We start from the raw sequence: 102,958 nt of genomic DNA, 5'->3' as shown, positions 1-102,958 counted from the left end.
AGTTAATGAAACATTTACAAGTCCTCTGCTTTCCTGAGGTCTGGTCCCACAGACAGCTCTGAGCCACTAACTACTTCATGCCCTTTGTTCTCCTTGGGGGAGCCGTGAAACATTTTTTCAGCCAGCCACTAGCATGACATGCTCCCTGGGGAAGCACTTACATTTGAGTAAAATAAATGTAAACCCCAACCACAGCCATCTACGAGGTCATTTATTTGGACCTCATCAACAGAGCAAGCTCTCCAAGTGTGGTACATAGGTGCCATTAGAGCCATCTAACTGAAGAGAGCTGAGCCAGTCTTAGCACCTGCTCTCAATCCCTCACTGGCTCCTCATTGTCCTAGGGATAATGTAACCTTTCATCATGACACTCAAAGCCCCTCTGTGTGATGTGAGAACCAAGCCATGTTTCCTGGCCTCTGTTCTCCATAGTAACACTGCCCTTGAACTCAGTAAGCTCCCCATCCATTGTCTCTGAGGTTTACTAGAGCCGTACCCCCTGCCTGAATAAGCATCCTTGCCCTTCATATGGGCAGCTTCTGAAGATTCCTAAATCTCAGGAAGGCATCACTTCCTCTTCAAAACCTCATAGGCAAGATGTTCCTCCTCTGTGCCTCCAAATTGCCTGTCTTCTGCCCCAGCAGGTCCTGGCTGTCAGGGGGCATAGCCTAAATACCTGTCGGGCTTGGTTGCAATAGCAGGTTGCTCCCACAGTTATGGGCTGTAGGATGGTCCCTTCATCAACGACGTCTCCATGAAGGAGCAACCTTTGACTGCCATGCTCCGACCCCAGGCTGCACATGAGTGAGAAACCATGTGCTGTAGGTTCTCAGGTTTCCCAGGAGCCATTTTCACAGAACCAGTCAGTAAGTCACAGTCCAAATCTTTCTCCAAGATTTAAATTCAGTTAAATTAGAGCTGGATCCTCAGTGGACTAAATACTGCTAATTTCTACTAAGCTGTATGTGCCAAACTCTGTTAAGCACTCATTATATATTTACACAATCTTCCCAACACTGTTTGTGGTTAGTAACTTCTTATTTTTCTCAAGTTTACTGACAGGAAATTGTGGTAAAGAGAGATTAGACTTCCCTGAGATCACACAGCTAGTAAATAGCAGAGCTGAGTTTCAGAACCAAACAGCCCTGTTCCTCTCCTCTCCCCTTTCCTTGTCTTCCCTTCACTCCTTTCTTCTCTCTCTCTCTCCATGTCAATTTTTCTCTCAAAATATGCATTTTTGCATTTCATCCAGTTCACTCACTTCCAGTGCACAATCCAATGATTCTTAGTAAATCTACCAAATTGTGCAATTCTCACAAGGCAATTTTAGACCATTTCCATCCTCATGTTCATTGTAAATCCACATCTACACCCCCATCCTGCCCTAGGCAGCCACTAATCTACTTTCTGTCTGTAGATTTGCCTTTTCTGGCCATTTCAGTTAGAATCATATGATAGATGGTCTCTTGTGGCTGGCTTCATTTTTTTAGTGTGATACATTTGAGGTCTGTCCAAGTCACAGCTTGTGTTAATAATTTGTTCTTTTTTTGTCGAATAATATTTCATTGTATGGCTGTATGGACCCATGTGCATAGGGTCCATCCACTGGCCTATTGATGGACATTTGGGTTATTTCCAATTTCTGGATATTATGAAAAAAAACTATTGTGAACATTTGTATACAAGACTTTCTGTGGATGTATGTTTTCACTTTGGGGCAAATATCTAGGAATGGAATTGCTGGATCATATGGCAAGTGTATGTTTCACTTTTAAAGAAACTGCCAAATTATTTTCCAAAGTAGCTGAAATATTTGACATTCCCATCAGCATGTATGAGGGTTCCTATTTCTCCATATCCTCGCCAATGTTAGTTGTCTTTTTTAATACAACCATCTTAGTGTGAGTGGTAATGGTACTTCACTCTGGTTTAAATGTGCATTTCTGTGGTGACTGATGACATTGACCATCTTTCCATGTGCCTTCTTCCACCCATGTCATTTTGGTGAAATTTCTATGAACTATTTTTCATGTTCTTAAATAACTTTTTGTCTGCTTATTATTGAAGCATATGCATACATATTCTGGATACAAATCCTTATTGGGTATGTGTTTTGCAAATAGTGTCTCAGTCTGCTGTTTGCCTTTTCATTTTCTTCACGCTGTACTTGGAAGTGCAAAGCTTTCAGATTTTGATGTAGAATTTATTCATTTTTCTTACGAACTGTGTTTTTGTTGCTATATCTAAGAAATATTTGCCTAACCTGAGGTCTCAAAGGTTTCTTTCTATGTTTTTCCTAAGAGTTTCATTGTTTTAGCACTTAGATTTAAGTCTATTATCCATTTAGGGTTCACTTTTATTCATGATGTGAGATAAATGTCTAAGTTTATCATGCGGCTATCCAATTGTCCCAGCATTCTTTCTCCAATGAATTGCCTTGGCACCTTTGTCAAAAAGCAATTTAAAAAAAGATTTATTTTGGACTCTCAGTTTTGTTCCATTCATCTATAGGTCTATTATAAGCCAGCACTGCACTGTCTTGACTATAGCTTTCTAGTAAGCTTTGAAATTGGAAAAATGAAAGTCCTCCAACTTTTAAAAAAATGTTTTTTTCACAATTCTAGATCTTTTATATTTTGCATGTAGATTTTAGAAACAGCTTGTCAGTTTCTATGAAAAATATCCTGTCCAGTCCTATACTTTAAAAGGATATTTTCTGATCACCAAGTTTGCCAACATAATCCCTCAAGGCACAAAACACCAAGGCTCCAGGAAAGCACATCTAATCACACCATGTCTTTACCTGTCTCCAGAAAGCTCAATCATTTGTTAAAAGCAAATACAATATGATAAACATGCCCTCTTGCTACAGAAAGCATCCACTGGTGGAGCTTCTAACCCATTCCTCCAGCCCCAGATACCTTTAGGTCACTTCCCTCTTGCAGCGTACAATGGAAGCAGTTACTGACATCACTAACCACTCCTGCAGATTGTACCTGAGTCCATGCAGTTTCATGATGGTGCATTAGATGGTTGATAACAATATTCACTAAGATTTTTGCAGCATTTCTAAGGATGACTTTAAGCACTTACTACTCGTCTGCTCATTTAATCCCCCAATGACCCATAATTGTATCATCTATAAATGTGAAAGCTGAGACTTGGAGAGGTTAAGTAAATTTATTTAAATTCATACAGCTAAGAAACTGAACAGAGATGCAATAAGGACCCAAGAAGTCTGGTATCAGAACCTGTACTCTTAACTTCTATACTAGAGACCAGAAAATACAGTCAGTGCTAGGGTTTGCATCTGGAATATCCTCCAAAAGTCTATGTGGTAAATGATATGTTCCCCAGCTTGGCACAATTGCGACGTGGTGGGGTCTAATGGGAGATCTTTGGGGATGTGCCCTTTAAGGGGATTTTGGGATCCTACTCCTTTCCTCTTCTTTCAGTTCCCAGCCATGAGTTGAGTGATTTTGCTCAATAACTGCTGCTGCAGGCCCAAAGCAATGAAGCCATCTGATCCTGTACTAAAACCTCTAAAATTGTGACTCCAAATAAATCTTTTTAAAAAATAAGTTGATTGTAGGAAGTATTTATTGTAATACTGGTTAATGAATACAATGAGACTCTACAGAACTGAGGCTCTTTTGTTCACTGATTCAGTAGTTCCTTTTCTTAAGGGGCTAACAGATGACAGGCCCTTTTTAAGCAATAGTGATAGAGGTCAAACTGCCATATTCCCCTTGAAGAAACAAATAACCCACAGAAAGAGTGAGTCCATTGCTTTGTGGTGCATGCTGCCACAGATGGGTATGGAGTTCAAGCAAGGATGCCAGCTAACCCTGAAGATGGGAATAGAATAGTCTTCCTAGGTGAGGGGATGCTAGTGTAAGCTTTCGTGATGAAAAAGAATGAGAAAAGCAAAAGAAAAACATGTGACTTTATCTCATTCTATTGTAATCGATTCCTCATCTATCTGACTTGAGTTTCCTAAATTTATTAAATTCCTTTTTATTGGTGGTAGTGGGATTTGAACTCAGGGCCTCACACTTGCTAGGTAGGCACTCTACAACTTGAGCCACTATGCCAGCCCTCCTGATAGTCTTTTAGTTTCACAAAGTAGAATGGAAAAGTGGGCATGACAAAGTAGAATGACCAAATAGATATTATTCTTATTTTACATGTGAGGAAACTGAGACTCACTCAAGAACTTGTCCAAAGTTACATAGCTTTTTGTGGAGCCAGTTTGAACCCATCTAATTCCAAATTCTCATTTTATTCTACCACACCACTCCCAGTAATTCTAGCTCACTGTGAGTTCAGTACTTGAATTGTTAATTTGTATCTGTTTCTAAACTGTTGGATTTTATACTACTATTAAATGTGTCTCTATAATACTATCAAAATACAAAGTTGCATACAACAACTTTATAAGAAGCATATCAAATTCTATTTTCAGTCTAGCATCATAACTGCCCAAATACTGTCATTAATTGTCCCCAAATATATAAATGGTCAAGAACTGGGCATGGTGGTACACACCTATAATTCCAGCTGAGGAGGACCACTTGAGCCCAGGAGTTTCAGACCAACCTAAGCAACATAGTGAGACTCCATCTCAAAGAGAAAAAAAAAAGTTAGGTAACTAAAATACAGAAATGTAAGGTGTCTTTTCCATTAAGTAGTTCATACTTACCTAGAAGTCAAGAATTTACTTAGACTTACATTTATGAAGCACCTTTTTTTTTTCATTTTTCTTTTATTATTCATATGTGCATACAAGGCTTGGTTCATTTCTCCCCCCTGCCCCCACCCCCTCCCTTACCACCCACTCCACCCCCTCCCGCTCCCACCCCTCAATACCCAGCAGAAACTATTTTGCCCTTATCTCTAATTTTGTTGCAGAGAGAGTATAAGCAATAATAGGAAGGAACAAGGGGTTTTGCTGGTTGAGATAAGGATAGCTATACAGGGCATTGACTCACATTGATTTCCTGTGCGTGGGTGTTACCTTCTAGGTTAATTCTTTTTGATCTAACCTTTTCTCTAGTTCCTGGTCCCCTTTTCCTATTGGCCTCAGTTGCTTTAAGGTATCTGCTTTAGTTTCTCTGCATTAAGGGCAACAAATGCTAGCTAGTTTTTTAGGTGTCTTACCTATCCTCACCCCTCCCTTGTGTGCTCTCGCTTTTATCATGTGCTCATAGTCCAATCCCCTTGTTGTGTTTGCCCTTGATCTAATGTCCACATATGAGGGAGAACATACGATTTTTGGTCTTTTGGGCCAGGCTAACCTCACTCAGAATGATGTTCTCCAATTCCATCCATTTACCAGCGAATGATAACATTTCGTTCTTCTTCATGGCTGCATAAAATTCCATTGTGTATAGATACCACATTTTCTTTTTTTTTCATTTTTCTTTTATTATTCATATGTGCATACAAGGCTTGGTTTATTTCTCCCCCCTGCCCCCACCCCCTCCCTTACCACCCACTCCACCCCCTCCCTTACCACCCACTCCACCCCTCCCGCTCTCCCCCTCAATACCCAGCAGAAACTATTTTGCCCTTATCTCTAATTTTGTTGTAGAGAGAGTATAAGCAATAATAGGAAGGAACAAGGGGTTTTGCTGGTTGAGATAAGGATAGCTATACAGGGCATTGACTCACATTGATTTCCTGTGCGTGGGTGTTACCTTCTAGGTTAATTCTTTTTAATCTAACCTTTTCTCTAGTTCCTGGTCCCCTTTTCCTATTGGCCTCAGTTGCTTTAAGGATACCACATTTTCTTAATTCATTCGTCAGTGCTGGGGCATCTTGGCTGTTTCCATAACTTGGCTATTGTGAATAGTGCCGCAATAAACATGGATGTGCAGGTGCCTCTGGAGTAACAGTCTTTTGGGTATATCCCCAAGAGTGGTATTGCTGGATCAAATGGTAGATCGATGTCCAGCTTTTTAAGTAGCCTCCAAATTTTTTTCCAGAGTGGTTGTACTAGTCTACATTCCCACCAACAGTGTAAGAGGGTTCCTTTTTCCCCGCATCCTCGCCAACACCTGTTGGTGGTGGTGTTGCTGATGATGGTTATTCTAACAGGGGTGAGGTGGAATCTTAGTGTGGTTTTAATTTGCATTTCCTTTATTGCTAGAGATGGTGAGCATTTTTTCATGTGTTTTCTGCCCATTTGAATTTCTTCTTTTGAGAAAGTTCTGTTTAGTTCACATGCCCATTTCTTTATTGGTTCATTAGTTTTGGGAGAATTTAGTTTTTTAAGTTCCCTGTATATTCTGGTTATCAGTCCTTTGTCTGATGTATAGTTGGCAAATATCTTCTCCCACTCTGTGGGTGTTCTCTTCAGTTTAGAGACCATTTCTTTTGATGAACAGAAGCTTTTTAGTTTTATGAGGTCCCATTTATCTATGCTATCTCTTAGTTGCTGTGCTGCTGGGGTTTCATTGAGAAAGTTCTTACCTATACCTACTAACTCCAGAGTATTTCCTACTCTTTCTTGTATCAACTTAAGAGTTTGGGGTCTGATATTAAGATCCTTGATCCATTTTGAGTTAATCTTGGTATAGGGTGATATACATGGATCTAGTTTCAGTTTTTTGCAGACTGCTAACCAGTTTTCCCAGCAGTTTTTGTTGAAGAGGCTGCTATTTCTCCATCGTATATTTTTAGCTCCTTTGTCAAAGATAAGTTGCTCATAGTTGTGTGGTGAAGCACCTTTAACTTCATTCTTCACTGCTCCTTTAAGCCTTGCAAGCACAAACAGAACTAGACTGGGCAGACTACACTATTGCATTTCACTGTTAAAGCCAAAGGTATGGAGATGACCGGTAATTTTTTTTTTTTTTGAGGTATCAGGCAGAGATGCAACAAGAAATACATGTGACCGCATACTCTTTTGTTTTTGCCATTGATTACTTATACCACTCCCCACTGCCCCCAACAAAATATACTTAGTGTTAATACTTTAGTCCGTTTTCTGGCTGTAAAGGCAATGGAATCATTTTTATTGAACATGTGTTACTATCTGTGCATTCTGAGCATACATTGGTTCAGGTGCTGACTGACGCCTCCCCTTGTGGGGAAATTTGGGCTTGTTTCATGCTGTATTGGTACAGCATGGAAACACTTTTGTTTTGCTCTAAAATCCATGCATGATGACGTGGAAAAAAATATTCAAGGATACTTAGATGGCATCCAAGACCAAAATGTATTTGAAAATCTCATGATTTAGTAAATACAATTATACTGTAATAACACAAGCTGAAATGCTGGAAAAAGTCCAATCAGACATTTTGGAAGCTTTTTCATCACGTCCTGTTTTCTTGAAATGCTGACGGAACCCTGAGTGTCCAGACAATTTCAACATACAGAACAGTGAACAGGGTTAATATATAGGGTGTTGAGAATCAAAACAAAACAAATCCACACAACATCCACAAGTATTTCTCTCGAGATCCTATCCTTTTATGAATTCAATACCAAAAGTCAGATACTCTTATCAATATTTTCTACAGCCTGTTTGTGTGACCAAAAATGCACCTGGAAAATAGCTAATGATTATTTGGGAGACAGTGACATCTTCTGGTAGTTTATAGACTGTATTTACACCAGACATTTCCCTCCAGAAACCAACCAGTTTTAAATAGATTAATTTATTCTACATACATTTATTGAGCCCCTCACTGTGGATTCTTAGATTTCTGAAATACTCAACAAGTATAAATTAGTTAAAGAGAACATTGTAGCTCACTTATTTCACCCTGGCTCTCCATTTTCCTTAGTCATGGAAAGTTATTTGGCCAGTGGTTGTATACACCTGTAACCCTAGCACTGGAGGGCTGAGGCAGGAGGATGAAGAGTTCCAGGCCAGCCTGGGGTACAAAGTAATACCTTGTCTCAAAACAAATCAAGTTATTTGACCATATTTTCCTTAATCCAAAGAGTTTTCACATGCTCTCAGATTTCAAAAGGATTTGGGAGTTACTGTTCAAATCCTCTCCCCAGTGTGTTCAACTTGAGCAAATGTAATCATCTGATAGAATAAACAAATATACTACCTTTAAAAAAGCCCTATGGGCCTGGGCTAAGGACCCTTCCTGTCTACCCTGCACTAGATTAAGTGCCCCTTGTCTGTAGCTTTCTGTCACAGCATAAATTACACTGTTCTGTAACTGGCTGCTTACTCAGCTACCTTTATAACTACAGTGCACACTCCTCAAGGGCAAGGCCTAAATCCCATTCCCGCCACCCGCCCCCCCGCACCCCCCCCAGTACTGGGGCAAGCTTAGGGCGTAGGTGTAGACCTGAACCACTCCACCAGCCCTTTTTGGTGATAGCTTTGTCAAGATAGGGTCTTTCTATCTGCCCAGGCTGAGATCCTCTGATTGCTGCCTCCTGAGTAGCTAGGATTACAGGCGTGAGCTGCCAGTTCCCGGCTTAAATCCCATTTGCCTATAGCAGTTTTGGCTTCTGTATTCATATTATGCTAGGTTCTTCATTCAAGCAGTGTTTAGAGATCCAAGTCCAGGTGAGCATGGTGACACACACCTATAATTACAGCACTGAGGAGGCTGAGACAGGCAGATCATGAGTTTGAGGCCAGCCTGGACAACTTAGGGAAAACTTGTCTAAAAAAAAAAAAAAAAAGTGGGGGGGGGGGCTGGGAATAGTACTCAATGAACGGAAATCTGAAATTTCTACTGTGGGAACTCAAAGAACCAATTGCATGTTAAAATAAACCAGTATTCTCCCAAAGCTAAATGTAATAAAGAAAACTTGGTGTATGGTCAAACAAGGCAACCCAGGCACAAAGGTCTCAATAAGTGGGCTTAATTTAATTCAGAATCTCTAGCAAACTGAATATTTGATTTGGGGCCTATTTCATAAACATTTCTCAAAAGTGAGATTTTGAATGTTAGAAATAAAGGTTATTCTCTGACAAGTGCTTGGAGCTTTGAAGATTCATGTAATCACAGAAATTGAAGCTCAGCACAGATCTAAAATTTCCTCATGAAATCTACGCCTCTGTGAGAGATCTTTCCTTCTCTTTACAAATGCAATCTTGAGTAGTCAGGAGTGGTGGTGCATACCTGTAATCCCAGCACTCAGAAGACTGAGGCAGAAGGATCGGGAGTTCAAGGCCAGTAAGAGATGCTGTCTCAAAAACCAAAACACAACAATAAAAAGTGATCATGAGTGCCCACTGATGGAAACAAGATTTTCTTAAAAACAATTTTAGGTCTGTTCCAACATACGAACAAATGCCTAAAGCACTCTGCCCTATATCCATGAAGCAGGCATGCTGAAAGTTTAGCCTAAATTTAAACACACACATGCATATATCTTAATCTGGCCCAAAGTCCATGCACTGTATCTTCCTAGAATGCCCACCGAAATGCCTCACCATTGACTTGCTTCATCACTGTGCTTAGAAACACTGGCAGGATTAGGGACATAGGCTGGAATAAACCTGTGTGAATGTTGAGTCCTACATTCAAATTCTGGACATTTAAGCCTCCATCTTACTACCTTTATGTAAAAGTCAAAACACTCCATCAACCTAGGCCACCATATAAGAGAACATATCCAAAAGTGGGAGTGGGGAGAAAATTGAAACTGCATCAAGTAGGTATAATTAAACTGAATTTCAAAAGATGCTTTGCAAGCCCTGAGTCCCATCAGAAGAAAAAAAAAAAAAGCTGGGTGTGACTCAGTGGTAGAGCACTTATCAATTATGCAAAAGGTCCAGGGTTTGACCCTTAACAGTTCAAAAACGAATTTTCAGACAGAAAAGTTTTGGGGTAAGGGCATGGCTCAAATGGTTCAGCAGGCACAGGTCTGAGTTTGAACCCCATTACCACCACCAAAAAAAAAAAGACATTCTAAAATACGTTTATACAATTCCATGTCTTGCTAACTGAAAATGTGTCATATGGCTTCATTTTTTTGGTGGTATGGGTTTTGAACTCAGAGCTTTGCACTTGCTAGGCAGGCATTCTATCGCTTGAACGTGCCTCCAGTCCTTTTGCTCTTGTTATTTTGGAGATAGGATCTCACTTTCTGCCCACACTGGCCTGGACTGCAATCCTACTTTAACCTTCCTGCCAGTGCTGAGATGACAGGTATTTGCTACCATCCTTTCCCATTGAGATGGCGTCTCACAAACTTTTTTGCCCAAGTTGGCCTGCAACCATGATCCTCAGTATCTCAGCTTCCCTTGTAACTTGGGATGACAGGCACAAAGCCAATGTGCCCACCTAATGGTTGAGATGGGGTCTCACAACTCCCTGCCCAGGCTGGCCTTGTGACCCTGCAGATCTCAGGCTTTCAAGTAGCTACAATTACAGGCATGAGCCACCCGCAGCCAGCTATGGCTCCATTTTTTAAATGGCTAAGTATTAGATTCACAGTCTATCAGTGAGAGTGGTCAGAAGGCAGAAATCACACCAGCTACTTGCACAGGGAATTTTTAAATAATTGTTAACTAGTAGAAGCGGTTAACTATTTAAAGAGGTAAAAGAGGACTAGAAAGGACACAAAAGCAGCAGTTGCTAAAAATAAACAAACTAGAGACCCAGACAGGCTCTCTTCCCCTGCCCCACTCCCACGCTACATATGGGTGTGGTGTGCACAGGAGCACGCCAGTGGGGAAGGAACTTGTGAGAGGAACAGAGTAGCAGAGCTGTCATGAGAGCAGCCCACTGGAACTGCTCCATGGCAGCAGCAAGGGTAGAGGGATGAAGGTGAGGTGCAGCTGGAGCTCCTTGGCTTGGTCTGTTGGCTATTGCTTTGCAGTGTTGTTTCAGTGCCAGCTAGTGAAGAAGAGTTACCAGCATCCAGTTCCAGCAGCACAAAGGAGAGTTTGGAAAGAATTGTAACTGCCATGGTTCTCTCCTTGTACTAGTTCAGGAGGACTCACACTGTCTAATGCAGGAGCTGCTAGCCACAAATGGCCACCAAGCACTTGACAAGAATTAGTCTGCATTAAAATGTGCTAAGTGTAATACATATGGCAGAGTGGTTCAAGTGATAGAGCTCCTGCCTATGAGGCCCTGAGTTCAAACCCCAGTAACCTCCCTCTTCCCCCCCTCCCCCCCGAAAAAAGCCTCAAAGACTAAGTACCAAAAGTAATGTAAAATATTTCATTGATTTGTTTGAAATCCATGTAAAAATGATATTTTGGAAATGTTAAATAAATTAAAACTTGTTTCACCTGTTTTAATAGGGATATGAGAAAAGTTCAAATTACATACATGGCTTGCTCCCTAGGGAGTTAAATCCTCCGAGTGGCTGGAACAGCTTGGCTGACTAGAATAGAGAAGCTCCATTTGAGTGAAATGGCTTTGCCAAACTCACACTCTCCTCCCCAAGTTTATGAGCTTTAATTCCATTATATATGTGGGTCCTGTAAGCACCACTGACCCCAGTCCCCCAGCTCTCCTCGTGCACAATTCAAAGCAGCAGCTCTGAGGGTGATTTTGACAATGTAGATTTCTTTTCTGTCATTTCCTTCTTCTCCCCAAGTTCAACATCAAATTTTTTCCAATATAAATTTATTTATATCAAAAATCAAATTTTTTCCAATATAAATTTATTTATCCAGTAAATAACTGCAGATTAGGAAAAAAATCTAGCTTCTGTTCCTAGCTCTGACCTCCTTGGAGTAATCCATGTAAGCCTCAGGACCTGTTTCCACATTTGCTCAGAAAGAGATCGTTATTTAGTCCTAAGTCATAAAATCCTTTTAGGAAGTAAAATTCTTAAAAATAATACTAAAATGAGACATAGAGCAAAATATACTTATTAAGACAATTCCTCAAACTTTTGTTCCAGATATATTTTATACAATGGTTGTAATATAAATGTAAGTTTTAGCCAAGTGTAATGATGCATGCTTATAATCCCAGCACTCAGAAGACCGAGGTAGGAAAATCACAAGTTTGAGGCCAGTCTGAGCTACACGTTAAGACCCCGTCTCAAAATACACAAACCAAAAAACATGTCTTACTGCATATTACACTTTGAGAGCCATTAATGTAGATAATCTCTTAAAATCCTATATAGTTTAGATTGTTGCAGATCCATTTATCCTAAAATTATTCCAAGACCAGTAAATCACAAAGTATAAAATCACAACTTAATATGGAAAGGTTTATCAAAGCTAAAATTTATTTGATGCATATTTCTGCTTGCTATCAAGCATTTTCACATATACCTTTTTCTTTAATATGTAAAAGAAACCATGTGAGGCATTTTACAGGTATTTAAAAAAAACTACCTCTTTAACTTATTCAACAAAAAAGAGGGTTGTAAGCATTTCAAAATATAAACAAAAAAACAAAAAGCAGACAGTCTATTTCCTTTTATACATCCTCAACATACATCACACATTTTTAGAATTAGGAGAAAAGAGAACCAATTCAAAGAAAGGGACTCTTTGATGTAATTTTTGTCTACAGTTGTTCTTTAACCTTCCAGTTTTCTACTGTAAGCACGAGGACATAAATGCCTTCAAAATATGAAGTAATTTTAAGGTGATCCAGTATTCTGAAAGTTGTGTTCACATAGAAACACATTAGCCTAAAAACAGAAGTTTTTCAGAGGCAATTTCATAACAGGAAAAGGGAATGACAATAGCTCACTTGATGAAAATGGTTTAAATAAAACATCTTTGAGACAGTAGAAATAAAACTAAGAACAACTTTGTAAAAATGTAGCACCACTATTCCCTTAATGAATGAACAACTCTGAACAGCTAAAAATTATCTAAGAATTACATGTTTTTAATAACCTATTTTCATATTTAGATGTTCCAATACCTATAAGCTGCTATATTAAAGTTTCCTTCTAACTAGGAATTCAACACTAACACCAAGTTATCTTGTAAGATAAAAAATAATTTCCCAATAAACAATAGCTACTGAATTGTTACAAAGAAAAATATTTCAACAACAAACGATTTTATTCCTTCTGTAAACTTTTCCCAAAAGAAATATTGCGTTAAAAATGAGACAGCTGGTTGGGTCAAGTTGTGAATGTCTTTGACAAAAACATTTTTGGTTTTCCTAGTTTCTTCATTTCTTGGATAAATTTCTTTAGCAGTCCTACTAGTCCTTCTAAAATCATGCCACAAAGTACAGCTCTCAGGTGTGAAAGCTGGCTTTTATTTTTTTTTTAAGTGCCCTCTTAACTGAATGTTGTCAGCAACAATGATGGCATCAAATTACATTTTACAATCAAGTACTGTATGTCATGTATGTCGTGTGCACATACACATATATGTGTGTATATATATTTTTTCATGAACATTCATATTGAATGAACAAGTTTATTACCAGCACACTAAATGTCCTATAACTTATTTTAAATGACTGCTGGTTTCAGATAATTTAAAACCACAAACTGTATGGCAGCATCTGCAATACATATACAGTTCTTAAAAAGATAGTTTTAAAGTTATCACATAACAGTGGACTATCATTCTTAAAAATACAAATGATGTTTACAGCATTAGGCTCTGTGGTTAAATAATCAGCAAATTAAAGAAAAACACCAGAAAAAGGTTTTAAAAAATAAAATATGTTCCCTGTTAGGAGAATTTATTCTTTCTAAAAATGTTCAAACAAAATGTTCCTGGAATTCCTAAAAAAGAAAGAATTAAAACCTTAGTAGCAGTAATTGGTGAGGTCAGACTGTCATTGCAATATGAAAATTAATCTGTGGGTAGCCAGAAGATACAACTGCTCATTTTTAGAGAAGTTTATTACATTTGAAACAATACAGCAGAAATCTCAAAAGTTTACTCATTAAATATAGTTTGATTTTTACAAATCTCCTTTTGAAAATGTAATTCATATATGCTGCAACCTTGGAAGTTTGAATTCAAAATGAAATATGAAGATAATAGGGAAATCACATCAGAGTACTTTGTCAAATATCTGTACAAATCAGTACCTCTTCTGTAATACAGAAGGAAAAAAAGTGATTCTAAATATATCCAAGTAAAGGCAGAAAAATACATTGCTATTTGAGGCAGATCATGCTAAAATATAATTTACAACAATTAGTTTGCACTTAAGATGATTAAGAATGCATTTTAAACCAATGAAATCAAGGTAAGTTAAGTTTTACAGTGTTTACTCAGCCTTTTGTACTAAACATTAATTGTCTGAAAAGACTGGAAGAAGTGACCCGATCCTCTTATTATGCTTACCATTCTCACTCAGTCATACGAAATGCAAACAAACCAATACAGCATCAAGATTTTCACATATTAAAATGAAGACGAGTGACTTATAAAGATAGACTGTGCACCACAAGGTACGTAATAGGTGAGCTTTGCAGTTACCATCAACTCAATGTTTTTAGTAACACCAAGATTTACAAGCTAAAATAAACATTTGATTTAAAAATTTTGCTATTCAAGATAATTCAGTTGTCCTTTTTCTCTTTGAGATTGGTATGGTCTGGGTCTTTAAAAACCTGAAGAGCAGTTTGGAAGAGGAAAAAAATTCTCAGTGCTTTAAAAAACTCAACTGGTTAGGAGTCCAAATAACTACTATGTGCTGGCTAGCCTGGAAATAGGTGTTAGAATTCTGACACACAGCCATTGACTTTTCCGTAAGTCGTTTCTTCAAGCCAACTATACAAAGATGTAAATCAGCTTACCATGATTAAATCTGAGGCAAACCTTCAAAAATAGGACCAAGACACCTCACCCAAAAAGATCTTTTAAATCATTGCTAGCTGAACTGCTACTGGTCATAGTAGTTGGTGGCTGTGCAAAGTTCTGTGGGTTAAAGAAAGGATTACCCTGCATGCCAAAGGCAGATTGTCCCATCACATTCACCTGGGTTCCCATTACCGAGCTGCCCATACCTGGAGAGCCTTGAGGAGGTACAAACTGATTAAGCCACTGATTTGGTTTCTGTTGTGATAGTTGGTTCATGCTAACTTTGGGTTTCTGAGGACCAAAGAGATTATTAAGGGCAGACATATCTGTGGGTCTTTGTGGGGTCTGCTTCACACCAGCAGGAGGAACACTCAGAGGACTAAAGTTTGGCAGAGTGGGAGGTCCTCCCAAAGTCATTTTGGTCACTCCAGGTGTGCTGGGACTACTGAAGAAGTTCTGGTTTGTATTAACTGGCATGTTGAATCCTGAAGTCTGAAAGCCCATGTTGCCATTGAGGCCATTTGTCAAATTTCTCTTTGTATTATCAATTGGTGTAGAAAACATCACGCCAAGTCCCGTGGAAGGAACAGAAGTGAAGGTACTTGAAGCAGAAATCTTAGGAGTACTAACAGAAAGACTCGTCAAAGATGACATATTATCCATCAATGTGTCTGTCAAGTCCTTTGCCTGAAAAGTAGGAGGGAATTATTTTATCTTCAAGCAACCCACATTATCTTACAATTAGTACACATTTGACAGATTATAAGGACAAATTAAAATTAAGCTTAACAGTCTACACCAAGCTAGTAAACCACACCATATGGGCCAAGTAACACCTGCCACTTATTTTTAGTTTTTACAAATGAATTTGATAATTTAATAAGTAAACATTAAGTGAAATGTTATCTTCCCAAAACAGAATTCCATTCTTATTAGATTTATATTTTTATAAAAAGAATATTCTATTATTTTTATATTTTGAATTTTATTAAAATTTCATGGCAATTTATTTGCTCTGTCCTATAAGTACCTAAAAAATATTCTCAATTTTCCCTGTTGGCCTGCAAAAATTCTTTTCTCAGAGAAAGAATTTTAGCAATTAAGAGGTAACAACAACAAAATAAGTTAGAGGAAGATTTTAAAATAAAGTTATTTCTTATACCAGTAAGAGGATAAACTCTAAAAGCAGGACCTTTATTCACTGCCATAGTACCAGCAACTATAACTGTACTCGAACACTGTAGGCAATAAATACTGGTCAGGTGATATAGCTACACCTTCCTAATCAGTTACAAATGGAACTATAGCTGAAAAGCAGAGCATTAATATAATATTCCTGATCATTTCAAAGTGAACAAAGCTAAATTAATACAATAAGACCTAATCTTAAAGCAAACTAACAAATAAAGACACACCTGTTCATCCAGCCTCCCCATTATTGGTAAAAAGCACTGTCACAAAACATTGTACATTAGGCAGGTTATGGAACAGTTGTTAGAAAATCCTTATGTTCATACTTTTTAGTAATAATATTTTATATATTAAAGTATTCTTTGAATACATTTTTTACAAACACTAGCAGACTAGTTTACTTATATACTCCTCACACTTGAAATTATGCAGAAGAAATCAACTCTGACCTGTTTGGCTGGAGCAATGGGTGTGTGTATTTGGGGTTTAAGAGGCGGTTGGCTTTTTAACTTCTGTGCCTGCTCCTGTTCTTTTGCTAATTTTTGTTTTTCTTCAAGTGTAAGTGAGGCCTTAAAACAAAACAAAACAACAACAAAAATCAACTGGCAACTTCATAATTCCTTTTGTAAAAAGAGTTCTTCATTGGTAAAGTATATAAAATATGTCTGCCAATCCTTCCTACTTCACTGGAAAGCAAACTACTCCAGAGCTGGTGATTGTCATAGCTAAGTTATATCTCTAGTTACTACCAGACTGAACTTTAGAATCTGTGCTAAACATTTCCAGTATAAAACAATTATTATTTAAAAACCATATGCACATTCATTCACTGCTGATGTCTGCATCAATTCAATGTTTTTTTTTTTTTCTTTTCTTTTGGCAGTACTGGGGTTTGAACTCCAGGCTTCACGCTTGCTAGGCAAGCGCTTTACCATTTGAGCCATGCTACAGTCCCCAGTGTTTTCTTTTAGCAATCTTGCTGAAGTATAAACTTGTGCTTTTGTCTCTAAGTTTTAAATTAAAATGTTCAGCAGTCCCTTGTCTTTACACACACAGAATTCACATTTTTGTGAGTAGACGAATGACCTTTAACAGAAGTAAAAAATTGACTCAAGTTTTTTTTTTATGTTGGATGCTAACCAAAATTTCAATACAAAAGTATCATTTTATAGCCAAATATTCAAAATCAGAGGGAGAGCAAAACCCAAATACAAAACCGAGAAGAAAAAAAAAATGCACTGTATTTGTCATTTTTTGCTTGTGAAATGGAATCAAATCTATTTTGAAAAGTCTCTTTAAAGTAGTATTGGCACCATTAATAAGTCATAATGATATCATGTACCCCTGGTAGAATAAACCAAGAAGGATTCTTCATTACTTCTGTATTATTCTTGTCAAAAATGTATATAACCTTATCCTTATTATGAGAAAATATCAGGTAAGACTGGTGTGGTGGTACATGCCTATAATCTCAGTACTCAGGAGGCTGATTCAGGAGGATTTTGAGTTTGAGGCCAACTCAGGCTACATAGTGAGTTCTAGGTCAGTCTGGACTGTATAGTGAGACCCTGTCTCAAGAAACACAAAATAAAAATCATCAGGCAAACTCAAATTTAGGGTCATGCCTCCAAATAACTGGCAAATACTCTTCAAAACCGCCACCGTGAAAATCTGATGGACCATAGAAGTTGAAGTTAACACCAGGGAACAAAAGAAAGAATAAAGGTGAGAATGCTGGGCTCAAAAAAGTATGGAAAAAATTTTGAATTCACCTGGCGGGGATAAAATAAGGAGAGAATTAAAACACTGAAAAGCAGTAATTAGGGAGCGTATAAATCTGCAATGGATACCATCAACACAGGAAAAGCCCAAAGCAGACACAGTAGGAGAAGGGGCAAAGAAATCAGGCAATTTACAAGTATTTCCATGTGGGAGGTCAAGTAATAAAGGAAGCCAAAAATTTTAAGTATGCTTATTTTCAACATGGGGTAGGTTATGTTCCACGGGTAAGATATTTCATAAAGCCAATTGTAGGATGTTTCTTAAGATGCTAAAGAGTTTTTCCCAACAAATACCTGTGGTTTAAGGCAGTACCACAATATAAATAAGTACCAAAAAAAAAGTAAAGAAACTCACTCTTTTATGTTTATTCTGTAACCCATCTTCCTTATTTTCTGATTCACCACCAGTCAGAAGGTCTGCTCCAATGTTGTTAAAAACCTTGTCAATATGCTGAAATAGAAAAATGCCCATTGTTTAAAGGGATTTCAATACAAATGTGATTTTACTGCTTAAATATGATTCCTAAGTGAAGCACACTGTCAAGTACTTTCTACAAAAATGAAGTATCTTCTTACCTGATTCCCAGTGTGTGTAACTTTTGTCTCCTCAGAGGTATTCATTTGATTTCCTATGTCCAAAGTTCTACAGGAGAGATGAATTATGAAACAGCAAAAGAAATAAACTTTGACCTCATTTTTAAACGAAAGTTATAATCTTTTTCACTATTTTCTACTACTAATGTCCATTTGATCAAACAAATAACATTAGTATATGTCATTTTTTAAAAACTCAACATTTGAGATTTATTGGAAAGTATCTTCAGGGAGCCATAAAACAAGGCAAGCATGGCTCTTACTGTCCAAAGCTTATATGATATGGGCAAGTGATGATTAAGTTCAGAATCCAATACTAACAATAAATGTGAAAATCACTGTGATACAGGCCAGATCTATGCCTTCAAAAGTAGGTAGGATTTAGAAAAGAAAAAAAAGGAAAGGCCTATTTCCTTTTAAATATAAACAAGTAAACATTACAAATTTGTTTCAGGCTGAAGATGTAACTTCTGGAGGTACAACTTTGTGGTTGAACACACATTTAGCAAATGCAAAATAAAAACATTATTTTGCTGGGTTCCTAAATTAATATAGCCAATCCACCAAACTTCACATATGTATACACCACAGAATACTTAATACCTAGTTCTATACCATGTGTCGTTATTTCCTTAAGTCTTCGCCTTACACCTGAGCAGAAGCTAAAGAGTTTCTATTTGGAGAGCTTGCTCATGATTGATATTAATTAACTTTGCTGATTTTCAGATGTCTTTTGGTTCAGGATTAAACTTTAACAGGTATCCTAAATTCATGTGTTTTGCACTGGAACAAAGAATATAGTGAATGTTTGATGAATAAAATAGCATGCTCCAGTGAATAAAGTATTTGTCTTCTTCCTTCGAATACTAGGACTTTGCAAATAATTTTTAAAATCCTTCCTAAAAATAAAGAGGTGGATGTTGTGTTATTACATACACTACAGATTTTCCTGGGGTTAGAAAAAGAGAAAGGGAAGAATCAAAACACCAGGGGTTTATAGATATGAAAAATATTTATAAATGGTGCTCTCACTCAGTGTTCAGTAACCTGAGTTTATAATACCAGTGGCTAATGCTGACAAGAGATTTTCTTAGAAACAGAATTTTCTTCATGTAATATATCTTACTGCACGTTGGTATTCAGAGATCACATTAGATTTTCAACAACGTCCTTTCTTAGCTTAGTTCAAATTATTAATGTTAGAAAAATTTTAAATGTTTCACTTATGATCAAACTAAAATCCAGCCATTTTTCTATTTTGTATTCCAGAAAATCAATCATGACAAAAATTTAATCTCACCCCTGGACAATGTAGAACTCATTTGCAACCTACTTACTTCTGCTGTTCTTGCATTATATGAAGTTGCTCCAGTTTAGTCTTATGTTCGGACTCCAATCTGTTAAGCATTTCTTTTATGACGGAAATGAAAGAATTGAACTGGTATAATAAGAAATTGACACGGTTATAACAGTGCAAGTTTGCAGTAAATGTAATCAACTAAAACAATTTCATAAGTTAATCATAATATTCTCCATTTTGCCAGTGGAATAGGATTCATAGCACCAATGGCACAACAATGATAGAATATTTAAACTCAGTTTATCACAGAAATCTTGTATAGCCTTTGTATGGTAGAGACATGACAATTGATGAGGCTTTTAAGTGCCAGAAAACAGTCTTAATGAGTTTTATAGCCTGAGTTATCTAATGGCTATTATTCAAGTCTTAAGTAAGTTACATTCTGGCAGTTATACATTGATAATCTGTGCCTAACAGGAAACAGTTCACTTACTAATACATTGAAAATTCCTACTTATCCAGGCTATTATAAAAATGTCATGTTTGGCTAACCTTGTTTTAGGAGAAGTTAGTAGAAATAATAAATGTTCATCATCCAACTTTCTGATAATTAAAGATCATAAAATATAAAACTATATTTTGATGTAGTTTAACTTTGGTTAACTGGTAATAATTCTTATGGTACTCATGAAAATTTATTTTCATGACACTATAGTAATATAGGAAGAATCAAGAAACTGCTTCCCTCCCTCCCCAAATCTTGTAACTATTATCTCTGTACTGAGTGCTTATACATATACCATTTTATTAATCATCACAACTCTTCCAAACTAAATATCAGTACTTCTGTTTTACAAATGAGGACACACGGGATCAGTGCAAGATGAAACAACTCACTCACAGACACTAAATAGCTCATATGGCAGTTAAAATTCACACTGTCTCCAAAGCTTGGGCTTTTTACTACATTACACTGCCTCAAAATGCTCTTATCAGTATTCTTCATCTTATCATGAAATGACAAAAGATGTTATTTCTTTAGCAGTTTACCTATGACTAACTTTCTGATTAGATTTTTAAAAGTTTTTTTAAGAAGCATAATACACTAACAGAAAACTATTAAGTGCACAGCTCAAAAAGTTCAGACTGAACATACTCAATGTAATTCAGCCAAGTGTGCCCTCTTCTAGTCATTTTCCAACCCCACACCACGTAGATATTCAGACTTCTAGCAGCAAAAATTAGTTTAGACTGCTTTTGTACTTTACATAAGTGGAATCATTCAGAAGATCCTCTTCTATGTCTGGGTTCATTTGCTCAATATTATGTTTGTGAAATTCATTTGTACTGTTGCATGTAGCTTGTGCACAAAAGAGCGCATAGGCCTGAACTGCTATTTTTGGAAAGGTGTACTGGCAAAGGTTGCCTTTGGCTGGTGTTTGAGAACTTAGATTTTAAGAAGGTTCCCATTATTAACTGGTAGTAGTGGCTTGTTGTGTCTCAACTACTTGCACAAAGAGTATGTTCTAACATGTACTTTTCCTTCTGGGAATCTGGAAATTGAGAACATACCTGGCATAGGGTACTACTTGATCAGCTCTGAATAAAAACTCTGAGTGCTGAGTTTTCATGGCTGGCAACATTTCACATGGACTGTCACAAGTCATTACTAGGAGAGCTGAGCACATCCTGCTTCCCCTGGAATTGATCCTATGAATCTTTCCCCTTCCCCAACTTTTTTCTGTATCCTTTCACTATAATAAATCATAGCTTGTGAGTACAACTACATGTGTGTCCTACTAAATTATCTATTCTGGAGAGGGGGGAGTCCTAGAAACCCTCTCCAAACGTATAATAAACTATTCAGTGTGATTGATTGCTGGATGGTATTTGCTGTTTTAAAATCAAATGCAAAAAAAAAATGTGTTTTTCCTAAATTACTTTTATCTTTTTCATTTAATGTATAATATACTTAGATTATCTTAAATCACAACTAACAGAAAAGGGCAGTCCTGATTTAGGACCTTTAATCATGAAATGAATAGAAAGCAGACCATACCCATGCTAAACGAATATAAAATACCAGAAAATGCAACTCAAAGTATTTCTGCAAATGAAAACAGGCTCTAAAAAATCATAAAGCTGATGAAGACACATTTCAAATGGAATTATATATTCTAAAATAAGCATACAGTGATGTTTTAAAACATCTTAAATGAGAAATACGAGAACTAAGAACACACACGACGTAAGGTTGAGGCTGTTTTAGGTGTACTGTCTTATTCCTTCTCAATATTCACTATCTCCCATTACCCTAACCCTAGCCCTCACTACCCATGATACAGAGTATCAACTCTAAAGACAAACATTCTTTTTTTTTTGCAGTACTGGGGTTTGAACTCAGGGCCTACACCTTGAGCCACTCCAAGCCTTTTTTTTTTTTTTTTGTGATGAGTTTTTTTTTTAAGGAAGGATCTCACAAAGTATTTGCCCAGTCTGACTTTGAACTGCTATCCTCCTGATCTGTGCTTCCTGAGTAGCTAGGATTACAGGCATGAGCAACCGGCACCTGGCCTTTCTTATTTATTATTTTTTATTAGCATAAATTGACAGTACAAAGGGGTTTCTATACATGCATATAATGTACTTTGATCAAATTCACCTCCTTTATTATTCTTTCTTAGCCTTCTTCCCCCACCCCCTTTTTATAGGAACAAACTTTCACAAGTCAGCCTAATTAACTTTATAAATTTCTCTACTTCCAAAACTCTGCTCACTCAGGGCTTTCTATAATACCAAAGGCTCTCTTGCTTTACCTCCAACTTTCCACTTCCTTCATTGCTGTAATTCACTTTTCAGTCCTTAATTCTAAATATTCCCTGACTACCCAGTAACTCTTCTCAGTCTTTTACATTATATTTCATTAAACAGTCCTATTGTAGAAAAGAAAAATGGCTTGCTGTTACTCTATACCTCAAGTTTTCTCTCAATTCAATTTCATTTCTGGCACTATAACAGGGCTGGTGCTATAATGAGGAATAAACTATAGTAACCATCCTTTAAAGAGTCTATAATTTCAAGAAGAGTCACTATAACACAAAGCTATGATAACTACAGCAAGCCAGGTATGCAGAGAGAATTCTGTAATAATTTTTGAACACACATTACCCCTTTGCTAAAACATTTACCACATCTTGAAAATTCAATACATAAACCAGATAGGAACTGAAAGTCTACCTACTCTGGTCAAACTTCATTTTATTCCATTATTTCCCTACCTATCAAGTTCAATGACCCCTAATTATCTCCTCCTGCTATTTATGTCCTTTCCTTGTGTAATCCCTACCTTTGAGTATGGATAGGACCTGTGACCTGCTTCTAAGCAACAAAGTATGACAAAGGTCATTTGATATCACTTCTTTGATTACAATACAAGACACTGTAACTTCCTTCAGTCTTGCTAGCACAACTCTCTCTTGCTGGCTTTGATGAAACAAGCTGCCATACTACAAAGACTCATGTGACACAGAAATGAAAGTAGCATCTAGCCAGGTCTGAGACCGCTGTCTGAATCCTACCAACAACCATTTAAGAGAGCTCAGAAACACGTCTTCAGACAAGTCCCAAGTTCTCAATTGCAGCACTATGAGAAACTCTCAGCAAATCCAGCTAAGCCAGGCCAGTCTTGGCTAACCCACAGAAACTGTGACATAATAAATGTGTGCTACCTTAAAACACTACAAACTCTAAACTTGTGGTGATTTCTTATGTAGTAATAAATAACAAATACAAATGTATCTTATGACTTTGTTCTTTTTTAATTTTTATTCATTTATTCATATGTGCATACATTGTTTGGGCCATTTTCTCCCCCCTGCGACTGTTTTTTGTTCATCTCAAGTTCCCAGCTCCAAATTTATTTTTTTTTCCTTTTTCTTTTATTATTCATATGTGCATACAAGGCTTGATTCATTTCTTCCCCCTGCCCCCACCCCCTCCCTTACCACCCACTCCATCCCCTCCCTCTCCCCCGCCCCAATACCCAGCAGAAACTATTTTGCCCTTATTTCTAATTTTGTTGCAGAGAGAGTATAAGCAATAATAGGAAGGAACAAGGGGTTTTGCTGGTTGAGATAAGGATAGCTATACAGGGCATTGACTCACATTGATTTCCTGTGCGTGGGTGTTACCTTCTAGGTTAATTCTTCTTGAACTAACCTTTTCTCTAGTACCTGTTCCCCTTTTCCTATTGGCCTCAGTTGCTTTTAAGGTATCTGCTTTAGTTTCTCTGAGTTGAGGGCAACAAATGCTAGCTAATTTTTTAGGTGTCTTACCGATCCTCACCCCTCCCTTGTGTGCTCTCGCTTTTATCATGTGCTCATAGTCCAATCCCCTTGTTGTGTTTACCCTTGATCTAATGTCCACATATGAGGGAGAACATACGATTTTTGGTCTTTTGGGCCAGGCTAACCTCACTCAAAATGATGTTCTCCAATTCCATCCATTTACCAGCGAATGATAACATTTCGTTCTTCTTCATGGCTGCATAGAATTCCATTGTGTATAGATACCACATTTTCTTAATCCATTCGTCAGTGCTGGGGCATCTTGGCTGTTTCCATAACTTGGCTATTGTGAATAGTGCCGCAATAAACATGGGTGTGCAGGTGCCTCTGGAGTAACAGTCTTTTGGGTATATCCCCAAGAGTGGTATTACTGGATCAAATGGTAGATCGATGTCTACCTTTTTAAGTAGCCTCCAAATTTTTTTCCAGAGTGGTTGTACTAGTCTACATTCCCACCAACAGTGTAAGAGGGTTCCTTTTTCCCCCGCATCCTCGCCAACACCTGTTGTTGGTGGTGTTGCTGATGATGGCTATTCTAACAGGGGTGCCAGCTCCAAATTTAAAGTAGTCCTAAGTCCAGGTTGGAGGAGTGGCTCAAGTGGTAAAGCATCTACCTAGCAAGTGCAAGACCCGGAATTCAAACCCCAGTTCCACCCCTCAAAAAAAAGAGATCTAAATCCTACACATCTTCCAACATCCTCATTTCCTACCTCCCAATGAGGCCTTTAATAATCTATCCCTCAATCCCATAAACTCTCTTCATTTAATTCTTTGGCATGTCCCCCTTGTTTCAGCAATCTTTATATGTAATATAGATATACATACAGACACACACACACACACACACACACACACATATAAAACAATAAACTGAATAAAGTGAATAAATGCAAAAATATCCCTACCTGATTGAGATTAAGATTGTTTTCAATACTCAAGGGAATGAGGTGAGGCAGAACTTTTCCAGCCAGTTGCTCTTTGGTGATCCCCAACTTCTTATGGGTAAAAGTACATTTGTAAATACCTGATAGAAAAGTTCACACCATAAATTAAAGAGACCATGAAAACAGTAAACCAAGATGAAATCTTTTGGTGAACAGGTGTAGTACAAATTTTTCCCAGTCAGCGCCTTAGAATGAGAAGGCACTTACAGATGTGTCTGAAGATTTTTAGCCTTATCATCATCAATCCAAATTTATTAAGCACCATTACATATTTATCCTATATTCTTTTAAAAGCACATTTAAGGATAGCACATTAATGGGATATTATTATTATAGTAGCAATAAAGTTACAGCATGTGCCCTCTATTCCTGGAAACATCTATTTCAGACCTTACACTTCAACTTGAAGCTTTTGTTTCAAAACATGTAAGTACAGGTACAGTAAAAGTATAAGATCTACACTTACTCTCACTTACTCAGCAAGTAAAACTCAACATGTAGCTTTGTTTGCCTCTCTTACTTTGTCCCATATAATGGGGAAAACTATAGGCTATCATATCTTGGAAGCTAGGGTTCTCAAATATCTTATTGCTGTATAAATGTCAAGACTCTACTGTTTTTGCTAAAGTCAACACAAAGAGAAATGTTGTATTATGGCATTTATCCCATCATTCTTCAATAAATGAATGCTAAGTACACGAAAATAAAGTACAATGACTTCATAGATTGGAAAATACATTTGTGTAACTATAAAACAATAAAGTAGTATCAAATGATATTAAGTTTTAGATACCTAAAATTCCCATGAGGACTGCAGGTTCCTTGGATGGAATTTGTTGTAAGAAGGGTAGGATATCATCAAGTACAAACCACTTATCCAAGTATTCCAAAATCTTTCCCAAACACACTAATGAATTCACACGAACCTATTAAAAGAGATAAATTAAATTTGTCATGTAATCAAGAACAAATACTCAAGTGTAAATTTAATCTTCACATAGATATACAGTAAAATCTCAAGAACAAAAAGTAGGTTTTGAAGCCATATTTTATTAACATAAGAAATGCACTTATTGGACTGGGAGTGTGGCTCAAGTGTTAGAGTGCTTACCCAGCAAGTACAAAAAGGCCTTCAGTTCAATCCCTAGTGCCATCAAAAAAAGAAAGTCATTAAGAGCTGGCAGAGTGGTTCAAGTGGTAGAGCACCTGCCCAGCAAGCAGGAGGCCCAGTGCCCTCAAAAAAAAAAAAAAAAATGTCATTATAATAAAAAAAAGAATTCACTTAATTTTCTTGACTTGTTTCAGAAAGGATTTATGATTGCTTCACCAAGATACTAGTGAGCTGAAGGAATGACTTAGATTTATTTACGTATGCTGGGGATCAAAGCCAAGGCCTTGCAAAAGCTAACTGAGCACTCTATCACTGAGCTACAACCCCTGCCCCAAAAGAATAAAACTTTTTGGGAGAAAGTGGGTGGTGCTGGGGATTGAACCCAGATCCTTGTGCATCCTAGGCAAGCGCTCTATTGCTAAGCAATATCCCCACCTGTACAATTTTGTAATATTTTAAGTAAAGTGATTAGGATTTAAGAGGCTTTTACAATATAGGTACTTACTAAAAACATTTCTTCATGAACATTTGAATTATACAAAGGAATACTTTCTCTACATCATGTGATTAATTCTACAGGGATTCCGGTATTTAAATTGGTTCAATTCATTCCTAAACTAAACATTTTAACAACATCTGAAGTTATCCATATATGCCTTACATAAAATTTTCTATTTCTAAATATATCCTTAATTATTAAAACCTTCCAAATGTCAGGTTTTAGTAACTGTATTAAACTACTAATATTAATATAGTCACAAAATTAAGTTCTATTAAGTACACTGAATGCACTAAGTACACTATCACTAATGTTTATTTTGTTTTGTTTTTTGTGTGTTACTGGGGTTTGAACTCAGGGTTTTGCATTTGCTGGGCAGGTGCTCTACTGTTTGAGCTACACCTCCAGCCTAATGTTTACTTTTATTTAAATTCACATTCAATAGACAGAGGTGGATGGGGACTCTAAAGAACACCAGTCAATTTTTATAAATGTTACACCCTACTTTTCACCTGGATTTTGTTAAGATAAAGTATCTTTAAGTCAGTACCATAAGATAAATAAAACTAATTTTTTAAAAAATAAGAACATTAGAAAATAATTTGGATGGTTAAAATCATAGAAAAATAAAAGATTTTCATTTACGAAAAATAATAATTATTTTCTGAAATTCAAATGAGGAATAGTACAAATTCAAGATGATATCTGAGACTTAACTTATTCTCAGAATCAGTTTTATTAAAAGAATTGCTATAGGGCTAGCAGAGTGGCTCAAATGATAAAGCACCTGCCTAGCAGACATGAGGCCCTGAGTTCAAACACAAGTACTACCCCCTACCGCCAAAAAAAAAGAACTGCTGCATTTATTGGAATGTATACAAGAAATGAAAATACTGGCTTAATTTTATTTTCTTTAACGATGCAGAAAATATTCATCATATAAGTCATGAATAAATACAGTTCTTAAAGTATTTTACCTAACTCTGTGTAAAATTTGTTTTTCTTCATTTTCAGGGACCAAAATTAAGATCTAATTCTATTCATGACTATATTTTTTTCAGAATTTCCTAGTTTGAATTTTTCAATTTTAGAGAATAGGTCTGAGTGCAATTCATAAATTCATACTTGCCACTCTGAAGGTAGGTAGGAACACTAAAAGTGTAATCTAAAATACATTTAAAAAGTGAAATGTAAAATGCAAATCTATTCCAAAAATGCTGTTCTAAATACATTCATTATAACTCCTTTGTAAATACCGTGTCTTTAATAGCCACTTAGCATTTTAAAAAAACGTCTGGACTGGAGGGATGGCTCAAGCAGTAGAGCGCCTGCTTTGCAAGCACAAAGACCTGAGTTCAAACCGTTGTCCCACCAAAAAAGAAAGAAAAAGTTCGGAATGGCAAAGTGGCTCAAGTAATAAGAGTGTGTGCTAGCAAGCTCAGCAAGTGTGAGGCCCTGAGTTCCAGCCCCAGTACCACCAAAAAAAAAAAAAAAAACCTTTTTGTTAGCATATATTACATGTATAGGAAGGTTTCACAGTGACATTTCCATATATGCTTATAACATACCTTGGTTAGACTCACCCCCATCATTTTCCCTCATCTCCCTCCCTGCCTTCTTAAAACAATTTCAACCAGTTTCATTGTTCAATTCTCAAACAAGTATATAAAGTACATCTACCATATTCACCTCCTTCACCCCCTACCAGCATCTGCCCTCAAACACGACATGTTTTACATTCCTGACCTTCCTGACACACATTTGTGTGTGTGTGTGTGTGTGTGTGTGTATTCATTGTTCAAAGGGGATTTGCTGTGGTATTTCACACATGAATATATTTTACTCTAATCAGATTAACCCTCTCTATTACTCTCTTTGCCTTTCCTCCCCTGCCTCATTTTCAACAGCTTTCAGTGTTTTATTATACTATTTTCATACACAGATACAATGTATTTTGACATTAGTCACTCTCTGTCCTTTTCAGTTCCCATCTCTCCCTACTATTATCAAACAGAACCACTATTACAAACATTTTTCTCTAAATATATGGATATATGATCATGGGAGTATTTATGTATATGTTTATCTTTTAGGTGTAGCTTCCTCATATGAGAGAGAACATGAGACATTTATCTTTCTGAAGCTGATTACTTTGCTCCACAAGATGATCCTTTACTTACTAGTTAGCATCTTTAAAAGATATAAACATTAGTAGGCATTTATTCAGGTCATCAGTAACCCTAGCTACTTGGGAGGCTACCTGAGATGCCAGTCCAGGCAAACAGTTCATGAGACCCCATCTCCAAAATAACCAGTAGTACAAACTAGACTGGAGGTGTGGCTCAGGCGGTAGAGTGCTTGCTTTCTAAGCATGAAACCCTGATTTCAAACCCCAGTCCTAGAGAAAAAAGAATTCAGCGTTCTTGTCCTCACTTCATTCCAAAGGAAGGTATTTCTCAGTCTTTTCTAAAGCTATTTATTTTAAGAGAGAATTCAGTATTTTTTTTTTTTTTGCAGCTTCTTTCCTACTCTCAGAGCCTTTCTGCCAAGAAACATGACCTGAAATGGATTAGACAGCTATTAAGTAAAATCATGTCATTTATTACATTGCTTTTGCCTATAATTCTATTAAGCTTTTATTTTTTTAAATTTAAACTCACATTCCACCAGATAAAGATGGATGGGAATTCCAAACAACAAGCTTTAGAAAATGCAAATTTGATAATATTCCCATTATCAAACATCAATGAGTAGTCAGGCAAAGGAAGGTATTTCTCAGTCTTTTCTAAAGCTATTTATTTTAAGAGAGAATTCAGTATTCTTTCTTTTTTTAAATTTTTTGGCAGTGCTGGAGATGGAACCGAGGGCCTCACAAATACTGGGTAAGTAAGTGCTCTACCCCTGAGCTATATCCCCACCTCTCACTTCTATTAAAAAAAAAAAAAACAATGTGGTAAATTCTTCTATTTATTGTTAGAGAAAAACATGTTTACTGCTCTTGATACAAGATGATGAAAACTCTAATTTATTCTAACTTCTTTGACTAATGAATAATTTAGTGTTACAGTCAAAGAAAGCAACTACTGGGCTGGAGTGGTAGAAGCAAGGCCTGCCTTGTAAGCACAAAGCCTTGAGTTCAAACCCCAACACCACCAAAAAAAAAAAAAAAACAGACAGCAACTCCTTTAAACACAATTACTTCCCTCACTTGTGCCCACACCAACCACCAATATGCTGTTTTATTGTACTTTATTTTACTGAGTGGGCAAGTTAAATAAGAATCCAGAGGCATCAACTAAAAATAAAGGCAATTTATAAAAGGAAGTCTTTCAAGAAAGTTTTTAGGTTTATACACTAAGTTAAACTTCATGATTATTTTAAAACTAATAACAAAGTAACTTGTAAGTTAAAGCAAAAAAGAATTAAGAAAAAAGCAATCAAGTTTTCTACTGAAGCATTCAAAGTCAAGAAACAGGAAGTGGGCACCCTCTCTTGGGATCCCTCCCAGCTCTGGGAGCTCTTCTCTTTGCTACTTTTCTATGTCAATAAACTCTCCCACTTTACACACACACACACACACACACACACACACACACACACACGAAGTAAAATGAGGGACCCAATATTATAAATTATATATCAGAAAAAAAAAACCTTGGCTCACTTTTATACTACTATATATATAGGCAATCTATAGCCAAGACAAATTACATGAACAAACTATAATAGGGTTATTAAACAATAAGGAAATAATTTACTGAGAAGTGAAAGAAAGAAAACAAGTATTAATGCACAATTACTTACAGCAAGGGAAGACGTTTGCAGACAGGCATTTTTAATTCTTGGTATCAAAGAATTTTTCATGGATGGGTAGTCTATAAGATTTGCAAAGGTTGGAATGATGTTTAGACAGAGCTCCTATTAAGAAAATAAAACTCATCAATCCTAGGAATTTCTAACAAATTCAAAGCCATTTGGCCTCTGCATGGCTAATTTGTTATACAGTTTGAAATAAACTTTCATATTATAGTACATTATATTATTTGGTCCTTTCAACAATTCTTTGAAAAAAGAATAATTATGATAACTTTAAAAATAGTTTGGCTGTACAGGGCCTATGATAGTGCTTCAAGTGTTCATAATCACAACTTCTTTTTTTCCCTTGAGACAGGGTCTTGCTATCTAGCCCTAGCTGGCCTGGAACTCAAACTCCTCCAGCCTTAGCCTCCCAAGTGCTGGGATTACAGGTGTGCAACAGTACACCTGGCTACAGCTCATTTAGAAAGAGCTAAAACGTAGAGGTAACTATACCTCCTCTATTCATCTCATGATCTAATCATAAGAGGAAAAAACTAACATAAACCTCTTACCCTTAGTAGACAAAGACTGCAATGAGTCAAAAAAGTAATGTGAAATGTCATGTTACGTTCATACGAAGAAAAACTAGACCAGGCATAGTGGTACATGTCTATAATCCCTGCACTTGGGAGACTGCAACAGGAAGATCTTGAGTTCAAGGCCAGCCTGAGCTGCACAGCAAGACCTTGTCTCCAAAAAGAGAAATTTCGTAAATTACTCTTAAAAAATTAAAATTCTTTATTAAAATTCCTTCATTGTCAAAGACCATGACCTTTAAATATGAAACTATCTGTGCACTAAGATGTTCTTAATCTAAGTATGTATTTTCCAAAGTGGAAAAAAAAATAAAATAAAATCACATTTTTAATAACAATCCAGAATGTTTTTCCAGCTAGAGAGCCCAAAGAACCAAAATTTTAATAATAACAAAGACTACAGAACTAAGCTTGTCAAGCACATGCTGTTTTAAGATTGTTCTTGTGGGACAAAAGCCATGACTATAAATGAACTAAGAACAGTCTAAATTACTACTTGCTTATTCATCTCCTTGCCATACAAACTACCTTCACACAGAAGTAACAGCTTTCTAAATAGAAAGTTGAGTTACCAACATGAAAGAAAATTAGCAGTATGGAAATATCTCATGTTTTCATAAGAAAAAGACACATAACCTTTCTTCATTTTCATTTATAATTACCCATTTAGAGAGAAGCAAAATGAAGGTATACAATAATTCAAGCTACAATAAATAAAACTTTCTTCTGTAACATACAGTTTTGATAAAATCAACAGTCTTCTTTGTGACACAGATATTTATTCATCAACTGATTCTTTAGTTAGGAGTATATACATTTTAATAAGAGTATATCAATAGTGTAATTCAATAGATAAATATATTTACTACTGTTCTATATAAAACTTTGTGACTTAATCCTAAAATACACTCACTTGTTTCTTCTGCTTTTAGAATCAGAATCATCATTAAAGAAAAACAAATCAAATACTGTACCTGGATCTGAATGGAAGGAGCTTCTAGTGCTCTGTAAACCATTGGCAGGACACTATTCTTTATCTCATCAGGAGGGGTTTTGGTTAGTAGCAAATCCATTTTTTGTAGAAAAATTAACAAAATCTGTTTAGAAAAAGGGAAAATATGTATGAAAGTCTAGAATCTTTGAGAGATTCAATGTATGCCAAAATTTAAAGTTTTTTCAAAAGAATGAGTCATATATTTTGACACTCACCATGTTGCTAGCCTGAAGGCATGGAAGACAAAAACATACAAATTAAGTCTCTTACATTTCTGCAAGTATACCGTTTAACATCTGCTCTCAGTTTAATCATTTAAAAAAAGACTAATTTCCTAACTCTTACATATATACTGTAATAAGTACCATCTAGAAAGCTACTGGTTAAAAATAAATAAATAAAGCCCAAAATTTACTGGGTAAAATAATAAATTAATTAATTAATACAGCCCAAGGGCAGCAAATGATGTCCAGAAGCAGTAAATTTCATAGCTGATGAAAGAGGGTACAAGAAATGAAAACATCTGTATGGAAAAATTCTAGACAGAGGCATTTTTTTGGTGGTGCTGGAATTTGAACTCAGGCCTCATATTTGGTCTATGATTTGAGCCACTCCACCAGTGTATTTTTGTGTTGGGCATTTTTGAGATAGAGTCTTGCAAACTTTTTGCCCAGGCTGGCCTTGAACCATGATCGTCTTGATCTCTACCTCCCAAGTAGCTAGGATTAGAGGTGTGAGCCACCGGTGCCTGGCAAAAGAAGTATTTTTAATTGACCCTGACCCTTTTCCTTTCTTCTTTTTTCCACCTAACTACCTCCACATACCTAAATTATAAGGAACCTCCTTCTATTCATGCAGAATACTTACTTTTGCCAAGGCTCAGTTAAAATTTTCGAGAGGAATTTTTAACTGGAATACGGAGGGGGAAAAGAGAGTACCAAAGAATGGGGGCAAATAAGAATTCAGGTTATAGGTATCTTAAGATACTATGTTGACAGACTGGTAGCTTAGGGAACATGTGACTACCAACTTTCCCTCTCTACTGCTCCAAAGCTTATGGCTCCCTCCCTTGCTCTTCCCCTAATCCATAGGCACTCTTACTATGTACCTTCCACATCCCCTCTTTTTAAGGGAACCACAAAGTCATAAAACCATCACACCCCATAGTTGATAGGTGACTAATAAACTATTGCCAAACAGAGGCAGAAACACATAATAATACTTACTATGTGCCACAAAATCTCAGTTCATCTCAGTGACTCCTTTCATTTTAGAAAGGAGGAAGTGGAAGCCTTAAGATGGCAGCTAATGGGCAAACCCTAGTCATGGTTTTAGGAGACACAAAGAAGCCTCAGGTTCCAATCCACTGCTCTTAATTTCAAGAGGACCTCAAATCTGGCAAATACATATTTTAATAGAGTCTACATCAAACTAATTTTCTTTTACATACATATACACATTATTCCCATAGAGCTCTATCCATTTTCCTCTTTTTAGTGAAAGTACCAAATTACCAAGTAAATAAAGAGAAACTGGCATAAATCATCTACAAGTTAAAGAATGGAATAATAAAACAAATATATTTAAAAGTATAGGAGAAAAATTAGTATTTTCTCCAAATTGCAATTTTCAATAAAGTCAACTGGGATCCGTATAACAAATGCAAACTTTCATTACAATTTACTTTCTGAGATAGTAACTTAGGGAAAGTCAATAGACACTCACCTGCAAAGTTTAACTGTAATTATAGGAATGGCTCAAACATAGGCAAAATAGCTTTCTGTCTACTGAAAGACTCATATACTTACTGCAATTTTTAAAAACTTATGTGTTCACTTTTTTCGTTTTCAGTGGTGGTAATTAATCATGAATAACAGTATAAAATATGCAAAAATATCTACAACATACCTGGATTGGCTCCTGCTGTTTAAATACAGGACCAAGTTCAGGTAGAATTAATTTGACATATTCTTCTTTGGTGCATTCTTCAGCAATCAGTAAAACGTTGGGCAAAACAAAAGGTACCATATCAGGGTTTACAAATTCTGAAGTCAAACAAGGCAAAATTCTCTGCACGATGACACGCTGAAAGGCAAAAATGTTTTTATCAAACCAAAATTTATTTAGGTATTTAGTATTAACATTGAAGTGAAAAGCCAACAATCCTTTTAGGTCCAAAATTTACTTGGGTCTTTAGTACGAGCACTGAAGTGAAAAGGCTCTAGTCCTTTTAGGTAAGATGACCATGTTATTTCTGGTTGAAACTGGAAAAGATTTTTAAAAACTGGATGCTATTGTTAATTATGCTAAGACAAACAGCATCTGCTGGGAAATGTCATGGTTCAAAGGGGACAACTTCCTCCCTTCCTTAGGATTCACAGCACACAACTTAAAACATTGTCCTGCACTGTGCTGTTTCACACATGCTAACCTTACCTACATCTACTGTGATGGCTTGGGAGCAGGGACAATATCTGTGCTCCATCTTTACTCTCCATACCATTTAAGTAAAGGACTAGACAAACAATAAGTCACCAATGGCTATGTGAAAGATTAAGCACTGGAAACATTGCAAAACAAGAATTACTACTTTTACAAACAGTGGCTTCCTCGGGGCGGGGGGGGGGGGGTGGTGTGTGTGTGTGTGTGTGTGTGTGTGTGTGTTTGCAGTAATGGGGTATAAACCTAGGGCCTAGACCTTGAGCCACTCCACCAGGTCTTTTCTGTGATGGATTTTTTTGAGATAGGGTCTCCATTTGCCTGGGCTGACTTAGAACCACAATCCTCCTGAGTAGCTAGGGTTACAAGCATGAGCCATGTGCACACTCAGCTCACCAGTACTTTTCAGACTATTTTACACTCATGGTCAGAGAGTAAAAGGAATTTGGAACCAGCATCAAAACAGAAGTAACAGAGATGTTTATGGACATCTCTCTGACATTTCATGTCCAACTGCTGACTTGACATGGGTAGGTAGTAGCATCCTTGTAATTCTTTAAATCTTATTTATTTTTGGACCCTAACTAAACATTTGGCTTCAGTATGCAACATTTTATAGCCATTTATGTACCCAAGACAAAAGATGTATTATTTCTTTTGAAGAGTTACTATAGTTAAGTCAAAGTAAACTTAAAGTTAAAAAACCAACAACAAACCTTGGGCAGTTTTGGTAGAACCTTTGGCAGTCCTTTGAAAAACTGTGATTTCTGAAGATTATCTCTTTGGAACAAAGTATCAAAATACTGAAGTGTTACTGCACCAACATCATCAAAGAAAGGAATCTAAAAATATGAAAATAAATTATTTCAATAAATATTAAGTTGAAGGTACTTCTCATAATAGAAACTGCTACAATATAGTGAAAAAATACTCAGAAACGTTAAGAAAAATACTAAAGCCCATTTTAATGGAAGATATAATTATAAAAATCAGAATAAGAAAATAAATTCTTTTATTTTCAAATTCACATCTCCAGAATCAGTTACCTATGAGTTGGCTGGGCAATAACATTTTTAAATATAACTCTAAAATATTGAAAGATTAAGTAAAGTATCTTGAAGGCATAAAGAGTACCATTTATTAAAATCCATGAGTCACAATTTAGGGCTATAACTTCAGTGAGTGTCTGGAATGTTTACATACCAAATTGTAACTGTTACAAGTCTGTTTATTTGAAATCTTAATTTCTTATCACAGCAATTATGTATGTTATTTAGCTATTTAAGATTAAAACAAGTTGAATATTTAATAAATTCAAGAACACATATATCATCTAGGGACTAAATTGCTTTAGAAGAACTTCATCAGAGTGAAGGTGTGGCTCACATAGGAAAGCACCTACCTAGCAAGTGTGAAGCCCTGAGTTCAATTTTCAGTACAACTAAAAAAAAGAACTTCATCTATTTTTATCCCTCCACCTAATGCAGAAATCCAGGTTGCACTCACCTTTGTCATTTGATCTGCATCAGGTCTTACAGTTGGAGTTACATTTAACAGCAGTTTCACATGTTCACGGACTTCCTCAGGTATATTTGTAAGTGAACTAGATCCTAAACGACTCAACTATTCAAAAGAGTAAAAACATTAAATATGAATATAAAATATTCAAAAGATATGCTTTTATTAAAATAACTAAATCATTTTTAAATTTCAGCATATTTGTAGACTGAACAAATTGCTAATTCTCCTGTTTCAGGATACTTTTAACCACTTATCTTTAATACCTGAAGTTGTTTCCATTCCTAAAATAAAGTGCTCAGTATTATAGCCCACATTTCAATGCTCACTCTAGTAAATGCCATGATTAAAACTGTAGTAATGGACTTTAGTCTTCATTATTTATAGAAATTACTTTCATTAAACTGATTTTATGAAAACTTGAAGTGAGGAACTCATCTCAAGAATTTTCTGACATTTTAGAAAAAAAATCAAAATGTTTAATAAGTTTTTAATGCAAGCAAATATCAATAGGCAAATACCTGATCCAACTGCCTACTGAAACTCTTATAAATATCTTGCTTGTTGACTTCAAATATAGGTTTCCCTTTATTGAATACAGCATATATAACAGTTCCTAAAGAATACATATCACTGGCCGTTTCACAGCTCACAGAAAGTATATATTCAGGAGCCAAATATTCAGGATTTGGAAGACATAATGATGGTAAATTTGGGTCCCACTCTTTACAAGGAAACTTAGGCTGCAATAAGATAGAAAAGGATGACACAAGTTAAGTATTATCAAGCTGTAGCAATCTACCTTTAAATTCATATTAACTCACACAAATAAAAATGGCATTACCACTTTCAAATCTAAATTCCCAAATGTGGAAATTACATGCAGCAAATTGAGACATAAGAACTCTTATAACTCTGGGACTACTGGAGTCTATTCCAAAAGATACATTCTCAGTACAAAATGCAGTATGAACATGAGAAGGTCTGCCTCACGTTTGGTTTTAAGTTTTATGGGCTCAGATAGAGAATGTTGTCCGAAACCTGTTCTTTCACTAACTAGGTTTATAAGATTTTTTAAAAATATGGAAGTCAGAGGTAGCACAGTGCTTGACCAATGTATGTACTAAACCAATACCAATTCTTTCTGATTTCCTTAACAATGACTGTTCAAATTAAAAAATCTATCTTAGATCACATTATGATCCCTTAACAATGTATAGTAAACACCTGAAATATAACAGGTGTCTTATCATAAAAGGTCATCTAGGCCATCAGGAACCAATCAACACACAACATAATTGATGAATAGTATGAATAGACAAGTATGCCAAACACCAAGAAACCAGTGCTGTGGAAAGACTGAGCTCAAATTCCCCTTCCACCACTTAGCAACTGCCTAAATTTAGGCGTGTTATTTTATTCTGTATGCCTAATTTACTCATCTGTATTGTTCCTATACCCCACTGAGTTGCTGTGAAACTTAAACAAGTAAATACAAAAACAGCGTTTAGAAAAGGCTTCAATCAATGTCAGCTACTGTCATCATCATCATTGCTGCTATATGCTCCGTAAAGAAGAGCCCATGGTCCAGCTGCAGAAACACTGCTAGAAATTCATGCTAGCGGTCTGAGAAAAAAAAAAAAAAAACCTATTTAAATCAATATTTCTCAGATTTATTTTAAGCTCTAGCATTCTTTTCTCAAGGAACATTAACCTCTAGGGAATTAACAAGCTGAAGAATACTTTTAGGTGCAAAGAACACTGGTAATTTTCTGTAAAGCTGTACACTTAATAGTACACACATTTATCAGGATTATATTAAATTTTCTACTCCAGTCTAGACGTAATCATAAATTTCCATGACTTTAAAAAACTGAAAGACTATATAAAACCTTCATTACCTCTTGTTCAGAAGGATTGGCTGATGACACACTAAAATCAAAGCCCATTATTTTCCAGGCTCCGCTTTTATTCAAAATTATATTTTCAGGAGTAATATTTCCATGAACCATTTTGACACTGCTATGTAAAAATGACAATCCTTCAGAAACCTATAAATAGAATAGACATTTTTATCCTGAATAAAACTCCTTTTCAATTACATCAAAATATCTCATAAAAAACATAATTATTGCTCTTCCAATAAAACTTCTGTATGTCAGCTATCACTCAAACTTCATCATAAAATCAAAAGTTTCTAGAGAAAAGGTTAGTTTGAAAAGAATCAATTTAGAAAGTAACACATATGTACATGGAAGCAATGCTAGGAATCTCCCTGTATAGCTATCCTTACCTCAACTAGCAAAAACCCCTGGTCCTCCTTATTAATGTTTATTCTCTCTCTTCAATAAAATTAGAGATAAGGGCAAAACAGTTTCTGCCTGGAAGCGAGGGGGTGGGGGGGAAAGGGAGGGGGTGGGGGGGAACAGAAGGGGCTGAGGGAAGGGGGGATAATGACCTAACCATTTTATGCACATATGAATAAAAGAAATTAAAAGTTTCAATATTCTCAGTTGCCAGGACAATCTAAGCATCAGTGGGAAAACCTTGTTACAAAACCAAAGTACAACTATCTACTATCTTTTACAAAGACACACAAGCAGAAGAAAAGAGAAAAGCACTTTTTTCTGTCTAAATTTATTCATATTCAATTTGAGTCTGAAATATTAGGAAATTGATGATTCTTGAATCACAGATAATGAATATGGAGATTTTACATACACTTCATATTGAAATTCAGTTTTTCTAAATAGTATTGTGCTTAGTTTTCAAATATTCAACTGATGTTCACTTACTCTAACATCGGATTAGTATTTGATAATTTTTATACTTGTGCCTGACATTACCACTGAATCTGTCACCCAAAACAGTAAGTTGGGTTTCTGTTTCCTGGAAGAAGTCGGCTTGGGCCAGCTGATGCTCTCTGACTTCCAAGACACCACTGTTGCTGGTTTTCCTCTAACTCCACTGGGTCACTGTTTTTCAGTCTGTTTTGCTGGTTTCTCATTTCCCCACCTGCCTGAACTCAACATTTGAATCCTGGCAATTTGCCATCTACTCTCGGTCTGTGTTCTGGAAGTTTTACTTATTGCCTCTAAGCTGGTTATTCCCAGATCTCCTCCTGGACCTGTTCTGAAGGCCAGATTCCATTGTCTGACTACTTTCTTGACTTCTCTTACTCATCACTTTGTTTTTCTTGCAGCTTAGGACAAAAACCTTTGAGCTATCTGCACTTCTCCCTTTTTCTTATATAGCAAATCTTATAAGCTCCACTGTCAAAACAGACTTAGAATAGGATCCAGTCTTACCACCTTCCCTGCTCAGGCCCATCATCATGTCTGGCCAGGATTCCAGCCACCTACCTCATCTCTTTGCTTTGCTCTGGCCCTGCTATACTGTTTATTTCTCCACACAGCAGCTACAGTGATCTGTTACAACATAACCCAGATTGTGCCACCCTCCAAGGTATTTCCTTGGCTCCCAGTACCCAGTCCTGTGGCTCTCTGGGCTTGCTTACTCCTCCAGCACTACAGATATTGCCCTCCTCCTTGGGTATCCTGCTCAGAGGCTTATACTGGTGGCTCTCTGCCTACATCATTCCGTCTACATGGCTTGCCTCTTTGACTTTTCCAGGTCTTCTCTCAAATGTCCCCTTTTCGGTGAGATGTTTCCTGACTATCCCACTCAAAAATGCAAATCAGTACTCTCTACCACACAAACCACTCCTTTTCCCCCTTCCCTCCTTTTTGCTTCTTAGCACTTCATCAAACTTAATTTGCTATCTTCCCACAAGAGAACATAAATTTCCAAAAGGCATCATTTTTTGTCTGTTTTGTTCACTGCTCTACCTTTAACACCCAGAACTGTGCCAAACAGCTGTCCAGTAAATATCTGCTTCATAAATGAATAAATACTACAATGAATTCTCTTCAAGGATCCTCACTTAGGGACTGGTACTCAACACCTCATAAGTGATATGCAGGAACTCTATCACTTGAGCCATACTCCCGGCCCTTTTCTGCTTTAATTTTTTTTTTTTTTGATAGGGTCTCGTGTTTCTTCCCGGGACTGGCCTCGGACCTCTATCCTCTTACCTATGTCTCCTGAATAGCTGGGATTACAGGCACACATCACCATACCTTGCTTATTCACTAGATGGGGGTCTCACTAACTTTCTGCCCAGGCTGGGATCATGATTCTCCTGATCTCAGCCTCCAAGTAACTGGGATTACAGGTGTGTGCTAACACATCTGACCATGAAAAATTAGAATTCTTATGCACCACTGGTGGAAATGTAAAATGGTAAAGGCACTATAGAAAACAGCACAGTGATTCCTCAAAATAATTAAAAACAGAAATACCATACGATCCATCACTTATAATTCAGAGAATATACCCCAAAAAATTGAAAGCAGAGTCTCAAAGATATATTTTTATACCACGTTCATATAGCAGATTATTCACAATAGAAAAAATGTGAAAACAACTCAAGTGACCCCTGACATGCTTGTAATGTGTCACATGCATTCATCAAACATTATTCTACCTTAAAAAGGAGATTGTGACACATGGCACCACATGGATAACCCTTCAGGACATTATGCTAAGTGAAATAAGCCAGTCACAAAAGAACAAATAGAGTCTGATTCCACTTATATGAAGTACCCAGAGTAGTCAATTCACAGAGACAGAAAGTGCAGTGTGGTTGCCAAGAACTGGGGGGACGAAGGGTGGAAGGGTAGGAAAGAGGTGGGGTTGCTATTTACTAGTTTCAGTTTCAGTTTTGCAAGATGGAAACAGTTGTGGAGATGGCACAATGTGAATATATTTAATGTGCTAAGGAGCACATTTAAAAATGACTTACATGGAATTTTACCGTAATTCTTTAAAAAATATAGTTAAGGGAATGACAAGTCACAGACTAGGAGAAAATTTCTATAAATTATATATGTGACAAAAGACTGATGTCCACAACATGTAAAGAAATCTTGCTGACAGAGTGGCTCAAATGGTTGAGCACCTGCCTGCTTAGCAAATGTGAGGCCCTGAGTTCAAACTCCAGTACAGGAAGGTAAGGAAGAGGGAGGGAGTAGGAGGGAGGAAGGAGACTCTTTAATAAGAAAACAACCCATTCAAAAATTGGGCAAAATATGTGAACAGATATTTCACCAGAAGACATTCAGATGGCAAAGGAGCATATGAAAAGGCATTCAGTAACATCGTTCACCATTCAGACAATGAGATACTGGTGTACGCCTGTTAACATGGCTAAAATTAAAAGGACAAAAACAGACCAAATTGCTTTTAGCAAAGATGTGGGAAAAAAAAAAATGAAGCTTTTTCATATGCTGTTAGTGGGAATGAGAAATGGTACAACAACTTTGAAAAAGTCTGTCATTTTTCTTAAAAAGGTTTTAAAACATACAAGTACCATTCTGATCTAGTCATTCTACTCTTAGGTACTTGTTTAATCAAGAGAAATTAAAATATATGTTTATACAAAAACTTGTACACAAATGTTCACAACATCTTTATCTGCAACGGCAAAAAATTTGAAATGACCCAAATGACCAATATGCAAATGAATAAAAAACATATATCCATACAATAAAAAAAAGTGAACTATTGATATATTTAAGAGTATGGGTCATACCCAAAATAACTTTATTGCCTAAAGAAGGAAAACCAAAAAATAAAATAAAATAAAATCCACAGGATTCCATTTATAAAATGTAGAAAATAAAACTGACTGATGGTGACAAGAAGAAGGAGGTCAGTGATTTCCTGGGACAAAGTACAGAGAGTGTGTAAAGAACAAGAGGGAGGGATCACAGAGTGTGTAGGGCAGAGATTACAAAGGAGGAGGAGAAAGCGCTGGGGGGTGCAGACATTTGCACTATCTGGATTTTGGTTAGCATTTCACAGGTATGTATATGTCAAACTTATATAAGACCGTGTACTTAGCATATGTGCACTTTATTGTATGCCAATTATACCTTAATAAAGCTGTTAAAAAATAAATATGATCTCCATCTTCAAGGAACTCAGAATATACTGTATAACCTTATTCTATGGAGCTAAAGATATTATTCTGGTAATCAGAGAAAGGAAAATCTGAAAAAGTAGGCATATATGTAAAATTAACAAAACCTCTTGATTATCTACTAAATTTCCACAGAGGTATACTTTACTCTTATTAAATACTTTTTCCAATTTAATGTTTATTTATGAAATTAATTTACAAGGCTTAAAATTCAAAAGAATCAAAAAACACATCGCATTCACGAACCAATAAATGTCTCTCCTCAAAAGTTATCAATACTAACAATTTCAGCCAGCAGTGGTGGCACATGCATTGGAGCCAATGTTATCAATTTCATGTATTTATAAATTAAGCCTAACAAGAAACAGCAGGAAAAAATGCCAGAATGTAGAAATAATTTCAAATTATTATCCAGAACCAAAGGTTTACATACAGGAGTTTACATGAATAATAAGTTTGAAACTATTTTACAGGAAAAAACTCTTTTACATGTTTAATAAAAATACATACCTGAAGCAAACCATATTTCATTTCTACATCATAAAGTTTATAATCTTTAATGTCTGGAGATATAGAAGAAGGCAAATTTTCCCAATTACCAAGAACATTCGCTAAACTGGCAAAAACTGGCTCTGTACAAAATGCCAAGCAGTCCCTGTTTAAAAAAAAAAGAATTATTACTATCATTCCTACACTTCATCAAAATCAAATATACATGACATATCAGAGGTCTTATCTTATTAAGCTATCAATAAAATAGACTGTTTTTGATTCGTGAATTCCAACAAAATTATAATAAACTTCAATCAACAACATCAGGAGGTTTTGTGTATACCGCCTGATAAATCGCAAACTTTTAAATTAAATACTGTGACAAATACATTTCTTAAAACTTAAAAAAGTCAGGAAGTAAAATACTATTTCAGATGATTGATATTCTTTATGGGAAACCAATGAACTGATTTAAAATATTGTTGCAGGAGATTCCAAGATACCGGCTAGAGGTAGGAAGCAGAAAGCGACCCTCCTATAGTGAAATCTTGGAGAGACGCTGGAGACACACTTTGCAGGCATAATCACTGAGAAAAGGCGTAACTTTGACCCCTCCACACCTCCAGCTGGTGCAGAGAATCTCCACTTCACGTTAAACGGAGAACCGAGGAGGCCCCCGGGGCCGCCAGTGGCCGGCGCCCATACGGCTTGGGAAGACGCGGACTAGGTGAGCTTCGCGGTACCGCGGTAGCCCACAGACAAGCCTGGGCCAGAGCAGCATAGCCCCCTGGACAGACTGACCTCCACCCAGGAAAAAAAGAGAAACTGAGTACTAAGCAATAAGAACAGTTAAGACACGCTGGAAAGAGGGTGGGGCGCCCTGAGCGCTGAAGATTGGGGGAAGGGAATCCTTCCCGGGACTGTAAATAAACGAGCCGGGCCCGGAGAGGCTCTGGCGGGAGCGGGGCGCGCCCAGCAACCGGGAGCGGGGACGCTTGTGAGAGGAGGGAAGACCCACTTCCCACGTGAACTGTAAATAAACACGCAGGCCTGACAACGCGGGGCAGTATCACCTTTCCCAGTGCTTGGAAAGGGGAAAGCCTGTAGCAGAGGCTCCCGCACAGGAGAACTCTGAGCAAACAAAGCCTGTGGGACCAGGTGAGCGCTAGCTCACCCCAGAGATCTGCATAAATAACGCCGCCAGCTACAGGCTGAGAGCAGCAGGCAGGCAAGCCACAGTTGCAGATACCACTCTCAGAACTGCCTCCAGACGCTTTTTTTTCTTTTTCTCCCTACCTTTGATGAGAGAACAACCGAATTACACCTGCAAGCCGAAAAACTTACTGAAACTGTATTGCATTTGAACTGGGGACACTTGGTGGGGCTTTTGTGTGTGTGTGTGTGTGTGTGTGTGTGTGTGTGTGTGTAGTTTTGTTCTACTTTATGCAACCCCTTTGATGAGACAACTACAGAACAACATCTAAGGCACCAACTCCAGGACTGGAGATTGAGATGGACACCCAAATTATTAAGACTGAAACTGCATTGCATATAAACTTGGAAGTTTTTTGGTTTTTTGTTTTTTTTTTTAATTTTCTATTTTCCACTTTATTTTAATTCATTTTTATATATAGATATTACTTTCATTTACTTATTTTTTATTTTTTTTATCTTTGATTTTCAATCCTCTCTCTGTCTCTCTAATGTCTGTTCAGCTTACTGTCGATTAGTACACTAACACTCCCTGTTTATACCTTTGAAACTCTCTTGTCTGATACCTTGTTCTGCTTTCTCCCTCTTGTCTGTGTATTTGTTTTCCCCTTTTCTTTAACTTCTTGCTTTCCATCTCAGCTCACTCTTCCATTCTCAATATTACCATTGTTATTATTACAAGCTAGAAAATACTTAATTACACACAGTACAGGGACAGTAACAACACCAAGGACAATGACGGGAAGACAAAAAAAACAGGGAAAACAGTTTCCCCACAGCAAAAAATTAGTACAGGAACCAGAGGGGAATGAAGAGAACAGAAACTCAGATCCAGACTCCAACAAAATGAAGATAAACCATGCCAAAGGACCCAATGAAGCCCCCAAGAATAATTTAAAAGAAGACATACAAGTACTCAATGAGAATTTTATAGAGATGATACTGGATAGGGTCAACCAAAATGTACAGGAGACACTCAAGAAATTCCAAGACAATAAAAATAGAGAATTTGAAAAAGCAAAAGAAGAAATAAAGGAAACCATAGAAGCACTGTATAAACACCAAAGTGAAAGAGAGAACACAATGAATAAATGGATAAATGAACTCAGGACAAAAATAGACAACAATAAAGAAGAAAACTGCCAGGATATGGAAAACCTCAGAAAAAAGAACGAAACAGAACTGCAAAACAAAACGGAAGGCCAATCCAGCAGAATAGAACAAACAGAGGACAGAATCTCAGAACTTGAAGATGAAATGGTAATTAAAGGAAAAACCGAAGAACTATTAATTAAACAACTCAAGACCTGTGAAAAGAAAATGCAAGAACTCACTGACTCCATCAAAAGACCAAACTTGAGAATCATGGGCATCGAAGAAGGAGAAGAGGTGCAAGCGAAGGGAATGAGTAATATATTCAACAAAATAATAACAGAAAATTTCCCAAATCTAGAGAAAGATATTCCCAGACAAATGCAAGAGGCCTCCAGGACACCAAACAGACCAGATCAAAATAGAACTACTCCACGACATATCATCATTAAAACAACAAGTTCAGAAACTAAGGAAAGAATATTGAAGGCTGTAAGAGAGAAAAAACAAGTAACATACAAAGGTAAACCCATCAAAATCACAGCAGACTTCTCAACAGAAACATTAAAAGCAAGAAGAGCGTGGGGTGAGATCTTCCGGGCACTGAATGAAAATAACTTCAACCCCAGGATACTCTACCCAGCAAAGCTATCATTCAAAATAGATGGAGCAATAAAAGTCTTCCATGATAAGCAGAAACTAAAACAATATGTGACCACAAAGCCACCATTACAAAAGATTCTGCAAGGGATCCTGCACACAGAAAGTGACACCCAACTTAACCATGAAAAGGCAGGCAGCACCAAACCACAGGATAAGAAAAAGCAAGACAGTAGAGAGTAACATCAAGTTAGGTACACACAATCAAACCTTCAAACAACTAAGATAACTAAATGGCAGGAATCACCACATACCTATCAGTACTAACACTTAATGTTAATGGACTTAATTCACCCATCAAAAGACACCGTTTGACAAAATGGATTAAAAAAGAAGATCCAACAATTTGTTGCTTACAGGAGACTCATCTCACCGACAGAAATAAGCATATGCTTAGGATGAAAGGCTGGAAGAAGATTTACCAAGCCAATGGCCCCCGAAAACAAGCAGGAGTAGCAATACTTATCTCTGACAAAGTAGACTTCAAACCTACATTGATCAAACGAGATAAAGAAGGACATTCCATACTAATAAAAGGGGAAATAGACCAAAAGGAAATAATAATCATCAATCTGTATGCACCCAATGTCAACGCACCCAATTTCATCAAACATACCCTGAAAGACCTAAAAGCATATATAAACGCCAACACAGTGGTTGTGGGAGATTTTAACACTCCATTATCATCAATAGATAGGTCATCCAAACAAAAACTCAATAAAGAAATCCAAGATCTAAAATATGCAATAGATCAAGTGGACCTAGTAGATGTCTACAGAACATTTCATCCAACCTGTACACAATATACATTCTTCTCAGCAGCCCATGGAACCTTCTCCAAAATAGATCATATCCTAGGGCACAAAGCAAGCCTCAGCAAATATAAGAAAAGAGAAATAATACCGTGCATACTATCTGACCACAATGCAGTAAAAGTAGAACTCAACAACAAAAGTAAAGACAAAAAACATGCAAACAGCTGGAAACTAAATAACTCATTACTTAATGAAAAGTGGATCATCGATGCAATAAAAGAGGAAATTAAAAAGTTCCTGGAAGTCAATGAAAATGAAAACACAACCTACCAGAACCTATAGGACACAGCTAAGGCAGTCTTGAGAGGAAAGTTTATAGCCATGAGTGCATATATTAAAAAGATTGAAAGATCCCAAATCAAGGACCTAATGATACATCTCAAACTCCTAGAAAAACAAGAACAAGCAAATCCCAAAACAAATAGAAGGAGAGAAATAATAAAAATAAGAGCTCAAATCAATGAAATAGAAACCAAAAAAACCATACAAAGAATTAATGAAACAAAAAGTTGGTTCTTTGAAAAAAGAAACAAGATCGATAGACCCCTGGCAAACCTGACTAAAATGAGCACAGAAAAAACCCAAATTAGTAGAATTAGGAATGCAAAAGGGGAGATAACAACAAACACCATGGAAGTCCAGGAAATCATCAGAGACTACTTTGAGAACCTATATTCAAATAAATTTGAAAATCTAAAAGAAATGGACAGATTTCTAGATACATATGATCATCCAAAACTGAACCAAGAGGAAATTAATCACCTGAATAGACCTATAACACAAAATGAAATTGAAGCAGCAATCAAGAGTCTCCCCAAAAAGAAAAGTCCAGGACCTGATGGATTCTCTGCTGAATTCTATCAGACCTTTAAAGAAGAACTGACACCAACCCTCCTTAAACTGTTCCATGAAATAGAAAGGGAAGGAAAACTGCCAAACACATTTTATGAAGCCAGTATTACACTTATCCCAAAACCAGGCAAAGACACCTCCAAAAAGGAGAACTATAGGCCAATCTCCTTAATGAACATTGATGTAAAAATCCTCAATAAAATAATGGCAAACCGAATTCAGCAACACATCAAAAAGATTATTCACCACGACCAAGTAGGCTTCATCCCAGGGATGCAGGGGTGGTTCAACATACGAAAATCAATAAACGTAATAAACCACATTAACAGAAGCAAAGACAAAAACCACTTGATCATCTCAATAGATGCAGAAAAAGCCTTTGATAAGATCCAACATCATTTCATGATAAAAGCTCTAAGAAAACTAGGAATAGAAGGAAAGTTCCTCAACATTATAAAAGCTATATATGACAAACCTACAGCCAGCATTATACTTAACGGAGAAAAATTAAAACCATTCCCCCTAAAATCAGGAAGCAGACAAGGATGCCCACTATCTCCACTCCTATTCAACATAGTACTGCAATTCCTAGCCAGAGCAATTAGGCAAGAAGAAAGAATAAAAGGAATACAAATAGGTAAAGAAACTGTCAAAATATCCCTATTTGCAGACGACATGATCCTATACCTTAAAGACCCAAAAAACTCTACTCAGAAGCTTCTAGACATCATCAATAGCTATAGCAAGGTAGCAGGATATAAAATCAACATAGAAAAATCATTAGCATTTCTATACACTAATAATGAACAAACTGAAAAAGAATACATGAAAACAATTCCATTTACAATAGCCTCAAAAAAAATCAAATACCTCTACAAGGAAAACTATACACTTCTGAAGAAAGAGATTGAGGAAGACTATAGAAAGTGGAGAGATCTCCCATGCTCATGGATTGGTAGAATCAACATAGTAAAAATGTCAATACTCCCCAAAGTAATCTACATGTTTAATGCAATTCCCATCAAAATTCCAATGATATTCATTAAAGAGATTGAAAAATCCACTGTGAAATTTATATGGAAACACAACAGGCCACGAACAGCCAAGGCAATACTCAGTCCAATGCAGGAGGTATCACAATACCTGACTTCAAACTATATTACAAAGCAATAACAATAAAAACAGCATGGTACTGGCACAAAAACAGACATGAAGACCAGTGGAACAGAATAGAAGATCCAGATATGAAGCCACACAACTATAAGCAACTTATCTTTGACAAAGGAGCTAAAAATATACGATGGAGAAATAGCAGCCTCTTCAACAAAAACTGCTGGGAAAACTGGTTAGCAGTCTGCAAAAAACTGAAACTAGATCCATGTATATCACCCTATACCAAGATTAACTCAAAATGGATCAAGGATCTTAATATCAGACCCCAAACTCTTAAGTTGATACAAGAAAGAGTAGGAAATACTCTGGAATTAGTAGGTATAGGTAAGAACTTTCTCAATGAAACCCCAGCAGCACAGCAACTAAGAGATAGCATAGATAAACGGGACCTCATAAAACTAAAAAGCTTCTGTTCATCAAAAGAAATGGTCTCTAAACTGAAGAGAACACCCACAGAGTGGGAGAAAATATTTGCCAACTATACATCAGACAAAGGACTGATAACCAGAATATACAGGGAACTTAAAAAACTAAATTCTCCCAAAACTAATGAACCAATAAAGAAATGGGCATGTGAACTAAATAGAACTTTCTCAAAAGAAGAAATTCAAATGGCCAGAAAACACATGAAAAAATGCTCACCATCTCTAGCAATAAAGGAAATGCAAATTAAAACCACACTAAGATTCCAGCTCACCCCTGTTAGAATAGCCATCATCAGTAACACCACCAACAACAGGTGTTGGCGAGGATGCGGGGAAAAAGGAACCCTCTTACACTGTTGGTGGGAATGTAGACTAGTACAACCACTCTGGAAAAAAATTTGGAGGCTACTTAAAAAGCTGGACATCGATCTACCATTTGATCCAGCAATACCACTCTTGGGGATATACCCAAAAGACTGTTACTCCAGAGGCACCTGCACATCCATGTTTATCGCGGCACTATTCACAATAGCCAAGTTACGGAAACAGCCAAGATGCCCCAGCACTGACGAATGGATTAAGAAAATGTGGTATCTATACACAATGGAATTTTATGCAGCCATGAAGAAGAACGAAATGTTATCATTCGCTGGTAAATGGATGGAATTGGAGAACATCATTCTGAGTGAGGTTAGCCTGGCTCAAAAAACCAAAAATCGTATGTTCTCCCTCATATATGGACATTAGATCAAAGGCAAACACAACAAGGGGATTGGACTATGAGCACATGATAAAAGCGAGAGCACACAAGGGAGGGGTGAGGATAGGTAAGACACCTAAAAAACTAGCTAGCATTTGTTGCCCTTAACGCAGAGAAACTAAAGCAGATACCTTAAAGCAACTGAGGCCAATAGGAAAAGGGGACCAGGAACTAGAGAAAAGGTTAGATCAAAAAGAATTAACCTAGAAGGTAACACCCACACACAGGAAATCAATGTGAGTCAATGCCCTGTATAGCTATCCTTATCTCAACCAGCAAAACCCCTTGTTCCTTCCTATTATTGCTTATACTCTCTCTACAACAAAATTAGAAATAAGGGCAAAATAGTTTCTGCTGGGTATTGGGGGGGGAGAGGGAGGGGGCGGAGTGGGTGGTAAAGGAGGGGGTGGGGGCAGTGGGAAGAAATGAACCAATCCTTGTATGCACATATGAATAATAAAACAAAAATGAAAAAAAAATAAAAATAAAATATCGTTGCATTATAGCAATAATACCTGATTTCCAAGACTATAATTTCAGAAGATGCTCAAGGAAATCTATAGATTTCCCACAGATGCCTCAAGAAACAGGAGAATATTCAATATAGACTTAGCATTCCTCACCAGAGAAATAAGACAGGAAGAAGAAATAAAAGGAATACAAATAAGTAAGGAAGAAGTCAAACTATCTCTTTTCACAGCAAAATGATTTTATACCTAAAAGACCCAAAAAAAACTCCACCAAAAAACTCCTAGATACCATAAATAGCTTCAGCAAAATAGCAAGATACAAAATCAACTTACAAAAATCAGTAGCTTTTCTATACACCAACAATGAACAGATTTAGAAAGAACATAGGAAAACAATTCCATTTACAATAGCCTCAAAAGAACAAATCAAATACCTAGGAATAAAGTTAACAAAGGATGTAAATGACATCTACAAGGAAAACTACAAACCACTGAAGAAAGAGCTCGAAGAAGACTACAGAAGATGGAAAGATCTCCCATGCTCATGGATTGGTAGAATCAACATAGTAAAAATAGTTACACTACCAAAAGCAATCTACATGTTCAACACAATTCCCATCAAAATATCAATGACATATATCACAGAGATTGAAAAATCAACCCTAAAGTTCATTTAGAAACACAAAAGACCGCAAATGGCCAAGGCAATACCTAGCAAAAAGAGCCAACGCTGGAGGTATCACAATACCCAACTTTAAACTATACTACAGAGCCATAGCAATAAAAACAGCATGGTACTGGCACAAAAACAGATATGAAGACCAGTGGAACAAAATAAAAGATCCGGATATGAATCCACACAGCTATACCCACCTAATTTTTGACAAAGGCACCAAAAATATATGATGGAGAAAAGACAGTTTCTTCAACAAATGTTGCTGGGAAAACTGGATATCTGTCTGCAAAAAATTGAAACTAGATCCAGGTTTGTCACCCTGTACAAGTTCTAACTCAAAGTGGATTAATGACCTTAATATATGACCTGAAACCTTGAAGCTAGTACATGAAAGAGTAGGGAATACACTGGCAGCAATAGGCATAGGCAAGGACTTTCTCAGTAGAATACAAGCGGCTCAGCAGCTAAGAGAAAGGATTGACAAATGGGACTATATGAAATTTAAAAACTTCTGTAAGAGAAATAATCTCTAAACTGAAGAGACCACCCACAGAATGGGAGAAAATCTTTGCCAGCTATACATTAGACAAAGGACTGATAACCAGAATATATAGGGAACTCAAAAACTCCCAAAATATCAATGACCCAGAAGAAATGCGCAAATGAACTGAACAAAGTCTTTTCAAAGAAAGAAATCCAAATGGCTAAAAAAACACATGAAAAAACACTCACCATTCCTGGCCATAAAGGAAATGCAAATTAAACAACATTAATATTCCACCTCACTCCTGTAAAAATAGCTACCATCAAGAATAACAAATGTTGGTGAGGATGTAAGGAAAAAGGAACCCTCATACACTGGTAGTGGAAATGTAAGCCACTATGAAAAACGGTCCGGAGGCTCCTTTAAAAACTAAAAATAGCTATGCCATAAGATCCAGCAATACCACTCCTAGGGACATACCTGAAGGAATGTGAGTCAGTACAACAAAGGCACTTGCACACCCATGTTTATTGCAGCATTATTCACGATAGCTAAGCTATGGAAACAGCCAAGATGCCCCTCTACTGACTGATGGATTAAGAAATGTGGTATTTATACACAATGGAATTTTACTCAGCCACAAAGAATGAAATTTTGTCATTCACAGGTAAATGGATGGAACTGGAGAACATCATCTTAAGTGAAGTTAGCCAGGTTAAGAAGGCCAAAGCTACGTGTTCTCCCTCATATGCGGACTGTAGACCTAAAATAAATGCACCAATATTAGGGGATACAGGTCACATTAAGGGAGATGACACACAGGAAGGATAGGGCAAAGGAAGGAAACTAAAAACTTGAATGTGGTTGATGTGCTGTCTCTGTTAGTAATGAATATAGAAATCTTAAACTGGCAAGGCCACCGTGGGAATTGGACTAAGGAGGAGTAAAGACGATTAGAGGAGATGAACCAACTGAGGTTGTAACACATGTATGCATGGAAACAACACAAAAAATCTCCCTGTGTAGCTAACTTTATCTCAAACTAGCAAAAATGTCATGTTTCTCTTTTTATCTTTTTTCTTCTACAAAACTGGAGAACAGGAGGGTGGAGCAGCCGAGGTGGGGTGGGTGTAGAATGGGGTAGGGGAGGTGGTGAGGAAGGCAGGTAGGAGGGTCAATAGGTACAAATAATGTGCACATATGTATGTAAGTGTAAAAATGATACCTGTTGAAACTGTTACAAGAATTGGGGGAGGGGAAATGAAAAAGTGGTGGAGGGGGTGAATTCAAATGTGATATATTTGATACACTGTAAGAACTTATGTAAATGTAAATGCTACAATGTACCCTCACCCAGCACAACAATAAGGGGGAAAAACTGCTAAAAAAGAAGCAGCAGCAGGAGGAGTCAGGAAGAGGAATGGGGTAGCCCTCCAGGTCTCTCATTCTTCCTTCAATCAAAGCAGCTTTGCTTTTATCTATTTTATTCATCATTTTGAAAGGTACCGACAATCCCTAAATTTTTTAAATTACAGGGTTGTTTTTTTTTTTCTGTCAGTACTGGAGTTTCATGCTTGCAAGGCAGGCACTCTACAACTTGAGCCACATTTCTAGTCCCAAATTTATTGCTTTTGGATATATAAGAAGACTTGCAAATTCAGATGTTAGCTGATGACATTCAATAGATCAGGTTCTGAGGACAATGGATATCTGACTGCAGCATTCCTATTTCCTGCCTTGGCAACACTGGACATATCTCCAAGCCTCACTTTGCCCATTTAGGCAACTTTGGTAACAGATGCACCCTCAAAGTTTATTGTAAGACCAAATGAGATAGTCATGTAATAACACATAGCCAAGTGTCTAGCATGCATGCTCAATAAATGCTTTCTGCTGCTACTATAATTACCAATCACGTTAGGGCTTCAGCCCTAACATTTTAGGCCTTTGGCTTTCGATTCTAGCAATTTAAGAACTACAAGACTGTATAGTAACAAGGCTAAACCAAGATCCTGTGCCAGACGCACAGTTGTTTAATGGTGAGCATGCACTCTGTTGTTTCGTGTGTCTGCAATACCTGAGAAACTTCAGCCTTGAGCCCATTTTTTCAAATGAAAACATATGCAGAAGCTCAATATGTATGAAACAGAGTGAGCTGCTTAGGGTGAAGAACAGAAAGGGTCACAGTGTCCTGCCTGCTCAATCATCAGCAGGAATGCTATCTTGTTTGTTACTCCCAGCACTCAGCTCATTAACACAATGGACACTAGGCATTCTTTTCTTGACTATACTGAAGGCAAGTTACTCAAAGACTCTTTCCCAAGACTCACTTATTTTTAGCAACTCTTTTATTTTTTTTCTGTGTTATCCCCAAAATTATCCTTGCTCATATGAAAATCCAAATGGTTATATCTCAAGCTCTATTTACCTTTCATGAATACTCGTTTCCATGATTGTCAGACACTTAACAAAAACACTACATCCTCTTCCAGGACCACCCCTCCCCCAACTACAGCTTGACTAGTCATTTACTTTCATTATCTCCACGAAAAGTAGCCTTCCCGCTATCTTTACACAACAAAGTCAGTCCTTGTTATACTTGATACCTTTCTTTCTCTCAACTACCTCAATAAACCATCCTCTTTTTCTGTCGTTTACTGGGGAAACCTTAATTCTACAATGACCATAATAGACTTTTTTTTTTAAACAAAGTATACTCTAATCTTGCTCTCTTTAATTTTCAATATTCAAAAGCATTTACTCACAGCCTTCTATTTAACTCCTTATTCTATGGTCCCTCTTATCTGCTGCTTACCTATTACCTACTTGCTACTTCAGTAAAAAATACAGTCCATTTAACATGAATGAATGACCCCATCTATCCTAAACTCCACCTCAGTATATTACTGATTCCTCAAACTTTGAGTTCCTTCTGTAGAACTTTTACCCACATAATGCCTTCTGTGCTGGGCACCTTTACATTCTACAGGTCAAAACTGCCACCCAACTAAAATAACTGGGTATCACTAACAACCTGTCAGTAGTCAAATGTAATGGATTCTTCTCAATCCTTATTTCCTTTCTATTTTGCAGTCCTGTTAGTGCGTCCTGTTCTTGCTTCCTTGGCTTCTATGACATGCTGCTAAGTTTTCTCTGCCATATGAGAATGACTTCTCCTTTTTCATACCCCAATGTTTCAAGGTTCTTTCCTTCCTACACTATTCTTTTTACTCAAGTTCACTTTTTCCCCTGGTTTCAATTATTGCCTCTGTTACTTACCCCATATACATCACCAACTCTGAACTTTCATCTGAATTATTCTTTCTGTAACAGATTTCCTTTGGATATTCCCTGTGCTATCTCAGTATCATTAATTCATTAAAAACTGGAAGTTATTTTTTCCTTCCCTTAAGGTATCCTTATTTCTATTAATGCCTACCATAATTTTTATACCCTAACAATTGAGATGTCTTATAGTAACCTCTGGATTGTCTCTCTTCTGAACTGCCAATAAATTCCTACTTCTGTAATATTTAAGTTACTATTAAAAAAAAAGGTGAAGAGACAGAGAAAAGTATAGCATTGGCCCTTCTTCCTCCAAGAAACTTAAGATGTTTAGCCTAGCATGGTGTACACATCTGTAATCCCAGCACTTGGGAAGCTAAAGCAGGAAGATCTGGAGTTAAGGTCAGCCAGGGACACCCAGTGAAATTCTGCCTCAAAAAACAAACATACTAAGAAAACAATAATTAAAAAAAAAAAAAACTTAAAATGTAACCATGAGATATAAGACATGTAGATATGTTAAAATAACAGGATATTTTAATAATAAGACATATGAGCATATTTCTGGGCAGGCACAGCAGAGTACAATTTAAAAAAAAAGGCACAAGAATTAGGCTGATAAATAATTCCCAACTTTGCATTTAAACACTATACAATTTAAGTAATATCTCTGATCTTTTCTATGTAATTGTGAAGCTTAAATGAGTTAAACAATGTAAAGCACTCAGCATGGTTTTTCACAAGATTTCTTTTAGGGTGGAAAAAAGGACCCGGGAGAAGAGAGTGGGGGAAGTTACTGAAGATTTCAAAGCAAGTTCTCAGAAACCCAATCATAAAATAGGTAAGAGCAACACTGTGCTGGCTGAAGGAAGATGGGAAGCTTGGAATCCTGCCAGCTGTATCCTCTTCTTGGGTATTCCTCCCGTGTCCTTAAAATCCTCAAGACCACAAAACATTAACGCCAAACCAGAGGGGAATATAGTGGGCTAAGGAGCAAGGAATAAATAAGTAAGTTTGAATAATTGGTTATGTATAATGAGCAAAAGGTTTACAAAGCTAGGCTTTCTAGGCAATCACTGTATGCTTGAGGGTCCAGTCAAGATGATATGAATTTCATTTTCTGCTCATTCTCACCAACATTTCCCAAGCTTATCCTTAAGAAAAATACATGGCAAAATGATGGGGGCCATGGACTGCCATGCTTGGCACAGTAGAAAGTGGAATGTCTAGAATTATACTTGCACACACACAAAATTGGTCCCCCAGTATTGAGTCAATGAAAAGGAGATGAAAAATTCTAGCAAATTAGCAAGGACAGCTACTTTCAAACAATGAAAGTATATTCTATACTTCTCTTACATCTTCCATTTGACTACTGTAGTGCTGAGCATACAAATAAGCACTTAAGTACAGACCCGTGACAAATGTGAAGAAGGTATCAACATTTCAAGAGACATATATACCAAGCCAGAATGGCAATCATCAAGAAAAAAACAAATTCTGGCAAGGATGTAGGAGGGGAGGGGAGACCCTTATACTGTTGGTTGGAATGTAAATTAGTCTAGTCACTATGGAAATTAGTATAGGGGTTTCTCAAAAGACTAAAATAGAACTACCATATGATCCTGCTATACCACTCCTGGGCATGTAGCTGAAGGAATTCAAGTCAGCACACAGTAGAGATTATCTGTACACCCATGTTTATAGCAGCAATATTCACAAGAGCAAAATTATGGAATCAGCCTAAGTGTCCATCAATTAATGAAGAGGTAAAGAAAATGTGGTATATATATATATACAATGGAGTAATATTCAGTCATAAAGAATGAAATTATGTCTTTGGTAGGTAAATGCATATAACTGAAAACTATCATGTTTAGCAAAATAAGCCAGACTAAGGGGGACAAATACCACATGTTCTCTTCCACCTGCATAATCATTTTGAGAGTAGGAATCAGCAGGAAAGGGATGAACAAAAGGAGAGGTGAAGGAGGGGGGTGAGTATAACTGAAGTACTTTATATGCTTTTGTGAAAAAAGAATAACACCGATTAAAATTGCTTTAAAAGGGGGGTGGTGAGATAAGAAACAGGAACAAAGGGGGTCAGCGTGACTGAAGTACATTTCATGCGTGTATAAAAATATCATAATGAAACCTCTTTTTACAATTAATAAATATATAGTAATAAAAAAACATTCATGCACAATGCAAATATATTTTAGGGAAATTTATAAAAATTTAACACTCAGTTTGTAAGAATTTTTCACTGGTAACACTGGAAACAGATTGAACTATAAAGTTATTTTTAACTATTTATCCAAGAAGTCTCCTATATGAGTTTTTATAAAGCTTTACCTTGATTCTTCTAAAGGGTGTTGGACAGTGAGAAGCCGGGGGTGTCGGAGCCGAGTTAACTGCTGGACTCCTCGTTTCAGAGAATCGATGATTTGATCCTTTTCAAATTTTTGATATTTGTCAATCAGTTTTTTATCAAAGACAAAAACAGCCACTTCCTAATAAAAGAATAGTGTAACTAGTTTTAATCAAGGAACACATGAAAGTAGTAAGATTATATTTGAGTGTCACAATGGTCTACAAATAGGAATATATAAAAACTAACACTACAGAAATTTTAGAACCACTGTAATACTTTTTTGATAAAAAAAGCTAGTTTTCTCACGATTAGTAAATCTAAATATTTTTAATGGTATGAGAGCCAAAGTCCTCATCTAAAGAGAACATAGGAAGCCAGGCATGGCAGTATGCATGTAATCCCAACACTGGGAGACTGGATGATTATGGGCTCCAGGCTAGCCTGAATTATACAATGAGACCCTAGCTCAAAAACAAACAAACAAATAAATAGGAAATCCACACCTTCGAATTCTGATGGTAACAGACATACACACAAACTGTGTGTTATTCATTTTCCTCTATGTAGTAATCTCTTATTTAACCAGAATTCAAACAAAAGTTAAAATGTTTAATAAAACATTTAAAAACTCAACATGCTATTCATAATGATAACCCTGGAGAACACTACAAAATCTTAAAAATCCTTTTAAAAGACAGGTCATATGTCAGGGAGTGCTTATTTATACAAAAACCTAATTTGTCAGCAGCTTTTACGTATGAATAATCTACAGACTCATACCATCCTATCCCTTATCTTGTTATAGGCAGTCAGTGAACGGTTACTATGCAGGAAGCAGCTCCCCCACCACTTCTCTTTGAAATCATTCAGTTTGTTTTATTTTACTAAGAGCATACATCCTCTTCACCATCTTCCTTTCATTCTGTTACCGAAGGAAAAATGGCTCTCATCCAGTTATACCACCTTAATAAATCTAAAAATAGCCCTGTTGACAGGCAACATGTATGACATAATTAATGTAATATAGTAATGTCTAATATAGGTAACAATGCAAAAGAAAAGAAAAACACTCAAACTAAAAGCAAAATTAGCAAAGAATGGTCATCTAAAATTCCTTGAACAAAGATTTTGAATGATTATTTCAGAATTTCTTTAAAGTCTCTTCAAAAGCTTCTAATTAAACTTACTGTTACTCAACTATCAATATATAATACAGTATCTATCTTATTGTTTTTCTCTTCTAATTATTTTTCTTCTACTTTTTTATTCTTGCTACATCAGGATTATTGTTTTCACAAATTTGCCAGGTAGCCTAATCATCTCACAAATATTTACTGAAAAATTCCAAACCAATAAATTTTTCAAACATTAAGTTGTTTTAAGTTGGAGGCTCCTTAAATATATCAATGAGTTAAGGATTTGAGGACTGAATCTCTGAAAAGTAATAACCCAAAGAAACTATTTAGTAACTGAGTTCAACCAACCTATGACCCCAGCACTGATGATGAAGGAGGCCTTTACTGTAGTAACAGAGGACTATTAACACAGTACTCAAGATATCGACACTAGATCAGACCAGAGTTTGAGTGGATTTCCCTACTACTGAATATCTAACAGGAAATGGGATAACAAATGAAATTACTACAACCTACTTACTCTACAGCCAAGTTTCAGCATTAGTCTGCTAGAGAATCTTACAAATAAAGAGGTTCCCAAGCCAACCCACTACTTATAGAAATAGCAATAGCTATTTGCATAGTTCTGTGCCAAGCACTGTGCTAAGCCCTTTTTTAGGGTAATTCCGTTTCTCACAGCAACCCTACCAGAAGTTGTTTTATCCTCACTTCACAGATGAGAACACTGTGGAAAGGATAAACGTTACAAGTGAGATGGAGAATCGAGATTCAAATCCAAGTATGACATTACATATTCCAAAGCCAACATACTGCTCTGTCTCCTCAGAATTAACACAGGACAAATGTGGTCACCCACATGATACATGCGTTCAGGAAAGAAATCATCACAGGTGAGTGACAGTTTTAAATAGCACTCATATACAGATTGCACGTCACTTATCCAAAACATTTGGGACCATAAGTGTTTCAGATTTTGGATTTTTTTCCAGATTCTGGAATTTTGCATATACATGAGATCTCATGGAGATGGGACCCAAGTCTAAAAATGAAATTCACTTAGATTTCATATCACCTTACACACATAGCCTGGAGGTTATTTTAAACAGTATTTTTGGTATACTTGCATTCTGACTACAATCCATCACATGAAGTCAAGTGTGGAATTTTCCAATTCTGGCAACATGTTAGCACTGAAAGCTTTTGTATTTTGGATCACTTTTTAGTTTTTAGATTAGGGCTGCTCAATCTGTACAAACAATAATCTCAGCACTTTTGACCATTATGAGACACAGGACAGCCAGGAAGAAAGGGTTTCATGTAAGACTAATTTGAACTAAAAAACAAGTGACCTAGAAGTTCAGATTCCTACCTCATAATTCGTGTGCAAAATCTTATTTCAGTAAGTGTTCTGCTATAACACATTTTATAAATGCATCTAATTTAAATGTGTTTATTTTTTCAAGATATTTTAAGTCTTAAAAAAAGATCACATGAAATGACTCTGGAGCTTCAGCAGTTTCACCACTCCTGAAGAAGACTATAGCTTATAACAATGAAAAATAAAATTCTCTTTCAGAGACCTATTTACTGTCACATGAAAGATGACAAATTCCTACATAGGTCAGAATAGGTCAGAAACTATTTTTACAATATTTTCTCCATGTTTCATTCAGTTAATTAAAATTAACCAAATTCAACAAAATTGTGTGGTTTAAACCTTCAGGGCCCATATTTATGTGCTAAAATAAAACTGACCCTGCACTTAAAGACCTTTCATCAGAATATAATCTAATTTCCAACCTGTATTTTTCTTTTATTAATTTGCTATCAGACTGAAAAAAAATGCTCCAACATTTGAACAAACTTTTCAAACGTGGATGCTTGAAAAGTTTTAGACTTCAGTCTTCAGATCAGGATACTCAACCAGTAAGTCTGCATAGATTCCAAAACTCAAAAAACTCAAATCTGAAACACTCTGCTCCCAAGCAATCCAGATGAGGACAATCAGCCTGTACTGGGCACTCTGCTAACACAGACCTCATCTGTGAAAGTCCTGGCAGCTATACAGTTTACAGCTTCATGAAGCAAGAAACAGTGTCTTACAGGCTTCCATATCACCACAGGCTAGAGCTGTATCTTACTTTTAGAAAACTCTCAGATGAAATAGTTCAATCATTCAGTACATTTTAAGATTAAATAATCAGTGCTCACTTCAGCAGTACACAATAAAATGGGAATGGTACAGAGAAGATTAGCATGGCCCCTGCACAAGGATGACATGCAAATTCATGAATTAGACCCTATTTTTGTGAAGCATGTAAAATAAACCATCTCTTCTGTCTCAGAAAAATATTAGACAATGGTTAACTCTAATTAAAATTTGAAGTTCTTTTTACATAAAAATTTAGGAAAATATACGCAATATTTGGTATTCCATAGTTTTATTCACTATCTATTCTTTAAAATACAGTGGGGGCTGGAGGCACACATAGCTCAAGTGGTAGAGCACATACCTAGCAAATGTAAGGCCTTGTGTTCAAACCTTAGAACTGCAAAAAATAAATAAAATAATATAATATAAAGTACATTGGGAAAGAAAGTTAACCATTAAAAAAAGTATTTTTCAGGCTGGTAAAGGGGCTCAAGTGGTAGAATGCCTAGCAAATGCAAGGTCCTCCTGAGTTCAAACTCCAATACTGCCCAAAAAAAAGTACATTAAAAATTATTTTTACTTAATACACTAACTTTAAACAAAACACTATGAAATTATTTGAAAACTTTAATTTTTATTTGTCACAGTAGAGGATGTTTCATTTGAAACAGACTTTTGTTATTTCCAAAAGCTACTTTGCTTGCTATAAAGTTGAACTCTTGAAAACAAGACAGTTCAGCAATAAAATCTAAGTTATGCAATGTACTGGGCAGGCGTTCTACCATTTCATCCACACCCCAACCCTTTTTACTTTAATTATTTTTCAAATAGGGTCTCGCTTTTTGAAGCAATCCATCTACGTATGCTTCCTGGGTAGCTGAGATGACAGGCAAAAACCACCATGCCCAGCTTTTCTTTTGGTTGAGATGAGGTCTCACTGTTTGCTGGTCATAACTTTGATCTTAAATTTCACATGTATTTCAGTTGTAGGAAAGCAAAAATACTTTTGGAACCAGTGATTTTGTGTGTATGGTGCGCGGGTACTGGAGTTTGAACTCAGGGCCTCATGCTTACTAAGCAGGTGTTCTACTCCTTGAGCCACTCTGCCAGCCCAGTGATTTTGTTTTTAAAGATCATATTTCTACTGCGATTTTAAACCTGGACAATGGTTTTTTGTTTTTGTTTTTGTTTTTTCTGTTTCGGTGGAACTGGGGGTTAAACTCAGAGCCTCACACTTGTTAAGCAGGGCTCTACCAATTGAGCCACCCCTCCAGTTCAACCTGGACATTTTTTATTCCAACAAAAACCTGCTAGTAAAATTTAACAATAATGAACCTTTATTATTTCTAAGAACTATCTATTGATCTCTTAAGCTAAATTAAAAAAAAAAACTCACCAAGCCTTGTATGCACATATGAATAATAAAAGAAAAATGAAAAAAAAATTAAAAAATGACTCAAGATCAAAAAAAAAAATAAAAAATAAATATACCCCAAAACACCCTACTGATTATATACCACAACTGTATCTCTCTCAGTTGGTAAAAAAGTAGCCCTGCGGCTATGTAGCGGTGCCAGTGGGTGCATGAATGTGGTTCTCAGGATGGAGACAGGATGGAGTCAGCTGTGACTCAATTGCGTAAGATTCTACTTCACCAAGGTATTCACAGTGGCCAAGTCTGAGCCAGTGCATACTTAAGCTTTCCCTTTTAGCACGCCAACCAGGCTACACACCCCGCAGACTCCATACACTGCTACCCCACTCTGAAAGGTCATTTATTCAAGAACTATTTGAGTGCCTACTCTGTCCTTTGTGTTAACCATCATGCTGAGACAAATCACAGCAGTAACATGCATGAAGTATACCAATCCTCTCTAAAGAAAATGAACAAAAAAAAAAGAAGACAAAAGAAAGAAAAAACTGTAGCTGGGCACCAATGGCTCATGCCTATAATGCTAGCTACTCAAGAGGCAGAGATCAGGAAGATTGCAGTTGGAAGCCAGCCTGGCAAATAGTTCATAAGACCCTATCTCAAAAAACCCATCACAAAAAAAGGGCTGGTGGAGTGGCTCAAGGTGTTGACCCTGAGCTTAGGCCCCAGTATGCAAAACATAAACAAATAAATAAGCAAACAAACAAGTAAAACATACACACAAAAAAAGTATAGACGTCTATTTTCTATAATGCTGTAGAACAAAAGAGGAAATCAAAATGCACTAAATTGCCTGGGTGGTAAAGCACTTGCAAAGCCCTGTGTTCGATTCTTCAACCCTGCCCTCCACCCCAAAAAAATACACTAAATAAAGCATAGTTAATATTGGTAAAATTTCACTGGATATTTTTCCAAAACCTCATTGACAAATATGAAAGAAAGCTAAAAGACTGATAATTTCGAGGGAGGGGAGCACAGAATGGGGGTTTGAAGCCAGCCTTGCGCCGGCTAGGCAAGCAGTCTACCACTTGAAACAAGCCCCTAGCCCAGGCCTAGGACAAAAAATATTTTATCCTAAAATATTTACCTAAATATTACCTCTTTTTTTTTTGTAGTACTAGGGTTTGCACTCAGGGCCTACACCTCGAGTCACTCTACCAGCCCTTTTTCATAATGGATTTTTCGAGATAGGATCTCACAAACTATTTGCCCAGGCTGGCTTCAAACCACGATCCTCCTGATCTCTGCCTCCTGAGTAGCTAGGATTACAAAAATGCGCCATCAGCACTAAACTAAATATTACCACCTAATATGCTCAAATGACGTTTATTTTATTACACCAACAAAGTAGACTGCAAGGTGATATGGTATGACAAACAGTATAGCTGTAACCAGAAGATATAAGGCACATTTAAAAACATTTGTTTTTATATGATCTCATAAAATAAAATGAGAACTAAAAAGTCCTTCTAAGAGCTCATTAAGAATTTTTGTCATTTCTTAACATAAAATTCATACATTCAGTATGTGTGGGTTTTTTTCCAATTAGACTAAACAACTTACCTGTTTCGTTGATTTTTTTGTGCCATTAAAGATCTTCCAAGCTAGCCCATTGCCACCACTGGCAATGTGTCGACCAACATCGAATTCTCTAGTGACGGGATTGCCCATAACAGCACTAGTGACATCAGCTGTTACTTTTGTAACAGTACTCTTTAACTTGTTGAGCATAGACTCCATGGCTGCAGTACTGGGTAGCTGTAGTTACCTAAAAACACAAGAGGACATGGGAGAACTGATCATTTCTTACTTGTCTAAGCATTTATTCATAATTTAATTTTAAAAGTTTAATAACTCCCCCAAAACAAGCAAAACAAAATCAATGCCATACAAAGAAAATTTATATGCTAGTCTTGTCTTCAGCAAACCCAATACATTTGAGTATAAATTTAAGCCTAGAACCAAACTGTTCCACACAATTATCAGTTCTCACAGACCAGGAAAAGATATTACTTCACACTTATACTGACATGAAGGAAGAGAATGAATATTGCTCCACTATATAACATGAATCTTTAAGACTATAAATCTTAAAATTTCCCACTAAAAACAATATAAAACCTAAAAGGAGTCGATGCTACATTAAGCAATAAATTTGTATTTTGTAAAATTTTTATTCACCATTTAATAAACACTATTGAACTACAAAGTCATTTAAGAATATTTTGCAAAAGAAAAGCATTGCCAGGCGCAGTGGCATACACCAGCTATTCAGGAGGCTGTCAGCAGAAACAACTTGAGCCCAGGAATTCAAGACTCACCCGAACAACATACGAAGACCCCCACATCAAACAAACAAAATAAGGGGGGAAGCATTGATGGCAAAGGGACAACAAAATCTGCATAAGAATAATGTCATGAAATATTCTTAAATTTTTATATGGCATTGTTATTAATTTAATAATAGTGCTACTTTAGCACTATTAATGATCACTAATTAATCAGTAATTGCTTAGTAAGCACAATGATCAGCAGTTTAATGATTAACAATTGTTAGGCTTCCTGGTGCTCATCACAGGCTATTCTTACCCTGACTGTATAGAAAGAGGAGGGAAAGTAAACCTGCCCCATTACACCTCAGCCCAAGCCCTGTGCCTGGTCTGTATTGTGCGAAGAGAAAAAAAAAAAAAAAACAATCATTAGGCTTAACTATTCTCATTTGGTAAATTAGACTAATTGTGATGACACTGTTGTCTAAAGGAAGCTTTCTTCAAACCAGAACATTTGTATCTCTGAGGTTACATGAAGAGTTTTCTTCTAATCCTATCTGTTTTATGTTGTATATTTAAAAATATTACTCTACCTTCTGGCTATGATGAAGGAACAAAGACTGAATTTACCCTTTTACTTTAAACAACTAGAAAACTGGACAAAATAAACAAATGTTTTCAGACATTGAACAGGCAGCAATAAACTGTAATCTCAGAGAGAAAGAAAACTAACAAGGTAAAGCCTAGGCTGCCCCAGCTTTCTGCCTACAGGCACATTTCAAACCACAGAGCAAAGAGCAGAATTCCAAGCAGCCACCCAGCTGAGCTGAAGAGATAAGGGGCTGGTTTTCTAACAGCAACAGAAGCTCCAACATCATTAGGGGAACTTGGACATGTTGCTGTGGCTGCAAACTCTGGGCTAGAATTTCAAAATGATGGTAGTTATGCTGAAAAAGAGCACAATGGTCCCCCTCATGCTTTGGTAAATTATAATCTACACATATGCAATGTGAATCACTACCAGATCAAGGCAAGGACCAACTATCAACTAGAGAGATGTGAGCTAAATAGTTTCATAGTTTGCACAAGACTGCAAATCACTCAATAGCTCCTCAGCTAGGGTGAAGAGGCCCCACTGATCACTAAAGCATTTTGCAGAAACCCTAGGAGGACCATGCCTTAGTTGTATGACAAATCTACTCTAGCTAAGAATAGTGTGCATGCCTATAATTCCAGCTATGAAGGGAGCTGAGGCAGGAGGATCACCTAAGCCCAGAAGTTGGGGCCAACTGAACAATATATCAAGGCTCCAAGTCTAAAAATTAAAAAGAAAGAAAACAAAAAGATAAACCTGTTCAAACAAAAAGCCATCCTCAAACGACCAAACTAATCCTAAATTACTAAACTGCATACCAGAACAAAATAAACTCAATACCCATGAAAGGAAGACACAGACCTAAAAACCACATACTAAACAATGTAACATTTACAATGTTAAATGTATAATCAGTAATTATTAGACATGCCAAAGAGTATGAAAAATTTGACTTAAAATCAAGTGAAAAAATAGTCAATAAAAGCAGACAAAATGATAAGCTTACAAAATTAGCAAAGACATTAAAAAGCTATCATATATCCAAAGTAGTTAAAGGAAAATATGAACACAATGCAAAGAAATTTTTTAAAGACCCAAGTGAAAAATCAAGACATGAAAAATAAAATATAGCATATAAATTCAGGGGACCAGAGGAACAGATTAGACAGTGTAGCAATAAAAATTAGTGTAACTTGAAGATGGAATAAAAAGCCAAAAAAATGATGAACATATCAGTGACCTGTGGAACAATATAAAGAGATCCCCAAAATGAGGGAGAAAAGGAGGAAAAGTATTTAAAAAATTAACAGTCCAAAATTTTCTCAATTTCATTAAAACTATACAGAGGTCCAAGAAATTCAGTAACCAGTAAGAAAAGATAACCATAAAGGAGACCATACTTAGACTTATTATACCAAATAACTGAAAAACAGTAATTGAGAGAAAAGCCTTAAAAGTGTTCCAAGAAAACAGGTAATATATAATGCAAAGGAACGAAAATAAAAATTTCCCCAGACTTCACATCAGAAAGTAGGCATACCAGAGACCAACAGGATGAGGTCTTTAAAGCTCTAAAGAAACTGTTTGCCTAGAATTCTATAGGGTGGGGAGAAAAAGTTTTAATCAATGCAAAGTATCTGTGAGGGTAGAGGATGTAACAGTATGCATTGAAAGCTGTTGAATAATGGGCGTGGAAGGTGCAAGGGAGAGTAATAGAGTTGAACTGACCAAAGTATACTCACAGAGGGGATACATCAAAAAACCCCTTTGAACATTAACTTAGAAATTAAAAACAGAAGACACTGTACCTTAGAAATAGGTACAGTGGCAAGGGGAAAGCACTTGTGGGAGCATGAATTTAGGAGATTAAGGCGAGGGAATATGGTTGATTGGCTTCATACACTTATACAAAATAGAACAATAAAACCTCCTACAATTGCTTTAAGTGAAGCAGGAAGGTGGTCAAGGGAGAGAGATGGTGGGGGTGATCTAACCAATGTTCAATATAAGCCTATTTGGAATTGTCACAATGAATCCTCCCATACAATGAATATATCTTAATTTTTAAAAAATCAATGTAAAATAAGGATTTTCAGAATACATACAAAACTTCCCGAGAATTTGTTGGCAACTCTGTAAGAAATATTAAAGGAAGTTCTTCAGACAGAAAGAAAAAGCTATCAGATGGAAATCTGGACCTACAAAAGGAAAGGACACTGGAAATAAAAATTATATGGATATACAAAAAGACTTCACATGATATAGTATGGTTAAAAATGATCACTTAAAGTAAAAATAATAAAATGTACTGTGTTTAAAAGTAGATAAAACAAAGAACAAGAGGAAGAAATAGAAATATAGTTTTAAAGATTCTTTCATTACATGTGAAATGGAGCTCTCAATGGCATCTTTGTGCTGGGAAGGAGTATGGGCTTCATTGGGCACTATCTTGATCAGAAGAGGCTGAAGCAGGGGCTATATCGTCATCCATGGGATGATATTTCATATGTTCTTCCGGAGCACATGAGCATGTAACTAAGCCAGGAACCCTACTGCAGTAAAGAGAAGACAAGAACTCCTCCCCGGGAAATAGCATGAAGATAACTGACTGTGGAGCCTGTTACAGGATGGATCAAGAACGTAAATCCCCCATTGGTGTGCAGGAACTGAAGACCAACACCCACAGACTAACACCATTCATTCCATACAAAGAAGCTTAATATTTTTTTTTTGTAAGCATAGAAATAAACAGCAAGCCAATACTTGTGACATTTGCTCTGCTACCTGCTGTATTTATTATATGAAAGCATCTAAGCACTGTCAGAATAGTGTAGGGTGTTATGATGTTGCTTTCTCTTTTCTATTAATTTTTTTTCCTTTGGAGGAAGGGAATGATACATTTAAACTACTCCAATGTCTTATTTTTCTGTTTCCCTTTCTTCCTCCTGATAAACATGAAGAACATTGTATTAATCTGACTTGTAAAAGGGTCTTTTTGTATGTTATGTGTTAAGGGTTTATTTAGGAACCCACTGAAATGTTCTGTTACAGATCAAAGTCTGGTTATGTCAGCAGGGTGGGACCATTGCATCCTTAGCCATTGTCACAGATACGTGGAGTAGTACATTTAAAATGTAAAGTTGTAACATACATATGTTTAAGATGGAAATGCAAAGCAAAAAGCTGTGAAATGTCTTGTGTCTTATGTTCTCTGTATTTATGCAGCTGACTTGTCTGTTACTGAAGTGTGGGTCCAAAGACTCATTTTCAGCTACTTTGCATCTGTAACCCACAAAGATTCTGGGCAGCTGCCACCTCAGTCTCTTCTCTGTATTATCATGTTTGGTTTAAATAAACTATATAGTAACAATGAAGGCCAATGAAGGCCAAAAAAAAACAAGATTGTTTGAAGGCATACTATGATAAGTTAAAAATAAAGTAAGAACTAAGGTACTAAAGAAAAATAAAAGGCCAACAGTGGTGACAAAATGGAATCCTAAAGTAAACTGAATAAATACAGAAAGCAGCAAGAGGAAGGAACAAAGAACAAATATGGCAAATAGAAAATGAATTACAAGATGGCTGAGTTTATACCAATTAAACCAATAATTAAATTAGGTGTAAATGCTTTAAAATTCCAATTCAAAGGCAGACTGTCAAACTGGATTTAAATAGAATGATCCAATAATATGATATTTACAACACTTGGTTAAATGTTTAGGTCCTGGCTTCAAGTGGAGCTCAGTGGTAGCGCATATGCCTAGCACATTCAAAGGCATAGGTTCAATCTCCAGTAAAATACAGATATGCACACAAATGTTTAGGTCCTATACATCTCTGTGACAATGTTTATTTCAAATGATAAACATAAACTCCACTGTTTTGATAGAATAACACACAATCAAAATATATAGCAACCTAGAAATAAGATCCTTTGTAACTATTTAACTTCTTGACAAATAACTTCAGATGCCATCAACCTAAAAACATGCAAAGGGTACACTTTTTCAAAATTATTTATTGGATACACAATCAAAAGTATTCAAAGACCACTGGACTAAAGTAACACTCTGCATTAATTATGTTTATGGAAATATAACCTACTTTCTTCTATTAAAAGATTTAAACTATAAATGGAAATAGATACATTTTCCCTTTTTAATTTAATCTGCATTTTTGTAAGCATTTAGAAAATGTTGCTATTGGCATTATGAAAACATTTATTTGCTATGCCAAGTTGTTCTCCATGAACATCTGCAGTTGATTTTGAAGGGGAAGTGAAGGGATACAAAATTCTACTTAAAAACTATGTAATCAGCCAAGTGCCGGTGAGTAGCTTACTCAGGAGCTAAAGATCAATCAGGAGGACCGAGGTTTGAAGACAGCCCAGGCAAATAGTTTGCAAGACCCAATCTCAAAAAAACACACTACAAAAAATGGGCTGGCAGAGTGGCTCAAGGTTAGAGTGCCTGCAAGTGTGAGGCTCTGAGTTCAAACCCCAGTACTGCCAAAAACAAACCTACCTAATCATTCCTCTAACTGTGCCTGACTAGCTCCATAACACAAGCCACGGACCTTGTTATGAACTGGGAATACAGATGGAAACATTTCTGCTCTTCAGGGATTCAGTCCGGCGGCAGATTCAGACTTAACTCAGAGCTTTATAAATCAACATGAATGTCATGTTACTGGAACATTAAGATGAGCTCAAAAATAAGTTTTTCAGCTAGGCAAAAAAAAAAAAAAAAAAAAAAAAGGTGGGGGTGGGGGGGAATACTGCAGAAAAATTAGCATGTACCAAGAAAGTAAGGGGAAGATTATGGTGTGCTCTAAAAGCTACAAAGACTTTCATTATGAAATCAAGGAACAGTTTCAGAGTTGATATTCAAACTTAAGATGCCTACCCCTCATCTGAACAGTGGTGTGCACAAAGTAGGAATAGACATGGAAACTTACCTGATGATTTAATTTTTATTAAATACCCACTATGTACCTGATACCATATATAAGAAACTGGGGAGGAGATAAAGGAAAATAAGCTATGAAGGACCTACCATTAAGAGGGAGAGAGACACACATATTAAGCAAGCACTCTATCACTGAGCTATATCTCACCTAGCTTTTTATGCCTAAATAATTACCCCACTTTATGAATGCACCACAAATGGCCAACAGGTAAGTGAAAATATGACTAATCACTAGAGAAATTGTAGTAGAGAAGCGGGGCAATATGGCAGGGAGATAAAACTTAAAAGAATCTGTACATGAGGAAGATCACATAGCACTGAGGGTGAACTAGCCAATAGAGATGCAAACAACCATATATGGGTTAAACTTTGCTTCTTGCTTCTGTAAGCTGCTTGCAAAGGTATATGCAAGGCCACTTTGTTCTCAGGGCTCAGCGTTTGGATAGGAATCTGTTGAGCCACTGCCAGCACGCTAATAAATACTGCTTCCCGAAGGAAAAAAAAAACGGAGAGACAGACAAAACCACCACAGCATTAGCATACAAAATACTAAAAATACTATAGCATATATATGTACAGCGTGTTATAGGAGCAAAAAGAAGAGGGACAGAAGAATATTCCCCTAAAACAGTAATGTTAGAGATGCTTTTAAAGGTGAGTAGGAGCTGGGCATATGGTGCACACCTGTAATCCCAGCACTCACTCGGGAGGCTGAGATAGAAGGATCACCAGTCTGAGGCCAGACTGGGGGCTACATACAACCTTTCTCAAAAAAAAGAAATGGAAGGAAGAGAAGGGAGGGAGGTGGGAAGAGGGAGGGAGGGAATGAGGGAGGGAGGAAAGGAAGGAAGGAAGACAGGCAGGCAATAAGCAGTGAGAAGTCACACAGGGTTTAAAACATGAACAGATGCCTTAAACAGAAGCCACTGAGCAGAGTAAAAGATATACTTGTGGTGGTGGTATGAAATATGGCAGAACTGAAGAGAATTTCCACATTTAGTTTAGGGATGATATAATTTAGATAGTATAAACAAAGCAAGAAAATAAAGGACACTTGGAAATATAAACATGGAAGACAGGAAGAGTTGGTGGGTGGCAAGGTGCCATGGGTATTTATTTTATAACTACATAAAAACCATGTCACACAATGTATGTTATGCTTCACACCTTAAATTTTAAAAGTGGGGAGGTTGCCAAATTAAGGAAACAGCAGTGAGGAAGGAGAATGAAGGAAAGGTGTTTAAAAAGTACGATTTAAAACCAAGAGAACTTAGTGACCAATTAGATAAAGAGAAGAGATAAAATTCCACTCCTCACCTCCATCTCCAATTTCAGAGTCTGGGTGGAAGTGAAGCCATTAACCAAGGCAGGACACAGGAGACAACTGTTTTATGGGAAGAAAAACTCAATTTTGGATAAGTAGAATCTGAGTTGCCTGAATGACAATGATATGGAAATACACAGTGCATTTTTTGATAAAATGTCCTAAAACTTGGATAAAAATGTCTAGACTGAGACATCATCAATAGCTATACCAAGGTAGCAGGATATAAAATCAACATAGAAAAATCATTAGCATTTCTATACACTAATAATGAGCAAACTGAAAAAGAATACATGAAAATAATTCCATTTACAATAGCCTCAAAAAAAATCAAATACCTAGGTGTAAACCTAACAAGAGATGTGAAAGACCTCTACAAGGAAAACTATACACTTCTGAAGAAAGAGATTGAAGAAGACTACAGAAAGTGGAGAAATCTCCCATGCTCATGGATTGGTAGAATCATCATAGTAAAAATGTCGATACTCCCTAAAGTAATCTACATGTTTAATGCAATTCCCATCAAAATTCCAATGACATTCATTAAAGAGATCGAAAAATCTACCGTGAAATTTATATGGAAACACAGGAAGCCACGAATAGCCAAGGCAATACAGTCAAAAGAACAACACTGGAGGTATCACAATACCTGACTTCAAACTATATTACAAAGCAGTAGCAATAAAAACAGCATGGTACTGGCACAAAAACAGACATGAAGACCAGTGGAACAGAATAGAGTACCCAGACATGAAGCCACAAAACTATAACCAACTTGTCTTTGACAAAGGAGCTAAAAATATACGATGGAGAAATAGCAGCCTCTTCAACAAAAACTGCTGGGAAAACTGGTTAGCAGTCTGCAAAAAACTGAAACTAGATCCATGTATATCACCCTATACCAATATTAACTCAAAATGGATCAAGGATCTTAATATCAGACCCCAAACTCTAAAGTTGATACAGAAAAGAGTAGGAAATACTCTGGAATTAGTAGGTATAGGTAAGAACTTTCTCAACGAAACCCCAACAGCACAGCAACTAAGAGATAGCATAGATAAATGGGACCTCATAAAACTAAAAAGCTTCTGTTCATCAAAAGAAATGGTCTCTAAACTGAAGAGAACACCCACAGAGTGGGAGAAAATATTTGCCAACTATACATCAGACAAAGGACTGATAACCAGAATATATAGGGAACTTAAAACACTAAATTCTACCAAAACTAATGAACCAATAAAGAAATGGGCAAGTGAACTAAACAGAACTTTCTCAAAAGAAGAAATTCAAATGGCCAAAAAAACACATGAAAAAATGTTCACCATCTCTAGCAATAAAGGAAATGCAAATTAAAACCACGCTAAGATTCCAGCTCACCCCTGTTAGAATAGCTATCATCAGCAACACCACCAACAACAGGTGTTGGCGAGGATGCGGGGAAAAAGGAACCCTCTTACACTGTTGGTGGGAATGTAAACTAGTACAACCACTCTGGAAAAAAATTTGGAGGCTACTTAAAAAGCTAGACATTGATCTACCATTTGATCCAGCAATACCACTCTTGGGGATATACCCAAAAGACTGAGACACAGGTTACTCCAGAGGCACCTGCACACCCATGTTTATTGCGGCACTATTCACAATAGCCAAGTTATGGAAACAGCCAAGATGCTCCACCACTGACGAATGGATTAAGAAAATGTGGTATCTGTAAACACAATGGAATTTTATGCAGCCATGAAGAAGAACAAAATGTTATCATTCGCTGGTAAATGGATGGAATTGGAGAACATCATTCTAAGTGAGGTTAGCCTGGCCCAAAAGACCAAAAATCATATGTTCTCCCTCATTTGCAGACATTAGATCAAGGGCAAACACAACAATAGGATTGGACTTTAAGCACATGATAAAAGTGAGAGCACACAAGGGAGGGGTGAGGATAGGTAAGACACCTAAAAAACTAGCTAGCATTTGTTGCCCTTAACGCAGAGAAACTAAAGCAGATACCTTAAAAGCAACTGAGGCCAATAGGAAAAGGGGACCAGGAACTAGAGAAAAGGTTAGACCAAAAAGAATTAACCTAGAAGGTAACACCCACGCGCAGGAAATCAATGTGAGTCAATGCCCTGTATAGCTATCCTTATCTCAACTAGCAAAAACCACTTGTTCCTTCCTATTATTGCTTATACTCTCTCTACAACAAAATTAGAAATAAGGGCAAAATAGTTTCTGCTGGGTATTGAGGGGGTGGGGGGGAGAGGGAGGGGGTGGGGGCAGGGGGGAGAAATGACCCAAGCCTTGTATGCACATATGAAGAAGAAAAAAAAATATGCAAAAAAAAAAATGTCTAGACTGGAGGTAAAAATTTAGGTACCATATGTCAGTATAGAAAGACTGTGGCCTTAAGACCCTGAGTTCAAACCCCAGTACCGCCCAAAAAAAAGAAAGACTGGCCTTGAAAAAGGTCATCCAAGGAAAGGCAAGAAAAATAAGCATATCCTAAGAATAACAGAAGGCCAAGGACAGAATGAGCTCATTGAGCCTGTAAAATAACACTAGACCTTAAATGAGATTTTGAATCATTAGTAATAGCTATTTGACATGTAAGAAACCTGGAGTCCAAATACCTTTTCTTAAAATGAAGCTTTTCAAATTTTCATTTGATTAAAGGAAACACAAATAAGTCAATTTTTCCAAAGTTATAAATGACACAAATGCGTATCCATGTAAGCTATTTCCTCTTGTACACTTAGAATTCACTTAAAATCCAACCATCTTCCCCTCTTGAATCTCAATAATCACCTAGCTTTCAGTAGAACCAGTAGGTGAATCTGTTATAATACTAGATTTTATCATGCACCTGGCAGAAAGTGGGTGGAGTATTGGAGCATCTGACGCCCAATGGCAGGTAACTGCAAAAACTGGTAATTCTTTTAGTTCTGCCTGTTCATGAACTTACATACAACAAAAACATAATAGGTTAAGTTACATTTATACTAAAAAAAAAAAAAAAAAAAAAAACTTCTTGAGATTTCAAATAACACAACTGCAAAGAGCCCCTTACTTCTCCAAAAATAAAATATTAAAAAGAATTATCTTCTATTTTTTTAAATATTACAAGGCAGTGCTACATTAATTACATCTGACAATAAAATTATATTTAATAATGTCCAGTTTTATGGCATCTAGGAAAGAATACTGTCAATAAGCACAAAATAATACACACTGACTACAGAGAAAAAGAATAATATGAGTAAGTAGAAGATGAGCTTAAAAGTTTGTTTTATCCCTAAAGAGGCATAAGGGTCTATGTAAATGCCTAAAATAAGAATACCACTAATACAATCATTGGTATGGTTAAGTATTCATAAAATAAAGTTTTTAGTTCTAAGAATCAGATTTACATATATTAAATAATTTTCTCAAAATCTGGGCAAAAAAAATGTTCTACCAATACTCCTATATGTTGTGTTTATCTTTTTACATCTAAAGAAGGAAGATGTTGAGATATATTCTAGAAATACATGGTTCTTCTGTGGGAGCACTCAGAAATTACTAGAAGCTTTTAAAAAACAGTTTAAATCATTCTTTGGTCTAAACAGAAGTTGTTTAATCTTATTCGGAACAAAGATTAAACTAGCTAAATATAATCATTTTCTTTACAGCTACACAAAGTATCTAATTTTTATCTGTTGAGACAAACAGCTTACTTATAGAAGACAAGACTGATTTTAAAAACAAAAAGCAAAAAAGACTTAGCTATATACAATGACATACACTCATACAAATTACGGAGTACCTACTTACAATTGAAAAGACACAATGCAAAGTGCAGTGGGAGAAACAAAAAAAAAATCAGTTTTGATCATTGGTTACAAACTTAAGACCATTGTACAATAAGATTTTAAAAGCAATATAAGATCTTATAAGGCAAAAGATGTTTAATTAGTTAACTTGAGGGTTGGGGATGTGCCTTAATGGTAGAACACGTGCCTCCTCAAACATGAGGCCCTGCATTCAATCCCCAGCACCACACACACACACACAGAAAAAAAAAATTAATAACTTGGACAATAAGTAAAAGCTGAAAAGATATTACATTCAAGGTTTTTTTGTTTCTGTTTTTGTGGTGGTTTTCTTGGGGTGCTTCTGGGGCTTGGCTTGAACTCAAGGCCTTGTGCTTCACTTGAGCCATGCCCGTAGTCTTATATTCAAGTTTTTTAAAGGCATATCCAGCCTATGTGACATATAGTTTCTATAAGAATTTAATCAGATTCTTGAAATTACTGTAATTGTTAAAAAAAGGAAAATCAGAACCATGAAATGGCAGTTTCTCACTATTCAGCCCCTTCAGCTAGGGAAGGGGAGAAAGGAATAATTGGGTAGGAAATTAGACTAAATGATCACTAAAGTCATTTCAGGAGGTCTACAGTTCTTGATTTAAGAAACTATGAAATCGGACATACAGTGTAGCACAATATATGAAAACAAATTCATAAGACACTTAAGTACTGTCTAAGACAAAGGTTTTCAAACTGCTGAAATTTCAATAACCTGGATAACTTGTTAAATCATATAGATGCTTATGTACTATTACAAATACTCAGAATCAGAGTCTATAAAGGTGCAGTTTTGGCATGTGTAACTTGAACAACTTCTCCAGGTGATTCTGATGTGCAGCAATGTAGGAGAATTAAGTGTTACATGGTTGAGTACATAATCTTCAGTACCAGGAAACCTGACTTCAAATGCCAATTCTAACACTCACTAAACCTGTGACCACCAAAAGGCCTTCCTAACATAATTTCTAATCTACAAAAAGGGGGAAAAGCCATCCAAACCTCAGGACTCTTGCAAGGATTAAAGATGAAGATACATGTAGAATGTTTAGTACAATTCCTGGCAAATTTGATAAACATTCAATGAATTTTTCCATTTAATAAACATTTATTAAGCATTTACACAGTATCAGGAGATGAAGACCATCTCACTAATTTATTAAATATAATAAATATGGCAATCCTACAATGGTGTCTTGGGAAGATATAATCAGGAGCATCTCTCCCTAATCAAGAAAAGTCTGCCCTGAAGTGGGCTGAAAGAAAATGGTAGGGAAAGAGGAGCATTTCCAGAGTCTTGTAGATTTCCAGGAAGTATAATCAAAAGTCATGCCCCTAAAGCAGAACAAAAAGATGAACACAGTGGCCAGCAGAGAAAGGGAATGTCAGAAAGCACTGTATACATGAAATTAAAAGGGCAATCAGAAGGCATTTATAGGGCATATTAAAGATTTCCATTTATCCTAAAAGTAATGAGAAGCCACTAAGAATTTTACACATGGTGATAATGTTATAAGATCCATATTTGGAAAAAGCCACTCAGTCTAGTGTTGAAAACTACAGAGGAGGTCACAGTAGATGCAGGTAGATAATAACAGTGAGACTAATAAGGCAGTACAGATGAGATGATAGTGGCTGGAAGTAAAACACTAGTGTTGAAGATGAAGAGTAGACAGATTCAGACAGATTCAAGTGATATTCAAGTTGCAAAACCAATAGAACTCCAACTGAGAGGAGCTCTCTCCAGTGAGAGAGGAACTGTTGAATTTCAACTCCTATAGAAAGCTATGGAAACAGTAAGAGGATCTATTTTTTTCTTGAGAGAGTCTGTCATGAACTTCAAGTATGTAAGTATGAGTTGTTATTCCAAACTATAGCTTGATTTGCACAGAAATGTTCCACTGTATCAAACATTTATTTATTCTGTTGATTGCTTATGGCTCTTAAGAGACAAAAGAATTGGTTTCTGCATGTGAGTAAAATAGATATGAACATATGAAGGCCCCTATCTTCCACTGGGTTCCTGTCCTTTACACAATCCCCCTCTCTTCCAAGCTTCATTTAAGATGGTGGGGGGAAATTTGTAAAGTCCATAAAGGACCATTAAGCACCTGAATTTCAAGCCATCACCATAACATGATCAGATGAACAGGTTTTATAATGACTGGATGGTTTGAAGCATTTTTTTAAAATATTAATTTTTCACAGCTGAGATGTGCTACTTTGAAAATTTACTCATAGAATACAGTTTTTAAAGTGTCATCCTACAAATAATTACTGGACTTGACATGCAAAAAAAAAATCGGGTTGGCAACTTACAACTGAGTCACCACTGGACTACTGGCATATAGCACTTTTAAATCACTTGAGTCTGGAGTGTCACCAAGCCTGTTAAGAAAGGTAGATTTGATAACACTGGTGTCCTTATAATTACTGATCACAGCTATGTGCTCAGTCGAATCCCAAGAAGTTTCTGCACTCTTTATCGGTCTAAGCTTCATCCTTTTTCTGCTGCTTAGAAAAACAAGAGGACGGGAGCCACCGATGGGGATTTTAGTACTAAACAAAACACTTGCCCCACCCACCTCACACACAATAACCTTCGACTCAAAAACTATAACTACAGTCAGAGCAAGACACCGGGAGGGGAGGGACGGTCCTGGATGGTGACCCAGGTTACAAGAGCCAGACCTCAGAACCGAGGGGAGCGGTCTCACCCCGTCCGGGAGTAGTGTCCAATTTCCCAAAAGGATACCGAGCTCTCTCTATACCACGGAAACCCGAGCTTCCGCGACGGCGCAGGGCTCTACACCCGGCCGCCGACCCCGGTCCGGAGTCTCCCGTAGCCGCGAGGCCTCTCTGGGGTACTCCGCCCTCTCGGATCCGCTCGCCCGGCCCGGCTTCCCGCGGACGCCCACCGGCCGGCCGCAGCTCCGTCACCAGGCAACAGTCGCCAGCCTGGGTGGCCCCGGGAGGCCTACCCCGCGCGAGGGTCCTTCCCTAACCCCCCTGGCCGGCCTTGAGGCAGGCGACAGCGCGGCCACGCAGGAAAGTCGCCGGTGCCCGTGGTCCGTCACTTACCTCTCGGATCTCCTCCCGGGAGGGGCGGTGCTGGGGCTCGTTCCCCCCGCCCCCCTAAATGCCTCCAGGCTGTTGCTGCTTAGCCTCCGCACCTGCCCTCTGCAGTCCGCTTACTCCATAGCCTCCGCCATCCCCGTGGCCGCAAAGACTGGAGCGGGAGGAGGAAAGAGGGAAGGGAGGAAAGGGACTAGAGAGGAAGAGTTCGGGAGGGGGAAGAAGACTGAGAGACCTGCTGGCCGGCATGACGTCACTTCCGGCTAGTTCGGAAGGGGCGGGGCCCGCGTTTCCCTCCGCCCCCGAGAGTCAGGTAGGGGCGGGGCTACGGAGCCTCGGGAGGAGCCCAAGCTCAAGCTTATCCTGGTACGTTTCATTCCGTGGTTCCTAAGTCCGAAGCCAGAACGAGCTTCCAGGCCAAGGGAGAAGCAGGTCGAGTTCCGGCAGCCCTAGAGATGGCTTCTGTGGGAAAAGCAGGGCAGCTATCACTATAGATCTTAGCCAGATGTGTTATAAAGATAGGGGGACAGGTGACGGGAGCAGATGTTAGTTTGGACTCTGCTCCTCGGCATTCTGGAGCCACGTGCCTGTCCTGACCCTGCCCCCTTTCCGGGCCACCTGCTTTTCCAGGGACCCTGTACCCTGTATCCCAGGTAACTTTCCTAAAGTGTCCTTGGAGGGGCCAGGAAAGCAGTGCTTCTTTAATTTTAATAGGCATACAAATCACCCGGACACTTTATTAAAATGCAGATTCTGATTCAGAAGTAGGACTGGGTATTCTGCGTTTCTACTAATCCCAGATAATGCCAGTACTGCGGTTCCCCGGGCAGAGCAACAAGCGGTGCTTAGCCTACTGGATTAATGAAAATTAGAGGGGTAAATTGGCCACAGAAAACACCTGGACTCCCATCCGCCCCTAAGCCATGAGGCAGCACACACACACACACAGCCCCTGCACCCTCCCTCTGACCTCTGCTGCCTGCACTCTGTCCACAGTGTTTGGGGCTAAGATTTCTAGACCGGACAGATGGACAGATTCAATTAAAAACAGAATTTGATGGTGATGGGTTTTTATTTATGTCATTTTGTCATAAATATCTTACATCTTACGTAAGATCCAGCATATTTTTTACAGTTCTCCAGAGGCAAGGGAGGAGAGTGCTTAAATTCTTTAATTTTACCCTCCCCCTCAAAAATATCTAGAAACATTTTAAAACCCTTTTTTCTTTTCTTTTTTTTTTTTTTGGTGAGACTGGGGTTTGAACTCAGAGCTTCTGCACTTTACCAATTGAGCCACACCTCTATCCCTGGAAACAACATTCGAGATCGTTCGACTTATTCCTTTATCACTTTTGAATTTTTTTAATTAAAATTTTACTGGGGGGCAGGTAATAGGGAGTCACTGTTAACTATGGGTTTATTTCAGGAGAAATGAAATGATCTGGTGTTAGATAACAGTGATAACTGTACAACTTTGTAAATGTACCCCCCAAAAAAAACCACACTGGAAGGCATGGTTTATAAAGATGAATTTAGGGGCTGGCAGAGTGGCAAGCATGAGGCCATGAGTTCAAGCTCAGTACCACCAAAAAAAAAAAAAAAGATTAATTTGGACTGGGGTATAGTTCATGGTTGAGCTCTTGCCTAGCATTCAGGTGCCCCTTGGTGTATCCCCATCGTAGCAAGAAAAAATATAGATACCTAGATAGATAGATAGATAGATAGATAGATAGATAGATAGATAGACAAACTTTAGTGGAGTATGGATGGCTCATGCCTGTAATCCTAGCTACATGGGAGGCTGAGATAAGAAGGATCATGGTTCCAGGCCAGCACAAGCAAAACAGTTCAAGAGACCCCATCTCAACAGATAAAATCCGGGCATGGTGGCACAACCTCCTTCCCATCATTCCAGCTATGGCAGGAAACCTAAAATAAGAAGATCCTGGTCCAGGCTAGCCTGAACAAAAAAACCAAGATCTTGTCTTCAAACTTACCAGAGTAAAAGGGGCTGGAGGCATGGCTCAAACTGTAGAGTGCCTGCCTAGCAAGTGTGAAGCCCTGAGTTCAGATCCCACTACCATCAAAAAAAGAAAAAAGAAAGGAGAATAAATGAACTTTATGGTATGTGAATAATTTACACCCCAATTCAAAAAGAAAAATATATATATGTACATTATAAAAATTCAGAAATATGTGGGATAAAAAGTGGAAAAAAAAAGTGAATATCCTCTTTCATCAGCCACATTCCAGTCCTGCTTCCTAAAGTTTACTAGTTTGACATTTATCCTTCCAGACTTTTCTATTTATTTATGTATATTTGTGTGTGGATTGTAGGATCATAGTATATGAATGTTCTCAACTCTTTGTGGGGGGGTTGGAGGTATTAGGATTTGAACTCAGGGTCTATATCCTTGCTAGGCAGGTGGTCCATCACTTGAGCCATTCTGCCAGCCGTTTTTTGTATTGAGTATTTTCCAGACAGGGTCATGAGAACTATTTGCCCAGGCTGCCTTTGAAATGTGATCCTCCTGATCTCTGCCTCCTGAGTATAGGTGTGAGTATGTTATAGGTGTGAGCCATCAGTGCCCCTGGCAACTCATTAGTTTTTTATTTTTGTTTCGGTTTTTTTTTTCCTACTTTATGAAATCCTTCATGCTATAATCTTAACTCTATTTCATTCTTTCTAATGGTAGCCTACTAGTCCACAGTAAAACTGTACCATAATTTAACTGTTCCCTAGGTGATAGACATTTTGATTATTTACAGGTTTTCATTCTTTCTCAGCAAATTTTTTAACCAAGGACAGATGAAGATACATTGATTACTTTTATTCAGTTTCTTGTTCAGATATCTGTGATGAAGAACTTGCCATGGGAAGAAAGGCAAAAAAGAAAAAAGAAAACCCAAAAAGCACAGTGAGGCCACATCTCTGTAATAATCAAGATGTGAATGTGTTCTGAAATATTATAGCTAACAAGATTAAGTATAGCTAACATTAATCACTTAATGTTAAGGGTATATAAGCTTATATAATAATATATTTCATATCAATAAAACAAGTTCCTAGGTTTACTCTTTTAGTAAATATGATTTACATAAGCTTGGAGACAAAACTTAAGAAAGAAATTAGCTGCGGATGTGTCATCAAAAACCATAAGGTTGTGTGGCCACCTGTGGTGATACACATCTGTAATCCCAACATAAGGGAGGCTAAGGTAGGATTGCAAGTTTGAGGCCCTCCTGGGCTGCAGAGCTAGTCTCTGCCTGGGCTACATAGTGAGACCCTGTCTCCAAAATGAAAAATAAAGCTGGGAACCTAGCCACTTGGGAAGCTGAGATTGAGAGGATCGTGGTTCAAGGTCAGCCCAGGAAAATAGTTCTGGAGACCCCATCTCCAAAATAACCAGAGTTGGGCTCAAGGCGTGGCTCAAGTGGTAGAGAACCTGCTTTATAAGCCCAATATATATATATATATATATATATATATATATATATATGTATATATATATATTTGTCCTCTTTTGGCAATATTTAATTTACTAGTATCTTTTGTTGTAAGCTGCTAAAATTCTTTTTGAAAATAGGAAATACGCCGGGTGCTAGTGGCTTGCACCTGTAATCCTAGCTACTCAGGAGGCAGAGATCAGAAGGATCACAGTTCGAAGCCTATCTCAAAAAAACCCAACACAAAAAAGGACTGGTACAGTGTGTCAAGGTACAGGCACTGAGTTCAAGCCCCAGCACCTCAAAAAAGAAAAAAAATAGGAAATACGTAAATAAATTTTAATAAATTAATTAAAACATACTTAAATATTGATCTTATACACATTTTAAAAATTCAAATATTATTTTCCAACAGACCAGAAGATGAAATGATTTCCAATCCTCTAGTACAAGAGATTGGTGAGGAAAGAATTGAGAAATTCATTCATACAATGAGTAAGAATCTAGCTCTGTGAAATAGCATGGTTAACAAACCTGTTCTCCAGCTTTTAAAAGAAGGTAATTTTCAGTTTTTATTATTTTTTTCAGAACTTTTTAAGGGAGCACTGACATTTTTCTTAATAGACTTTTTAAGACCAATTTAGGTGCACAGCAAAATTGAGTGGAAAGTACAGAGAGGTCCCATAACCCCCTTGTCCTCTGTCTCACAGTATTGTTAGCTTTTCCCTCACTGTGGCCAAAATACTTGACAGAACAACTTAAAGGAGGAAGCATTTATTTTACTTCACAGTTTCAGAGATATCAGTCCATGTTGATTCTGGGCCCTTATTGAGACAGAACATCATGGAGGCTGTTTGCCTCATGACAGTCAGGAATCTGAGAGTGAGGAGGGTTGGGGGATCAGGTATAACCTTCAAAGGCAGGCGCCCAGTGACCCACTTCCTCCAGCTAGGGTCAGTCCTCCAAAGTTTCTACCACCTCTGGAAATAGCACCACCAGTTCGTGACCAAGTATTTAACACATGAGCCTCAAGGAGCCATTTCATATTTAAACCATAATATCCTCTATCCACATCTTTCACCAGAGTGGTATATTCATTAAAAGCAAAACTACATAACACATCATTATCACTCAATGCCCATAGTTCACATTAGAGTTCACTCTTTGTGTTATACATTCATGGGTTTAAACCAATGTGTAATGACACGTATCCATTATTTTAATATCAAGTCCCTTCTCTAAAAAAAAACAAGTCCTCTGTTCTTCTCCTAATTCTTCTCTTCCCTCTAACCACTGGTGACCACTAATATTTTACTGTTTCCAGAAGCTGATCTTTTAGGTGTGATAAAATTAGTGTGTTTTGCATTTTGACTCTGCTTCTGTTCCCTGTATGAGTTTACTCCTATATTGCAATTACATCAGACAAGACAGGTCAGGCAATATACATCCAATTACAGTTTATTTTTCACAGCAACTGTAACCAGATTACCTGGAGGTGCTGTTGTCTGTACTACCAGAAGAAACATACAGACTCAATACTCATTGGTCATTGAGTCTTCTTATGAGTGTATTCTTTGTCTATTGTATAAACTCCAAAACACCTCTGCTCTTTCCCTTTCTCAGAACAAACTGGAAAGGCTACCTGTTTTTCCACTCCTCTTTACTGTTTACTTCATGTACTTGTGTTTTTCTTCCTATAATGTCACCAATAATGAAAAGAGGAGCCCCATACTTAAGAGTCAGGAGGAAAACAGACACATTTCATTAATAGTACACCCTTTATTGCATCTGATAAGTCATGAGAGAAAAATGACAAGCATGACTTGCACACCAGAGAAGCACAGTTTATCAACAAGAATTAAGATAAATAAGATAAGAGAAATACAAAGTAACCAAAGAAGGGTGTAAAGTGAAAAGGGATACTAGACGAGAACTCCAAGGAAGACTAATATTGGGCAGAAGAGAAGCCAACCAAAGTACAGTTTTAGGGCTGAGGTTGTAGCTCAGTGGTAGAGTACTTTCCTAGCATGTCCTGGATTCAATCCCCAGTACCACTAAAAAATAAAATAAATAATAACTTTTCCATCATTTTTCCTTGAGCACATGGTATACCTCTAGAAATCCCTAAATTGAATATAGTTTATCAGCAAATATATTAATAATTTCTACTTATTGGTCCTTTCTCTGTGCTAATCTATGTGTTATGGACAAAGGGTTTTTGTTTTGTTTTGTTTTTGGTGGTACTGGTTTTTAAACTCAGGACCTCACGCTTGCTAGGCAGGCATTCTACCACTTGAGCCACCAGCTATGTGTTACATGTTTTATGTTGATCTGTGATTTCACAGTAGGCTTTCAAAGTGAGGAGTAAAGCTCCCAATTCAGCTGAGGAAAGTGAGAACCAAAGGATCACATTTTCTTTCTTTTTTATTAATATATATCAACTGTACAAAGGGGTTTCATTGTGATATTTTCATACTTACATATAATATATTCTGACCCTATTTACCCCTTCTGTTGTCCCCTACCCCTTCATTGAACAATGTTAACAGTTTTTGTTAACCTTTTTCATACATACTTTGATCATATTCACCTTCTATTCACCTGCTGTTGATTCCCACTTGCAGTCTTCCCACCTCTTTTTACACTGTGTCCTCCTCTTTTTTTTTTTTTAAGTCTAGATTATACATGTGAGATAGGAAATGCAATACTTGTCTTTCTCAGTCTGGCTTATTTCATTTAATATTACAATTTCTAGTTCCTTCCATTTTCCTGCAAATGGCATAATTTCATTCTTCCTTATGGATGAATAATACTCGATCCTGTATATACATCACAATTTCTTTATCCATTCATCAGTCAACAGACACTGAGGCTGATTCCATAATTTATCTATTGTGAATAGTGCTACTATAAACATGCATGTCCAGGTATCTCTACTGCATGCTGACTCACATTCCTTGGGACATATGCCCGGGAGTGGTATAGCAGGATCATATGGTAGTTCTATTTTAGTCTTTTGAGAAACCCCCATACTGATTTCCATAGTGGCTGGACTAATTTACATTCCCACCAACAGTGTAAAAGGTTCCTTCAAAAGGATCACTTTTAAGAAATAGAAAAAACACAGGCGGGAAGGGAAACTGCTTTATCAAATGTTTTTAATTTTACATGCATATGATGTAAAGCATTCAAATACCTGTACAAGTTTTATTACAAAAAAAAAAAAAACGAGGAATGAGAGGGGACTTAAGAAAGTAATAGAGGAATGAAAAATAGGTCACAGTAAGGGGAGGTCACTAACAGGAGAGGAAGGGTAAGTAAAGAAGGTGAATATGGTTGATTTACTTTCTATACAAGAATGAATATAAGCCAGGCGCTGGTGGCTTACACCTATAACCCTTGCTACTCAGAAGGCAGAGATCAGGAGGATAGTGATTTGAAACTAGCCCGGGCAAATAGTTCTTGAGACTCTATCTCAAAAAACCCTTCACAAAAATAGGGCTCTTGGAGTGGCTCAGGGTGAAGGCCTTGAGTTCAAGCCCCAGTACCACAAAAAATATATATATATAATTTTTAAAACCTGTTGAAATCACCATAAGAAGGGGACTAAGACAGAAAGAGATGAACCAATTCAGGTTACAATACATATATACATGGAAATGTCACAATGAAACACACTTTGTAGCTATCTTAAACAAACAAAAATGTCCTTTTCTCAAAAGCAGAGAACAGAAAGGCAGGACAGGTCCTGTCTCGGGTCTTGGTACCAATGGGAGGGAGAAGGTCATAAGGAAAAAGTATAGGAGGGTGAATGTGGTGGAAATATTATGTACTCATAAAAATGGAAAAATGAGACCTGTTGAAACTGTACAAGGAATGGGAGAGGGGAGACAAAGGAGAATCTTGGAGGGGAGAATTCAAATATGATATATTGTAAGAACTTTGGTAAATATCACAAGGTATCCCCAGTACAATAATAACATGATAATAAAATGATACCTGTTGAAACTACTCCAGGAATCTGGGGAGGGGGAGATGAAGGAGAATGGTTGAGGAGGTAAATTCATGTATGATATATTTGATACATTGTAAAAACCTGTGTAAATGCCACAATGTACCCCATCCATCACAACAATAAAGGGAAAAAAACCTAATAGAGGGCTTATACCTGTTTGTAGAAAGTCAGTCAGCATGTATTTTTGGCTCAAAGTTTCTCTAGTGTTGAGGGAATGAAATTTTCATTTAGTCATTTCAGGTATGCCTCAAACATAAAAAATTGAGGAATAAGGTGAATAAAGAATTTCACCTTATGAAGTTCTTTTGCCCTAGCTCTACTTTGGGCATAAGCTTCTTGTTTTACTTTATCTTCCTTTTGTTCTTTTATTTCAGTTAATTGATTATATAAATTGTAAGAAATTGATGTGGAATTAAAATATAAACATTGCAGAAAAGTGAATTAATAAAATAAAGCAAACAAGGGCTGGAGGTGTGGCTTAAGCAGTAGACCACCTGCTTTGTGAACGCCAAGCCCTGAGTTCAAACCCCAGACCCACGAAAAAAATAAAAATCAATAAAAAATAAAAATAAACCAAAGAAAAGCTAAAAAAAGAGAAAATAATAAAGGGGATAAACTTGATCAAAGTATATTATCTGCATGTATAGAAATATACAATGAAACTCCTTTGTAAAATTAATTTACACTAATAAAAACAGTAACAATAAATAACTAAAATTATGTTTAAGTTTTCAGATCTCCTTTTCCATGGCATCCTGTTCTTGTTTGGTAGTTGTGCATTTTAGTATCTCTATATCCCTGGCACCTAGAATATGCCTACACAAAATAGTTCTCAATAAATACTTGTTGAATGAATGTTCAGTTTTGATTCTCTTACAGTTTTTCCTACTTTCAGACTTTTTCATAGCATACCTTAGACTCACTGGTGACTGGTAAAATTCTCCTTCATTATCTTTGTTCCCTAACCTAGGGTGTGACTTCCTGAGGACCACTATTTGTTGAGTATCTTTTTCTAGTACCTGGCTCAATCTCCTGCCTAAAGGTGGGTAGTAAGCAAATATGAACTGTTTGATTAGAGGCTATTCATCATCTAAGCATTTCCTAAAACATGTTTATTTGACTTTTTTTTTTTTTTTTTTTTTTTTTTTTTACCAAACTCAGATGCCTTTAGGAGCCAGGCAGATCAGAGAGTCACTAAGTATTTAAGTATCAGATATATAGGAGTGTGTGTGTGTGAACATTTTCTTCAAACATGTGGCCTTGTCAGACTACCTTTCCTAAACACAAAGATAAGTATTAGGAAATCCATTTTTACTATACAACATGACAATACCATGAAAGGGGCAGCTGACACTCAGTGTGACACCTTGGAGTGCAGTGGAGAGTAGTGAGGTTTGTGGTGAACTGGAAATAAATGTCAATCCAATGAAGTGGCACAAATTTATCTTAGCTGGTTTTGATCAAGCATTAATTTAGGTCCAGTATTGTGAGATTTTATGATTTTTTTAATGGAAGTTAAATCCAGAATCTTACATGGACTCTCATTTTTATAAAAAGTTCTTTTTGTCAAAGTATTTATAACCAAACAAATCATGACTATGGTCCATCCTGCCAGAGATTTTTCTACAGGTGTTTCTTTTGTAATTTTAATTGAAAGATAAAACAAAACATTAATTATGATCTGATGGCTAGGGTGATGAAAAATTTATTTAAGAATAGGAATGACCAGAAGCCCAAGTTAAAAATAACTTTTGTAAAGTTTTTTGTAAGATTAACTTAATAATACCATATTTTAATTTAAAATAATAGACTATAAATATCTGTGCTACTTTAAATAGAAAGAGAAATAATTTTATATTCTCTCATAAATGTAAAATAATTTATAAGCATGACAGAAAGGGATGGTTTTCTGTAAGAAAAGAGCAATCAAACTAGGTGCCTGTGGCTCACACCTGTAATCCTAGCTACTTGGGAAGCTGAGATTGGGAGAATTGAGGTTCAAGGCCAACTGAAGCAAATAGTTCTCCATACTCCATCTCCAAAATAAGCAGAGAAAAATGGACCAGAGGTGTGACTCAAAAGGTAGTGACTGCTTTGCAAGAGTGAAGCCCTAAGTACAAACCTCAGCTACACCAAAAAAAAAAAAAAAAGAAGAAGAAGAAGAACAATCAAACTGTCATTACGTCTTTCATGTGCAATGCTAGGATCTCGACAATAACAAATCCCTCACATGTTAGGCAAGATATAATATTTCTTTCAGAAGGGAAGAAGGAAGAAAGGAAGACAGGAAAGAAAGATATTTGAGAATTCATATGTGGTAGGGATGTAGCATAGAGCACTCCTGAGCATGTGTGAGACCCTGGGTTTGAGAGAGAGAGAGAGAGAAGAGGGGAGGGGAGAGGGGAAGGGAGGAGGAGAGAGAAAGGTGGGGGGGAGGAGGAGGAGGAGGAGGAAATGGAGGAGGAGGAGGAGGAAGAAGAAGAAGAAGAAGAAGAAGAAGAAGAAGAAGAAGAAGAAGAAGAAGAAGAAGAAGAAGAAGAAGGAGAAGAAGAGGAGGAGGAGGAGGAGGAAGAAGAAGAAGAAGAAAGAAGAAGAAGAAAGAATTACAAAAATGTATGAAATAATTAAGAAGTAATCATAGGAAGGATCCAAGATGGTGACTAGGGTGCAGAACCAGACAGTGTGAGCTCTGTGAATCAAAAAATCTTGCTGAGATGCTAGAACCACACTTGGTGGAAATAAAGCACCAAGGAGAATCAAAACTTTGACACCCTGAACCCCTAGCCCATGGAAAGTTTCTCCAAGCCACATTACACTGAGAGAACAGGAGGGCTCCTGCCACCACATGGCACTGGCTCCAAACCTGCTTGGGAGACATTCTGCAGCCCAAACAGGTGACAGCCAAGCATCACGCTGTATTTCCCCAGCCACCCCTGGGACAAATCAGCATAGCCTTCTAGGCAGGCTGACCCCCTTCCCCACAAAAAAAAAACCTAAACAATAAATAACAAACTGAAAACTAGCACACAGTAGAGGGGGTGGAATGCTGAAAGCACACTGGAGAAGGAGGGAGGAGCAAGGAGCTAATCTCCATGTGAACTTTCAGTAAACAAAGGCTAGAAAGGCAGAAGGGCTGACAGTGGGCCAGTCATAAGCTGCTGCCAGAAATAGGGCAGGTAGTGGTCCTCAAAGCTCAGCTCCTGAGCCAGTGAGCAACATCCAAAGTCAAACAACACTGCAAAATTGAAAAATACTCAGCAAACCATCACAACACACTGACAGCATGGGGCCAGCTAACAGATCACTGAACTTGCCCCAGAGAAAGTGAGAAAGGCAAAGAAACAAGCCCCCAGTACACAAACAGCAAAAACCCAATTCCAAAGCAGGATGGCTGGTGGGCTACAGAGCTAATCTCCAGAACCTAGGACAACAAACAAACTTAAACTGCCACACTTCACTGAGGGAGGAGCTGACTAAGCAGCTGCCACTGAAAGACAGAAAATAAAAACACTACCCAACCACCTGGTGAGACTACGACAGAGCTTCTGCTTAAATACCAACACCAGGACTGGACACTGGAGGAGTAACACCAGAACTTAAACTAAGACTGAAGTTCTATTGTTCCTGAATCTGGAGGGTTTTTTGTGTGTGTTTGTTTGTTTGTTTTGTTTCTTGTTTGTTTGTTCATCTCTCCCCATTGATTTCTTTGGGTTTTTTTTTTTTCTTTTGTTTTCTTAGTTTTACAATTGTGAATTAGTTAATACTAAATTACATCCAGACCAGACAGAAATAGCACACTAAGCTAAAAACCCAGTACAGCCACAAAACAAAATTGAACCAAGGGAAAGAAAACTGGTGACTGAAACCACCAACGAGCCTATCAAGAACATAGTTACACAGTACCAAGTGGAATAATGGGAAGATGAAAAGGGATGGAAAACATTCTCCCCGCCAAAATAATTTAATACAGGATTCAGAGGGAAAATAAGAAAATGGATACCCAGCTCCAGATTCCAACAAAACAAAGATAAACAACACCAAGGAACCCAATGATGCTCACAAGAACAGTCTCAAAGAAGAAATCCTGCAAGTAATCACTGAGAATTTCATGGAGATGTTACTAGACATGGTGAGCCAAAAGGTACAAGAAGCACTCAAGAAATTTCAATACACCAAAAACAAAGAATAAGAGAAGACACAGAAACAAATAAATGAACTCATAGGAGCCCTAAATAAACAACAAAGTGAAACAAAGAACACTATAAATAGAGAGATAAATGAATTAAAGACAAAAATTGGCAATACTAAAGAGAAACTGACCCATGATATGGAAAACCTCAGAAAAAAAGATGAAACAGAAACACAAAACACAATGGAAGGCCACTCTAGCAGACTAGAACAAGTGGAAGACAGAATCTCAGAACTTGAAGATAAAATGGAAATTAAAGAAAAAACTGAAGAGCTATTAGTCAAACAACTCAAGACCTATGAAAGGAATATACAAGAACTCACCAACTCCATCAAACAACCAAACCTTAGAATCATGGGCATTGAAGAAAGGGAAGAGGTACAAGCAAAAGGGATTCATAATATATTCAACAAAATAATAACAGAAAATTTCCCAAATCTAGAGAAAGCTATGCCCACTCAGATACAGGAAGCCTCCAGGACACCAAACAGACTTGACCAAACATATTATCATTAAAACAACAAGCACAGAGAATAGAGAAAGAATACTGAAGGCTGTAAGAGAGAAAAAACAAATAACATACAAGGGTAAACCCATCAAAATCACAGCAGATTTCTCAACAGAAACCTTAAAAGCAAGGAAGGCATGGAGTGAGGTATTCCAGGCACTGAATGAAAGAAACTTCAGCCCTAGGATACTCTACCCAGCAAAACTATCATTCAAAACAGATGGAGCAATAAAAGTCTTCCATGATAAGCAGAAACTGAAACAATATATGACCACCAAGCCACCACTACAAAAGATTCTTCAAGGAATTCTGCACACAGAAAATGAAAGCAAACAAAACCATGAAAGGACAGGCAGTATCAAACCACAGGAGAAGAAAACATAAGGAATCAGAGAATAACATTGATTCAGCTGCACACAATCAGACCCTTAAACAACAAAAACAACTAAATGACAGAAAGCACCACATACCTATCTGTATTAACAGTGAATGTTAATGGACTTAACTCCCCCATCAAAAGACACCATTTGGCAAACTGGATTAAAAAGGAAGAACCAACAATCTGTTGTTTACAGGAGACCCGTCTCATTGACCAAAACAAGCCTTGGCTTAGGGTGAAAGGCTAGAAGATTTACCAAGCCAATGGTCGCTGAAAACAGGCAGGAGTAGCAATACTTATCTCAGACAAGGTAAACTTCAAACTTACATTGATCAAATGAGATAAAGAAGGACACTCCATACTAATAAAAGGGGGAATACACCAAAAGGAAATAACAATTATCAACCTATATACACCCAGTATCAGTGCACCCAATTTCATCAAACATACTCTGAAGGACACAAAAGCATATATAGACTCCAACACAGTGGTAGTGGGAGACTTTAATACCCCTCATCACCAATATATAGGTCATCCAAACAAAAAATCAATAAGAAGTTCTAGAACTAAATCACACCATTGATCAAATGGACCTAGCTGATGTCTACAGAATATTTCATCCAACTTCTGCACAATATACATTCTTCTCAGCAGCCCATGGAACCTTCTCCAAAATTGATCATATCTTAAGGCACAAAGCAAGCCTCAGCAAATACAAGAAAACAGAAATAATCCCATGCATTCTATCTGATCACAATGCATTAAAACTAGAACTCAACAACAAAAACAACAGTAGAAAACATGCAAAGAATTGGAAGCAGAACAATACATTGCTCAATGATCAGTGGGTCATTCATGAAATAAAAAAGGAAATTAAAAGGCTCCTGGAAGTTAATGAGAATGAAAACACAACCTACCGGAACCTATGGAACACAGCAAAGGCAGTCCTGAGAGGAAAGTTTATGGCCATGAGTGCCTATATTAAAAGGACAGAAAGAGCTCAAATCAATGACCTAATGCTACAGCTCAAACTCCTAGAAAAAACAAGAACAAGCAAAACCCAAACAAGCAGAAGGGGAGAAATAATAAAAATAAGGGCTGAAATTAATGAAATAGAGACAAAAAAATACAAAGAATCAATGAAACAAAAAGCTGGTTCTTTGAAAAAATAAAGAAGATTGACAGACCCCTGGCAAACCTGACTAAAATAGGAGAGAAAAAACCCAAATCAGCAAAATCAGAAATGCAAAATGGGAGATAACAACAAACACCACAGAAATCCAGAGAATCATCAGAGACTACTTTGAGAACCTATATTCTAATAATTTTGAAAATCTTGAAGAAATGGACAAATTTCTAGATACTATGACCATCCAAAATTAAACCAAGAGGATACTATTCACCTAAATAGATCTATAACACAAAATGAAATTGAGGCAGCAATAAAGAATCTCCCCAAAAAAGGAAAGTCCAGGACCTGATGGATTCTCTGCTGAATTCTATCAGACCTTTAAAGAAGAACTAATACCAACTCTCCTTAAACTTTTGCATGAAATAGAAAGGGAAGAAACACTGCCTAACTCATTTTATGAAGCCAGTATTACACTCATCCCCAAAACAGACAAAGACACATTCAAAGGCCAATTTCCTTAATGAGCATCAATGCAAAGATCCTCAATAAAATAATGGCAAACTGAATCCAACCACACATCAGAAAGATCATTCACCATGACCAAGTCGGCTTCATCCCAGGAATTTAGGGGTGGTTCAACATATGAAAATCAATAAATGTTATAAACCACATTAACAAAAGCAAAGACAAAAACCACTTGATCATCTCAATAGATGCAGAAAAAGCCTTTGATAAGATTTAATACCATTTCATGATAAAAGCTCTAAGAAAACTAGGAATAGAAGGAAAGTACCTCAACATTATAAAAGCTATATATGACAAACCTATAGCCAACATCATGCTTAATGGAGAAAAACTGAAACCATTTCCCCTAAAATCAGGAACAAGACAAGGATGCCCACTCTCCCCACACCTATTCAACATAGTCCTGGAACTCCTAGCCAGAAATAAAAGGAATACAAATAGATAAAGAAACTGTCAAAATATCCTTATTTGCAGATGACGGAGGGCTGGTGATGTGGCTCAGCGGTAGAGTGCCTGCTTAGCAAGCAGGAAGCCCTGAATTCAAACCCCAGTGCCACAAAAAAAAAAAAATCTAAACACAGATCTGCCATATGATCCAGCAATCCCACTCCTAGGGATATACCCAAAGGAATGTGACACAGGTTACTCCAGAGGCACCTGCACACCCATGTTTATTGCCACACTATTCACAATAGCCAAGTTATGGAAACAGCCAAGATGCCTCACAACTGACAAATGGATTAAGAAAATGTGGTATATATACACAATGGAATTTTATGCAGCCATGAAGAAGAATGAAATCTTATCATTTGCAAGTAAATGGATGGAACTGGAGAACATCATCCTGAGCGAAGTTAGCTAGGCTCAGAAGACCAAAAATTCTATGTTTTCCCTCATATGCGGACATTAGATCTAGGGCAAATGCAGTAATGTTGTTGGACTTGGATCACATGACAAGGGGAGAGCACATACAGGAGGAATGGGGATAGTTAGGAAACCCAAAACTTGAAAGTATTTGATGTCCCTACTGCAGAGGAACTAATACAGTAAACTTAAAATGACAGAGGTCAATATGGGAAGATGACCGGGAAGTAGTCAGGTAGAGATGAATCAATTCGGGTTGTACACTTGTGCGTGGAAGCAATGCTAGGAATCTCTCTGTGTAGCTACCCTTATCTCAACTAGAAAAATGTTATGTCTATTATTGCTTATGTCTTCTCATCAACAAAATTGGGAGAAAAGGGAAGAAGAGGTTCTGCCTGGAAGCAAAGGGGTGGAGGGGAGAGGGAGGGGGTGGGGAGTTGGGGGGAGAAATGACCCAAACAATGTATGCACATACTAAAAAATGAATTTTAAAAAAAATAATCACAGCACTCTGGAGGCTGAGGCAGGAGTCTGAGGCCAGCCTGTGCTACATAGCAAAACCCTATCTCAAAAAAAAAAGTTAAGAAGTACAAAAAAGAAGGCTGGGCATGGGTGTCTCACTCCTGTAATCCTAGCTACTCAGAAGGCCAAGATCAGGAGGATGGGGTTCAAAGCCAGCCCAGGCAAATAGCTGGAGAGACCCTATCTTGAAAATAAAACTATCTTAAACAAACAAGATATCTTTTTTTTTTTACAAAAATGGAGAACAGGAAGGCAAAACAGGTCCTGTCTGCAGAGGTGGTTGGTGTCAGTTGCCTGGGTGGGGGGTGATATAAGGAAAAGTCTAGGAAGGTGAATATGGTGGAAATAGTATGTACACATGTATGAAAATGGAAAAATGAGACCTGTTAAACTATTCCAGGAATAGGGGAGGGAGGGAGGATAAAGGAGAGCAGTGGAGGGGGTAAATTCAACTGATATATTGTAAGAACTTTTATAAATGTCACAGTGTACCCCCAGTACAACAATAAATTTTTAAAAGGTTTAAAAAAAACAGAGAAAATACCCAACATAAAAACGACTGAGGGAGTGGCTCAAGTAGTAGAGTACCTGCCTAACTAGCATGAGGCTTTGAGTTCAAACCCACCCAAATACTGCCAAAAAAAAAAAGTTCCCCTTAATAGTATGTCTTTTATTTTTTTATTTCTCATTTTTATTTTTGGGGGCAGTACTGGGGTTTGAACTCAGGGCTTTGTGCTTGCTAAGCAGGCACTCTGCTGCTTAAGTCATACCTCCAGCCCAAGGTAAATTTTAATAAGTACAAACATATTTCAACAATAGAAGGAAAGAGTTAAGAAGGTACCTCGGGGTTGGGAGGGCAGCAGATCTGGAGAAGGGAGAATTAAAGGCCTTCCAAAGGAGTCTCTGAGGAGTATGTGAGGGTTGGGGATTGACAGGAATCCTAAAGTTCCTATCTTCTTGGGTTAGGTAGATAAGAAAGGAAAAGCATTGTGTGGCAGGGTAAACAGTAAATGTGGATTGGGAAAATATTTGGTACAGATTGAGCATCCCTAATTTGATATGATGCTAAAATATATGCAGATATCCCCCAAATTAAAAAAAAAAAACTCCAAAATCTGAAATACTACTGGTCCTAAGCATTTTGGATAAAGGATATTCATTCACCCTGCACCTTATTTTCAAATAATAATAGAAATATATGCATCTCGTTAGTGGAGCATGAAAAGGGAAGGGAACATCTAATGGAGTGGAACATATGAACTCCAAACAAAACCTAACAAAATTAGAAATAAATAATATAAAGGTGACCAGAAAATAATTTAACTCCTTGAATATAAAGGTACACAAAAGGGTGAGGGTGTTTGGTGAGAAAAAGAGCCATTCACTCCATTCAATTGGAAAAATGTACTGGAAGGGGGCTGGAGTATAGCTCAGTTGTGGAGCACTTGCCTGACATGCACAAGACCCCAGGTTCAAGTCCCAACACCATAAACAAATGTGCTGGAAGCTTTCCTCAGAGAACAGTGTCTTCTTTGGATTTAGTTAAAGATAATCTGTGTTTCATTAGTTTTAGCAAACAGTGCTTCAGTTAAATAATGTTAACCACTAATTTATTTTGTGTTTTCCCTCCAGGACCTACAACTGGCTTAATGCAGCAAACAAATGTTTGGAATATTTCCCTGACCAGTTCTTAGTTACACTTAGTCAGCAATTAGTACAAACAGCAATGAAGAAGCAAGACTGAATATTCAGAAGATACTCCTTGATGCCATAGTAAAATCTTACTACCAGGAGAGAAATTGCCTATTAACTGCTGAGTATTAGTATTCCTTTATGGATTATTGAACTTTGAGGTAAGAGCAGATGTTTAAACTTTATTTTTTACAGAATAAAACACTTTGAAATATGTGAATTGAAGTAGAAAAGTTTATTTATTATGTAGGAATTATATTTTAATATTTTTCTTCTATGATACCAAGGCACTTCATGGAGTCTCTTGGCTACTATGCCTGCCATGTAAATTGTACTAGCAAGTATACCTGATGCAGTAGAAAGCATAAGTGTAAGATACAATATTTTGGGGACATTATAAGAAAAATATACTTAGGTAGTATAAGGATTGGAGAACCGAGATACCTTGAAATATTAATTTCCGATATATTAACTTGGTGACCTCTTAGAAAAATAAAAATTGAGTGACATGGTATGTCACTTTTTTTTCCCTTTGACTGTACTGGGGATGGAATTCTGGAATTCATGTTTGCTAGGCAGGCCCTGTACTGCAGAGCCAGTATGTCACTTTTTAAAGCTATTTACATGGCAATATAATTTCATGTTAAAAACAAAATACTCTTTGATAATGCTGGACATAATTACCAGCCTATTATATAGGATCCTGTGCTTGGAATAATAAAAAATTTAATAAAAACAATAATAAATTTAAAGCATAAAAAGGTACCTTCAAATAAAATATTTGATTTGAAGCATTTTACCTGACTACTAAGTAAGTAATATACTCTCTATTTTTCCTCATACTTAGTTGTTTTTGTAACTCTTGTAACAGAAAATGGAAAAAGAACAGAAGCACAAAGCAGTACAAGTGTATCTAAGGTTATTGTTGCCCAACAGGAAAGAAAAGTTTCATGGCTACTTACTTTGATAGTTATTGCATCACAACATGATGCCTACCAACTAAAATACAGATGAAAACGTTTCACAATAATATTTTATAATCTTGCCATTTTTTCTTTAGAAACCATCCAAGTTCATACTAATCTTTCTGTTTGCACTAGAACAACAAAACAGTGATTTTTAAAACTCTTGCTAAAGCAGTTTTGCAAACCAAATCATTATTAAAAGTGCGGGCTTAGCAGCTCCTGGAGTATCACTGAGTTTTTCAAGTTATCTCCAGTATTTCGCCCGGGCGTATTTATTACCAAGCTATTTGTGTCAGGCGAAAAGGCAAATCATTCACTTAATAAATAATTTGCTAAGTACATATAATGTGTAAAGTTTAAAGGAATGCTGTCTCCCATACCCACTAGAAAGAAGGAAGCAGACTTAAAGCAACTACAATATCTGCAAGTGCATTGATTCATTTATTCAACTCATTTCTTGTGTGTTGCTGTATGCTAGGTACTGTTCTAGGTTTTTGTTTTGTTTTTTTTTTTTTTTTGTAGGTTAAGTACATTTTATTTCTTTTTTTTTGTGCTTTAGATATTTTTTGTTTTTTTTTTCATTTTTCTTTTATTATTCATATGTGCATACAAGGCTTGGTTCATTTCTCCCCCCTGCCCCCACCCCCTCCCTTACCACCCACTCCACGCCCTCCCGCTCCCCCCCTCAATACCCAGCAGAAACTATTTTGCCCTTATCTCTAATTTTGTTGTAGAGAGAGAATAAGCAATAATAGGAAGGAACAAGGGGTTTTGCTGGTTGAGATAAGGATAGCTATACAGGGCATTGACTCACATTGATTTCCTGTGCGTGGGTGTTACCTTCTAGGTTAATTCTTTTTGATCTAACCTTTTCTCTAGTTCCTGGTCCCCTTTTCCTATTGGCCTCAGTTGCTTTAAGGTATCTGCTTTAGTTTCTCTGCATTAAGGGCAACAAATGCTAGCTAGTTTTTTAGGTGTCTTACCTATCCTCACCCCTCCCTTGTGTGCTCTCGCTTTTATCATGTGCTCATAGTCCAATCCCCTTGTTGTGTTTGCCCTTGATCTAATGTCCACATATGAGGGAGAACATACGATTTTTGGTCTTTTGGGCCAGGCTAACCTCACTCAGAATGATGTTCTCCAATTCCATCCATTTACCAGCGAATGATAACATTTTGTTCTTCTTCATGGCTGCATAAAATTCCATTGTGTATAGATACCACATTTTCTTAATCCATTCGTCAGTGGTGGAGCATCTTGGCTGTTTCCATAACTTGGCTATTGTGAATAGTGCCACAATAAACATGGATGTGCAGGTGCCTCTGGAGTAACAGTCTTTTGGGTATATCCCCAAGAGTGGTATTGCTGGATCAAATGGTAGATCGATGTCCAGCTTTTTAAGTAGCCTCCAAATTGTTTTCCAGAGTGGTTGTACTAGTCTACATTCCCACCAACAGTGTAAGAGGGTTCCTTTTTCCCCACATCCTCGCCAACACCTGTTGTTGGTGGTGTTGCTGATGATGGCTATTCTAACAGGGGTGAGGTGGAATCTTAGTGTGGTTTTAATTTGCATTTCCTTTATTGCTAGAGATGGTGAGCATTTTTCATGTGTTTTCTGGCCATTTGAATTTCTTCTTTTGAGAAAGTTCTATTTAGTTCACATGCCCATTTCTTTATTGGTTCATTAGTTTTGGGAGAATTTAGTTTTTTAAGTTCCCTGTATATTCTGGTTATCAGTCCTTTGTCTGATGTATAATTGGCAAATATTTTCTCCCACTCTGTGGGTGTTCTCTTCAGTTTAGAGACCATTTCTTTTGATGAACAGAAGCTTTTTAGTTTTATGAGGTCCCATTTATCTATGCTATCTCTTAGTTGCTGTGCTGCTGGGGTTTCATTGAGAAAGTTCTTACCTATACCTACTAACTCCAGAGTATTTCCTACTCTTTCTTGTATCAACTTAAGAGTTTGGGGTTGTTCTAGGTTTTTGGACTACAGCAGCAAACAAAACACAATGATCCAGCCCTTGAGCTCACATCCAAATGGAGGAAGACAGACAATAAGCAGATACATGAAATAAAGCCACAGAAGAAAAAGAGCAGGTTGAAAGCCAGGTGCCAGTGGCTCACACCTGTAATCCTAGTTACTCAGGAGGCAGAGATCAGGAGGATCGCAGTTCAAGGCCAATCCAGGCAAATAGTTCATGAGACCCTATCTCGAAAAAAAACCATCACAAAAAAAGGGCTCAAGATGTAGGCCCTGAGTTCCAACTTTAGTACTGAAAAAAAAAAAAAAAGAGCAGGTTGAAGAGATGTATAGGTGTGAGGCGTGGGCAGGAGCTCACAGTGTTAACTGAGGTGGCCAACTTTGGGCTAACTGAGAGAGTGAGACCTGGAAGAGGAAAGAGAGCCAACCAAGTGAGTGGGGGAAGAGGGAGAGTAGTTAGAATTGTTTCCGGGGCAGAGGCCCTGGCTGTTGAAGAAAGCAAGGAAGTGGTGAATAGAGGGGATGCAGTATAAGATGAGATGAAAGGTGGCACGGATATACAAATGTCAGTAAGCCTGCACAGCCCTTTGAAGGTTGTCTCTTGAATAAGATGGGGGACTGTTGTGCAAAGCCTGGAACGATTCGACTGACATTTATAAAGATAACTCTGGCTTTTATGTTGAGGATAGACAGACTACTCAGGGGCAAGTGTAAAAACAAGAACACCTTGCAGGAGGCTGTTGAAATAATACAGCCAAGAGATGTAATGCCTTAAAACTAGAGTGGCAATAAAGTGTATTTTGAAACACTTTAGAAAAAAAATTTTTTTGCCTCACTACTATTTTGAGTATTTCTAGTGGTGTTATTTCTCTAAATATCTATAAAAGAATTGTTTCTTCTATTTTTTTCTACAATTTCTTTCTCTCTCTCTCTCTCTTTTGGCAGCACTGAGGTTTGCTAGGCAAGCACTCTTACTGCCTGAACCAATCCACCAGTCCCTTTCTTCTATTTTTTTGGCTTAAAAATTTTTGTTGCAGACTGGAGGTGTGGCTCAAGTGGTCAAGCACCTGCTTTGCAAGCACAAAGCCCTAAGTTCAAACCTCAGTCCCACCAAAAAGATAAAGTTGTCTTATGTCATAAACATATTGGTTCACATTTTGTAGTAGTTCTCTCAAACTTATCTGACATTTTCTTCAATTATTTAAGCAGAAAAGACAGTTCTAAGTATATGTAACAGAGGCAGTACTCCACTTATGAATTCTTTTTTTTTAATTTATGAATTCTGAATGAAACTTTTTTTTTTTTTTGCCTCACTGGGGTTTGAACACTGGGCCTCATGCTTGCTAGGCAGGTGTTCTACCACTTGAGCCACTCTGCCAGCCCTGAATGAAATATTTCAAAGTTCATTTGTAGTATGCTACAGCAGAGCTGCATGCCAGTAGCTCATGACTGTAATCCTAGCTACTCAGGAGGCAGAGATCAGGAGAATCACAGTTCAAAGCCAGCTGGACAAACAGTTCGTGAGACCCTACAGAAAATACCCAATACAAAAAAAGGACTGGAGGCATGGCTCAAGTGATAGAGCACTTGCCTAGCAAGCGTGAGGCCCTGAGTTTAAAGCCCAGTACCACCAAAAAATAAAAACAGTAGAGATTAGGGCCCATGTTACATAAATGTTTAATTCTACAGTCATTTAACCAAAATTCTCATACATAGTTTACATGCTAAAATGGGTCCCAGATTCTAAGTAGGAGTTTTGATGGAATGCTCCCTCTCCCCTTTTCTTCTTTACCACTCAGCCTATCTCCCTTGTCTTCTTTCTCACCCTTTCCTCCTCTCTTAGTAAGTGAACTTGCCTCTTGCCTGCATATGGCATAAAAATTAAAAAGTTTTTCCATTTTTCTAATCCCCCTCATGTCACAAATAGCAATGTCATAAGCTTACTGGTTCAAATCTCCTAGCAGCCCACAGAGAGAAAAAGAACTTGACATGGGCTAGAGGAAGTAGGGGTGTGGGATCCAGGAAGCAGGGGAAAAAGGGCTCTAATGACTAGTGTCCAGAGATTAGAGGGTGAGGTAGTCAGGGAGGCTGAGTTGAGAGTGTTTATAAAGGGGACTCAAACATGCTTAACTTGTTCCTGTTATAGGGCTTTACCTGTCCTGTTTACTGTCTGTCTGGGAATCTTTTTCTTCCAAATCTGTGGCTCACTCCTTCACAGCTGTTCAAGTCTGCTCAAAATGTTACCTCTTAGAAAGATGGGAGTCTTCCTTACTGTCTAAGTTAGTTGACTTCTTCACTCTTGCCTTTCACCCTGCTTCACATTTTCTTTTGGCACTTATCGCTATCTAAAATTATACTATGTATTTGCTGATATATTTTTTAATTGTCTTTTTGTCCTTTAAGAGACTATAACTTGCTTATTCATCACTTAGAACAGCATAGTGCTCACTCAATTTTTATTGACTGACAGAATGAATTAATGGGGATAGCTTTATGGCTAAAAAGTGGCTGGACAAATAGAAGCTAATGGAAAGACAGCCTAGGAGCCAGATGAAGGAGCTGTCTGGACCAAAACTTCAGCCCTGGGACTGGGGAGTATCCTCTGTCACAAGAGTAGCCAAGAGATTATTTTTCCAAACATGTTGTAATCTGGGATTATCTTTGGTATAACCAAGATTGAAATAGGAGCATTTACCTCCATAAGAAAATATTATTTTAATGGATATTTCAGCTTTTACATATGGGCCATGTATTTACAGTGTAAGGTTATTCAGACAAGTGATACCATGGAAATGTGAATCATTTCACTAATGATTTGTTAAACTAGTTTCAAACATAGTACATGCATGAAAGGAGAAAATTGGATTTTAAGAATATGTATAAAAAAAAACCCTGAAGTATTCATACCATTTATAATTCAGAGGCTTTCTATCACCCGCCCCCTCTCCCCATCTGCAGACCTATTCTTCCACTATTGGTCAAAAATAGAGACTTTATTTTTCCTATGCTGAATTCCTGGCTAGGAAAAAATGATATTAAATATTTGGGGATCCTTGTTTTTATGTAGATGCCAGTTACTTTATTGGATCTGGTTAGAAAGAAATTTAGGAAGCTTCTACATAGAGAAAATCCAGATACCATACCAGGTGTTGATTCAAAGTTGTTCCTCCTTTGCCAATAATTGAGTGACTATTGTGGCCAAGTTTGCTAGAATGATGTCAAAAATGAGTATATAATGAATACATAATGTTATAAAAGGTGGTACATAGAGTTCTTCTCACGTAGATCTTTTCAGAAGCCCTGTGTTTGAGTACCTGGCTCTAAAGAAGGTGGAAACTTGGACTGGAGCTGTGGCTCAAGTGGTTGGGTGCTTGTCTAGCAAATACAGGCGCTAAATTCAAACCCCAGGACCTCCAGGAAAAAAAAAATAGAAAACTTTTTTTGTTGTTGAGACAGGATCTTACCATGTAGCCCAAAGTGGCCTCAAACTTGAGATCCTACTGCCTCTGCATCCCAAGTGTTGGAATTGCAGGTGTGCTCCACCATGCCCTGCTAGAATGTGAAAGCCTTTAATCTCTCATTGCTTCTTTCCTTCAATTATTAACTCATCTGCCTGCTGTTTTTTTCTCCTGTGCAGTGTGTTATCGCTTTTTCTGATTCCCTCAGATTCTTTTCCTTATTTTCTTGTTCCCTGACTCCCCTCCTATCTAGGGGAAGGATCAAATTTTATAGAGGAGCCTGAACCCCACCCCAAGTTAAAGAAACTCCATGATTCTTTTCATTCAGTGTCTTCTGGTAACCACTCTGATTCCTTAATTTAGAACTTTTTTAAACTTCAAAATATTTTTTAATGCAGATTTCCTAAGATTTTCATGTGGGAGACTAACAGCATAGTAGATATAACTGTGAGTGCTACTTACCTTTCAATTTAGAATCTATATCTTAGGGCTGGCAGAGTGATTCAAGTGGTATAGCTCCTGCCTAGCGAGCATGCAGCCCTGAGATCAAACCCCAGTACTACCAAAAACAGAAAAGAAAAACAGAATCTACATCTTTCAAATACTAGGAGCTTACAGTGAGTGCTGACCATGTGCCAAGCTACTGGAACTTTTCGTCATTAGATTTTCAGGACTCAGAGGTCTGCGCATGTAGGCGCCATTAACCATACCACACCTTATTGATGAAGAAATAAAAGCAGGGACCACATGACTAGAAAGTGGCTGATCTGGGATTTGAACCCAGGGTTGTCCCCTCCCAGGGTTTAGGGTCTCTACCACTACCTGCCTTTCGTTCTACCAGTGCTGTTCAATTTCAGAACATAAAACCTGATGTGTTGCTTTTGTTTGTTCATCTACTTCCCTTCTAACATCCCTTCTTAACATCCCAAGTCAGACAGATCAGAACTTCTAAACTTCTCTCTCAACAATGTACCCAATTGCCTGTACTCCTGTCTTTCTGCAACACTAGACAAAGCAAAATCCAGCTCTTAGTCCACACTCTAAGCCACCATTTCCATTCCAACTTTCAAGTAAGTGCTGTTAAGAAAAATTCTGTCCAGTTGGCACCACTGACATTTCTAGTCTCCTACTTCACTGAGGTACTCAGAATTATTCTGCAACTGGTGCATTTGTGCTTTCTCAGCTCCTTTCCCATTTCTCTTACCATCTATTTCAAATCTTTCCCCACTTCTCATGTATTCCACTCAATGTTTCCCCCAAACACTTCAGCCAACAGAGATTTCTTCTATTACTTTGCCAAGGAAAATGGACTCATTGTTTACTGACCTTTCTCAAGATCCTATCCTTGTATCTACTACACATTCACTTATAGCCACTTATACTATCACCTTTATTCTAATACCTCTCCTTGTGATCCAGGAGGACCCTGGATCTGTGCCCTTGGACTCATTTCCTCCCGGGCCCTTTTTTTCCTCAGTGTCCCCTTTCTTCAGATACCTTCTCCGCACGGATGTTATAATCTCTCCCTTGACCTAGCCTTGCCCTTTTATTGCCCAGTTTCTCACCTGCCCATCGTACACCCACTCTTCATTTCTGTACCCATTTAATCCTCTTCATCCACAGCAGCCTGGTCTTTGCCTCTTGAACTACTGAATCAGATGGCTTCACTGGCTTCCCTATAGTAGCAGTCCTGATCTTCTGCCACGTGGCACTCTCCGTCCTAAAAGTCTCCTTTCTTTGGCTTTATGAGCATGACTTCACCTCATTCCTTCTTAACATTCTTCTCTGTCTCATTCACAGGTTCCTCTTTACTCACCCTTTCTCTATTGGTATCCCTTAATACCCTCTCCTCTTAATTTGAGCCTCTTATTTTATTTCA

At 37.2% G+C, this 102,958-nt stretch overlaps 2 protein-coding genes and 2 non-coding genes across 5 annotated transcripts; 3 read left to right on the top strand and 1 right to left on the bottom strand.

Annotated features, from left to right (window-relative positions):
* Positions 1–13,758: 13,758 nt before the first annotated feature.
* Positions 13,759–77,669, bottom strand: Scyl2 (SCY1 like pseudokinase 2). 2 transcript variants are annotated; one of them, XM_074084205.1, is made up of 18 exons: positions 77,407–77,669; positions 62,894–63,098; positions 56,592–56,749; positions 42,351–42,495; positions 37,699–37,848; positions 36,319–36,540; positions 35,786–35,902; positions 34,996–35,121; positions 33,749–33,925; positions 31,821–31,943; positions 30,257–30,370; positions 25,636–25,768; positions 24,804–24,922; positions 19,590–19,690; positions 18,235–18,301; positions 18,014–18,109; positions 16,327–16,446; positions 13,759–15,373 (listed from the first exon to the last, which is right to left on the bottom strand). In XM_074084205.1, exons 2-18 carry the CDS (start codon positions 63,068–63,070, stop codon positions 14,729–14,731), a joined length of 2,790 nt encoding a protein of 929 aa, XP_073940306.1. In that variant the 5' UTR covers positions 63,071–63,098; positions 77,407–77,669; the 3' UTR covers positions 13,759–14,728. The 2 variants fall into 2 exon arrangements, with proteins under 2 accessions (XP_073940306.1, XP_073940307.1); XM_074084206.1 differs by lacking the exon at positions 77,407–77,669 and adding an exon at positions 76,645–76,981.
* On the top strand, positions 59,952–60,054 carry LOC141426026 (U6 spliceosomal RNA). The gene has a single exon (XR_012451140.1). It is a non-coding gene; the product is annotated as a U6 spliceosomal RNA (small nuclear RNA).
* LOC141410627 (small nucleolar RNA SNORA51) lies at positions 63,887–64,013 on the top strand. The gene has a single exon (XR_012435462.1). It is a non-coding gene; the product is annotated as a small nucleolar RNA SNORA51 (small nucleolar RNA).
* A 3,606-nt stretch (positions 77,670–81,275) lies between the features above and the next one.
* Positions 81,276–95,966, top strand: Depdc4 (DEP domain containing 4). Its single transcript, XM_074084884.1, is given in 7 exon segments — positions 81,276–81,405; positions 81,685–81,751; positions 94,614–94,696; positions 94,699–94,798; positions 95,558–95,699; positions 95,777–95,868; positions 95,870–95,966. Coding segments are annotated over 7 exon segments (711 nt in total).
* Positions 95,967–102,958: the final 6,992 nt, after the last annotated feature.

Source organism: Castor canadensis, chromosome 8 (assembly GCF_047511655.1).
Source record: "Castor canadensis chromosome 8, mCasCan1.hap1v2, whole genome shotgun sequence".
NCBI classification, from domain to species: domain Eukaryota; kingdom Metazoa; phylum Chordata; class Mammalia; order Rodentia; family Castoridae; genus Castor; species Castor canadensis.
This window is presented reverse-complemented; position numbering and strand designations above follow the sequence as displayed.

Excerpts from the sequence above, each read along its gene's own strand:
- Scyl2 (XM_074084205.1), bottom strand. The coding sequence starts at position 63,070 with ATGGAGTCTATGCTCAACAAGTTAAAGAGTACTGTTACAAAAGTAACA. Across the intron at positions 35,122-35,785 it reads ATGCAGATCAAATGACAAAG|ATTCCTTTCTTTGATGATGT; the intron begins GTGAGTGCAACC and ends TCATATTTTTAG. Across the intron at positions 15,374-16,326 it reads CCATTGCTCCAGCCAAACAG|GCAAAGGACTTGACAGACAC; the intron begins GTCAGAGTTGAT and ends CCTACTTTTCAG.